The sequence below is a fragment of the Papilio machaon genome, chromosome 21, assembly GCF_912999745.1.
Source record: "Papilio machaon chromosome 21, ilPapMach1.1, whole genome shotgun sequence".
NCBI classification, from domain to species: Eukaryota; Metazoa; Arthropoda; class Insecta; order Lepidoptera; family Papilionidae; genus Papilio; species Papilio machaon.
Window position 1 is genome coordinate 3591910 of NC_060006.1, and position 124988 is coordinate 3716897.

The following is a 124988-nucleotide window of genomic DNA, read 5'->3' on the forward strand; positions in this document are numbered from 1 at the left end:
CTTTACAGTGGTCAACAACCGCGAACAGTGTTTGTCCCGATTGGGGAATCCTATAGAGATGATACAATTATGCAAATATATATTTATAACAACTCATTTTTATTGAATCTCTATCACTCTATCTACTCGTACTCGTCATCATTCCACATAGGTGAGGTCGGCGCACCAGGTTTTCGTACTCTAGATCGATCGAAATATTGTACTGTTAAACATGTTGATTATTAATGTATGAATAACTATAATAAATTTATTATTAGTCTGAAAGTGACACTATAATTATTAAAATGACCAAAACAAGTTTGAAATTTAAATAATTTATAAGGATAACAAAAACAAATAAAAACAAAACTGTAAAATAAAACTAGTATCTAACATTAGACCGGTTTGCGAACAGCTCTCGATATTTCCTCTATACTAAGGAGGGGTCAGTATCCTCTAGCCAGTAGGGATGCTGCGCAAAGGCAGTATTACTGCGCAAGAGCTAACGGACACCCGTGTGACTGCGGGGCCTAGATCCGCGGATTGTACGACAGGGTAAGTTAGAAACGAATCATTTTCTTTCTTGTTTTTCGTCTCAGATGCGATGAGTGGTATTTTATCGATAGATAACATTAGGGATGTTCTATTCTTGTGTTTATTCTAAAATTAAATATCGATAAAATAAAATTGATGCGATAAAATTTTACATCGATATTGTGATTTTATCGATGTACATTATGTGCAAGATATTTTGTTTAAAGTTAAAAAGTAAAGTTTTCAACGTGTTTTTTGTTTACAAACACAGGATGTAAATAGAAACTTAACAATAAAATAAAAATATTTTCATCTTTATAATTGAATATTACAACTAAAATTAGAATTTCTACGTAGAAATTAAATAGTGAAAACATACAAAACACATTTTCTATTGTAGGAACCCTTCTAATATATATATATATTACTAATTTGAAATATGTGAACAGTCTATTTGTTTAATTCCTAAAAAAATGGTAGCTCTTTACTTCAATATTATCAAAGGCTACGTATGATTATTAAACAGTTGTCAGTTTTTTTGTTTGACTTCCAGTTTTTTTTGCTTGATACCGTTTCGTTAATAATAAAACTATGCTATGGATATCAAACTCATCTTTCATTATACCGTTATTTACCTGTTAATTAATTGATTTGTTTAAATATTAACGCATCACTTCTTGTTTGATCTAATATCATATGTGTTTGATGAAGTAACTATTACTTCTAGAACTACGATCATTATTTAACAAACAATAGATTTAAAACAATAACTACAAAAATTTATTCCAATATTAACAATAATGATCTAACTAGTATTTCGCACAAACGGCCGAACTCTATTATGTATCTCCCACCATTTTTTCTTTCCCTTTTTAATTCATATGCTTGAAATCTAACCAACATACAACATAAGAACCCCAATAATAATTAAAAAACCTTATCGTTTAGAGGCTGATACTTCACCCATAATTAATTTGGATCGATTATTGGTTTTGCTAAGATAGAGTTAGATAATTACTAAAATTGCTTATTACCCAACATAAATAAATAAATCTTTCTCGGATTAAAACAAGACATTTGTCAAGGAACAACATTCTTCGAACTAAGTGTAGAGTACAAAATGTTAGTTGACATAAAACGACAAAGAAAAACATTTTAGTAATCTTTGCTAATGCAAAGCTGCTTAAATTTGATCAGCCATCATTGTTTAAAAGGCTTAAAGCTGTCCTTCACAACTTGAGTATTTGTTCTTTTTTAATTCGACATATAAATTGCCAGTATCAATAAAAAACAAAGGCAAAGGCACTGTCCGTAAGTCACCTCTATAATTAGATGTGACAAAATTTGCAGGATTCCGTTGTTTTGGTAGCCTTTTAAAAGCATTTATCACAAAGTTTGTTGACCCTAAAGTCTCATAGACAAATGATTAAGATGACAATTTACTTGATTTAGGACCATTTATGATTAAATATTCCAAAATGTTAATTTCCAGTCAGATTATGATTTTTATAATAAAAAAAAGAAAATTAGAATCAATTTGAGATCAAGCATCGTAAATTTCACAAAATAAATAACTAATTTAGATGTCATTGCATTTAGATAATAACTGAGATAAGATGACGTTTCCCTAATATTTTTTTATTTCATAACTTTTAAATCCGCATCTTCCGTAGTTATTACATTAAGTAATGAACTTTTTTACAACAATATATTCCTTTATTAATGTTCTAAAACAAACATAATTATTCAATTATGATTGTCATTAATCTTCTCTATGAAATACTCGTACTTCATCATTTTCGCAAAAGTGTAAGAAAATTCGTTTAGTACTTTTTAACTTACCAAAAAGGGCGAAGATTTTGTCATAAAAGATAAAGAGATAACAGCTAAAAATAAAGACATTAGAGTTTACATGGTAAGTTATGGACTGTAAAATCTTAAATATTATCGATGTAAATTATTTTTTATCTTTACATTTGGGTTAGGTTAATATATTTATAAATAAGATCGGGACCCTTGTCGATGAGTTCTTTTACCTGAAACTGGATTTTTGTTTAAAATATACACGTAAGATACAACAAATTACTTAATCTTAAAAATATCGGCTCATTCTTCATACCAACTGCTAAAATAATTTTAAGTTTAAGATTTTAATGAATTAATTTAAAATAAAACAGTAACGGAGGACAACTAAAGTTGCACAGAAAAGACTGACTTACTGATAAAACTGTACAAGTAAAATTGCAGTCTGTTTGCTGAAAATAGCAATTTTCACATTTGAGAACAATTCCAATTCCAAGTAAATCATTTCTTAGCAGGAAAATCGGGTAAATAAAAGCTATTTTAATTTAAAAACTGGTTAAAACACTACACAGGGTGTAACGAAGCATGTTACAAAAATGTAATAAGGATGCCTGTAATCCAATATGACCGCAATAGACAAGAATCAAACAAGTCTATAAAGTGGTTGATCAACATTGCAAAACTTGTGAACCTTAATTGGTAGGATGACCATAATACTCGTTTTAAGTACTTACGTGAAATATATTATTAATTTTATTACAAGTACATTCAAGACACGCCTATATGATATTAAAAAAAATTACAATTTAAAAGTGTTCAGACTCTATGCAAAGTTCAAATTTACTTTTTGAGGTATATATCAAAATGAACTTGACACATTTGCTAATTTCTAGAAAAAAAAAGATTTATGTGCATGGGTCTTGTAACAGAAACTATCTACTTTCTAACTACATTAATGTTTTTATTATAAACTAGCTGTCGCCCGTAACTCCGTCCGCGTGAAATTAAAATAAATACTTAATAAGTAGCCTATCTGTTCTTCCAGACTACATTATCGCAAAATTTCATCAAAATCTCTTAAGCCGTTCTGGAGATACCTTTTAACAAACATCTATCCGTCCATCTTAACTTTCGCATTTATATTATTAGTAAGATTACGAAAAAATATTTCAAATGGAACTGTCCTATTAAAACAAATATCACAGTGTCATTAGTGGGAGATCTAACGGTATTCCGAAGTACAAATACTTAAACAGGTCTAGAATAGATAAGACTATACCTCCAAAGCACCGTTAGCAACAGCTAGAACAATTTATAGACCATGTCGAGATAGGGCCGTGTTCGCCCTACTCCCGGATCGTGGCTAGAATTAACGAGCAACGATAGTTGATAACTGAACCTAAAATTATTCCGTTTAGATTTATATAACCGTGTTACTGTTCGAAAACGGCATTAGACCTATAATTCTTAATTGCAATTACATTGTTTTTCATGCAATAAATATTTTTTTTACTCTTGAGTAGGTTTTGATATTGCTTTATTATTTGTTTATAGTATCCCGATAAAAGGTCAAATTTTTTGTCAACTTATTTGTCAGTATACAGCTTTGTTATTCGCTTTTATTATTAAAAAACTAAATTTAAGAATCATTTAATTTTAGGTTTACATCCATATCTAGTTACTAACATGTCTATATCTATGTTAGTGCTTAAAATTATATACAGATACAGGTCTTGATCAAACTTTTTGACAAATTTTATTAATATCCGGTAATAAATAAACAGAAAAACATCGGGAAAAAGTCAATCGCTTTTTGTTTTTTTGATAAGTAAATAGCATATTTTTATCATCTCTAGTACGTTAAAAATGTTTTTATAATCCTCGCTACTTGAATTTATTTCCTCGTGGAGAATTTATTACCGTTACCCACGATGATTCGATGTCAAGAACATCGCAAAAACATGTGCAAATAATATTCATTTATTCATCAGTTAATACTGCTCTAGAAAGAGAAACCCACTCATTTTGAAGACACCTTATTCTTTTAGCGTTTGTTTAAAATAAAAAATCTTCCATTACGTCTGCGGGAAACAGTTTGTGGTAGAGACTTTTTTGCTCAATTGATGGAATGCGGAGTAATATTTTAGTGACATGTATCCATCATTGTCCTTAGTATTTTTCATCTAGCACCCCAAAATGACTTGTTAAAAGAAAAGAAAAAAAAAGGCTTAATAAAGAGTGAGTGTCATTCAATTCAATTCATAATTTATATATATTAGCTCAGTCTTTTTTTTAAATAATTATTGAACCGAAACTAAATGTCGAAGTTAGATTATAAAAATTCCCATTGCATCTATATTAAACATACAGGAAGCAAGTAATCATATACTCTTTTAGTTTCGGTGTTTCATCAAGCCTTCAAAAAGTGAAACCATGTAAAATCGAGACTTATGTAATTTAACCAATTATATCCATAACCCAGAGTGTGTCAAACTAAATTGCATACATGTATTTTTAATTGATTCTAACGTTATATTATTTTATCTCCTATTAATTTAATGATTAGAATTTATTAAAAATACAATTAGTATATTTTAAAACACATTTTTTCCGTGAGGAAATGCCAGTGCTTTTTCAAGATAATTAATTTAAAAAATGTAGGAACTTTGTACTTACCAGAATAAAAAGTATCGCATATCTTACTCGAGACTACGTTTTTTATCTGTGCCAAATTACAATAAGATGTGTTGAAAAGTTGCACAGTCATCGAGTAAATTAAACGTTCCACAGGAAACGTACACATTTTCGGGATCATATCTAGCTTATGTATTCTTCCAAACTATGTTCCCCGTCTATAACAAATTTCATAGAGATCCATGCAGGCGTTCTGTAGATACCTTCTAACATACATCGATCCCTCCAAATATACACATCTATATAGATAAAAGAAAGTCGTGTTAGTTACACTATTTATAACTCAAGAACGGCTGAATCGATTTGACTGTAAATTGGTGGGCAGGTAGCTTAGAACCAGGAAACGGACATAGGATAATTTTTATCCCGTTTTCTATTTTTTTTATTCCGCGCGGACGGAGTCGCGGGTAAAAGCTAGTTTAAAATATTAGTAAGAAGTAATTTTTTTGTACTATATCCTGCTATAATATTCAAGCAGTAAAATTTCACCTATTGAAAAATGTTACTCAACCCCAAGAGGTTATTAATAAATGTAATATTAAGTAAGCATAGAAAAATGTTTAGTGTAATATTATACTTTTTTTCATAACTTAAGATAACGATAAGTAAAATCAGAACAATTAGTTAGTTCCTGCCACAGCTATCCTATATCCTACTAATATTATAAATGCGAATGTTAAGATTGATGGATGTGTGTTTGTTTGAAAGTATCTCCAGAATGTATATCAATAAAATTTAGCACATAGGTAGAGCATAGTCTGGAAGAACATATAGGCTACTTATTAAGTTTTTTTAATTACTCGCCGAAGGAATCGCGGGCGACAGCTAGTTTACAAATAAACAAAAAATGTCTATGTTCATTGTATTACCATTTATCCATATTATGTGTTTTATTATCATTTCAGATAACAACAATGATTGGCCGATTAGTCATCGCAACTTTTTGTTTGCAGACCTTTTATTTTGGATGTGTAAGTTACACATTGTTTTATATTGAAATATAATTCTCTTCATAAGCTAAAACATAATCTGTATTTAATATTAAGACTAACATAATTCTCTATTTAATAACAAACTGTCACTAAGCAAAAGTGACAAAAAATGCCCTGTTTATTACCAGAATTAACATTAAGAGGACGATTTTTTTTGGGTAATTTAGTCAAAAAGCATCTTTTTTTGTAATAATTTATATTTTTTTAAATATTTTCAGACTCATTTTATCCAAAAAGGCTCTTCAAAATACATAAATACCTTTCACTATGGTACACGAAAATTGTTAAACGAAAACTCGACTTGATTTCACATGTGAACAGAATTTTCATTAGACCTGTCATTCCGTGCAAAATCAATTCCTGTCAACTCATGAATATTCATACAGCCTCGTGCTTTCACTTTACGAGTATAACAACAATTGAGTTTCCCCAAAAGTGAATAACAAATCGCTATCATTGTGACATATACTGTTTTACATACACTAAGCGGGTATTAAGAAATTATTTGAGATAACGAACAATCGAGGACATTCATTTCCTGCTCATTTCAGTGACATTTCATTACACAATGCTATGAGAACTTGTGATAGGAAAATATATACGAGTTAAGTTATAATTCCTATCGTGTTAATTACGAACAAATTTCGATGTTCAATCTTACGTGAGAAGCCAATTTAATTCCGTACAGTATGGACACCATCACAATTTTGACACAGAATTTTTTATCAGATCATAATATTAATTGTTAGTTAGTTGTACAAATTAACTAACTGTATTACTTACAAGTAAAAGTAATGAATTGTGATTGTCGGTATGTAATAAACCAATTTTTCAAACTCGTCTGTGGGCAAGTCCTCTTTTTTCCGGGTTATCTCCGAAACAGCTGGGCCGATTTGTACGGGACTTTGAAGGGAAGGTAACTGATGTATGCAAAAATATTCTAATCATTTATTTTTAATTCTGAAGACATGGCAATAATAAGCTTAGGTCATATTTAATTCTCCACGATTACTAAAATATCGACTACATGTAAAAATTTCATAGGGTCGCTAGTTTTGGTAGAAAAGTAAAAAATTAAATATAAATGGCTACTTACTACTATATTCATGCAATTCATCTGGTGTCGGCACCGATTAACTTCAAGCCCATCGCCAAAATAATACCAATCACCCTAAAGAAGAGCCCCCAATGGGTTCGAAATTAATCGATGCCGACAACGGATAAATTGCACGAGTGTTAGCCGTATATATTTAGTTTATAACTTCCCACAAAACTTTGAATAATTGAATAGTGGAAGAGCGGATATGCACTAAAAATAAAAAAATAAAATATTTTCCAGTTGGAGGCAGCGAAACAGAATGTGCAGCTATCGGATTCTTTTTTACCGGTAGCGATGCAGGTGATAGCGCATCTCACAGACCAGATGGCGTTTGAAGTCAAAGATGAGGTGACGACGAAGCCACCCAAGCCCACAAAGAAGCCGACCACGCCTAAACCTTTGTACGTCACATCTGATTACTTTGACACATTGAGACCTCGATATGTAAGGTGGTGGATGTCTGACAATAAGAGGTGAAGGTCCTCTCCACGGTTCATATTGTTCTATTAACAAGCATATTGGTGTTGGATTGGTGTTGGTTAGACAATATTTGGTTAAGTAAGACTATGATTTGAAGCCACGATGGGAAACAATATTACCTCTAATTGTAAAAAATCGATAATGAGTCTTTTCGTTAATATAATACCGGATCCGTAGAATTGAAATCTCATATGACATTTCGAGGTCCACTCCGGAGATTTTTTGTTATTTTGAAACAGGTCCATTGCTTTTTGTTTTATTTTAGGTTATAAAAGGTGAGCCGGCTAACATTTTTATTTTATTAACACTCGATTGGCTGATGGTTTTTATATTTGTAATAAATTACCTTGTTTTCTTTTTACTTTTTACGAACAGGTAAATAATTATGGTCACTATCTCACTAATATTGTCGTGTTTAGGCGTTAAGACAATTATCAACACATGTTATGAATGCTGAATGACTTGCTTTTTAAGATACAATCCTACAAAATCCTTCCTACAACCTTTTTGCCACCTCTCTTATCTTCTTTGAAAGAAATAGGGATATGTTTGTTGTTTACAGGCATGTATTATCCAAACATTTATGCTATTGAGACACTGCTACACTTCACTTCAAATCAAAGGAATAAAGATTCTTCGGAAAATATCAGTTATATTTAGAATCGAAAATCTTCAAAAGTCTTTACGATTATAATTCAATTGACTGGAGCTGTGACGATGTATTTTCCCTAAGAAATATAACGGGAAATACGAACGGTAAAATGAAAGAAGGAAAATCAATGCCTTCTAAAACAGACAAAAAACAGAGGATTTTTCAATTCCATTTTATTTTCATTGTACAAATTCTGTTTCAATAATTTTGACCTTGTCTTAAAATTCTCGCCTTGCAAATGAAAAAAGATTTTTGTTTTGTACATCACTGAGTATTGTGTCTAAGTAACCGTGTATATTATCATCACGAGACATTTTTGTTTATGATTTGCTCAAAACATTAGTAATATTTATCAAAACACAGCCTGCATTTTATATAAATTGTAACTCAAATTTAATGTGAAAATGCTTTATTAATTCTACACACCTATATATTTATGTTAAATGTTCCAGAGATGTGACTACACCCTTCCATCGGCCAGGATACTACGCTCCCTCGGCCCCACCCAAACCCTCAGAGAGAATAAAAGCACAAAAACAGCAACAGTATAACTTCCCTTCGCAAGGTCAACAACAAAACAATATTCCGCCTCAGAACCAACAACAGTACAATATTCCGCCACAGAACCAACAACAATACAATATTCCGCCACAGAATCAACAGTACAATAGTCCGCAACAGAATCAAGATCAATATAATATTCCGTCACAGAACCAACAACAGTACAACATTCAGGCACAGACCCAACAACAGTACAACATTCCGCCACAGAATCAACAATACAATATTCAGCAACAGAATCAACAATACAGTAACCAGCGAGTAAGTCAGCAGCAATATACAACACCAATACAAGACCAACAGCAACCTTATACTCAATCGCAATATCAGCAATATAATATGCCATCGCAAAATCAACAACAATATGAAATCCCGCAACAGAATCTACATCAGTATAATACTCAAGCACAAAATCAACAACAATACAATTTTCCCCCTCAGATTCAACAATACAATGCTCCGTTCCAAAATCAACCATTCAACGTAACACAAAATCAGCAAACCAACTTCTTTTCGCAGCAATACAATCCATTGGTCCAAAATCAACAATATCCTCAACAAAATCAACAATACGGCGTCATGACTTTCGACTTTCCTCAATACAATCCGATCCAGCCCCAAAACGTAAAAAGTGAAGAACCATTATTGTCTGCGCATCATGAAGAAGTTAAGCCTTTATTAGAACCTACACCTGATGCTCCTCACTTATTACCTCCTCATTTTGAATCCGACTTCGACAAGATTTCGAGTCGCTCTAAAGGATTTGACTTGGATGAAATATCGGAAGAAAATCTACAGTACTTATCGAAGAATGTAAGAGAAATGATCCGAATGGCGCACGATCCACACGATGATCGTTTGGTTGATGTTTGGGAAGACCTAAGGGCGAATCCGGCGGAACCGAGTCCTAAAGGAAAGCTGTCATCTTCGAACCTCCGTCTGTTGCTTTTGTACGATCTTTTGAGCAGAGAAGCAAAGAGACAGAGACTTTCAGACTACAGTGTAAGTACTAAAAGATTCAAATTGATTACATGAGAAGTGATTAGTAATAAAAGATAGTGTTCCTGTCTGTTAAAATGTGGTAAGGGTCGTAAACTATTTACGCATATTTATGACCACCACCTAAACGAATGAACCGATTTTGACATGAGAGTAAGGTGTCACTCGATTCGTCTTTCCTGGAGAACGTCATTCTAACAATCGTCATATTATCGATCATTTCATTATTTCTCACATCATCTATCGCTAATGTAAACTAAAAAAATGTATACAAAATCACTTTAGCTCATTTAAATGATATTTTCAAGAAGGACTAGGTCAGGTCAGTGCGATATTAAAGAAAAAATGTTAACAATTATATTCTGCTACGGGTTACTGGAAACACTGCAACCAAGAAGTCCAGTGCAGTGACACTTCACCCCTTTCATTCCGTTTGACATAATAGAGACAGCAACATGCATAAATATAAGTATCACTGCAGTCGAAACCTCCAATTAGAAAAGTGTATTTAAACAACTGAATGCGATACCTTTTTTCCGTTATTGATTATCATGTCTCTTTCCAGGGCTTCTCTCCTGACGTAATGAAGGCATTAGTCGAATCATCTAGTGGCGGCGCAAGAGAACAGTTGAAGATGGCTCTATCTAATATGGTCGATCGCCACGATTGCGAACATGAATACGCAAACAATCGCGCTAAAGAAATGGTAGCTGAGCTCGGAAAAGACGAGTCGAAATTGTCTACAGAGATTAGATATCTGCAACCTTTAGTATATAAGTACTAGTGATTTCCGCATTTATATCGTATCTGCATTTATAAGCTAAGAATATATAAGTTACTAAATATATATAAAGTTTTATAAGAAGACTACTCTTATTTCAGCTTCTTGACACGTTTCATGTCACCATTTTAAATTGAACTAATCAGGCGAGTCCCTGGCAGTGAACTGAACTCCAAAATTATATCTGTATCTATGATATCTGTCAATAAAATTAAAAATAAACGTAAGATGCAATGTAGTGTTCATGTTCTTTATGCAATTTAATACGAATAAAGTAGTACAAGCTAATTTTAAAGAGTCAATGAATGTTTTCACACCTTCACAAAGATTATACGCATCTTATACTCAGCTTTAACGAGGTGTGTAATGTATAAGGTACTTTATATTACGGTGTACTTCCACTGGTGTAACATATTGCTATCCGTGGTACTCACTTTGAAAAGACGGAGATAATAAGATTTTGACACAAGTGTTAGGGCAGTGGCATTTCGCGGTTATAGTAAGACATTCGTTACCAGAAACCAGATTGCGTAGTTAGTAGGTAACAAATGAGACGTCAGCATTCAGCGTCGTAATGTGTTCCTGAGCTATGTTATTCATCAACCTTTGTAGGAATGGCATCCGTCTCCATTGGCTGACGCTTACACCGTTACGTATTTAAATTCGAATAACAGTTTTTGTAGTAAATGAGATTTGCTGCTAATGTCTGTTTCTAAATTTGTTTTTCGGAATTAGTAGTATCCATACTGTTAGTTAAACGACATTGACCGATGCGATGAAATGTTATAGTAAAAAAGTGTTCAGACATGAAAATATAACTATATATATATTCAACAATTACTTTTTGATTTTAAGGCTATAAAATTCAGTTTAATACTTTCACCATTACAGGCTTGGCCAAGGTGAATTTTCATATAAATGCAAAATTCAAGACAGGATCGTCGTAACCATAACGGTTTCTGGGTGGCAAATCTATTTGCCTAGTATGGATTAAGCACATTTTGTTAAATTTCTCTACGGTGTGATAGCTAGCCGGCATAACAAATGATACGCAATCTCGCTAAGTCCTCCTGCCTGAGAGTGCCGGAGCCGCGGGATATTTTTTATTCTGTATTCCCGCAACTGTTTTAACAATGACATACATACATATTGATATTTTATAAGTATCTTACTGTATTCGTACTATAACAATATGGTTTGCAATCTTGCGAGTATAGAAAATATCTTCCTTATTGCTTGAGTCTAGATGATGTTTTTTAACTACATGACATATTATAATGAATCACATATAATTTTAAAAATGGAACATAATAAATGTTTAAAATGCTGAACCCTTTATAAGCAAAAAACGCGACAAACAACACTAAAATTATATCAAATTCAACGTAGACTAGACGTCTCGGTTATAAATCTTACTGGAATGCCTTAATGTTCGTAGCTTTTAGCTGTCGTGTCGTAAGTAATTTTTTTGTACCTTTGTTACGTTATGCGTGACCCCATTACTGTGCTGACACCAGAACTACTTCGCAGTTCATACAACTTGAACGAAACAGTGCATTCTTTTTGTCTTATATTTTAGTATTGAAGTTATAATTGGCTCTATTTTGAAAGTCCCTTTATTTTAGAAACACATTCCCGTGCTTGTTTTTCAATTATACTTTTGCTTTCACTTCTAAATAATATGTACAATTTAATAGTTAAATGATTTTCTTGTCTAATATTCTTGAAGTTTCAAATACACTGGCGCCTGTGGTTTTAGTAACGAATTTTCACAGAGTGTACATATTGCTTTAAACAAACGGAAGGCGTCTGTTTATTTTAAGCTGATACCATTTAGAATCGTGTGGAGTGGTATGATAGGATAACATAGTGAAACAGAAATAAAAGCAAATACGTACTTAAAATACTAGATTTATTTACAAACAAATAATGTAAAATTTTTATCACACTGCTCGAAACTAGAATATTTATATTAAGTAACTGTGTATACAAATACTACGGAATCATAACTTATTCTACAATATTCACAGCGAAAAAGTCCTTTATGTTTAAGGGTAAAGGACATCTCAATTCTCTTTTTCGATACAAACAATTGAAATGAAAGGTCGAAGAAAGGTTTCAATCAATGTGAAAAACATGTGACCCAGACACGCGACAAATTTATCACCAAAACTGCTCAGAAAAAGAATAGCTTATTCACTTTGTCTGATCAAATTGTATTCCCGACCGTATCGGAAACGATTGCATGAAGGTTCTTTCGATTTTCTAAAACAAATATAGCAATACAAATGTTTCGGTAAAATAATTCAACAAACTCTATACTCAATGGTATATACTTTTGAAAAGCAAGAAAAAGTTTGTTTATTAATCTATAGATCAATTTTTTCGATTGCTATTATGTGTCTTACATCGTTTGAGTTTTAATCAAAAATATCTTATAGAAGCAAAAATGAATCAAGATTTGCGTTTGTCTGTTAGTCCATAAAATAAATAATTCATTCCATAAACTAAGACGATGAAGGTTGGAACAAAGCCAAGAAACCGCCCCAAAGCAATTGTATTATACTGCCAATTACTTCTAATACATAAACAATTCCACCGTCCTTTGATCTCGTCATATCATCTACGACATCATCATCATCACCAAATTCTAAATCGAATTCATTATCAACATCCACTTCGTTCACAGTACCGTTTAATTCTAATTTCTCTTTCATCGGTAGGAAATTCGAGAACAGCACTATTTTCTCTGGCTTTTTACCAGTTTTCTTAAAGATACTGTCGTCTGAGAGTTCTTCTATATCCCTGTCTTTTGGTATTTCATTCTTCAATGGTATGACGTCAGATTTAGAAGAATGCTCCATATCGTCGAAGAGTTCAATCCTATGAAACGGTCGCTTCGTCGTTGTTGTTGTTACATTCTTGCCGAAGTTTAATAAACTGTTAATTAAAATAGTAGAGTTAAATAATGGACTGACAGATGAGCATTATGGTACGGACATACCTCGGTAAAACAACACTGTCAGTCAAACTAGATTAAGCTTACGATTCATTAGTAACACTTACTTAGCAAATGGCGAAGCGATTCTGTTAGCGAGACCACTAGCTATGAGATACGCTACTGAAGACCTGCTGCTATCTCTTGAAGAATCTTTTGCGTACACGCTAACCACTGAATCGTCATCTGGCAGTGATCTGCTCCTGCATTGTTGTGACGCCTGGAAAAATTCACGAACAATTTACATTAGCAAAAATATATCACTTTAAGGGAAACGAGCAAAACACTAAATGTATTGGACCTATACCTATCTATATTCCCAATTATCATAACAATTATAATGTAATTCTGTGGCAAAAGAGGGAAAGAGGACCAAAGCTACCACCCATATTGTAGGCGATCCATGAAAGTACTACAAACATTCTCAAGATTAAGTACAATGAAGTGATATAATATTTCCCTTTTCAGGATATAGTTAAATCATCAAATATGCATCTTGCCGATTGCCGATTCTTGCCGAGTGTTTGACAGTATTTTGCAGTTGCTGCTTTACTGGAAATTGTGACCGCACTGCTAAATGAAATTGGATCTTAACGTCATAAAGTCGAGTTTATTTATAAATGAACTAAACAATATCGGCTTTAGATCTATAAAAATACCCTCAAGTGTCATGTCATCATCATCATCATCATCAGCTCACTATACGTCCCCACTGAGGGGCTCGGAGCCTATCCCAAGTTAGGGGTGACAAGGCCATAGTCAACCACGCTGGCCAAGTGCGGGTTGGTTGACTTCACACATTTCATTGAATTTCTTCTCAGATATGTGCAGGTTGCATCACGATGTTTTCCTTCACCGTAAGAACGTCGGATAAATGTACATATGTAAAATCGAAAATCGAAAAACACATTGGTATATGGCGGGATTCGAACCCTGGACCTGCAGATTGCAAGTCAAGTGCTTAACCCCTGAGCCACCGACGCTCTCTCAAGTGTCATGTGCCATGTCATTATTTATTTTTCAATTTAAGTGCACTTACTTTCCTGTAGCAAAGAAAGCATCTGGTATATCAGGAGAAGAGTATGAAATAAGAAATTCCGTACACATACTATGTTATAAGTTATTCAATAGGTTGTTTACACCGAGTCCTACTAAAAGGTACGTGATGTGGATACAGTATGTCAACATTGACGTCAAGGATTAAGACTGTTCGATCCATGATTCAAAGAAAGCACTTAAAGTCGCGAGATTGGATTGTGGCAAGTAATGCCAAATTCCAAGAATCGTACCTAACCAAAACTTGGAAGGATGTATCAAAAATAATCGATCATCCTCTTCATAATAGATGAGGGTTCTTGAACTCTATTCCTCTTCTAATGCCTCTCCATTAATGTTGGTTGTAGTCAGTTCAGCGAACCTATCTCTGTTCTTTGCCCAGCAAAAATGTTGTTCAACGCTGGCAATAGTAGCTACTCCCATATGTTTCTACGCCACAATTTTTAAAATGTGGCGTTTTTGGGCTGCATTTATAAATTGGTATTCAGTGTCAAAATGTTAATACAAAAAGCCATAGTCATCCCTTTTGTTTTCGTTGAAAAAAAAAATTTAAAAATAATATACATTTTCGTACGGGTTTTTTGCCAATGGCAACCTACTATAAGCATTATAAGTTTATGTCTTTTTCAAGGCAGTATGTTCTATGTCTATTTTTTATTTACATTTAATAGAAAGAATTAAACATCCTTTCAAAGAGATAAATACTTAAATCAAAATCGTATCGTAACCCAAATAAATAAAACCTAACCGACCTAGGTCCTTGGCGCCAATGCCACATCTCTAAAGATTCGAATCACGTACCCCGAACTATATAAGCCACGAGTAAGCAACCATCGTCAATGGAACATATTTTTTTATTGAGCCATTATTATTGTTTGTTTATTGTCTATGATTTAATGTGGCAATAACAATTGGACGAAACAAAAGTTTTGTCTATGCTAAAATCGATAGAAACTGTTATGTTTTGATTAATTAATATTTCAATAAGTGAAATAATATTGTTGAATTACATCATAAGGCTTCAAAATTGTTTATTTACTTATGTCTGACAAAAACTATTTTTAATGGGTTGTAAACTATAATACGACTAAATATTGACACTGAATTTTAACTTTAGGTTTTGTAAAAACTCATTAACATTCGTTTCCTTTCTTTTCTTTCCATACGTTTTACTGTCAATCTTTTTCTAAATCCATTACTTGTAAAGCATCATGTGAGTAAAAGTTCAAGTATCAGTTAAAGTATCCAGTCAAATTACACTAGAACTATTAAAGTAACTGTAGGAAACTAGAAAAAACTACATTTGTCTGAAGGGCACGTAGGCGAAAGTTTTACGCATCGAATAACCTTTAAACTCCTTGTTATGCCCTTTTATTTCATTTTACTAGGTAACATGAAGTGAGATGTTTATAAAGCTATTTGTTTGTGTATTTTGTTAAAAAAGCAATTATTTTTACTATTAAGAATATAAGAAATTTCTTTTAAAATTCTCATCGCACTACAATCTTACTAATATCAAAAATGCGAATGTTTAGATTTATGGATGGATGTTTGTTTGAAGGTATTTGAAACTATTGTAGAACATAGTCTGGAAGAACACATACTTATTACGTTTTTTTTTAATTCCGCGCGGAATCAGTCGCGGGCAACTGCTAGTTATTATTATAAATCTGAAAATAAAATTTCGAATTGGAAGAAACAAAACAGATGCATATTGGATACAACTGTACAAAAGTACAACTCAACTTGTACTTGACAAAGGTACAACTCCGATGTGTTTACAATGTTCAATCAACCATATGTCTAGTAAGATTATGAACTGACAAACTGTACAATCTGACGGTGGCACTCAATAAATAAGTAATGAGAAGCGGACGGCTATGATTTTGTCATGATGTTAAGAATTTTCAATAATCATGACCAATCCTTGTATGTATCATTGTTTTCAATCGCAATACTAAAATAAATAAAACCAATACGATTTGAATGAGAAATACACAGATTTTCAAATTTTAACTGAATGAAATATATTTAAGGTTCACTTTTCGTTTATTAGAAATAAATTTGTATTATTTTTAAATTTCGTTGTATCTTTCGTTGTGAAGGTTCATTTACGATGTTATAATCTAAATATAGGAAGTGAATTTTATTAACCTTTAATGAAACATTTCAAAGACAGTCTTATCGTAAAGATGTTATCACGTAAATTACACTTGTTACCGGAAGTACCTAAGGTATAACATAAATACGGTAATGCATGTTACCCAAAAATAAAGAAGATAACTATAAAATTCAATCTCTTACCGTTGGTTTCTGAGACCAAAATGTCATCTTTGACATAACATAGAAAACAATATTTTTTTAAACGGAGATTTTTCTCCAAAAAAGCCCCTGGATATGCTTTAATATAAATTCATAAGTGCTTTGGTATTTATTGAATTTAAAATAAAAGTGAAAAGGGTTTATTATATTAAGCATGCTAATGGATCAAATTCCTAGCAGAAAGCATACCCATCTTGCTGTCGTGTGCGAAATTTTGCCGAAAGATGCCTTCTGGAAGTAAGACTCACCAAAACCCAGTCAGTGACCAACATATAGTGCAACAGGAGATAGATTCCCAAGGAAAACAAGGAATAAAAATTAGCGTACGAACTATTAATTAACAATTAAAATAAATCAAAGTTGCACCAGTAATAAATATTAAATTAAATAATAAAGTTCTCTCACCAGTAAGCTGAAAGCGATGATAGCGATGAATCTCATTTTCGAAATAAACGTTTAATTACGTTGAATCGCTTTTTATTCCTCTTGAATCGCCAAAGTCGGTTCAGGCGAGTGATACTCACGCACATCTGATGACAAGTGGTGTGCGCACGCGCATCCTACCGATCATAGGTGTAGGGTGGCCCTTACGTACAAGGACATCGGATAAAGATTTTCTTAGTTTGAATATAATTACAAAAAATAAATCAAATCTGCTCAGTCCTTAAAATCTTTTGCTAATATATTTTGTGTATTATTAAAAAAATCAAATTATCCATTTGTTGTCTAAACATTTTCGATGTAAAAATACTAAAAATAAAACAGTTCTTATATAATTTTTTCATTATATGGTTGAATATAATTTTAATATTCTTATTCTCGTAAAAATGATCTTTTTTATTGTCTAGCTCAATCTTGAATGAATAAATTAATTGAAAGAAGTAAGCTATTAATAGTTTTGAAAGAAAGAAAAGCAAAGTCTAACAAAGTCGCATTAATGTTTGATATGGTAATCTTAAGGTTATAAAATAGTCAAATCAATACAAATAGTCAAAATAATTTTAAATATTTCTTAAAAATAGCTTTTGTTATCACACAATTATTTTTGATAGCAAAATCAGTTCTCGTTTTATTAATAATACAAATAAGACATACGACAAATAATAACTTAATCTTAAATTTTATTTAAATGAAAACTTATAATCTTCTTAATTTACTCGCTTTCTATTACTAATCGTACGTCAACTGGTTTTAGATTCTAACTTTCTATAAAACATTTTAGATATGAATTAATAATGCTATTTGATATGCTTTATCACACATATATTTAATTATTCTTCTAGCTTTCGTAGGATATACTTAAATATATTTTAATACACATATGAGGAAACTGGATTAAAAGATACGGCGTGATACCTTTCTAGAATTTTCTTAAGAGCTTTCTTCTTTTCTATACTACGTCAAATTGCTTTAGTTCGCAGTGATTCTAAAAAGGAACATATAACATTAAAACTATGATTTTTGTAGCTTTGTGATTTTTTTGTTTCAAATCAAATAGAAAGGACCAATTAAACATAGAATATAATTTGTTAACGGCCAATATTTCAACAAATGAATATATTAGCATATTTAATAATGAGGTACTGATAGGATGGCTGATCAGACGAATACTAGGTGCCGTTGATTAGACTGGTTTTATACAGTGAAAGTGATAACGGCTTATAAAAAATGATTTTTTAACGGTCATAGAAATAATAGGATTCTTCTCGTAAAGTTAGATATTAAGTTGTCGTAACATAAAAATCAACGCGATTATTGTATATGTATATGTAAATTAAATTTATTTTAATACAGTTTAAAATTATTTAAAAAGAATACTAAAGGGATTATACGAACTAATTGAAAAAATCTGGTCACCCTACAAAAGCGACCTCAACGCGTGCGCATCCCTTCGTGATCGGTAAATCAATTAAGTGCAGACACAATGCTCATTCATTGATACTATATATTTCATAACCTGATTAAAAAACTAGTTTTTTTTTTACAATTTCACCCATGTTGGTGTAGATTATCAACTAAACTGAGCTTATAAAGAAATAATCATAGACTGCATTTTTATAACGAATAAATCAGCGCTTGACCACGATCCCGCCTGAATCAAATCATGTATATTTAGTTTACCTTAATACCCCTAAAGACTTCACCGCTATCCATTTCATTTATTTCACCAGTTAATAAATAGTAATACAATTTCTATTTAAAATTTTCATAAGTTAAAAAAAATAACTTCTAGAAGATATCCATCACGAAAGTTTTGTTTGCCAAAGAATAATTCTTGCCGACCAAATTTCTGAACAAAGCCATTATTACGCCGAAAATAATATCAGTACCAAGCTGAAATAACTCTCAGGGGAATCTTTACTTACATATAGAGGTCGCCTTGTTCGTAAATGAAAAAAGTTTTCCAGCCCCTGCTAATGTTTCCAAATTGTAAGTAAGCTCGTAATTTATACTAATGCCTTAATCCTTGCCAGAATAACACTTACAAAACTAGAAAATGACTGTTCATGATTATGAAAATTTATCAGACAATTTATAGCTCACTTATAAATATTATTTAAAAATTTACGCACAATAGACCCTTCATTAATAACATGGTCAATTTGATAATATGTTTACATAGTCATGGTCATTCCTGGTCAATAATAATAATATAATAAGCAATTAACAGTCTACTATGACTACCCACCCATTGCTTAAACGCCCAAACAAAACATATTACTGTCATCTTAAAAAATGACAGATAGAACATCTTTTCTGTGAATGTTAGCCTCCGGAACTCCGGATACAATCCGTTATACTGCATTAGCTATTTCTCGCAATTTTTTACACACGGTTAAGGGGTACACGAGTTCGTATTAAGATCACCACTTAAAATGAAAATAAAGCAACACCTGTCCTTTAAAACAAAATATTGTTAGTTTATTCGTAAGGTCATGGTAACCTTATAGTCCAGTCATTTTAGTAAGTTCACCTCGGAATTCGAGATACCCAGCTGTAAGTCTGTAAATACTTGTATATTGACACCCTAAAAGTTGTCTCAAAACCTACATATGGTAGGGTGTAAGCAACCATTAAATTTCAAGGTCAAAGGTCACAAAAATCGGTTTTTCGCGCTTTTTTTGCCAATATCTCATTTCCTATGGGTTTTTTGCTATTTTTATTTCTTATCAATATTGTAGAATACAAAATTCTCTACAAATTTTGTTGAAGAATTTTTTTTATACGGTGAACCGTTTTCGAGATAGAGGGCGGAGAGCGCGCGGTCACAGCATCACTTCAGCCTCCCGTCGAAAACGCGCCATATAGTTGATGAACTATCAATAAATCAATTATTATAAATATTTGTCAATTTTTTATTAACTACTATATTCTACTTTATCATTTTTTCCTAACTTATCCACTTTTTATTCAGTATTAATTTATTTAACAACACTTACCTGCCCATGTAATTGCAGAATTGTTAATGAAAATATAGGAATTATATGTCGCTCTGATATGGTAGAGCATTGAGACAAGCTAGCCCATTACATTGGCCACAAATTAAAGAGCATTGCAAGCCCTCTTTCCTGCATCGGTATCGCGAACCACAGCCACTCTTGCAGTTGCAGAAAATTGTATTTAGCAAATCTTCTGGAGCAGGTGGTAAAATTGTCATGATAGGCTCCAGAAAATCGTTTCGCATTGCCCAACCCCATACCTGGGGTTCCAAATCATGTCCTAACCAAGTTTGAACTTGATAAAATACACGGTAGAAATGTTGATGAGCAGCTGCACTTGTTGGTGGAATATTTGAAAGCTTTATGGCTTTGCAGGTTTATTAAGTTTTGTAGACTTGACGTAATGCATGTAACGAAGATGATCGAGACTTTTCACAGATTTCGGAGCATTATAGACTGCCAATAAGGTTTGAGTTCCACTCTCTAATAATTTCTGGGCCGAACAATTTTCTTCCTCAAATGCTGCAGCTAGTTCATCCAAATTTGTCAGTAATTAATTAATTTGACAAATATTTATAATAATTGATTTATTGATAGTTCATCAACTATATGGCGCGTTTTCGACCGGAGGCTGAAGTGATGCTGTGACCGCGCGCTCTCCGCCCTCTATCTCGAAAACGGTTCACCGTATAAAAAAAATTCTTCAACAAAATCGGTAGAGAATTTTGTATTCTACAATATTGATAAGAAATACAAATAGCAAAAAACCCATAGGAAATGAGATATTGCCAAAAAAAGCGCGAAAAACCGATTTTTGTGACCTTTGACCTTGAAATTTAATGGTTGCTTACACCCTACCATATGTAGGTTCTGAGACAACTTTTAGGGTGTCAATATACAAGTATTTACAGACTTACAGCTGGGTATCTCGAATTCCGAGATTCTTACCTAATTTAACCTTAAATGACTGGACTATTATTAAATTTCACTGAAAGAAAGTGGAAGTACCGCTTTCTTACTTGCAACACAATTATAGTATTAAATTGAAAATTATTGATTTTATTTAAACGATTTTTAATTTAATTTATAAATGTTAGTTGTTCTTAAAATGAAATCATTTTTATAAGATTGAAAAAGAATTTTACGAAAAAAACTTTAGGATAAAAGTAGTATGTATTATTTCTTCCTAATTTTATAATCGCGCCATCTATACTTGGTATTAAAATTAAATTTATATTTTTATACTCATTCATTTAGATGGCACTAAAATTATTGTCAGATTAATTATTATAAAAATAAAAACAGTACTAGTATTTTTTTATCAAAAGTTTGTTATTTACTGTTCAATTATTTAAAAAAATATTAAGCTCTTTACATTTTTGTTGTCATGGTAACGTGGTTTATTTTACACAACAACTTTGACAGTTTGATAAATAGAGTGAAGTGACGTTTGTTTGTAAAAATGAACAATAAATCGTATTTGAATCAACACTTTGATGATCAATGCAATTTGTTTAAGCCTGTAAGGCGTAATCCTTTTGTGTTTAGACCGAAAACATTGAGAAAACTTGTACCATCACAAGCCATTATTCATAATGAACACAAAAACGACAAGAAAAGTTGTTCCACTAGTATACTAACTCACCCAGACAAACAATTGTCGAAGCCAAGAAAAACAACAAAATCCGATCAAACATTTAACAAGAATATTGCGAAAATTAAATCAAGACCAGATATTTGTAAGAAATGTGGAGATGAAGTGATTGATAAACCTGAATATAAAAATATACATCATAGAAATGAAAATATTGCTATAACAAGAAGCTTTCAAGAAGCACACATTTCCTCACAAAACTTAAACAAAGAAATACCCAGAAATATACCAAAAATAAACTATAAAACTATTGAACAGTACTATAAAAATGAGAATTTTGCTCTATCTACTGAGTCAGTTCATGCATCTCAAAGTAAAAACATAATAAAACCATTAAGTACTATAAAAGAGACATCTGAAGTTACATTATCTAAGCCAAAGTCATCAAAAGATATTTTATACAAGATACAAATGGAAACTATACCAGAAGAAATGGGATATTACAATTTAGAAAAACAGGATAATATCAAAAAAATAAACGAATTTCGTCGAAGAAATTATTTTGAATGCCATTCAGCTAAATCTAGAATTAAAACAAAAGCTAGTACAACAAGTTTAGGTGAACATAAATGTTTATATAGATTCTATTTGAACGAAAGATTATTTCCAGTGCCGTTAAACACTGACTATCAAAATAATATTAGATGTATTGAATGTAAGCTACCTTTAGATGAGACTAGAGTATCACAATCTTGTAACGGTACAATACAAGCTAAGGTGAAATTAAATAATAAAGTACAAGATATGATTTTAATGCTCCCTGTAAAAGAACCTCTTATAATTAAGGAGAGAAGGAATGAAATTAATAATGTAAATCCAGACATTTTATACTTTGGACTTATAAAATTGAATACAGATGGAAATTCATTGTTTAATAGTACACAACCAAGTAATTCTTTTGCATTAAGATACCAAAAAGGTTATAAGGAATTTGAAAATATACAAAGTTACAAATATGATTGTATAGATAGTGAAGATGTTATAATTATTTAATTTTTAAAAAGTTAAATAAAGCACTTGGCCAGTAATAAAGTAAAAATGTGTTATTTAGAATATTTTAATTTGTATTTAATTTATATTATTAAATATATAACATTTTGTGAATAAATTGAGTTTTTGTACATTACTTTTTTAATTTGTTTCTTTTGGATGACAATATTAAGTGTTCTACTTTCTTAAAAACAAGGTAATTGCATTATTTTATTTCTTCCTTTATAAAAAATCTCACCCTTGAGTTGTTGAGAATTGAAACTGTTAACCCTCATAAATTTCTTATCTATAACAATGTTTTTATTATGACCATGTTGACAGTACAAACCGGAGATTATATTATTTTTTTATGCACCAAGTACACCATAGACATAGTCATATCAAGTTTGCGCAATTCAAAACCTAGTTATACACCATTTGTATTCACTGTCAATATAACTAGCTCATATTACCATGAATTTTAAGGAAAAAAACACGTTTCCAAGTATTAAACTTTGACACTGGCATAAAAATATTTCTTTAATAAAAAAGGATAAACATAAAAAAATAAATGGCATAACAATACGTGACTTTTTTGTGCTTATAGGAAGAGTATTTATATAAAAAGTTTTTTTTTGTTATTTATTAAGAATCTTTTCTAGTAAAGTAAACTATGTGTCATAGGTCAAGGAAAAGATAATTTATCTGTGATGTAAATAGTTTTAGGATAATAATAAAAACAAGGTGGTTCATTAGTAATTAATTTTGCTTAGGATATATTAGTTCCGGGTTTGATTATTGACTTATTTATTAAAACTTTTATCGAAAATGTTTCTTATTCTTGCATTAAGTATACCTTACACAAAAAAAAGAAACTATATGACTTTCATTTTTCATTCTAATTCGATGGATGGTAGTCGCCAAAAATCATAGATATCTCTTTTTAAAATTAGTTCAGAAATTATTTAAAAATAATATTAACACAATTTAAATAAATTTTTCCTATATACAAATAATTCAGTGTCATCAACATATCTGTCACAAGAACGGGCCTGTTTGCGTATATTATGATTCTGCAATCAATGCAGAGTAAATAAATAGGAGGGAAAAACGCGCGCGAATTCAGTCGTACGCCGCCATTACATCGTAACTGTCACTTTCGCTTTTATTTCCGAACGTTTTCGGTGTGTTAGTTATCTGTGAGACAAAATATAAAAATGAAGAATTCGATTATTATTTTCGCTTCAATAACAACATTGGCGATAGGAGAAAATTTATTGCGTAAGTTTTTTTTTGTTTTTTAGTACTGTAGAGGTATAAACATAAAAATATACTTAAGAAATGTTACGGGGTTTATTTACTGTAGTATTTTATTTTTAAATATATACAATAAAAGAATTTTTTCTTTTTAAATTTTTACAATTCTCTTAACGTTTCCAAATGTATTCTTAAATATTGCTTTTGTCCACAAACCCTGCCATCCATCCATCCATCCATATATCCATCATTGCATAGTTTATTTCATAAATATCTATTTAAGTTACCAATACCAAGCTACTACATTCGGAGATGAAGGTGTTGAATGTTCCATCATTTTTCAGTTTTGGTTTATCATAACTAAAGTATTCAATTTAACTAGTTTATTCTTATAAATAAGAATCACAATGTCGGGATATTTCTCAAATGGTATTTAAAAATAAGATTAGAACGGTTCTGTTTTAAATTGTTTTTTATATAATTTTTTTAAATCCCAAAACTTATTTATTAATTTCAATTTAGTGATGACATTTATTTTATTAAACTCTTTCCTAACGTATTAATCTAATAAGCATATGTATAATTTTTAGTTGTTTTTTTTTGCAACTTTAACATCATATTCCGGAGACCAATATGTAAGCCTTTCACAGCGGTATTTTTGATCCTATTTATATTACGCAATTAGAATTTAAAACATCTAGGCAATACTATTACATGACTGAAGACGTAACAAGTGATCGTAATGTTACCGTACTGAGCGTAAGTTGGGAATTATTCATTAGGATTGCGAGTTTGGAATAAGTAAACTTTTCAATATAGGTGCTTGTAAACTCCATAGAGTCCATTGCATGTCTATTTTATTTTAATAACGGTGTATAAACTCTTTATAACAAAGTTACTGGCCGCTATGAGAAGTTTTTTTTTCTTTTTTTGTAATTTAAAATCATTCCTCTTGGTCTCCAAAAAAATAGAATCGTAGTCATTAATGTGTTATATTTTGTTTTTGTTTTTTAACTCATTAGGAGATATTGTTTTATTTATTTTATTTAACAGTAGAAATGAGAATTCTTTCTATAGAGTTGTTACCGTTTCTAAAATGTTGTCTTTTGTTGTTTTTTTGGGACGTCCATACGAGTAAACTCGGACCGAATGCACTTTGATATCTATTCAGAGATAATACGCTATAACACATTCATCGGTAATCCTAACACTAGGCCATTAGTTTAATGGTAGTATTTGAACTTGTACCATGGACAAACATCTCATTATACCATCCGTATAGTCGAAAGGTCGTATTATAAAACATTAAATCGATTGAAGAGAGCCACGTCCTCGAGGTGGACGCATTGTGGAATGTAAATCGTTGCATTGTCTTTAAAATTCAATGTTCATAGAACTAACGACTGACCTTTAGTAGATGGACTACGCATACAGCGAGTATGGTCAATTTAATGTCGTCCGTTTTTCTTGTAAACAAGTGTATTAATCGTTTTTAATTTAAGTTCTTGACTCTGATGTCTCTCCCGCAGTTGTTATCAGTTTTATTAAAATACTTATTGCAAACTCGTTGTTGCGAATAGCTATGATGTTTGGGCATAGCACGAATATTTGTGCCAAACGCCATCGTATCTTCGTCGACAAAATTTATATTAAAACATCATTGAAGATGACGATACGAAGGCGGTTATCGCATATTTTCGTACTAAGCCCAATGATTCCATGTTCGAAGTTCGATATTTGAATGTTAAGTTATTGTAGTCAAAAAAGTATACCATGATAAATGATGTTGTATTGAATGCTTTTAAGGATATAAAGGAAAGGATCAAGGGAAGTCAAAAAATCAACCCATGTCGTACAGAGGGTAATTTGGGGATTGTCAATGATCATAATTTAGTTCCTATATATTAAAAATGTAAGTAAGTACATAAATATGTGATTGACAAATAAATAAAATCTATTTCCTTTTTAAATTAATCAATTTAAAAAACCCATTAATGTTTTCGTGTCAACACAAAGTGGGTAAAACAAAACTTCCCATAGTAAAGATTTCAACGACTTCAATGACTGAAAATTTTTCCTTGTATTGAAACGTATTTGTTACGCAATAATTTTGTTATGCATTACAGTTATATTATAAAATAATTTTAACGATAGCATTCTAAAATGTATGTTTCATAGAATGAAAGTAAAAGTTAATAAAAACCGTGGACAGAAAGCGTAGTTGAATTTTTAAATTATTTTAAAGCGAAATTTAATTTTACGAAATCACTTCATTGTTCATGACAATTTTTTTAACTACTTTAACATATATAGGAGTAGAATTTGAACCCGTGACTCATTTCTGACCTTTTAACCCTTCTATAGTGTTTTTGGTCCGATACTTGAGACATTAGATTTCCGAAATACATAATTTGACAGTGGTAGATCCCGCAACAACAATATTTGTTGGGTGCACGAATTGGCCGGGTCGACCGGTGCAATACCACGACCACACAGAAGACAGGCGTGAAGTAGAAGCAATTCCGCGTTTCGTCTGATGAGTGTGGTACCGTAGGCCTAATTTTAGTCCTCTTTCCCTTCCCACCCATTTCTTATTAGGAAAGGATGGGAAGGGGAAGTGGATTTGGCGGAGGAGGGGACGCATAGGAAGGAGAAATATCCTCTTCTCCGTTGATTAAAGGTAGGCAGCGCATCTGCATTTGCGGATGACTATGGGCAACGGTCGCCTCGCTATTGCGGCGAATCCAGGTGGCCGTTTCCTCGTTTGCCACCTTTTGATATAGAAAAAAAATTGAGTTTTACTCCGTTGAAATTAAGTTCAAGTTAACAGACCAATTTTCGCTTGTACATACTCAACAGATGAAACCCATAATTTTTTCCGGACTCGCTAAGCATAGATAAAAAGCTTGATCTGTTAATAGTCTCTTTCTATTCTAATCACGCTTATTTTAAGCGGAAGCTGGAAAGGGTTTTTCTTCAACGTTTTCTAATACCGTAGTTGGCAATTAATTATATATTTATATGTCATTTGCAAGTCATTCCCTTTGTGTTTTATTGTAATGAGGTTTCATCTTTCTGCAGACGAAGATATCCTGTGTTGAATACTAATGGTCACATTGTGTGTCAATAGCTTCTTGTTATGACCTTGAAACAGTAATTCTACAACTGATTAGTCACTTAATTATATTAAACTAATAGCTTCTCCTAATTCTTATATATACTTATCATCATCATCAGCTCATTATATGTCCCCACTGAGCGGCTCGGAGCCCTAAGAGCCCCTAAGTTAAGGGTGACTGGGCCATAGTCAACCACACTGGCCTAGTGCGGGTTGGTTGACACATATCTTTGGATTTACATAACCCTTAGAACGTCAGATATATGTACATGTAATACAAATGTGTACATGGCGGGATTCGAACACAGAGCCTGTAGATTACAAATCAAGTGCTTGACCTCTGAGCCACCGACGCTCCATACATCCACCACATATTTATCAACATTGAAAAAAATCAACATTGTTGTTATAGAACAGTAGTTGCCAACTTGATCAGATATCTACTGATGAAATCGATCTACCAATTACAAACTTCTTGTGATCTAAAATGAAATAGCGTATCAGTGTTAAATGATTATATTTTATTAAAAGGGAAAAATATAATTAATTAATACCTACTTATATCAGTGTAGCATTGCGCCTGAGCGTCTTGGTTACGTTATATATCTTTTTGCTTCATTATGATCGATCGGTCGATCGCGATTTGCTGGTTTACCACCCCTGTTATAAAACATCTGCTAATCGTTTTTTATATATTTCAAAACAATTGAACCTTAAAACCTTTAAGTTTTCATAATATGTATGTAAATTAAGAAGCTTGTGCATGATATTGTCACAGCATGTTTTCAACATCTGCATACGCCAACAATAAAACTCAAATTTCTTAATATTGTAACTGCTTGTTATGAATGGACTCCTTTAGAATGCTTGTGTTGCTTCAGAATGGCCTTGCAACAAAACATAAAGTGGTTTGTAGTTTCCCATACAAAGCTGTGTTACAAATGTTAAAAACAATAGCATCGTATTATAGAATCGTAGTGTGGAAATTTTAATTATAAAGGTCTATTTAAAAAATAATTTTATAAGCTAAATATGAGTTTATACGAAAAAAAATCACTTCTAACCCCTTCGATTTAAAATACAGTCGAACCTGAATAGGTGAGAGTTCAATAGACAGAGATATTTTTCTAGCTTATAAAGGTTTCTAGCTTATTCAGGTTCGACTGTATATATGACTATGTCTTGTTTGATTTACTCTTTTAGGTTTTAAATATTCGATATTGTATTTCTTTACATAGTTTCATAACCTTTAAATTCTCATTTTAATTATGACAACTTGTAATCAGTTTACTAACTGTATAAAATCCAAGGAAGAATACGAAACCAATGATACCTCTGTCTACAAAAGTTTAGTTTATTGACAGTAGGTTATAACCTTCATAATCAAACTATTTGTAAATATGTATTACCTCTTGTCGTGCAAAAATACAGCAGCAAATTGCTCTTATCGTATGTCAGACTGTGCTGAAATATTTGATTGCGATATGGATGAGCCTTTCAACTCTTTCTCCACACTGGTTGTGAGGAAACGCTTTACGAAAACATTTGTCTGAACTTGTTTTAGCAAGATTCATTTGTTTTACACATCTGTAAGCTGCTATTTGAAATCTATTTTTAAACCTTCAGATTATTGACCTCTATACATGGACAGGCTATAGCTGTGGATTTTTGTGACTATATGATTTTCGTCATTTTGATGCTGACGGTAGAGGTGGTATGCGGTAACTATTTTAAATCCAACTTAAACTTAGCCTCAGTGACTTACATTGATTACTCAGTGTTAAACTTTCATTGATTTTATAATTTATAAAAAGTTAACGTCACATTTCTCCAAAATGGAAGATAATTATAGACGTAAATGAAAAAACATTGCACCCGGTTTGTGTGAAGAAGAAATGCATAAAACGATTGTTAATAAAAAACATATTGTGAATTATGATCAAATTTCGGCTAATGTGCGTCAACTAGTCCCTTATAAAGACATGTCCACACTACCAGCGTTGCGTTGCGGCCACGTGACCGCGGTGCAATGTTTATGCAACATGACGGTGTGATGACCTTGCCGTTTCGCACGTGTGGCAACACCGGCCCATTCGGATTACGGGACGATCATTGCTTCACTTCATCTTATTTCGGTACCAAAGCATTCTTTATCGATGCTTTTTTAATCATTTTAATAAGAACTGTGTATTCATAATAAATGTTAAACTTTATGATTAAAAGTATTTAAAAAATTGTTTATCGAATTACTTCTGAAAAATATTATTAAACATGAGCACTCAATGTATGAAGTATTAAACTCTAATTATGATTGCAATTCCAGCGAAGTTCACGTTGGAAGATTTCTCAACTTTCGTCGCGCTTCTTTCACTCTCTTTTCTATTCTAAAACAAAAAAATAAGTTATTTAAAAAAAAAAAGTATGCTATACAGTTCTTAATTTACCAGAAGTAACCGATAGATTTCATCTCACTTGGTCACCATATGCGGGTTAAAAGTAGTGGAAAGTCCTTCCATTCGACTCTTGCTAATGTAACTAGCATTGAGATTGATTTATTTAATTTCCTGGTTAAAACTAACATCGAACACTCAACCGTAGCGTACAATTTCACTGCAGTTACGTAATTCACTTTCAATATTACGCTAACAAATTCTCTGAAAGTTGTATAGTATTGGGATAGGTCAATGCCAATAACTTTTAGCTTTACATTTAAAAAAAAAACTACAATTTAAAAAAAACATATTTACACTTATTACAAAGCAATCTTCTTTTGTTTTTTTAATATTTTTACACATTTTCTCTGCCGTCATAGTAGAACTTACTTAACTTATACAGAGCAAAAATTTGATTGTTTGTTTGTATCGAATAGGCTCCGAAACTATTGAACCGATTTGAAAAATTCTTTCACTGTCGGAAAGCTAAACTATCCCCGGGTGCCATAATAATTACTGGATGTTTTTATTTGCTCGCAGACGAAGTCGCGGGCAACTGCTATTTGTAACTAAATACATCGATATAGTGAACAACCTCTCTTTAAATATCTAGTTACGTTAGAAAGTTGATCTGTCGTAGCTTCCGTAAAGAAACTTTGAGGAACACTGAACTTTAGTTATACACTAAACCAAGATATGGTCATTGATCTTGTATTACGATCCAGTCTTAAGGCATGCGTACATAAACACCAAAAGCGAAGCGCATGCGTAGCGCTAGCGTAGCCTAAGAGATGATTGCGTCTTTAATGTCACTAGTAATCAGTTTTTATATTATAATAATATATTTTTCTCACTTTTTAACATTTAACACATATTGTTAATTAACTTAGTTTTTTTCGGAATAATGTCAGTAAAACGTGAGAGTAACACAGAGTAAACGTGAGAGTACAAACAAATAACATTAACTATGTTTTCTTAAAGCAGAAACATAAATCAGAAGCATCGAATTTAGGTGGCCGCTCGGTCGTTGCCACCTTAAGATATAAAAAATACATGTTAGGATTTTATTTTCCCTGACGACAAAATTATGATAAATTAAAACTTTTCTAATGCATATGGCGATTACTGCCGCCAGTTCTGTTTTACAGTAACTTTCGTAATTGTAATGTAACGATTACAAGTGTTACGAGATTTTGTCGCTGACTGTACGTACGGTCGACAACACAATCCGTTACAAGGTCGGCCACAGAGTAATGAGTGAACAGAGAGGTTGTAAATATATTTTGTAAATTTAATGTCGTTGCAATTCAATGTAATCACTTTTAAAGGGTAACTGTTAATCAACCAGAATAAAATCCTACTATCTCACTAATTATATTATAAATGCGAAAGTTTGGACGTTTGTTAGAAGATATCTCTAGAACGGCTGAGCCGATCTCGCTAAAATTTGGTATGAATGTACAACATAATCTAGAAAAACATATCGGCTTGTATTTAAGATTTTTTGTTAATTTCTGCGTGGAGGAAGTCACGAACAAAAGCTAGTACATTATAAGTCAGAATTTTTAATAATTAAAAATAAACAGCTGGGCATCTCCCCCCTCTCCGACGGCGCCAATGTGTACATCTAATACTCTTAACCACGTGGTAATCTAAACAAATATGACTCATTCAACTTTAATATGTGTTCCACGATGTGTTACGAAGACGGCACAATAGGGACCTTCGTATCTGGCCTCTTTAGAGCATTGTCCTACTGTCATGCCAATTTTAGACGTAGATTTTGCAAACGAATTGTACCTATATAGCTGTAAGGTGCAATGGTTGTTAATGTAACAAAGCAAATTGTTTAAAAACAACAAAGACTACTTGACAAGACTAATATTCTGACAATGTCCTAAAAAATGGATGTGTCATACTTGTTTTACGATGAATATTACACTCCTTCATTCATCATCAGCTCACTATATGTCTCCACTAAGGGGTCGGAGCTTAGTTAGGGGTGACTAGGCCATAGTCAACCACGCTGGCCCAGCGTGGGTTGGTTGATATCACACATATCATTGAATTTCTTCTCAAATATCTGCAGGTTACATCACGATGCAACGTGCACCGTAAAAACGTCGGATAAATGTACATATGTAAATCGAAAAAACATTTGGTATATGGCAGGATTCGAACTCAGTACCTGCAGATTGCAAGTCAAGTGCGTAACCCCCGAGACACCGACACTCCATCATTAATACATAGATAAATAAACATTGTATTGAGTCTTCCTTGAGATTATTTACGTAATATAGGAACCATCGATTTGCTATTATAATTCTTATATCAACCCCTAAACGTAGTTCTCAGAAAACCAGTAACATCTTGCGTTGCACATATAAGCTCTATTTCGTAGACATTATGAAAGCTTAGCTTAAAGTCTTCCATAAAATCCAAAACAATGTCGCAACGAAAGTCGGGCTATTATATCGTCATAAAGTGACGTTGCAACACGTCTCAGTTGCCTCAGACGCCTCAGTTGCGTAGTAACGTGTCATGTGTTGCAGCGGAAGATTTCACCAGATGTCGCCAGAAGGACGCCAAGCTAAATGACTGCCTTAAGGGAGCCGTGCCCGATGCCCTCCGAAGAATGACTAAAGGTAAACTTACACACAATAAGTAGTCACAGATGTAAGTAGTATTTTTTTAATATCATAAGGTGGCGAACGAGCAAGCGGCCTGAATAGCTGAAATAGCGAAGCGACTGCTGCCCACGGACATCTGCAATTGAAGATGCGTTGCTTACCTTAAATCAACTGACGAAAAACACAGAAAAGAAAAACCTCAAAAAAGAGGATATTTCCTCTTCCTACGCGTCCTCTCTTTTGATAGATCCACAACCGCATCCCATCATATCACTATAAGAAAAGGGTGGAAAGGGATCGTATGTAAATTAGGCCACTGACATGTACACTCATCAGACGAAACGTGGAATGGCTTCCACTTGACGCCTGTATTCGATTAATGCCAGAAAAAAATGTAAAACACGAGCCAAATTTAATTTAAAAGGTCAATTATCGCGACTAACTACTCCTATAACACTTCAGTAAACAAACGGATCGATAACACCTTTAAATTAGATTATGTATAATAAAAAGATCCACAGAAATTATTATAAATAGTATATAAATTAGCCTAAAAACCCAAAAGACAACTGGCGAGATTAATGGCAATTTTTTAGATATACATCTGATTGTAAAAGTGTGGCTTATAACATGTGTTTTAAAAAACAAGCAGTATAAAAAGATTCCTTATGGTATTGCATAGCAAATAATTGTATACGCAAGTTGTAAAATTATATTTGCAGGTATTCCAGCGCTATCAGTGCCGCCACTGGAGCCATTATTGGTGTCCGGTATGAACATTGAGACGGGCGCGGGGCCGGTCGTCATCAGCCAGGTCTACCACAACATACAGTTGCACGGACTTACGGACTCCCGTCTTACGTCATACAAGTAATACGATCAGTTAAATGTTAATGAAAAATTTTGTAGATGTAAAATTTTAAGACACGAAAACAATTTTATAAAAATAACATTAATATAAAGAAATCATTAAATTTTGATATATGTTGCGCCTGCAAGAAAATGCAGAGCAATGTTTTAGGATTGTTCTTTTTATATTTCTATTTTACAGGTAGAGTAATAAAACTGATATGTTTTCAAATTACCTTTTCAGGGCAGATCTCAAGCATTACAGATTGAGGACAGATTCAATAACACCTAAGATGGATTTCATCGCCGATTATGTGATGAAGGGAAGAATATTAGTCCTTCCTATCCAGGGTAAAGGAGTTGCAAACATAACCATGGGTACGTAAAGTGAAACAGTAAAAGTTCATTTTAGATCAAACCGACAACTAATTTAATTTTGCAATTATCGATTGTTTAAGGATTCTATAAAAATCTGTCATCAGCGCCATCTATTACCAAGTAGCGTTATTCCAATCCACGCTTGTATTGCAGTTGCAATTCAAATTGCAGTGTTCAAACTCTTTATTTTCTTTGTAGTGTATAGGAAAATCATTAAGTATAATAGTGACCATTTTCAGTTTTTCTTTGTTTTTTTTTTTTAGTTAATTTGGTTGTAAAACATGATTTGATCGGTGAACCTGTAATAAAGGACGGTGAAACTTACATGCACATAAAAGACTACAAGGTCAAATTCATTCCTGAGAGGGTTATCCTGCATTTCTCCAATTTATTTAACGGCGACAAGGCTTTGGGAGACAACATGAATAAGTAAGCAATTTTTTTAATACGCCATCTAGGTTTTGTTATACGAATTAATACTTGTAAATGTCCTATTAGTCGCTAGATGGCGCCTTAATAAGTCTATTTTGTAATTTCAGATTCCTTAATCAAAACTCCGACCTAGTTTTCAACGAATTGAAGGAATCATATGAAAAAAGTCTTAGTTCGGTATTTCAAGATGTCACGAATAAAATATTCGACAAAGTTCCAATGAATAAGATCTTCCCAGAGGAATAAATTTAGCTGTGATTATTGTTTAAGTGTATTTGAATTGCATGATTTTTTTCAAAAATGTATGCAAAGAAGAGATGAAAGTGATTTAAAAATAAGTTTAGTTAAGTAAGATAAACGTTTACATAAGTGACCAACAAAATGTCTGAGTATAAATTTATTACAGTACTGTATTTAAAAAGCGCTTTAATAAAACTTGACTTAAATAATTTTAAGTAAATAATTTGTAAGAATAATTGTGTTTCATTTTTAATTACATTTACATATAAATTAAATAATAAAATAAACTAACAAAATTACTACCGCCATCTAGTGTCGAGTTGCTAAACCTATGTAACGATCGTGTAATTTACATCTCTATTTCCAGGATTGCATTTTGGTGGTTTTGTAATTGGTTTGCAAGTGTACTTCATTATTCTTGGAGGTATTTTAGTTAAACTTTCATTATATTCTCCATTAGCAACGCGCCGAACTTTATTTATACAAGCCCTTTTGCAAAAAATTTCATTAACAAGTATTACTGGAATATTAAAAGAAAATCATCGTAAAATTGTACAAATTAATAAGAAATAATACTTAATATTTAATTGCAATACTAACACAGTGCAACAAATATTATATAAAAGAATAAACCCAATGCAACCGACTCGAAATCCATTACCAGCCTGAAATTGTTAGAAAAAAAAATTACTTTTTCAGTTATTTCATATTTGTATGTTCAAAAAAACTTACACACTATTTTTCTTGTAAATTATTCTCCCAATTGGTTATACATCCATTATAAATTTTCCACAATTCTTATTTATATTTTATTTATTTTGTCTCATTTGACAGATTTCAAAATAATTTTTTTATTGTCAGGTCGCAAGAAGCTATTGACATTATGCCACAAAGATAAAATATATTGTAAATATATTAAAATTGTAAATCATAGAATTTAAATTGTCAGTACATGTAAATAAGTGTGAAGGTACAGTACTACTCCTTCATACATCTCTATCAGCCGTTATATCTCAATTCAGTCCCTTCTTACGCTTCTTCATACATCCATACTTTCTTCTGTCTTATTTACTTTGTAGCCATCCTTCAATTTTTCTGAATAACCATAACACGTTTACCTTCTGCTTTTTAATTTCTCTATCACTTCCACTACTTTCGAACTTCCTCTAACAAACTTATTCCTAACTTTATCCGTTATAATACAAAATATACAAATAATAAAATGAAAGGTTTTAAAAAAAAACAGAAAACGTTAAGTATGAGTGTGGAGGTACACCGGTAGAGGTAGGACCGGTAGACCCTACGTAAGTGGAACAAGGTCAAGGAGATGATGATGAAAAATAAAAAAAGAATGTGTCGTCTTAATAGTTTATTGAGTAAATCATAACAATTTCTATGGCATAGTCACTGGTAACGTTATTTCAAAGATGAAACAGTTACTTAACTAAATTTCACTTAGCCTCTAGCATTAATCGACAAACATTACACTTATAACAAAAAAAATCAAGATTAAGACTGTCGAATAACATTAAACATCCTTTCTTGTTAATTTCTCATATTTATTCTACACTAACGATCTTCCTTAGTGAATTTAACGTCTCTTTGTACGGTTGTAAATCATTAATAGATTTAGTTTAATCCGTTTTTTTATCTTAATGTCTTTATAAGTGTAATATTTATTGATAGTAAATAGCGAATTATATTGATTTTTCAAGTGTTATCTAGAGAATTTTAATCCAGTACACTTCTTAGATAATGCTCAAAATATCAACATAATAAACCGCTTTCTATTTATTTATATATTAATAATAAATAATAATAATAAATAAATAGATAGTGGTTTAGGATAGAGCGTTACAAGATGCAGTTTGGCTTTACAATTAGTAATAAGTAATTATTATGCCCAGTATACCAGAGGACATATTGTTATCCCTTTCATCCTCTTAGAAAAGATAGAGACAACAATACATAACAATCGAAACCCTACATTGAACTGAGCACAATATTGTAGCTTAATTTAAAGTACAGAGAAATAACACACATAGCGTAAATAGATATAAAGATCATTATTGCGTGAAAAAAAATTGTAGATATAACTGGCTGAATAAAAAACGATACCATATAAAGGAATAGAGTCGCTTCGTTTGTTAATTTAACGGTTTAGTTAAATTATACATAAGAACAAGGGAAGCAGCTCTTTAGATTTCCTTTAAAGTGGACGGTTAATACGAATTTTTACAGTGGAAAAATATTTTTTTTTACTGATTTTTTACACTTATATAATAAATCGGTACATGTATCTTACATATACTTTTACGTTATAACGGACAAGATTAACATTATGTTGCTTTTTAATATTTTTTAGAAAATCTTATTAATAATACATCGAAATTGATATTTGTTTGTTACAATTTAGCCAATCTTTTTTCACATTTATAAGCTCTATGCCCTTCACAACCTAAACAACAATGAGATTTCTGAATATAAAAAAAAAAATTAGAAAAAATTGCCAAAACTCCCGGCTCAAGTGATTGTTTTTTATTGTTTTAAATGCAATAAAATGCTAATTGAAATTTGTATTAGTTGAAAAATGTTAAAGTCCGGGGATTGTATAGCAATAGTAACTTAAAAAATAACTTAAAATATTTCGCTACAAAACTTAATCTAAAAAAATCGTAACATAATACATAAAGTATTTTTTTATTTTGATTTGTCAAATAAAAAAAAGATAAAAATCTCATGCGAGTCATTTTTAATTATATCCAATTTTAAAAAATAATAAATATTGTATTAATTTTTATTTTTTGTATTCGACGCATATTTTGTAACAGAATTTAATGTTAAAGTTATGTTTTAATAAAAAAATAAAATTAAAATATAATAAATGAAATACTCAAAATATAATAATAATTAAATATAACTAGACAACTTAACTTGATCATTTCTTTTAGCACCATCTTCCTTTACACAATGTCATGTCATGTCATGTCATGTCATGCCATGTCATGCCACTCATAGATCGTCTCTTTCTGACTCATCCTTCCGAAGATAACATTAAAAATCATATAATTACTGTCATCGATGTACTACATATTACGCAATGGTTAGTACGAATTGTCTATTCTAAAAAGAATAATTAATACTAATTTAATGTTAGTACTAACACTAGATCGGAATTTGATATTCGAATCAAATCGCGATAATAATATCGCTTTTACATAAAATGCTACATTAGCACTACAATTTAGATATTAAATATTAATCTGAAGAAGATATGATATTTGTTAACAATAAATACATATAAAATGTCTACATTTGACCGAAACCGTTGGAAATAATCTTACAATCCACTTTATTTGGATCTATCGCGATTATACCAAATGTTTGCGCCAACGTTTGGTCCAAATTCACAAACACTTACACTTGCTCAGTCTTTGAATCACTCGAAGTGGTTTCGAGCGAGAGCTGTCATTGGAACTGCGACGTCGATGTAGACCTTCTGCAGCCAATGGACACCGGAGCTGGTATCCTCGAAGCTCCAGTCCTGGGGTCTTTCCTCGGGGCAGCCAACTGCCTGGTGCTAGTGGACCTCTCCAATTTACCATCAGACATCACCCAAGCCGATGTGAAGTCGGCGTAGTCGGAGTCTTTTGAGCTCGTCCTTGATAGAGAGTCCTCGCCTTTAGAATAGGTTCTGATGATTTCTTTCATTTTTTCTAAGACGGTGGCGTCATCTTTCGCCGTCTCCGCTGACCTTAAGATCTGTTCCAATAAAGGGCTTAATTGTTTTTGATGTGGTGGTGAACGTAGAGTTGCGCTGCTTGCCCTTAGAGGGGAGTTCCGCTTGAAAGCTTCCGTTTGACCGACTTTGGGCTTAGCTTTTGGGGATTTATTTGGATTATCAAAGGTGTCGGCGCCGATTGTAGGTCTGGTCTTGGTTTTGGTCTGTGTGGGTGCGGTCCTGCCGCTCCAGGTATTTCTTGCTGTGGGAGGAAGCTTGGGCTTCAGTTTGGGTGACGTCTGGACTGGGCTGGCTGTATGTTTTGGACTTGGTGTGTTTCCGCGGCTGGGGGTTTTGGTTCTCACTGGGGAATGAGGGATTCTGCTCGCTTGTCTGCTGCGTATGGTTTTTGTTGGTGACTCGGAGACTTCTCTATTAGGTCTGAGGCTCTTGCTGGGCGAGTCGTTGCTCTCTGTGCTAATGATGCACTCGGGGCTGGCGCGGTTGGACTTGTCGTCGACGGAGCTGGTCTTCCTGCTCGCTCCACCGTAGAACGTGTCAGAGAAATCTGTCTTGCGTAGTCCGGTTGTCAGACTGACGTAGTCGTCAACGTTTTTCTCCATGTGGCAGCCGTCGTCGTGCTCGAGACGCTCTGTAATATGAACAAACACTTAAATTATATGGAAAGAATTGCAAACAAAATCAACTAAAAGAGTAGCAGGAGCATTGTGATTTTCCTAGATCATTATGGAAATTCGAATGAGAAAAGAATGATTCATCTATTTAAAAAAAATCAGGTAGCTATTTGATTTCCCCTGCAAAAAGTAGGATATATGTAAATATGAAATGTTTGTGAAATTGTAAGATCACAACACTATCATATCCTGACCGCGTGGTAATGGCGAAATTATGTACAAAGTGCTTCCTGTTGGGCCATAAAGTGCGCGCTTGTCATATATCGCCTTATAAAGCGTTATTTAGAGGCTATAACAGACCAGTATTACAATATAATGGAAGTTTATGCATGAGTTCATGTAGAGAAGAAAGGTCTGTTTGTCTTATTAAACCTTTTTAAACTAGAAACTACAGAACAAATTTCTTGAAAAGAAATGCTAATTAATACAACTGTAATCGCTACATTCAGTCTTTGAATGATTAGTAGTCTATCTGGCGCACACAAAAACTTTAATTGGTTCCTAAAAAAGAGCCTTAGTTGTATACTAAATCTACACTAAGAAACTTTAACTATTTAATGACCAAGTGCGATAATCATGTTTTTAATTCATCAAGAGTTGTTTAATGAATGGTCTTAGATCTAAGTTAAGTTGACACAATCTATTTTTAGCCTCCTAATGAACTCCGTATCACAAGTCTGATCCATTTTTAGTCCGCAAGTCGGGACCGCATTCTTCACGTAAAAGGTCCGACCAGATTGTTTGCAGACTATCCGCGAAGTACAGTCACGTGCGAAAATCATGGAAAGTTTGCAATGTTATGACTAGCCACTGATCGATCATTAGAAGGGTTGTGATTGTACATTTATATCCACGTTACGATAAAGATATAGTTGAATCAATTCAATTTTATTGATTTCCTAAAACTCGGGATCTACTCTCACTAAATTCGTTAAAATCGCTACAAACAGCCATAAAACATCAAACACGCGCCAAACACCGAACACAAACAGGCATCCACACATTTGAGGAACCTCCTTTAATTTGTGTAGAAAAACCGCAGAGGCACCGATTACTGCGACAAACAGCGAACACCAAACAAAACAGGCAAACACCAATACACACGTGCATGTTTGTTTGGTGTTTGCTGTTCGCCATTGTTTGCCAAGCGTGTGTAGTTTAATCTTAATCTTTACCCGTATAGTCTTGTTTGTCTTATAGTACTGTGTATCCAAACCATTATATTAAAAAAATCTAAAGGTAAATATCGAATACAAATAATGAAAAAAATATCTAAAATTATAAACCACAATCGATTCCAATAACGAATACAGGAGGTATGAAATACGCTGTTTTGTATCCACGTATCTCCTTTCGAAACTTCACTTTTAGACCTCACACGGATGCAGGACTAACCTCCTTATTCACTTAACTATAAGGACGAAATTCACAAAGCGGTGTTCCAACCTTACTACAATGGCTACCACGTGAGAATATTTCAAAACAGACGCATACCGACTGAGTCAGTGTGAACAATACAATCGGCCAAATATAGGCACTTCGAAAATGTTTCGACTCAAGGCTCGCAAAAATATAGTCTTTCAATTAGCAATTTGGTCTGTATTTATTGTTTTGTAACTTTTAAATTTTATTAATTTACAAGGCGCTGATTTAATTTAAACAACGTTTGCTTTTCAAATGGCTGAAATTTATATTAAATTTTACAACTAGCAAAGTTGCGACTAAGATTAAGGTTGCAGATACGTTGCCACCAGGAAAGTATACACAAAGGTCGGAATGAATTACATTTCAATTGTACAAATTAATATATACCCCCATTAATTTCAATTAACGTTAAATAAGAAAGGGATAAAAGAATATTTCTACGAATTTAGAAAGGGATAGTAATTGTGAAGCATGAATGACTCGACAATATATTTGCATCAGTACAATATCCCTCCCTGTTAGGAAATGTCATTGTGTTACTAAAACAGCTGACAGTCAAAGCACAATGGAGATACGTAAAAATATCAGTCAGCTGTTCCAACGTGTCCTGTCTTTTATGTTCTATTCTTTCAAACACACCTGGAGTTCTACCTCTCTCAATTCTTATCAATTCTGTTACTTTTATACCATTCATAAAATTACATACAATTTGCCGTATGATAAAAGTGCGTATTATTTTGTATCAATAACCAATGGGGCGTTTCTGTAGAATCATTTAAAATGGAATTTATATTTAGACTATGGGCAGAATGCATTTCGAATTAATGCATTGAGGCATAACACACGGCAATTTAATGGAAGAGAGAACACGAGTACTATTGTAGCAGAATTGACCGCTAATCCACAAGTTATAAGCTGAAGCGTTTTTTTAATTGCATCACAAAATAATTTTAAGGTTTTATTGGGCTTTAAATCAGCTGTATTTGTATTATGTTTCATCAATTTCACAGAGTTCAAAATCATGAAAGTCTAAAAGATTTCAATAGCGATCATTTGTTTATTCTTAAATAATTAATCGCTATCTCGTGTCACTTAAACCGCACAAGCAATCAGCAGGAAGATCGCGTACCGCGTTTTCATTTGTGACTTTATGTTTCTACCGTTGAGGGTTATTGAAACATTAGTAATGTGTTGTCGCTTGTCTCATTTACTCTGAGAACGAGCGAGAAGACAATGGATATGGTAATTAGTGCACGAGTTATAATGATTTAATATGTTTTATTTATAAAGATAAACAATAACAGGATGTTGAGAAATAGCAACTTCTTACATAGTCATCAAGCCTCTGACAAATTATTAACAAAATCGACACAAAAATATATATTAGGCTTGTTTTTTTATACATCATAAGGTGGCAAACGAGCGAGCGGCCATTGAATACGCCGAAATAGCGACGCGACCGCTGCCTATAGATATCCGTAATCCCATTCCTATGTATTCCCTTCTCAGTCAAATCCACTTCCTCTTCCTATCATTTCTACATAAAAGGAGGGTGGGAAGGGAAAGAAGTCCAAAACTAGGCCTTCGGCACCACACTCATCATACGAAACGCGGAATTGAATTCACTTGACGTATTCTATACGGTCGTGGTATTGGCACCGGGAGAACCGGCCAATTAGTGCAGCAGATGTTATTATTGCTGGCGTCTACCACTGTTATATTCTGTAAAGTCATGAAGAACAATTTACCAGAATTTAACAGTTAATGATTGCAGTTTTTCAGGTTTCTTATAAAACTTAATTAGTCTAAATTAAGCTTTAAATTAATATTCAGTTTTAAACTTACCATTATAATCTGCGTCATCCATAGAATTCTGACTGTGTATCGAGTATCGATTGGTTGTTTTCGTAGACGGCGATCCTTGCGTGGACCCGGCTACCACGCCCAAGCTCCTGTAACCCTCATCGGATACTTCTGAACCATTGTCTGATGCGCTCTCTGTGGCTGGTGCCGGTGAGACTGGTCTAGGACTCTTATTCCTTATAGCATGGGGTGATGGAACCAAGTGATTCGTGGATACGATTTTGGTTCTCCTGTCTGGGGAAGCAGAGCATCTTCCGGGACTATTTGTGCGTGGTGATAGATATTTTCTACCAGGAGAACACGCCCTATCCATCTCACCCATGTATGGTAGACTGGATGGAGCGTCTAGTTTGTGAGTCGATTGATAATGTGATCTCGGTTCCTCGTTGTAAACTTTTGGGGAATATTGTAGAGACATTGGTTCGTATTTTTCTGTTTTCGTGTATGGGAGGGAAGTTGGGCCGGCGTCGGGTCGTTCGTATGTGACGGTGGCGCCGGCGAGGTCGTGTTTAGGCCGAGCCAGGCGGGCGGAGAGCGAGGTGCGGTGCTGGGTGCGGCAGCGGCACGGGTCATGCTTGTCCAGGTAGTGGGCGAGTGTGTCCCAACCGCCACCAACGCGTACCATGACGTGCGAACGAAGGATCTGCGAAGAAAAACTTAAAAGTTATTTTTTTTTTAAATATTTGGCTTGCGATTTATGTAGTAGGCCAACACCAGACCTTTAACGCCTCATTAGATTGAAAGGTGGCCTAAGTTTAAAGAGTAAGAGCCTCAAGGGATACTAAGAAGAACTCGGCATTATGCAGGGTGTGGTAGCAATTTCACTCAGAACTGCCGTAAAGGGCTAAAGTTGCCAAAGGCATAATAAGGTTGAGATTGTTTTATGTATGTTATGAGAAAACTTTGCATACTCACAAGAACGATTTAGTTCTTTTATTTAAAGAGAGCTAATTTCGCTCTTTTCATTTTCTTGCTTGTTTGCTTTATAATTTCGTCTATACATCTAACTAATATTATAAAGTTTTGATGGATGGATGAATGGATATTTGTTTGAAGGTATCACCGAAATGGCTGAACGGATCTTGATGGAATTTGAAGACCACATAGGCTACTTATTATATCTTTTTTTTATTTCCGATAGCTAGTATGTAATATTTTTCAAGATAAGTATGCATCTAAAAACTAAAACTTCATACTCTAAGGACGTATATAGGAAGCGAAATTTATTTTTATTTCTTTGCCAATCGCATATCACAACCATAACAGGCGTAGAAAACTAACAAACGTGAGGTACACTCGGCCATGCCTATTTTAGTCGACATACACCAATTTATTTATAAAACCATACAAACGACTCGATTCCATTAAAGCCTCGGAGATCGATGATTCATATCTAACATTCGAATCCATCTTTGGTCAAATCAAAGCCTGCACGATATTGTAAAGAAAACGTTAGGAGCTCGACCTTATTAGCGACCAGTATTCAACTGACATTTGAAATCTAACTACACGTACTTAGAGGCAGGTCATCGTAAACTGGTAGATTTTTATCATAACCATTTATCATTGATCTTCTGGATTAAGTATTTGAATGGCGCTACATATCAGGTTATACTGGTGGTACAATATAGTTTATCGAACGCTCCATATTAAGGGTCACAAGGCGAGGTCCTAAACGCACGAGGCCACCAGTTCGAGACCATTTGTATTGAATGAACCACTCAAGGTTGGTCCTAGCTTTCCCACGCGGCGGCTAAATGAATCGCGAATCCTGCACACACACAGACACGCCTCAGTTGCAAAATCAATGCCTAATGTGAACATGATAAGTCCATTGTCTCTTTATCATATTGCCAGTTTAAATTGAACTCCGTTTAATAAAGTTCAGCCAGTCAAGTCTTTTATGAGTAGTATCTTATCTTAATCTCATCATCTATTAAAAAAATCGTACTAAACATGATGATTGTAACGGGCAAAGATTAGATAGTAATTATTAAAAAAACGTCATAGATTTGATCCTTTACAAAACGAAGCTACAAATGTTTTTCTAAAAAGCGTCGCAATATAAAACACAGTGTACTCATTTTTCTGACAGTCCAATACATAACTACAACAGCTTGTAGGATCCAAAGTAAAATTTAATGTCTTAAAAATATATATACTATTCCGTAAATACAACGAAAACGCAACGCATCAGCGGTTCCTCTCGTATTGTAGGTATCCATGAGCGTCGTTGTACACCTCAATGTTCAGGCCGCTCGTTTGCCGCTTTTTCTTATATAAAAAAGAAGAGTGAAGATCGCCTGGTATACGCATACTATAAGTTGGAATTATATTTAAACTATTAATTCCATTATAAAAAAAAATGTCAACTTTATCAAGTTGTCATTTTGCCGCTACTAATTATGCAGAAATTAACGACCAATTACACAACTAAATAGTCGATCAATTTTCTCACCTACTGATTATTATAATAAGTACTGTATGTTTACTGTTCATATACTAAGTATGGTAAATTATTTAAATTATACACGCGCTGATAGTGTCACCATATTGAGGTTAAACGGTGGATAAATTCCCTAGAAGGTTTGAAAAAGGATGTCATAATCTTATTTTTTTATATAGAGAAGGGAGCAAACGAGTGGCGGGATCACAGAGGTAATCAACGACAAAAGCAACACCAAAGGAACTGTGCTAGTATGTATGCTCGCTTCTCGAAGGACCCTAAAATGTACTGGTTTGATAATACCGCCGAGGATAGACCGTTCCACAATAAAGCTGTGAAACACTACAAAAAAAACTATAAAAATAAGTTGCTGATTTGTAATGTACAAGAATTAAAAATATCGTGGGGTAACCCTAAGTTTTTATCAAGCATATTTAATTAAGTCAGTGGTGGACAGTTTGTAGTAATTTTATAACATTATATATTATTATATTTAAAAGATTTTTATAGTTTATATCAATTATTTTTTTTTTGTTTCATTCTATCTTAGAGCGCTATTTGTAGTAAATAAAACGTTTTTTAGGATTTAAACATTCCTTTATCGTTCATGGTGTCACTACAATAATTTATTCAACGCAACAACACGCAACGGCGACACTTTGCCGCACGGAGGTGATCAGGAAACAAAACAAACGACTAAAGTTTATGATCGATTGACCTAAATAACCGCTATTTAATGCTCATAGAGCGGAATGGCGCAGGTTGACAAATATGGCGATATTCGAACAGGTTATAAACCGTGTCTAATGCCAATTAACTAATGGATCCTAATAGGTATACATAGGAAGTCTAATGTCTAGATATTAATTTATCGTACAATTATAAAGATTTGGACAGAATTTTTGGATTTACTGAAGTCAAACACCACATTATTTAAGTTCAAATCCGACAAAGTATTGTTAATTTTTTTGAGTTTAAAACGTATTTTTTGGTCTCATAGACTAAGTAAAATAGACCCTGTTTTGTAGTCCATTAATCTAAAGCATAGTTTATTGATCATATAGAGTATGAAAGACCAAATAATTGAGAATATAGTCTTTGCCTTTGAAAACAGGATGTATAATCTGATCAAGTTGATATATCGGCTGTCAAAGGGAAACTATCGCACTACCGATTACGACCTGGATGGTTGAATAAATAAACCGAAAGAGGGATGGTGTCTATTCTCAACAAAATAGATTAGACCAACGATGGATGGTCAGTATGAATATATAAATAATTGTCGCAAGAATCGCCATAATATACATTTTAAGACAAATAAATAAATAGATAGAAACTCACCCTCACGAAGATGAGAATCCTGGTGTCGCCAATTCGGTATTTTCCTTCAGATACTCTGACCATTGGGAATTGTGTTGGACATGAGCATCTCTCAACCAAATCTCTTACGCGCTCATCCAAGCTTCTCAAATCATTAGTCACCAATTGTGGTTGAGGACCGAGTGGTCTTAAGCCCAAAGCAGAGTCATCTGGTTTCAATTCTTCACCTGCCAATTCTCTTTCGATCTGTTTCTCCATTTGCACCAGAAGTGGAGCCGGCATTCCAAGCACGGCGCCCTTCCTAGCTACTTCAAGAAGGCAAAGTACTACATGTTTTTCGTTCTTTCGAAGGCATAGATCGTCGGTTTCGAAGAGTAGACACTCGAGTATACCCAGAGCACGGCGGCACCATTCAATGAAGTTGGAAACGTTATCTCGTGCAAAGAATGTTCCCGCTTTGGCTGCTGGGAGCATGTTCACTGGAGGACGGGATCGCAGGGCTTTGGCTAGGACCACGGCCTCCTCAGTTTCCGGAGCCGGTGATTCAAGGATCAATCGGGCTGAATCCCTGACTGCATTTGCGTGCTGTAACAAAGAAAAATGTCTAATAAGTAATTACTTCAGAATTGTTTTCGTAAAATACTTCGATGCATTGATCGAAGTTCCATTTAACAACTTTAGGAATTAAAATATAAAACAAGATTATATTCTACTATTATTTCAATGATGACATGCATGTGTGATGTAAGCACCCACTCCCAAATTTTTGATAGTAAAAGGAGTGGCGGGGGACTTGCAATGTGATTCAACTGACCTAAGGTCAATTTATTAGCTATAGTGGCCTTGAGCTATGGCGTCATATGTCACGATTAAAAAATCGCTAAAGTAATTCTATCACCATATTCCAAAATATAAGATACTCTATTCATTGGTGATAGAAAATGTTTAATACTCTTCAACATTATTTTAACAAAGTAACCATCTTTATTCGATGAAAATGAAAATTTGTGTCAATTTAAAGAAAGCTTTAATCCAGATAAACAATCTGAACAAGTTTCAAGAAAAAGTCTTGTGAAATAAAAGAAATTTTCATTTGTAAGGGAATATGCGTCGATGCCGGTTTTCTAATTCAATTCGAAACCGTCTACTGATGGAGTGAAATAATTTTAGCGCCGTACAACTTGTAGACTAAAAACTAATCGTTAATATTCATGATTGCGCGCATACTAACGCTGTGTGCCAACTGATATTCTAGCTCTAATATGGTAGTTTAGAATAGGGTTGCCAAAAACAAAAAATGTAAAAAAACTCGAGACAAATTTACAAGAAAATTCAAAAGAGAAGGCGCTGCCTCCCGAAACACAGTTTTAACTAGTTGGAGAGACAGAGCTCCACTAATTTTGTGAAAAATGGTTTTTAGTTAAATAAAGAATACTTTATTTTTTATTTTATACTAAACAAAAATGCAGCTTAAATCTCATGTAGTGCGGTGTGTGTTTAGTTTCAGACCCGTTGGAGTTGATATCTTTCATCAGATTGAGTGATTGAGCTCAATTCGCAATCGGTAGTTAAGTTTATGAATATTATTTCGTTGAGATTCTTAACTAATAGTTAAATTACTAATATTTTTATAGAGGACACTGGCAATAGCGCAGGCAGTCATAACACTGCTAAAATTAATATAACCGCTGCCTATAAACATCTGATATAAGTTGAAAGATTTCAACTGCTGCAAACAACGATTATGCACTGGTTTTTAATAATTTAACAACTAATCATGTGTTATGTGGCAGCCCTATTTCTAAAGTAAGCTTTTCTCAGAATCTACCATACCGTGCACATTCGCGAGTGCCGTCACAATTGCGGTTAGAATAAAAAGTTGCCTTTTGATGTATTAACGTGTCGATCGTTATTGATACAAAGATTTATTGCTTTGAATTGTTATTATAAAAAAACATACATAGCGCAATGTTGTACTTTATGTTGTTATTGTTTTGTTGCACAAGGTAATATCAATAAAATTGCTTGTTATTACCATATGTTACAATTATTTTCAATTAAATTCATAGATTACAAAAATGGAAATATTTAAATTGCGATTAGAGATTATTAGATAATTATTGCTCAATGTTATTTGTAATATTCAACCACGTTAATTGTCTCCTTGTTTTATTTTCTTATCTTTGATGTAAGATATATTTTTTAGATAATATATTTCTATTGGTCTATAAATAAACCTATCGTAACATAAAATCACAATTTGATCAGAACCCGATACACATTATATCACTAAATCCATTAAATGTAATAGGAGATTATGAGATAAAACTGTTTGTATGTAGTTTAAGAAGTTTTCGCTTTTGACTCTTAAAGGAATTGATGAAAAAAAATCCTTCCTAAAGTATAACGTCCGCTTTACCATCATTAATATTTTAATAGCTCTATTCGATTACAAATAATAACAGTTCCATTATAACTATAATTAATTTTATCTGCGACTCTTTGCTAAGTCCGTTTCTCTTTAGTCAAAGAAGAGATATGTTATGCAATGCGCAGTGCAGCGACAATTTACAAGGAACGCGTTGAAGTCTTTTATTCGCAGACTGTTTTCCTCACCATTGTAACATGTACGACGAACTCGCTCTGAATTTGTAACGAGATATGAATACAAATGTAAATAACAAAGCCTTTTTACACACGTATTTGTCAGTTTGAAATGACCGAAACTGGACATGGTGTTTTAAGTGTGTAAAATAACCTTTTCAGACTCATAAATAAGCGACTAGCCGCGTATTTCTAAGACTAAAATCTCCCTTTAAAACATATTGTCATCCCAGTCATTCATCATAATTGGCAATATGTTTTAAACGGGCGATTTTGGTCTCAGAAACCCACGGTAAGCAGTGAAAATTGCTATTGCAGACATTTCTGAAAATAAGTGATCATCGTTTTAAAACTTTATTTTTGTTCGAATAGAAAATCAGAATATTTACGTGATAATTTTTAAATTCTGACAAATGACATTTAAAAAACACACACTTCAAATACAACAATGCGGGTAATTAAAAAAAATTGAAACTAATTTCGTTTCATACCAAAAACACAGTTTTTATGTTCACCCCTATAACATTTAATCGTTTATTGACCTCATTGCTAATTATTATCGCCACATAGTTTAGTAAGTTTTTATAAAAACATGAAATCAACAAAATATTAACAAGAATTTCAGTAGATTTTTCAACGTCAATTTCGTAACGGATAGATCATAATAAGAGACAGATTAAATATGTGATTCAAACCATCAATATTGTGCTAATTCTAGTTAATATAGTATAATCATAGAAACCTAAATATTTATATACAAAGTATATGTAATGATTACGTATCGATAACATTGACACATATAATTAAGAAAACTGTTTAGGGATAAAACAATATTCACTATATAGAAAAACGTGTATCTTACAGAGAGCGTCGATGGCTCAGGGGTTAAACACTTGACTTGCAATCTGCAGGTCCTAAGTTCGAATCCCGCCATGTACCAATATGTTTTTCGATTTTAAATTTACATATGTACATTTATCCGACGTCCGTACAGTGAAGTAAAAGATCGTGATGCAACCCGCACATAAGTGTAAAATCATTTGACCACACGAAATAGAGGTTCGTGATATCTGCCTACCCCTCTGGGTTACAGGCGTGAGTTGTGTGTATTTGTCTTACTAATATTATAATGGATCTCGCGAAATATATAGTTTAATAACAATAAAAATAAAATGCAAGTAATATCTGAATGTTCATAATGCAACTGCTCGTCATTATAAGAACTTTAGCCTATATAGATATAAAAGGGCAGAATAGCAAACTATAATAATTATTACAATACTCGGCGCCTAAATCGATAAGTCAATTGAATCGATTCAATATAACTATTATGAATTCGATTGTTGAACGACGAGCGATCATTAGTTCCGAATTGAATTAATTAGATCAAGGACGACATCCGCCCACTGAATAATCGATTGAAGTGTAAATTAAGATACAATTTAATCTAATCGTAACACATTGATATAATTAAAACAAATTGAAAACTAATTCTATTTATTCGGTTGTTGACCTGATTCAACGTTTTCAAATAAAACACGTCATATTTCTTTTGTTTTAATAAAATGAGCGAATCTTTTGTAAGAATTATGAGCACCATAAGGATTTTAAAAATTAATACAAAAAAGAAAATAATTTTTAATATTTGTTGTAGCCCATTTATATCTCACTCAACCCATTACACAAATTAAGTATCTACTATAAATACGCATCACACATATTTCTAATCTCTGAAGACTTTAATTTTAGTTCCAACTTTTATTACTTCATTTAACTATTATAACAACAAGTGTTCATGCGCGAAAAAGTCATACTTTGTTTACCGCAAACCATACCGCGATTGTTATCGATCGGCGAAACCAAACGGTAATGGATTCGCAACGGACCGGCTCGATACTAAATGCTAAATTATGTTTATAAAAACTCCAAAGCGTAGAGAATATTGGAATTTATTGTATATTCTTTAAAATATTATGTAAGAAAGTTTTTACGTTATTTTTACTATACATATGATGAGTGAGAGGAAGTATATAATGTAACGGAGAAATTTCTTTGTTCATTTCTAATTTAATATTTGTACTAGAGAAAAGATCTAACACGCCGCCTAATGTTCGTTTCTTTTTATCATCTCTTTTCATTCATTTCCTTATTTGTTGTTCTCATAGCCTATTGTTGTTTCGTAACAATGATCATTTATGTTAAATTTATCGAGGATACGACTAATAGGAATCAACATACATGAACTGCTTGAAGATGTCTATATATCGCTTCGCCGACTGCACGTCGTAGCTGGAGATAACTTCAAGATCTTCAACGATGAATAATTACTGATAACCATTGTTAGCTTAATAATTATCATCACCCAAAAGACACTAAACATTTCTGCTAGTTCCTATGTCCCTTCTATGACGTCATATTTAAATTTCATTGTCATCAACTAACCAAAAGTCACTGTTCAAGTCATCAGCATTTCACACTATATTGTGAGCCTCTTTTAATCGAAATCAAGACATATTACCCTCGTGCACTTGACTCTGTAAGTTCGATATTCGACTGGTAAAACCAGTAGCAAAGCGGATGGTTCAAGGTCGAGTCTCGTTCCACATTGACCGTTTTCACTTTCGACTCCCAACCGTTACGACTGACATAACAGATTTACTTATATTCAAGATTTTCATTTTTAATCAGTTCTGGATATCAACTGCAATAAAGTTTTTAGTGTAAGTGACAAAAATGGAATTCATTTCAAATACTGTCTTTCCAAATTGCCTCATCATTGGTTTTCTCAATTTTTCACCCATTTTCTTCTGTTTTTTACATTAATTGACGTACTCATGATCGTTAAGGTGGTCTCCAATGTTAGTAAGAGAATGCACTAAGAGCCTCCTTAATTTTAAGTGCGGCACTAACGATGGAATTTTATCTATATTTTATTGCGAATGTCTTCTAAAACAAAATTCGAACCAACGTTGTGATGAATCAGTATGTCTCTAAGAGTGTTCTGAATAATTACGTCGATAATCAAGCGCTTGCCACCGCAGTTCGTTATCTCATTCATTTATTAGCGATAGTGACAGGTGACAGTCACGATAGGTTATAAATCATTGTCTTGTTTGAAGATAGAGGGCGCTTGAGTGCGAGCTTTGACTCCTATTGTCCTTTGTTGGTTTTACACTATGATGAATTAACTTGAGACTGTTCTGTTTTAAACCATATAAGATTACATCTTTACTTAGTTATTGATGGTCAACTTCATATTGAAAGTATGTAATTTGTCATTGATAGATAAATCGAACAATACTTCTGGATCTTTAGTTCAATGTTTGAGGAATACTAACAATATGTGTTTGTTATACTGGACTTAGTTAATTTGAAGAAAAGCTATTGGTCATCAATCTTTGCCAAAATGTCGGCAAAATATGGATCTTTGTAATTTGAATAAAATAAACAATATCATCTTTAACAATATTTTTTTTCTATGGAATGTTTGCAAATGTAATACAATTGTCCGTATTCTATAATTTGTATTCATATTTATAAAATTCTCTGCTATATTATTAGTTACTTGCTTCATTTCATAATCCAAGAAATTATCAACCAATAACATACCTTGCTCAATTACGATCGTATGAATAAAATAATTGTAGGAAGTAGCACCTACCAATTATATCAATTGAATATCCACAAATAGAGTTGCGACTTGGAATTGGAACGCCTTATATGGGCGGAGAAATCGACTAATGATCATAATAATCGATTTCAAGGCGAATGTCGCAGTTATCGACTGATGGGAGAGATCAATGCTAGATTTCTATTTGTTTGATTTATTGATACTTAAAATGCAACAGAAAATATTGTAAAGGTAATTGAAGTAGTATTCCTTTTATCTGCAGCTTAATTTGCTATCACCATAAATGTTACGAACGACGAAACAAACTGCTTTAGTGTTTGATGGTGCATTTTTTATATCATAAGGTGACAAACCAGCAAACGGCCTGAATTCGCCTAAAAAGTGAAGTGATCTCTACCCATCCCCATCTACATCCATAAATTTAATCGACAGAGGAGGGGAACCACAGAAAGATCCTCTTGCTATTTGTCCCCATCAAATCCGCTTTCCCTTTCCATCCTTTCCTTACAAGAAAAGTGTGGAAAGGAACGTGGACTTAAATTAGGCCTCCGGCACAAAAATGTTCACACGAAAACTATCATAGTTTTCAAGTTAAATAAATAAATATAAAAAGCAACAACATTAAATGGATACAAAAGAAAAAAAGATAATAGTTACTGTAATAACAATAAATTATCGAACGAATAATAAAACATCCGACCATAAATCGTTCATGAATCCAGTAGTCAAAGTTTTGGAATACGAAAACGACAGCTTTATAAATCCCATTAATCGAAATAAATTGCATTAAAACGATTCCTTCCGGTATCCAGAAGAGGAATATCAATGTCGTAAATCAGATCGGTGAGATTTTTTATGAGTCAGTTACCCCTGGACAAGGAAGTCATTCGACCTTGCGTGGCGACCGACTGGCCTCGACTGGACCGGGGTGGCGCCGAACGAACCTTATATAGTAATAAAGGTTGATTACACGATGGGGGATATATACTGAGTTTAATTGCATCTAAATTTTTCGCATTCATTACCTACACTACACGTAGGAAACGATTTACGTGCTTCTGATGACCTCGTTGACAATGTTACTCTAATCAAGTACACTATTTTTATACTGTAATAGGCAACAAGGAAGTAATGAGAGTGTAAACAAGTCCTTTTTTGAAATATACTTATTTGTGAAATTTGTTCCGGTTTAAGCAACATATATAAATAAACAGTTGTATGTAACTTAATAAACTAAATTGTAACGTTACTTCCACACCAAAAAGAAACAATTTATCTTAAGTCTGCTCTAAAAATGCTTAGCATTACATCGTAAACGTGTAGTGGAATAAATTAAAAGATAGTTATTTATTTATTTTTGTGTATATAAAAGGAAGCATATGATTATAAAGCGAGAGAGAATCGATTTGATTATAATTTTAACTCGGAAATTTGATCGATGACTGACGCTATGAAGTTATCAGAAAACGATTAACTGCTATGAACACTTTTACTTATCGACATAACAAGTTTTCGATTAAAACATCGATTATGCTATCATTAACCAACCAGCTCGTAATCTATATATTATCCAATGTCAAAGACAGTTAGCATGTGCTTATAAAATGTATTTAAGATTATATGTAAAACAATGTTGCAAGTGATTAGCATATTTTGTTTCTAATTTAACAAAAACAAAGATTGAAAATGTTTTTATATTTTTTCCAATATATTTGTAAATTTGTAAATTGTATAAAAATAATAGAGATCTTTACTTGAAAGACTATGATGAAAAAAATAAAGTTCATACAAAAAGCAAAATGTGCGATGGCCGGGAATCGAACCCGGATCAACTGCTTGGAAGGCAACTATGCTGACCATTACACCACCATCGCAACTTGTTAGACATACGAAATGAATCTTTAGAATCAATTTTGAAATGTCAATGACCGAAAATAACATTGGAGTAGAATAGTCATAGAGATAAACTCATACACTGATTATAAAAAACACATTTATATGATAAATTATTCGTAATAATATATGTATATGTATGACCGATATAATAAAAAAAACTAATAAAACAATGAATTTTTGTATCATTATTTTTTTCGAGAGCTATTTTTTATGAAAAATTTTATACGATAGTTCCGAAATCAGATATATCAAGGGTGTGCTTCGAGAGACACCCCTAAAGGGTTAACGTAGAGATGTTGCATTACTATTTTATATATTGTGTACCATTGCATCCAAATCACAAAACCACGTGATCGATATTATAGAAAAAAACTCAGTACTTATTTTTTCTAAAAAGTGACAACCCTAGGTTTAGTTCGTGTGGTCGCGCGGGGAGTCTGTGTATTGCTTTGATAGCCCGCCGCGGCCGGTGGGTCGTGATCGTGCGGATTGCGCGGATTGCGATGCCCATACGTCTCATACTTTGAGGACCGCCGTTTTTTGTTGCAGAGCGACCGAACTGGGCATACGTGAGATGAATGTACAAGTTGCATTTTATTTTATACACAAACTATGTTTTACAATGTGTCGTGGTGTTTAACTGTTTTGTAAGGAGATGCATTTTTATATAAGGAATTTCAAACTAAAATATGAAGTTGTACCACGATACTGTTTAGACAAATTAATTATTGTATCAAACTTAGAAACGGACACATGGCAGAATTTCATACAAATTTCTAAACTTTGACTCTATTTACGACTCTACTCTATTATCTAGAACGGCTGGACTGATTTTGACGGGACTATAACGGAAAGGTAGCTAACTGATGCACGCTGGCATATTATAGGTTACTTTTCTTTAATCCTGTCATGGGTGACCGCTAGTCTTTCCGCTAATCTATTCTAAGCGAGACACTGTATCAAATTGTACTGTGACCCCGCGATTGGCGGTCTCTGTGGCCCGCTGTGTCGCATGCACTATGATAACCCATGACCCGCTGTAATTGGCCGCGCCCGTTCCCACGACGGCCACACTGGCCACATGGCCACACGGGAAACATGATCAAACAACCTCTATAAAGGATCAAACAGGTGTTATTGGCCACTTGGCCACAAATATACATTGGTCTTTACGGCCACACGATCATATGACCTGGATGGCTACAGTTGTATTCTGCTACATAGCCTTTTCCTGGCCTTTGTTATTTGAAAACTAAAATGCTTGTTAGCCAAGACGCAGCTTAATCTTTTTGCCATAATGCCGACATGACATCGCTCTATTTGGTACATGAACTCACTTTCTAAGACACGGTCGACCGGAGACTGCCTTTGTTTTGGGTTTCGTAGGTCATATGTCAAATGTTAGTCAGAGTTTAACCAAATATAATACAGAAATGGAGTAACATCGAATATCATGCTATAAAAGTTAAAATATTATAAATGTGAATGTTTGGATGTATGGATGGATGGATGTTTGTTAGGAGGTATCTCCAGAACGGCTTAACGTATCTCGATGTTTGGCACAGATGTAGAACATAGTCTGGAAGAATACATAGGCTACTAATTAAGTTTTTTCATTTATTTTCGCGCTAATGAGGTCCCATTCGATGGCTATTAGTTAAAATAAAAAAAAAAGTAGTAGGTAGCTTTTGCTAGTAGATATATTATCCGAAACCAAAATAACTTTCAAGTAATGATTGTGAAAGTGTACATACCTACAACGGTTTCTAACCATCATATTCCTCCATTATTAGAGATTTTGCAACAAAATTAGGTAGGTGTTAATTTAGTATTAGTTTGTAATAGAAGTGACAAATATCCTGTCCCGACCAGCAAATTTATTTTGTCGTTCGGAACGCTTATAACGGCTTCGTTTTGAAACACTCTGTATCCAGGATATTGCTTTGTATGTTTACGAAATAATAGCTTAGAATCAAGTGTCAGTTGTTCGTTGTTTATTGCATATACAGGATGTATAGAAACAATTCCTGTTAAGCAACTATGTAACCGTGCGTTTCGATTATCGTAACGATCGTACAAAAACACAACGTTGTCTCATTTAATTCAAAGGAAAATGGAAAGGATGAAAGTGTAAGGATTATAATCTAATCTAATCGGCTATAATATTGGGGGCACACAGGTTACCTTTTATCTTGAAATGAATACGAGAAAAAACTATAACCATATATAACTTATAACCAGACAATTACAGTTTTCTGAATTTTTTATTAGTCAGTTTCACTGAAGCGATATTTGAATCTCTTTCATAATGTTAGGGTTATCAGTATTTGTACCTGTCTGGATGCAAGCATGCCACAATAACTCAATGGGCTCAGAACATTAATAATAGAAATGAAGGCATTTAGCAATAGGATGGATAATAGGGCTGCCACTAACGTAGTAACGTTATTACGTTAATATTAACTTGGTTAATATTTAACTTGGTTATAAAAATAAACTGTTATATTTACAAATTGAATTGTAAAGATATTCTCTTTTTGTGCGTCAGTTCCTCCGTCGATTAGAGGTAGGCAACGCATCTGTAATTTTGGATGTCTATGGACGGCGGTCGCTTTGCTTTTTCGGCGAATTTAAGTGGCCGCACACTTGTTTGTCAACTTATGATTTAAAAAAAACTTTGTTACGGCCAAATGATGCTTAGATAATTGTTCTAGTTTAGTTCTCAACTAGTTTCCTAATATCGGTACAATTTTATGAATGAGCCGAGTAATTTGGAGACAGGTACAGGCGACACTTGTCAACCCACGGCTACACAAGTATTTGCAAAACATTTGCCTGGCCCACGCCCAGAAGTGAACTACATTTAGGACTGTCACCGGCAACTTGTGAACGCCACCCGTTTTTAATTTGTCTATGCAAATTTCAGACTCAGCACACATTTCGAACGACTTCATTTACAAAATGACGTGTAAAAGTGAATGCGTTAGATGTCATTTCTGTATGTTTAAAAATGTATGAATTACCTATATAAGAGGTCCTTTAGTTAATTAATTTGTTCGATATCCAATTTTCCGAGTCTTTACAATGTGTCTCGACAAACTACAAACATGCAGAGTTCACGATTTGTCGGAAACACTCAAGTATGGACTTTGTTTAATTATGAGTCGATTAAATACCGTGTAATGTATACCACTATTAGGCAAGTAATTTGCATCTATTGAGAAATGTTCAACGCGTTTAATAATCATAATTTGTCAAATGTCACCGTCGTAGCCGGTCGGTATGAAATTATTCGTTAAGCTTTGGTGATTTGTAAAACTGGAATATCGTATGAATGAGTTTCCGGTAGGTAGTAAATTTTTTTTTAACCATAAAAATATGATAAAGTAGAGATTAAAGAAAGTAATGGTATAAAAGTAAATTATTAATAGTATAAAAGATTTTAAATTATTTAAATATATATTATCCTTTTTATATATAATTCAGCATGGAGGCATATGTCAGTTCAAAAACTTCATAAAAGAAGAAAAAATTACCACAGAAAAATTTTTGCATAGATAAATAAATTAAATAAATCCAACAGAGATTATGTCAATATCAAGTAACGTTTATTATTGTCAGGTTCAACGGTTGAAAAATCTAAACCTGCAATAGTGCGATGTCGCAAAGAGATTTCCTTCAATTGTTTTGTTCCAGCCTAACTAGCAAGTCGGCGAGTGGTCAAGGCGTGCATTCGTGACGGTTTAGGGGGTGTCAATTAGAGGTTAGAGTTGAATTAAATTTTAACAAGTTATAACTACTACCCACCATCTAATTGATAAATAAAACAGAAAATTATACATTATCGTATTATGTATTAACTAAGACCTTTAAACTAAAAAAAAAAAACTACCCGTGGGTTTCTGAGACCAACATCTCTGTATAAAATATATTGTTATTCCTGTCATTATCGTGGACAAAACAGAAAAAAACAAGGAATATTTTGGTCTCAGAAACCAACGGTAAAACATTTCAAGTTTCTGACGCCAATAGTAGAAAAATCAGTTTATCAAGCTCTAATACACAATCAATTAGTGACAGAAATGGAACCAAAAATATTTGGTACTATACCGTTATGAATAGAAACCAAGAAAGAATTTCACACAACGCATAGATGCTATAGATTTTGGTTAAAGGGCTGCGTGGGAGGTGACAGTTAACTTGAAAGCTACCGATCTATAGTGTGACGAATTTATCTGGCCAGGTGGGCAAATGTAAAACTGAACTACGTTAGCTTATATGGAACTCCTATCGTTATCAAGAAATTGCCACAATTTCCTTGTCAGTCTGGAACTGGGGATAATCATGTGTCATACATTGTGTGTTTCATTTTCTAGGCTTAATAATAAGTGTATTTTTTAAAATTTTTAACAGAACTAATCGCGACAACAGCACCAATCTCAACGGCCAGATAAGTTTGTGGCACTGTATATGTTTGGAAGCATGTTATGTGAGAAATCTGCATTTTAGGCGTCTGTTAACAGAACCTTTTTCGTAAAACTACTTTTGTAGTTTAATATGGAAGAAGCAGGGAAATAAACAAGCTATTTTAAAGTGATAACTGTTCTGTGTAAACTTATTTTGTTGGTAGAAAAAGCTAATAAATGTTGACAACTTAATTGATAGTTCAACTCATTTCTATTGTTTGTAATTGGATATACTGTAGTATATTGAAGGTACTTATGAAAAGTAATAAATTAGTTGGCATCCGACCGCAGTGTTTTATTGACGTATCTTACACTGGCGACGAGGCGGGTTATTTTTTTTATATTGTACGCGTGCGAAGTAATTAGTTAAAAGTGTTAACATGCCATTTGGTAAAATCGAACCGTTCGATTTGTTTTGTGGACAATGGACAACATATGTGCGACGTGTAGAACAATTTATTTTTCTAAATGACATAAAGGAGACGCATCGGGTCGCCACGTTGGTGACGTTAGTAGGCGATCGTACATATAATTTGATGTGTGACTTGTGTGCACCTGATAGACCGGAGGATAAAACTTTCGAACAGTTAGTGCAAATTGTAAAAAGTCACGTAGAACCGCAACGTTCGGTGTACGCCGAAAGGGAAATGTTTCGACAACGACGGCAAAAGGCAGAAGAAAGCATCGGCGAATTTTTGCAACAGTTAAAACATTTAGCTTCGTCATGCAATTTTGCCCAGAATTTAGAAGAAAACTTATGTGAGCAATTCGTCACGGGCTTGCGGAGCACTGAGATTAAATCACGATTGCTATTTGATGCGAAATTAACCTACAAACGGGCGGTGGAGCTAGCTCTAAATTTGGAAGCCACGGAGAAGCATGTGGAGCGGGTGAGCGGCCGCGTCAGCGTGAGCGGTGCTGTGCGCTCCAGGGACCTCGGCGACGACGTGGCGGCGGCGGTGACGGCGGTCAGCGCGGGCGCAAGCGGCGGCGTTTCACAGGCGGGCGGCGAGCCGTTGCACGCGCTGCGCAGCGGGCCGGCCGTGGCGGCGCGACCGGCTGCGGCGCAACCGCCGTGTTGGAGATGTGGTAAACCACATCGTGCAGATAAGTGTCGTTTTAAGCAATATACGTGTGGCCAATGTAATGTAAAAGGGCATTTAAAAATAATGTGCAAAGCGTCGAATAGTAGAACAGCCGGCACGCGACACAATTTTGTGGAGGAGGACTCCGACTGTGAAATGTATAATATTTGTGCGGTTTCTTGCGGAGATAAGCCTTACTTTATAGACGTTAAGGTTGGTGATGTAATGTTAAAATATGAACTAGACACTGGAAGTAAGATTTCGGCAATTAATGAGAATTGTTACAAGCGATTTTTTTCCAACTATAAAATTCTTAAGGATTCGATTAAGTTATGTTCGTATTCCGGGTCGCGTATAGAAACGATTGGATATATTGTAGTAAACGCGTCGATTGATGATAATTTTCAAGATAATTTACAACTGTACGTAATCAAGAATGGTAGTCGTCCTTTGTTAGGTAGAAATTGGATTCAAAGATTTAATATAAATGGATTGTGTATTAATAATATTTCACTTGATGTTAACGAGCAGCGAAATCGGTTCATTGAAGATTTAAAAAATAATTACCCTAACGTCTTTACAGATAAGTTAGGTGAATGTAAAAAACAGTTTCGCTTGCAATTGACTGATAACAAACCGGTTTACTTACGCGCGCGGCCCGTACCGCTTGCATTGCGCACCGCGGTGAAGAGGGAAATAAATCGTCTAGAAAAAGAGGGATCGATTTATCAAGTTGAACATTCCGATTATGGTACACCTATAGTACCTATCATTAAACCATCCGGGGACATCCGCATATGCGGCGATTACAAATCTACAATAAATCCGAAATTAAAAATTGATCAATATCCGCTTCCGCGAATAGAGGAACTGTTTGCGGCCCTAAGCGGTGGGCAGGAGTTTTCAAAAATAGATCTGACAACCGCGTATATGCAAGTACCTCTCCACCCCGATTCGCAGGCGTGCACGGCCATCACCACACACGTTGGTACTTATGTATTTAAGCGTACTCCCTATGGTTTAAATTGCATTCCACAAATGTTCCCTTGTATGCCTTGTTAAAAAAAAATCAGTCGTGGTGTTGGAATACAAATTGTGAAATCGCATTCAGAAAAATAAAAAACATTTTAGCTAGCGACAAAGTGTTGTGTCACTACGAGGCGGAACTTCCGGTCGTGCTGTCGGTGGACAGCAGCGCGTACGGCGTGGGCGCGGTGCTCGCGCACACCTTCCCCGACGGTTCCGAGCGCCCTATAAGCTGCGCCTCCAGGACGCTTTCCGACGCCGAAAAGAATTACAGTCAATTAGACAAAGAGGCGCTCGCTATTATGTACGGAGTGCAAAAACATCATCAATATTTATTCGGCAGGAAATTCACGTTAAAAACTGATCACAAACCATTGGTATATATTTTTGGACCTAAAGGCTGTATTCCACAGACTGCGGCGAGTCGGCTACAACGTTGGGCCGCCAAACTAGCCGCGTACGATTTTAATATTGATTTTGTAAAATCAAAGTGCAACGGCAACGCGGACGCGTTGTCGCGCTTGCCGCTAGAGGGAGACAGCAGCGGCGGCGCATCGAGTGCGCCGGATAAACATTATTTAATGTACGTTGATGAAACTTTACCAGTTAATTTTAAAGAAATAGCATTAGCAACAACTAAAGATAAATTGTTAAGTAGAATTTTTGGATATATTATGTTTGGCTGGCCGGGAAAGTGTTCAGATGATGAAAAGGCTTTTTATGTCAGACGCGCAGATTTGAATATTGATCACGGCTGTATTTTGTATAAATATCGTCTGGTGATACCGCAAACATTACAAAAACGCGTGCTGTTAGAAATTCACGATGGTCATTTAGGCATTGTAAAAATGAAGTCCATCGCTAGGAATTATGTTTATTGGCCGGCACTCGATAAAGATATCGAGTTGATAGGGAACAAGTGCGAGGCGTGTCGCAGCGTACGCGACGCCCCCCCGCGCGCCGTCCTCCATCCCTGGGAGTTTCCCGCCGCGCCTTGGCAGCGACTGCACGCTGACTTTGCGCAGCTGCACGGCAAGTATTACATTATCCTAGTGGATGCCCATAGTAAGTGGCTCGAGGCGGAGGAAATACGTAGCACATCGGCGTATCACACCATAAAATTTCTTAGAAGTTTATTTGCGAGGTTCGGCCTACCGGAAAAGCTCGTTACGGATAACGGGCCTCCGTTTCAAAGCGCGGAATTTAGGGAATTTTGTGATAGAAATATGATACGTCACATAACCTCTTCGCCCTATAGACCGCAAGGTAACGGTGCAGCCGAGAACTGTGTTAAAATAGTAAAAAAAACTATTAAGAAAGCCGTTATAGAAGGTAGGGACATCCATACTAGTTTATATCGGTTTCTAATGCAGTATAGAAATTGTGAACATGCAACAACAGGGGTTGCGCCCGCGGTGGCGCTCCTCGGACATCGTTTGCGTAACAGGCTAGACGTGATGCGCCCGAGCACCGCAAAAATAGTCGAGGAAGCGCAGGACAAACAAGTACTCAACTCCTCGGGAATCGCTAGAAACTTTAAGGTAGGGGATAAAATATTATCTAGAAATTATTCAACTAATAAGCATAAGTGGGTCGAAGGGAAAATTTTACAACAAACCGGTCCGGTGTCGTATAAAATTATGAATAATGATGGGGATGTATACCGTAGGCACACGGACCAAATTTTACCTCGGAGTAACAATAGGTTCTCATGGGACATAGAAAACGAATCGGATAATTATAGTAACATGGATGAGTACGTCAACACGAGACCGCGGAATAGAAATAACAATTATGAAGGTGATACTTTCGATATTGATTACGATGCGTACACGACGGCTCAGCCGCAGCCCGACAGTGACACAGGCACTGCGTCGGCGCCGACCACTGAGGCTGTAGGGCCAGCGGAGGCTGAAGATAGCACCTGGGCGGTTCCTGGAAGTTCCAACCAGGTGAGCACGGTATCCGGAGAATTAAATGAGAGGGCAAAAAGAGCGCTTCGTCGCGAATGGCGAAGGAAAGGGATGGAGTAAGGTCAAGTAAAAAAAAAAAAAAAAAAAAAAAAAAATCGTTACAGCACTTGGTCACATTTATCGCATTTCCTTTGGTTTTCTTTTCGTTTGATTAAACAAGCTTTTTGTTAGATATTAGTAAAATGTAATAATTAATATTAAAATTAATATCAACATAAAGTAATTTATATGATGTAAGATGAATAATTAGTTTCACTTGGTGGAGGAAGAAAATAGTAGATGTAAGTTAAACTTGTTAAAATGTATTTGAAAAAAAAAAAATCTGTTAGTTTATTTAGTTCATAGATTATCAAAATGTTATTAATTAGGAGAGAGATGTGTAGTATATTGAAGGTACTTATGAAAAGTAATAAATTAGTTGGCATCCGACCGCAGTGTTTTATTGACGTATCTTACATATACAATAGTATTTTTTATTTGAAAAATATCTTTGAGACTATTTAGAAGAAGGCTTTACTTTTCACAATAATTTTAGCGCATTCTTATTTTTAAAATGGGCAGTGGGTATTATGTCCTTAAAAAAATAAGTCTGATAAAGTATCTCGTTGTTTATTTTGCTAAATGCGAAAGCATTAAGGCGAAAATATCACATTTTGCATCAAACCACCTGCTTACACAGGCAGGAAACGGCAGAGTCGACAGGTGTTTCACTACGAGACGAGAATGAATAACAATTTTTTTTTATATTCGACTTACGATTTGACGAATAAACGAAGACGGACATCGTTTTTTAAATAATATGCTTTAATATTGCGATATTTTTTCTAATTTTTAAATAAAACGTATTGCAACTATATTTGCCAGTTTTATTTATTGTATATAAAACAAGTACAAACATATTTGTCACGTTTTATAGATTACTAGCTATCGCCCGCAACTACGTTCGCGCAAAATTAAAAAATAAATAAGTAAAAATTTAATAAGTAGCCTATGTGTTCTTCCAGACTATGTTCTGCATCTCTGCCAAATTTCATCAAGATCCGTTGATCCGTTACAGATATACCTTCAAACAAACATCCATCCATCCATCCAAACATTCGCATTCATAATATTAGTAACATTATTAGTATTTTACTTGACTTAGTGGTGTTTTTCGCAAAAATAGGTTCCATTCTAGTTTCTAGCCTAAGCAGCATGATCTATTTTGAAGGTCGCATTTTCTCATTTTCCACAGACTGAGCGTGTGAGTAGAATTACAATCAGAAAAAAAATCGATACACAAAAAATAACTAGCTAGTAACTCAACTCTATGTATGTAAAGAAAATATATACGCAATTAAAACATAACCGGCCTTTGCACACAGCGGGCTGCGCGGCTAAGGTCAGATCGAGACAATCGACCGATTAATTATTGCCAAATACAACGTGTTTACACTATACAGAGGACAAACTGACTCATCAAGATTATTCACACAAGATCACGGAAGCGCGAGCTAGATGAATTACGCGAAGCCGAATTCGGTAGCGAATTTATTTAATGTTTAAATTGCTACGTTCTGCGATTAATATAATCTGTAGGTTATTATTAATCGATACGTGGAGTCGGTTATACGAACAATGACTTAAAATTAGTAAACTAAAGATGGTATTGAATTGTCACTATCATCACGCAACTGTAACAAGTTTAAAGCAGAAACACTTAAGTTACACAAAACACAAGTTTCATACTCAAAAAAACATCGTAGTAGTGTACGTATATTAAAAACTAGCTTTTACCCGCGACTCCGTCCGCGCGGAATAAAAAAAAAAAGAAAAGAAAACGGGGTAAAAATTATCCTATGTCCTATTCCTGGTTCTAAGCTACCTGCCCACCAATTTTCATTCAAATCGATTCAGCCGTTCTTGAGTTATAAATGGTGTAACTAACACAACTTTCTTTTATATATATAGATGAAAGGATGGCATTATGCAATACAGGCAGAAATCAGCATTAAAACTACTTCACTTTGAAAACAAAGGAATAACACTATGCAACACAGGTACATCAGTAGTAAAACGTACGTTAGACATTTATAAGCTACAGGAATCATCTGTAAATCTATTTCCACTGTACAATCTTCGTATCTACCGTATTTACGTAATTCTAAAATCGATATCAACTGTAGTCCCTTACTGCTATATACACAGTCTAATGACTGGTTGTCACGATATATGCCACTCATAACGGAAAAACCCTCATAAGCCTTTGTTTCTATTACGAGTCCGCCCTAAATAAGGCTTAATAACTACAAAGGCATTGTTCTAGATATATGGTGAGATATTTTTGTATTATTGTGTTCAGACGAACTTATACCGTCCAGATTGATAATATAATCAAATGAGGCGATATTAAGAGCATCCGAAACCGACTTGTATGTATGCGCAGATGTATGAATGTAGAAGCGAGAGAGGTGTGTCAGGACTGCGCCAAATGGAAGTCCGTGGTCTCTGCCTACCCCTCTGGGTTCTGGGCGTTAGTTATGTTATTGTTGTTGATTTCCTTGTAGTATCATTTAAGTAAGAAACTTTAATTTAGCAATTAAAAATATCTCACTCAGAATCGTTTCTTGGCCACTAAGGAAGTCCCTTAGTATATATTTAATGAAAAACTACAATAGTAAGATTACTTAAGTAAAGCAACTACAAAAGCAGTTACCCACAGTAATTACGGTCTTCCATATTGCGTTTTGCATGTATTTGTAATTAAATTTATTCATTCACTTTACTTACGAATACCATTCAATGTATTAAATGTGCTGATGTGTACATACCTGTAACAAAAAAGTAGCAAATTAACATCTTTGTAAATCTTCCGTCAGTTAAGTTGAGATCATTCTATAATTAAGAAAAAAGACACCGAAAAACAACTATAAAAGACTCATTAAATAAAACACATGTTTATTGGTAGAGAAAGTCGATATTTTTAACCCGATTCTCAATAACATGTTAAAGGCAATAAAACTGCCACGAGCAACAATTTTATACAATCCAAAACAAACAGTACGTAACAATTCTTTTGCATCCAAACGATAAAAAATAAGTACTAATTAAAAAAGAAAAAGTTAGTATCTTAGATCTATTGATCAAGGCATCCATACGAAGGTAACATTGTATTTGAAAGTATAGAATCCGAATTTAATATGATAGGTCGAAATTAGCAGATTGCGGTTTGTCGCACGCACTCGCATATAGACTGACCAAAGTTATTTGAGACTTGTATTGATTTCATTTAATTCGTTCATGGTTACATTGTACCTTTAGTACCGTTCCTAGTTACTGCTGAACTCCACTAGTGTGATACTTAAGTAATAAAATTGAGAAACAAAATAGAGAAAATATTGTCAATAATATCTATAACGCCTCCTTGAACACTCCTGGAATAATAAAAAACGTGTTCCAATACTAAACAGTCTACCTAAGGATGTCAGATGTTCGAAATTTAAAAATTTAACAGATTAAAAGGTATTACCTAGAAAAATTATTGTAATGCAATTAATATTATATAATTACTAGCTGTCGCCCGCGACTCCGTCCGCGCGCAGTTAAAAAATGGGGGGGGGGGTTATGAAAAATAGATGTTGGCCGATTCTCAGACCTACTGAATATGCTCACAAAATTTCATCAAAATCGGTCAAGCCGTTTCGGAGGAGTATGGGAACGAAAACTGTGACACGAGAATTTTATATATTAGATTTTTTGTAGCAAACAAGTGACATTGCAGGAAAATTCTACAGCTCTTACATCAACATTATGTGTTTTCGGTAAGCAAATATAAAAAAAGAGTCTTATTCTAGTTGAAGAAATTAAATAATTAGATAAATTTCGAGGTAGCCAAATTACAAGCCTTTAAATTTAGTTTCCATTTCTATTAATAACATCTTTATGATGAGCGAAAGTTAGAAATCCAGAAAGGACAGGTTTATCATTTCACAGGCCCAGATTTCGTGATAATTCATATCGTTCTCAACAACGTGTTTCCATCGTTTAGTAGATATAGAATAACTATCAAGCGATTATCAACATCTCTGTCCATTAAAAAGATAATAAATAAGTTATACAACTAACTAAAATCTTTAGGGGCATTATTAAAGAGAGATTACCCTAAAGCTAAATTAAGTAAAATTTTCCCATGACTTTCTAACAGAAAACTTGACTCATAAAATAAGTTGGGCTATGACATGTTAGAAATAGATCCCGAATGAAAGTGACGACTCTTATCGATTCGCTAAATATATCGCCGATTATTCGATACTAATGAATCGATTCGCTTCAGAATGTAATAATCGATTATTATAACGATGTTATCATGCCCATGAAAGCGTCCGCCTCGGGCGACGATGTAAGAAAGTGTGGTCGTTAACGCATTATTGTTTATTACAGATGAATGGAATTGAAGTGTCCGTCTGTGGTCGTTGGATCTAATTTCAATATCTTTACCGATTTATTATTGCGCAAGCCGATGCATTAATATCTCAATTCTTAGCAACATTTATAAGAATAGATACAAGGCTAGTGTGAAAATTAAGTCGAAAAAAAAATGGTGTAGTCTTTCTAATGCGAAGTCGGTGCTGGTGCCTAGTGTAATTTTGCTACAAAGACAGTCGCTTTTTAATATCAAAAATGTTAGAAGAGGTTGTGAGAACTAAATTGAATGGCTCTCTAGCGAAATATAAAGAGGTGAAAAGAAATATAACCGGAGGTTAAATTTAATGTCTTTATATTCACGTAGTATTCTAATCTTGGGATCGAATATTAGATTTTAGATAGCATTTTAGTGGCTTTACGTAATTTGTTTATTATAAATAGCTAAAACTGTTTCTTCGTTTCATCCTGTTCACCTTAGGGATTAACTTTCAAATATATATTTTCTTAAAGTTTAAAAAACTTTTGAGTCCATAAATCTTTCAGGGAAGTATTCAATGCTGGCAACCTTGAATTATCTGAGGTTCAAAACTGAGTGATGTAATTTGTTACATCAGTGCGAGTCGAACTGCAGTCAAGGTCGGACGTCTATCAGACCCTACAGCTTCAATTGATTTCGTAAGATTGATGGGCTCATGTCAACAGCTCGAGCCTGTCTACAGCTTGGTTACTACCGATGTTGTTGATTGATGCCTCGGTGCTAATATCATATTTGCGTCCGATGACGCGACAGTTCCTTGTAGCAATCAATATTTTTTTGTTGAAGATTTTAAATTAACTTTTCATTCGAGTTTTTTCAAGTCATTACAAATACTAGACAAAAAATACAAGAAGAGCTGTTGTTTTTAAATCAAAATCAACAGCAAGTTAAGAAAGACTATTTGTTATAAATTCACACAAAAGTGTTTATGCGAAACTCTTATCAATTAAAGCCAAAGAGGGTACAGAAAAACGACAAATTATAATGAAATTTCACAAAAGTTGAAAAAATGAAAACCTCTAAATCATGTATTCGTGCCGTTTGATAACAGAAATCTTACATTTTTGTGGAAATAAAGATATAAAATATAAACAACCTTCTTTACAAGGACAAAGAATTCCCTAAATCTAAAGCATAACAATACAAATTACAGTAAAGAATTCAAACAAGGTTAAAACAACGCAATTTTATTATTAAGAAATGATGTCAAAACATTTTAGCCTTAGTACATAATTGTTTTCGAACAACATTAAGACAAATGACTGTACATTAAAGTCCGAACAAAAACAAAAGGAATTTTAAACATCCTGTAGCGGCCCTTTATTAGGCTATTACTGGATTAATTGTTGAGAATCAAATTGTTGCAAATGATTCTAGTTAAAAACTAATTCGAGAGAATAAATTCTAAGGTATACTTAGTGATGTCTAAGATAACTTCACTCATGAAACGTTAAGTGTCCTTAACTGTCTATTTAGTGAGAAACTACACTACTCCCCTTAGTGACCAATTAACAAATCTGCAGTTAGTGTGGTAAATACAATTTACAAGATAGTATTGACCATTGCACTGCTAAAACCGTTATCAGGATTTGTAAAACAACAGCGTTACGTTTAATCCCGTAGGAGTAATTGCGAATTCCTGTCACGTTGACACATCGCAGGAAAATTTGTGTCACAGACTGCAATAGAAATGTATGCGGGACATGAATGAAATTAATTTACTGACGACGTTACTTCCCGTACATATTTATTAAACAGCCTTTATAATAACTGAAAGGACTGAAGTATTTACAATCTATAGAAATATTTCAATTATGGAATGATGAGTTGAAAACTTGGATAGTTGATAATTTTCAAAGATAACAGTAACTTTTTAGTTAAAAATATTAACAAAGTTATTGAGATACATTAAGTAAACTCACGTGTAGTCCGATGTATACCATTGAAAAATAATATAAATGTAATACTAAATTTTATTTTAACTGTAAATCAACTAGCTTTCGCCCGCGATACAAAGAAGAGGAATTAAAAAAAAACATAACATAAGTAGCCAATGTGTTCTTCCAGACTATGTTCTACATTAGTGTCAAATTTCATCAAAATTCGTTGAGCCGTTCTGGAGATACATTGTAACAAACAGCTTTTAAATACAGCCATCCATTCATCCAAACATAAGCATTTATGTTATTACTAGCTGTCGCCCGCGACTCCGTCCGCGCGCAGTTAAAATAAACTAAATGGGGGGGGAGGTATGAAAAATAGATGTTGGCATATTCTCAGACCTACTCAATATGCTCACAAAATTTCATGAGAATCGGTCAAGCCGTTTCGGAGGCGTTTAACCACAAACACCGCGACACTAGAATTTTATATATTAGATTAATAAGATTATTATTAACAATAATAAATAATACCAATTGGCTTCACCATTGTGCGCGCGGAATTAAAAATCTAATAATAAATATAGCCGAGGTCATCCAGGGATAGTGTACATTCCGAACAGTGAAAGATTTTTTCCAAATCGTTTCAGTAATTTCGGAGAATATTCAATACAAACAAAAAATGAACAATCAAATCTTTCCTTCATAATATTAATACTGATATACTACGCTTCCTAACTAGCAAAACAATTACAACAGTAAAAGTTAGTAATACATGTAATTAATAAATGATTTGTAATCGTTTTATAATTGATGAAAGTAAATAAAAACTAGTTCCCATTTGAGGTGTAGGCAAACATTATCAACTATAATTTTTCACGCTTTTTACACTGTGTTGCAATTACACTATCCATTGATTGCGTTAGCCGTATTTCTTTGTTGTTTAATATCATTACAGCAAATACAATATAAGTATGTTGCAAGTTTTTTTTTTATTTGAAATTGTATCACAAGTTACTTTGAAAAAGTTCTTCGCAGTTAACATCAGTAATTGAGATTTCGTCAGTTATAATTTTTATATGAATCTTACAAATTATAAATGTGAATGTTTGTATGGATGGGTGGATGTTTCATTGAAGTTATATTCAGAACGGCTGCATAGATCTCTATGAAATCTTGGCATAGATTTAGAACATAGTCTGAAAGAAAACTTAGGCTACTTATTAAGTTTTATTTTAATTCCGCGCGGACGGAGTCGTGGCTGACAGCTAGTGTAAAATAAATTCATGAAAAATTGTGGGAATTCTTGAAACAATGTCAGTAAATTAGTGTTACAATACAATTAGTTTGAAGTTTTGAGTTATTATTAGTAACAATTATTTGATACAATCTTGAGAAGGAAAGACTTCGTTAGGAAATACTTCCTTGAGAAGTTTTTACAGACAATTAAAAGTAATTTCTATTAAATACCGTTCAAATTATACTTTCCAGAATGGTGTGAGAAATAAGAAATTAATTTGTGATAGGTTTGATAAGGACAAACAGGTTCAATCTGATTTATAAATGAGAGAAGGAAGTAAAACTCCTTATTTTCTTTGAAAACGACCAGAGCTGGGCATTAACTCGTTAATCCGTTAATCGTTAATTAACGAAGTTAACATTTTGCTTAACGGATTAACTTTTAAGTTAACTTCAAAAAGTGTTAACGCTTTTGTTAACTTCCGTTAAACTCAACTTCCGTTAATAAAAGTCCGTTAATCGTTAAATTAGAAACTTGGAGACGTGCTGTCATTTTGTTTAAATTACGCGCCACGCCACGCTCGTAAGTTCAGCTATGTTGGGCGACTGTCGGCGACTCGAATGGTGAACGAACGAGTTGATAATTGTTATATGTGAAGTTCGCGTGCAAGTGTGATGCATCAGAGCGTCCGGGAAAGACGTGACCAACAGGACAAAATCAAAAGAAGGTTCGAAATAGTATATTTCATTACGAGTGTATAAAAGCACGAGTATGTAATAGCCCACATTCCAAACACTCTTCGTCCCTGCAATACGCCACTTTTTGAACAACCGTATTAAAAGACTTTTTTAATCGTGCTTTTTCTTTAGCTTTTCCAAACTCGTGCGTTCTCTTTCCCAACTCTCAAAATAATGTCTGTTAAAAAGAAAAACCAACCACGAAGTTTTTACAAAAAAAAATCATTGAAGTTTTTATGTTTCATGGGAATATTTCTAAAAAGAAGCTCCTAATTTGTTACAATATCAAATTTAATGATTTGATTCAATCAATTAGGTTAGGTTTCATTTTATTACATCTCATTAAATTTCATTCTCATTTCATATCAATAAAAATAATCTACTGAAGACTTGGCTGTTTGTGCATAGTTCCCTTTGCCTACCCAGAATGGCTGGAGAAAACAAAAAAAAATCTCTGTTTGTATTCTTTTACGGTTGGCGCCATTTTCCAAACATTTTAGTTAGTTGAGTTTATTGTGTTTTTATTACTCTATTAAATTGCTTAATTTTTTCGCACCTGTATCAAAAATAGTTGTTTAGTACACGTGCGAAACTATCATTACAACTTGTTCCAACTGTCAACCCTCACCTTCGGCTGCGCCTTGGCTCGGGTAGACATTTTTGTCGGAACTCTTTGAAATGATAAGCTTTCCGCACTCGTAATGAAATATACTATAATACATTCATACTTGTCTCTTATACTAATGTGTACATTCTATAAATGTATAGTCAAATTACTTTTTTAAAAAGTGTCGCCACATAAGTGTAAAATTAGTATGTATAATTTTGGTATGGTTAACTGTTAACGATTAACTTTAACTTGCGTTAAATTTTCGAGAATTTAACGCTTTAACGATTAACGAAGTTAATTTTTTAATTAACGAATTAACGATTAACGAAGTTAACTTTTCGATTAACTGTGCCCACCTGTGAAAACGACTATTATAAATATCAGATTGATTTTAATAACACCACAATTCAGTCATATTTTGAATAATCTTAGATGATCTCTAGTACTTCTAATTCGATATCTTCAAAGACCACTTACCATGAAGTGAAAACCGTATTTGTTGCATATTAAAAAATAACAAACATATTTAATCGAACGTTTCAATCATACGAGCCGTCAGACGTCTCCGATGGTTACTTTTATCAGACAAGTGTTTGGACAAGATTTTTTATATCGATCGCATTAGTTTGATGTGCATGACGAGCCAAAAACGGGTTGCGACAATTAAGCTTACTTTCGAATTGTAGAGCAATATAAAGAAAGTGTTTACAACTAGTATTATACCATCCAAACTTAATGACGGCTCGCCATTTCGTGGGAAACGTTGTGCACAACATAATTTTCGGTATCGGCGGGATATAACTGTGGTTTTGACTGTATTAACAATTACATTATTACATTTTGTGATTACTTTTACGTTTTTACGTTACTTTTACGTAAGAGAAAAGAATAATATGTGTTAATACAAGAGTTATTGCAGTTAAAATCAACAGTAAAGGCATGCAAAGGCAAGGCAAAACCTCGGCACGGTTTCCTCAACTCCCTAGTTTTTCCAAATTCCCAAGGCACCAACAGAGAACTTCATAGCGGCTCGGGGTTTTGTTAGAACCGCTATGAAGTTTGAATCTTGTAATACTTGTATAAAACTTCATACGGATATGCCGGGGGCGTAGAACATTTCTATACCCTTCTACAGATTATCGAGTATTGTTTGCTCACAATGGCCAGTCCGTGCTTTCTTCACCCGATTTGGAGGTAAATTTCTGCAATTCTCGATGCTCAATGCTTTTTGTTCGAACTATTCTTTCGCCTTTAAGATTTGATTGTTCTTCGATAATAAATTTCATTTGCTATTGTCATTTTCGAAACTTTTACAATATTCTATACAAGTATGAATCTAGTGTGAATAAAGTATAGATAAATATCAAATAATATATATATAGCATAGTATATTAAAGCGGTAACAATTGACTGGAACGTATTGGCTTAACAGAGCAATACATTTCCGCAAACATGATTCACTACTTTAATACATTTATAAATTATTAAATCATGTTAACAAAGACTAGAATTTAACAATACATAAAGCTTTGACGTTAAATGGAGATATACAGATAATTTAAAATGGGTATTTTTTAATTCATACACTCAAGATCTATTTACTTTTTTTTTTCCTATTGCTTTGAACTCGTATTTAGTTGGATTTTTATTTATGTTATTTATGTAATTACATATCTTACAATTAACTTACATACTTAACAACATTATAAATACGAATGTTTAGATGAATAGATAGATGGATAGATGGATGTTTGTTTGAAGATATCTTCGGAACAGCTCAACGGATTTTGATTAAATTTGGCACACATATAGAACATAGTCTTTAAGAACGCACAGGCGACTAATAAAGTTTTTTTTTTAATGCCGCGCGGACGGAGTCGCGGGCGACAGCTAGTATATAATATATACATGATACAATAATATAGTATGATTACAAGAGCTAAGATTGACATCCCAAAGCAACGCCCTCTATCGTGGATGACGCAAAAAAGCGTATCTATTTTGCCTCTTCCGTGATAGAGGAACTTTTGTAAATCACGAACGAATAAAAAAACACATCAGAGCCTATATATAGAGTATCATATCCCGTCGTAGTTATTAGGTATCCCCTTATATCCTTGATATTGACCTCTAGTCGTCCCGTGGGTTATATAATACACATCTATACAATATTGCATCATAATTTTATTAGCAGCTCATTATTAATGCTGATCACTGCAAAACTTTACTTCGCCAAAACATAACACAAGCGTCAAACACTGGCCATATTTGACAGAACGTAAACGGCGATATGACGCGCGCAATTATTGTAGGTACAGCTTAATACAATCTTAATAATTTAAATGCAAATGTTTGGATGGACGGATAATAATCCATCCATCCAAACAATAGTATGTTTTGGAACGAAGTTCCTTATCGCGCGTTATGAAAGGGGGCTAGACGGAAAAAATTCTTACGAAAAGTTTTTGCTATAGTAAGTATGTTAACGACGAATGAGCGCTACTTCACCATGGCAACGACGTGACAATATATAACGAAAATTCATAGAAATAAAATGTACTTCTTGTGAAGACTTAAGTTTTTTATTCATAGAATAAACATTGGTTCCTTCACTAATTAATTGAAAGGAACTTCGTTCCATCCGGGTGTTCCTTGACACCTCTCAAGTTTTTTTATTAGTTATCACCAGAACGGCTCAACGGATCTGCATGATATTTGGCATGGCTATAGAACATAGTCTGGAAGAACACATAAGCCTAATAATTAAGTTTTTTTTCTTTAATTCCGCAATGACGGAGTCGCCGACGACAGCTACTCTGCTATAAAATGTTGATAATTTATTTAAACTTGCCGTTTCTTAAATTCATAAAACGACCACCGTATTTTAATGAATTTTCCTAATATTATTGTCTTGCAATGCGTTTTGTCAATTCTGTTACTTTACTAAGAAGCTTTAAGAAAAACAAATTCACTGTCAGTCTATATCAGTTAACATTCGGGAATTATTTGCATTCAGAGTCTTGGTCAAAGGAGATTTTTAATGTAGATTAATTTTAAGAATCTATAGGGAACAACTGTTTCATTAAAACCATTAAAATACTGACTGCTGCAGTGTTTTATTTTGTAATATATTTATTTAATTGAATAATAATAGACAAAGTCGAAATCAATATGATATCATAGATTTTATTTCTGACTAATGAGGTCTTCCTCTAATCTTGCCGCATCAGTCATCCGGCGTAGATACGGGATGCATTGACTTGTTACGTTATGTCCGTGCGTGGGTGATACTCGTCTTTTCTCAGTTCGTAATTTTATAGTAGAAGTCTTAAAGAGACTCTTTTGTGTTTACTACAAATTGTAATGGTCCATAGTGATAAAATATGTAAAGAGGTTTTGAAGTTTACAGTTATTCTTCCGCACGTTAAAGAAAAAAAAAATTGACAGTTAAGATTTTAGTATGAAAATCTTTTAATTTTGAAAACATACTTAATAACATCTAAAAAAAAATGTTGTAGAATCACTTTTTGAGTAACCATGTAAAAAAAAGTAACTTTTCACAAAAACTTTTAACAAAAAATCTTTGCCATAATTTATCAAAAATGGTCAGCAGTCATGTCAATATTTCTTTATCTATTGGTTCTTTCAAAAATTAATGACATGTCTGTTTATTTATATGTTTTGATCTATGACCGCGCTCACGTCGCCGCCACATCCTGTTTGCACATGCTGATGTCTTGTGTCCAGTTAACCGAGACTCCCGTCCGTCAATTATTGTCTGAACTTGTCAAATTAGAAACAGGTCATTTTATACCAGGCACAGTGTGGAAGAGAACCGTTTGTCACTGCAGTACTTTGATATTGCATTTTGTACTTTATTACCATAGTATAAAACTTTAAATTGATTTTTAAATATATAGTTTTATTAAATAGAACAGGGACCCATTTTTGAAATCTTACTAATATTATTAATTCGAAAGTTTAGATGGATTAGTGGATGGATGGATAGATGGAATGTTTGTTAGAAGGTATCTCCGGAGCGGCTCAACGGATCTTGATGAAATTTGTCAATTATGCAGAACATAGTCTAGATAGTCTAGAAGAACACATAGGCTACTTAAGTATTAAGTTTTTAATTTAATTCCGCGCGGACGCAGTCGCAGGCGACAGCTAGTATTGGTCATGTTAAATTAGGTTTAATTGATTGCAAACAATTGTTACGTCATATTTGCTACAAATGTTTAGGCGCCATTAAAAACAATATTTATAAATGTTAATAGAATTGCAAATGAAATATTTAAAATAATATCGAACAAAGTATCGTAAAAACTCAACACTATAATAATTACTGGCCATAAACACAAGTAAACAAATAAATATCGAGTAATTATTATTCGAATAAATAAATCATCAGTATATCGGAAACAATATAGGTCTTGGACAACCTCTGACAATAAATAGAATCTTCATCGATACATCGATTCGATAAACATAATTAATCGATTCACCCACTTAATAATCGATAAAAAACACTCATATTTTTATTAAAGAGACGTAAAATATGACACCGTCGTATATAAACTGTAAAAAAGAATTTAATGACGAATAATAATTTATCATGATATGTAGCAAAGACCTTGCAACCACGTAAAAGTCTCTCTTACCTCCATCGTCCGTAATTACAATTATCGACCCTAAAAACTACAGTTTAAGGTCGTAATTGCAGAAAAAAACTACTGTCAGGTAATAATTGACAATTTTACATTTATAAGGCGTAGTTACGCATTTTGGAGTTTCATATTCTTGAACCCGAATTGTACGAAGCTCCCTTTTGATTTATACCATTTTTATATTCATCTTAACGAGAGAATTGTTTTGGCTTAAATAAAAATTACATTATATGACGCATTTAATTATAGAGCCAATTGTATAGCAAAAAGATAATAAGGTTTCAGTTGACAACGCTTTTCTTTTGAGAAATACAAGCGTACACAAGACGCATACATATGAACGTTATCATACAAGGGTAAGTTACATCTCAATATAATATACCACAAATTTAATTATAAGAGAATGTTGGCATTAAAGGTCTATTGAGCTTTACACATTTCTATAAGAAAAACTTCATCCTCATAGTAAAAGATCTTTTTTTTATCACTAAAGAACAAGCACCTAACCTACCCCTAAATAGCGAAGCGTCCGCTGCCTATAGATATCCACAATTGCAGATGCGTTGCCTACCTTTAATCGACAGAGGAGGGAACGCAAAGAAAGAGGACATATTACCTCTTCCTATGCGTTCTTTCCTCCGTCAAATCGACTTTACCTTCCCATCCTGTTTCCCATCAGTTCCCTCATCTGATTATTTCAACAATCTTTTTTTTTAAATTGGTAATTAAAATTTAATCTTTACAAATCCCTTATCCTACTTACTATTTCTATACGATAACGTGATAAAGTTTTAAATTAATTTGCAACGGCTCAACTCACATTCTCGTATGCTCGTCCGGTGACAGCACCGACTAGTTGCGGACCCGTCGGGGGTCCATCTTCAGGGCGAGTGTTTATTTAAAAACATCAAATAAACACTCGCCCTTAAGATGTACCCCCGAAAGTTTAAACAATTTAAGTAATAAAGTTTAATTACTAAAACGTAGCATTATTTCGATTTTGTATTTAGGTCTTAAGTGGTATCGAACTTTAAAACGTGCTTAAACATGCGGTCATGAGATTAATCTTATAAATTGTATAAACGTCGATAAATCGCACCTCACGGTCATAATCCTCGATCAGCTATCAATCATCTACGTTCCGCTCATGCCTTTTATATCATATACATAATTTTCAACGGTAATAAACATGTCTTATTGCCACGGAAACGCCTCAAAGGTTTCCATTTAGCTCGAAAAAGTCAATTTAAGGACAGTCAGTTGAGGTCAAAGGCGATTAAGAATTTGTAGGAAATGAACCGATCAAAGTTTTCAATAAGATTTAAGGTGATTTAAGCTTTTTTAATTAGCATTCATGCACGTGATTGTATATAAGGATAACTGGTTGAAATATGAAATATTGTTTAATAATTCAGATTAAATTAAACTCATTATAAAAAATACCGCTTTAGAGGTTACTATTGAGCTATGATTTATTTCAGCATTGTTCAATCTCTTAAATTAAAAATGGAACTCACGATGAGATCTAAAAATAGACAAACTGACATGTCCCTTAACATTTATAAATAAAGAGGCCTTCGCTCATATTTCGATGCGCCCGCATCTCTATGGACAGGTCACGATGACAATGAATTTTGACAATGACAGATGCTGTCCCGCGAACGTTTAATAATAACCATTAAAGGCGCGAAAAACTGCACCGGTGCCGCCATTACGAGTGTCATAATGTCAAAAATAGCACATTCGCATATTGAGTTTAACTTGGTTAAGGGCATTACGACTTACAACGATGCCACTGTTTTTCGTACAAACTTATTACAACTTTAAGTATGAATACTATCAAAATAAACACACACTTTTTATCAATGACTCAGACCAACACTTAGTGGTAGAATAGTTATCGAAAGACACCTGACCTCAAAATTGGTTCAGTGGCTTAGGTTACAAAGGATTGCAATAAAGGGAACGATAGGAAAAAAATACCGTTTATGAGACCGTCGGGTAAAAAAGAAGCAGTCGAAAAAAGACTGAAAATTGAATACAGACAAGACTATAAGTATATAATTAGATTAGAGAAATCAAGCTACAATAATTGACAAACCATTTTATAAGAACAGCCTCAAGGTAAAATGTGTTACCTAATAAAAAAATTAACAATAACAAAAGCACTGTCATTTCGAGAAACACCCTCCCGCCGGGAACAGTATTATCAATCACATTGTCAGACATTTTAACAAGATCTTCGAGGAACTTTGACAGTTGACAGATGTCAAAACTGAAGCAAAAACTTGTCGCTTGCCAAAAATAATTACCATAAAATGGAACGTGTAGGCCTAATTATTTCCTGAATTACTTGATTGATGGAGTGACATTTAAAGATTATACAAATCATTCACAGTTCGAGGTTTATGATTTATTTTATCTCAAAACTTTTATAAATAAATTTACCACGGAATAATCTAAAATTCACTAATATGGCAATATTTGACAATTTTTTACAAAAACTTCCGGTTTGAAAATTACCAATGAAATGTCAGTTACCGTGTTAAAAATTGGCCAATACACAGAAAATTACGTTTTACGAATAAAATATTAATTAAAAATAATTTCACTGAATGTTGCCTTAACCTTTATTCTCTTGTTCTTGAGTTTTTTGTAAGAAATTTTAGCAGATACCTTGTATGGTGTGTATATGTCCATGGTTACTTTCGTGGAATAAGTGTAATAAGCTTGTTGTAACAGTTTATATGATAATTAGAAGTCAATCGTCTTACTAAAGCGTCATGAGTGACTGCCCAAGCCAAGTTCATCTCTCGGGAGCCTTTGAGTCCAGTCACTCCATGGAGCGTCCACCGAAGCGATCTAAGAGCTCGGCGGCCTCCCAATCCGGTAATAATAACGAAGTAAAAGCCCTAGCCGAGGCTCCTGGGACAGCCATCAAGCCTAGTTACTCTTAAACGAGATTTAGGCTAAGTGCCATCTGCGACCGACCACCTTAAGCCCGGTGAAGCTGTAAATGCCTCTTCAAGGCAAACAGTGAGTCACAAAAAAATCATCTTGCGTTATATTTTATCGAATAACGTTACGTTAACGTCTTACGTTAATCAAATTTGGACGATATACAATAGGTTTTTAATCTATGTGCTAGACTGGCCGACTATTGGTACGTAGGTATACCATATTTTTTGTCACGACTTATAACAGGTTAACCATTGATTTGTTATACTATTTTGAAATGCAAAATGCACATTACAAAAGTAACTACGAAAACGATAACTGGCCCGAAACGACCTGTTTACTGAAGTGTACTATGTAGGTATTTATAGAGAACGATAAAGACGGTAGAGGTTAAGACTTGAGTGTATCAAATCAATATGAGAAATAACTAACAAACGCTTATCGACATCCGCGATAAAATACCAACATAACGAACATAAATTCACTTCGATCAGTGATCGAGCGGCATAACAAAATAACCGTAGAACTCCACTGCCTTGATACTTTTGTAAATACATAATGTCATCCCTTTCATTCGCTTTGACAAAACTGCGACTACAATATGTATAAAAGTGACACGGCAATCAAAGTCTACGTTTACGTTGAAATTGATTTGCATAAAATCATCTGCCAATACAATTGATGAAAAACAATACAATGGAAAACGTGATTTGTTAATAGAATAAGTATTAATATAACGACCGTGGTTTTCTACTGTTGTTGTACAAGAATATATTCGTCGTCTTTTGGTATATGCTTTCAGAGTTCGCGAGTTTTTTTTTTAATTTGTCTTATTATTCTATTTTTTGGAATTGTTCGTGGAATTTTTCGATTCGAATTCCGAATTAAGCCTTCTGTAGTTATAAACAATACCCATAGATAATAAATATCGTGATCCATGTGACCTGTATAACAAAGTAAATAATGACCACTAACGGTCAACATTCCGTATTCGAAGTCACGCTGCGGGAGGCGTGAGAATAAGATAATATCGCCCCATTGGTTTGCAAAGCGAATGTTGATTTTGGAATGTCATTTTCTATGTGTGATTCTTAGCAATTTAATTTCATTGAACATAAAGAAGTGGACATTTACGCAAATAAAACATAATGTTGTTACATTGTGTTAGTGAATTGTATTTAATTTCTTACTACATCTTACTAATAGTATAAACTAGCTTTTACCCGCGACTCGGTCCGCGCGGAATAAAAAATAGAAAACGGGGTAAAAATTATCCTATGTCCGTTTCCTGGTTCTAAGCTACCTGCCCACCAATTTTCAGTCAAATCAGATTCAGCCGTTCTTGAGTTATAAATAGTGTAACTAACACGACTTTCTTTTATATATATAGATGCGAATGTTTAGATGGATGGATGTTTGTTTGAAGGTATCTCCAGAAAGGCTTAATGGATCTTGATGAAATTTGGCACAGATGTAGAATTCGGATTCGCGGACGACAGCTAATTTCATATATTTTCTTCACAAGTTTTCTTATACCTCGAATACGTGATAAGTAAAAAGCTTAAATATAAAGAATATATTCATAAAGCGTTTTCTTTTATTGAACTGAATTTGTAACTGAAACCATAACAAATATCAATAACAAATACTATTTATCGTATTGTTTATGTATTACATAATGTATTAATCGCATATTTTTTCAATAATCCGACATAACAACGTCTAATTAGCAGTATCGGTAATAGAGCAGTGAAAGAATCAATCGAAGTAAGGCCGTGGATCGTGGCCTTGCGTTGCCGTACTGATCGTTATCTATCGTTAGACGGCAATTATCGAAGCATTGAAGGCGCGAGGGCGGAGGCGCATTCACGGTAGGGTTGTCAAATGTTTTTATAAAATGTACAGATTATAAAAAATTCTAAATTAAACCGTTCCTACTATCTTATTTAATTGGTCGCTAAGACACACCCTTAGTGTTGATTTTATATACTATATCTGCATTTAGGTGAACTTTAAAATCTTTAAACTAAGCTGTTCCAGTCATGTTGATGATTATGTCAGTCTATAACTTTTAACTGTATTTAAAATATTAATAAGAAAGAAAAAAAAATTGATGGACAGTACTAATTTTTTTCGACTAAATATATCGGATGTGGCAACCCTAAGATCCACTAACAGTGGCGCCAACTTAAGAGAATTGAGTAATGAAATAATTCTCTTATAAATATTGGTTTTAAACAGTATCGATTTACTAATGGCGTGTAACTAAACATTAATCAATAGCTTTAATAGGTAATGTTAATATTGACTATATTTAACATTTTGCGATGACGTTGATAATACGATAAAACAGTAATTTATTAAATTTCTAGTAATAGTTTTTGAGGACCTATTCTATTTTATTTTTTCAACCATTTTGTAAAAGATGAAAGTATTGGGCTTAGCTAGGATTTAGGCTTATAATTTGTACGTTATTCGATCTATTCCACCAATTTAGTTTTAAAATAATATCTAACATATACGTTTGTTTTATCCATACATTTGTGTATGGAATTAAATTGATACGACCCTTACACTATTAATAAATGAAACATTATCTTAGTACATTTCAAAGGAAATTATTGTATTAGATAGTTGTAGTAGAGCATGCACGTTATTTTCAATCGGGTGAATTTCACGCACGAATCGCCACCGCGGCTACACTGGCAACACTAATTATAGGGTCCAGACATCCACGTGTCCTCAGTCTGTCACGACTGACCTTAGGCGGAATGTTGCCATATAATTATCACATAAAATATTGTTTGACATTATCGACATATTCCACTCATTTTAACTAGAGCGCCCAGGGCGTACATTTGAAATATAGTTTCTTAGATTTGCATTTAAAAATAGTTCCATGCATCTATGAATACTGATTAATATAATTTGTATTTTATTTTATTTCAAATTATACTTTTCCATCAAAAAAATACCATAGAACAAAATATTCTGTTAACAGGAAGACTTTTATTTATTACTAGCTGTCGCCCGCGAATCCGTCCGAGCGCAGTTAAAAAAAAAATGAAAAATAGATGTTGTCCGATTCTCAGACCTACTGAATATGCTCACAAAATTTCATGAGAATCGGTCAAGCCGTTTCGGAGGAGTATGGCAACGAAAACTGTAACACGAGAATTTTATATATTAGACAGAGCAGTCCCTTGTTTCATGAATCCCTCTTCAATTAAACACTGAGTCATAAACAACGAAAGTAGATCGTGGCTAAAACAAATGTTATACTTCCCGACCAGATAGCACGACTGAATGTCTGACGAATCAAGAATTTCTTCGAAAGACGCGCATATGAATCAGCGTTACAAAGGTACGATAAAATTTATTTGCGTTACAAATATGTTAAACTTACGACTATTGTTTAGACTGGAGTGCTGTTAGGTGACAAACCAAATTCGTTATTCCCCGCACCTTTGTACGCGCTCATTTTCTATTCCGCGAATAAAAGATATTATTAACATTGAATGTATGAATTAGTCAAAAAAATGTTGTCACTCATAATGCTTATTAGGTATACGTCTTATCAAAAATCTTGGTGGCTCGATGTCATCTACGTGCTCCGTACACTCCAACTCCGTAAACAAAATATTGTATTCGGAGCGACTCGAGTTAAGTTCTGAGCCGAAAAGATATTTGAAAATCTCAATGCCATTGTAAACAACATATGTATATTTTCGAAAGGAAACTGCGTTTGGATATTTATTTACTTTTAAAGAAATGCTAAATAAATAATACTTACATTCAGTCATATTAACCGATATAGTTTTGAAAATAAGTCTAAACAGATATCTGGTTATAAGCGGTATCAAATATATTTATATAATCTAGATAAATAAATCATAGAGAAGTGTGAATTAATACGTTACGATACGTTTGAAGTATCTACATGTCTTCCACTAGCCTCGATATGTTGAAATGAATTAGCGAGTGCTTTGTCGCAATTCCACTCGATGTATTTCGTAAACGCCATTGTTTCCACTATAATGATATTTTCTGTCAACGTTAATAAATGATGATAACATTTTACCAACTAAAAAACCGCATTTGCAAAATTTATATGAACCATATCCTTCTAACGGTTTTTAATTTACTGAACTGAAAAAAGCTCTGCAAATGTACGTGACTCTGTATACGTGAGTGACATTGTTTTGTAGAAATTAAATCTTTATGAAACATCTTAAAAATTTGAAAAATAAATCCCGTTTTAATATTTAAATTGAATCAAATCTATATTCAACCTCCATAGGTTGAGCAACAAGAACGTTAACGTATTTATAAAGGTTGAAAAAAAGTAACAGCTCTTTAGTAACTTCGATAAAAAAATCCAAACTATTTCGTAACTATTAGCACGTGCTAAGTACTAGTAATTATAATCTGACAGCTGTTTTGTAAAATGTCGCATTAGAATTGTAGTTACATTTTTATACACGTATATTGCGATATACTAAATGTGTAAATTTAATAAGCCCGAGGCGTGGGTCCGTAACCGATGGGTATGATTGTGAAAAAGACAAGATGCGATAAGCTGAGAATATTATTTTATAACATAAAAGTAATCTTCTACTAAAGAAACAGTGAAAAAAACACATTATCTCTATTTTCTCATAAAAAATGAAAAGGGTAACAATATACGTATGAGACGACAGTGGAAATTAACAATACAGTACAGAATCTAAAAAAGTTATAAACAAACACTGAAGCACTGTTTAGGCATCTGTTCCACACAATAGAAAAAAAATGTATTTAAACATAACCGATTATTAATAAAAACATGTTTTAATCTTGACCTTTATCAATAGTGCTATTATAATGGAAAGTAATGACATCAAACATATCAATTTCTTAACAAAGAAAAGAGTTACATCAATTAAGCTACCTTATAAGAGATGTAACTCTTTTCGTGAGATGGATCGATATCGATTTCTCGACTAAAATATCTCGAATACTTCGAAAGTAAACAACTTATTCAATATTTCTTGGCATTTTACTATAACCAAGTGCGTATCTTTATAATTTCTGTCGTATTACTTTATCGAAAGTAAAAAATTCATTCACATAAATTAAAATCATCTTTAAATACTTCATCGACTTGTAGTAATTAAAAGTGTCGTAACTGAACATAAAGAAACACCGGTCTTAATGGCGCGCCTTGGAAGACGCCATTGCTTGAATGCTTTAGTACGTTAATGTAAATTTAAACCCACTAAAATGCTTTAAAAGTATTCATTTCTTAAACTCGTCAAAGTAATAAAGACACGTAAAAAAAAGGAGTCAAAGAAATAATTTTCGTAACAACGAATATAGACACACGAGTGAATAAAATTGTATGTAACTTTGGAAAAAAAATCTATACTGAAATTTCATTGATTTGAAATTCGAAACTTAATGACGCAATCGCCTTATACGAGTAACTGAAGTTAAAATGTAAGTAACATAATAAAGTAACGTAACTGCAAAAACCAAACATCATAATACAACCACTCGTTATGAAGCGAGACTAAAACGATACTGTATAATAAAAGATACCCGTCTTGCACACAATTTCCTTATTTGTAATATTGATTCGTGCATAAGAAATAGCAGCAAAAAGCTAAGCTATGTTTAATATCGTTGTTGCAGTTGCATCACAATGTAACAACGTGCATTTTCTTTTTCTAGGCGTAACTCTTCATAACAGAATATCAAGCCGTATAAGAAGTAAGTATTTACTATTGTGAAAAGAATAGAAAAGAAGATGAAGAAGGAAGACCAAGATATGATATATAGGAAGATAAGTACCAAGAAGATTAAGAGAACTATAGAATCGCACAAGGAAAAGGACATTTGAAATTACTCCACCGACGAATTCGATGTCGTCCATAAAACAATGTTGATGAAGCAGTATTAGTGGTTACCACATTCAATATTTCATTTGTCTGTGAATTTTGCATTGTAAAAGTTTTGTTGCCTTTTTTTCTCACTCCTTCATATCTTGTATTGATCAAATGCTCAGTATTGCAATCACTTTGATATTACTTATTATAATGAAATCCGAATGCATGTTTTGGTGAAATTACGCGAAATTACGATTATCAAAAGTTATTATACTTGTAGTTTAATTGATTGTAAGAAACATGATTGATATTGAAGTAAGAAAGTCGATTCTTAATGTGAATAACATGTACAAATAATCGTATGAAAAGAGGCCAAGAAAATATTATCGATGATAAAAGGTGCCGCATAAAAATATAAATTGATAATATTCCTAGTACATATACTACGCTAGAATAGCAATAACTTATCTAAGATTCCTCATTTCTTAATACTTTTCTTCAATATAACGTATCCATTACTGACTAATCAAGCATTGGATCTTTTTCAATAAACTAGCTGTTGCCCGCGACTTCGTCTGCGCAGAATTAAAAAAAAAGCTTAATATGTAGCCTATATGTTCTTCCAGACTATGTTTTATATCTATACCAAATTTCATTAAGCTGCATTAATACTTTCTGGAGATACCTTCAAACAAACATCATTATCCATCCAGTCATGAATTTATTAAATTTTTTCTGTCATAAGAACCTTCTCCTGACAATAACAAACACAACAAAAAATGAAATCGGTCCAGCCGTTCACGCGTGATGGCGTGACCAAGGGATATAGGGATTCATTTTTATATATATAGATTATGTTGTATGAAGAAATAGAAACTAAAACACGAACGATTATAAGACAAATGATGTTCATAAAAAAAGCCATAAGTTATTATATTGTAATTTAAAATCTTACTTAGAAGATACATCTACATTTCCGATACAATGGGCGTCGTTATCACATAGAATCCAAGATAACGGTGGCATACTCGTATGTTATAACTATAACAGAATCTGAGGACTTTAAAAATGTTACCAGTACCTTTTTGGAAGCAGGTTTTTTGTTCAAATAGGTAAAATAAGGATTTTACCTAAAACAGCATATTCATTTGACGGCATGTTTGAATAAGGTTTAATCACAACAAAATCAAGACAGGATGGAATCGTATGAGTTGATAACACCAATAACATTACACTTACCCTGCAAAGTGCGACGCCTGTGTCAAGTCTGTCAAGGAAATTCTCAGCGGTAATCCTCAGTTCTGGATACAACAGTGTCAACCATTCCGCAAGATCCTCTTTCATAGCATACAAGTACTCCTCGGAGGACTTGAAGGGCCTGAAAGGCCGCGTCTCCAGAAGCAAAGCGCCTGCGGCCGCCATCGTTGTGACTCTCTTATTGGTCTTCAATTGGACATAACGGGTTCTGAAACAAAAGAAGGATGACTTTAAACTACATAATGTTGCAACTTTTAAAGATTACCTCATAAATAACGTAGCAAATGAATCAATAAAAAATCTCTTTGTTCTGACGGATAACTGTCACTAAAAATGGAAAAAATAATAATTTGACATAAGCAAATTAATTAAGATTGACAATAGGAATACATATCTTTCTAATGACTTTAACAATCAATGTACATACACATCTATATATATAAAAGAAAGTTGTGTTAGTTACACTATTTATAACTCAAGAACGGCTGAATCGATTTGACTGAAAATTGGTGGGCATGTAGCTTAGAACCAGGAATAGGACATAGGATAATTTTTACCCCGTTTTCTTTTTTTTTATTCCGCGCGGACGGAGTCGCGGGTAAAAGCTAGTTCGTTATAAATGTAATGTTTCATAGCACAATACTTGACACGAAAAATCCATAACAGGATAAAGTCGAGTAATTAAGACAAATCGTATTCCTAGAACATTAGTAGAAAAACCTTGGCAGCAATAAAATGTCCTATTATTTTATAACACATCAATTGAATGGAATTTCATAGCATTCATTTGAACTTATCATTCATTATTTCGTGGTCTATGGTCAATTAAAAGTGGCAAGATTTCGTAATGTCTAGACTGAGCAAAAAACCCAACAAGGAACTGTGATTGAGCGTTCAGTGATGGTAATCGGTCAATTGCCTTATACATCTCTACAAGTTTTTAAATGAAATTTTGTGATGGCGATTTGGGTGATCTAAACATTTTAATATTATAATCATTAGGAACAATGGGAACAGTTCAAAACATCCTAAAAATATTTGATAGCATAGTTTCTGATTCTTTACTTCTAGCATATTTACATTAAATAGTATATAATATTATATCTTCCTTCTCCTTAATATTATCTATGAAAACTACAGACAACTAAACAATGCATTGTCATTGATAAGTACTTGATGCAATAAAGACTGTTAAGATTTGTCACTATGTATATTTTGATTACAATTTGAGCTCTATTATAAAAGGTAAATAAAGCATATTTTTGATTGAACACAGGTTTCCTATATTCTTTTGTAATTGCGCATCTTTTATTTTGATTATAGTAAAATTAAATGCTATTCATAAATCATCTTTTTATGTAAAAGCAAATTTTAATATCCTTTTAGGTTAAAACAAATAAATCACAACTTCAACAGGAAGTTATGGTTATTCGTTTAGCATCTGCATAATTTTCAATTTCATGAATGATTGATTACAAATCGGATGAATAATCGAAATGATTACATAATTCCGACAATACAAAACATTTTAACAACTCGTTAGCTTTCGACCACCTGCTTTTCTTATACGCATCTAAACAGCAGCCTTAAAATTTTGTCTTCTATTACTGAGAAACACTGACACCATAGATGAAAAGCCGACTTGAAAATGTGTACATATAAGTTATCAATTCATTGCCTCGATTTCGGATCTGTCTTTTATGACATCCTAGTACTTTATTAGTAGAGACGGCCAAGTTACTCAACAACGTCACTAAGGAGTGTCACCATAATTCTGGCCACAGATTGAAGACACTCCATACTCCTCGAAGATATTGTTAGTTTGACATGATATGCCTACATTTGTATGTCTGCATTTTTAATACCTGTTTCAATATTTTGTAATGAAAATCGATTCCAAATTGTTGTTTTGTTCACTTAGGATAGTGTCAAGATCGTAGAAATTTCCGCAAAACACTTCAACCTTAAAATTGCAATTTACATTAATTGATTTGCCGTCAACTGATATTTAAGTAGCTCATGGTCTTTCACTTTGGTTCAATACTCTTTATTGAGAACACAACGCTTCCTTCGATCTTATCTTTGAAACGCAAAAACGGACATAGGAGACTTCCGTCGTTTGAACGCAAGCATGCCACATCATTTGTTAGCCACCATTTTATCAGGTCCTCTGCATTTTATGCTTGATTATAAAAAGAAACGAAAGAAAAACAACTTTAACCGTCCTTTTAAATAAAAAGGGGGTTTTAAAAAATAGCAATTTCACCTTCCTCCCATGAACTTTCGAATAACGATCTCCCGATGCTAGTACTATTTAAGGTAATCTCTACAGCTACTTGATTTTATACTAGGCTAGGGTGCTGCAACTACTAGTCTACATGGTATATATTAATAATGTTATAATCATCATCATCAGCTCACTATACTTCCCCACTGAGTAGCTTGGAGCCTACCCTAAGTTAGAAGTAACTAAGCCATAGTCAACCACGCTGGCTCAGTTCAGGTATGTTGACTTCACACATATCTTTGAATTTCTTCGAAGATATGTGCATCGCGATGTTTCCCTTATCGTAGGAACGTCGAATAAATGTACATATGAAAATCGAAAAACACATTGGTACACAGCGGAATTCGAACCCAAGACTTATATTTAGGAATAACTCCTATTATACAAAAAGGGTCTCCAGAAAACATATCTTCTTGTGTCATTTTTTAAACTGGTAGTTACTAAGAAACAGAAAGAGTATGATTTATCTATCAAACATTGTAACTCGAGAACAGAATAATTGTACTCTCTCATAGATTGCTACTCGTCAACGTCACGCTATCCTACCACACGAAGCGTGAGATATGCGTGAATTAATATTAATAACTAAATTCCTAAAGTAAAACAATTTTCTGTTATAACTATAAAATAATAGTTACCCAAAAAAACAATATCACTTCAAATAGCAGTTTACACAAAATAACTTAAAAATAGCGTAATGATCTACATATTCCCTACATTTGACGTTCTTCAATTTACGATTAAGACGTTGGATTTAAAATAAATTAACGTAATATTTTAAGACTAGTGATTGCCATCGACTTAGCGCTGAAAAAAGTTGTCCGCGTGCATCAGCTACCTTCCCGTCAAAGTCAAAATCTGTCCAGCCGTTCCGGAGATTCCTCACCAATCACACCATCTATCGGTGACCTTATAAACTTTATTAGTTTCAAAGTTTTCAATGAATAACTCAATGGGTTTTATGTTATCTATGATGTATTGATTTTTTTATTGATTATTGTTTCTATTGCATGACAAACAATAAGGATATACCAACTAATCGAATAATTATAGTAATATTTCTAACTTATTTCTATTCAGAGAGCTATTTAGAAGATAAAACGTGTTGTGCTAGCCCTACGTAGATTGGAATTAGCAGAGAGAGATGAATCAAAATATTATAAATTTCATAATCTGCGAAATTATTGTACTTGTTGGTTTGAAATTTGTGGCCAACAAAAGTAGGTATATGAGATAAGCTTATTTTGAAGCATGTGACTCAGTATTGTAATGTTTTGGTTAGTCTAATGCATGAAAATTTGATTTTTAATAAAAACTGCTTAAGGTCAACAACCTCACGACCAGTGACCAGTCAAGTTTATCAAGGAATTGGACGTAATGATGCCGTGTCTAATCTTTACTTTGTTTAGTCTAAATACTTCCTTTAGCGATTTGATGATCGGAATGCGTAGACACATCTAACTGTTTTAACCGAGTTTTCACTGCCGAAATATATGTACAAGAAGATCTTGGTTTTTTCTAGGAAGATAAGAGGTATGGTATTCAAACGTTTATCAACTTTTTTTTTATTTATAAGAAAACTCCAGAAAAAAAAACTTTTTTGTGTCTGTAGTTGTCTTAGCAATTTCGCACATTAATTGTTAATTAAACCGCGTTACTGTAAAATTCCATTATGCGTCACATTTTATTGGTTTTACGCAATTTAATTATTTGTATTTAAACCAAATTTTTCCTTGATGATGTATAAGAAATTTCTGCATATGAATAAGCAGATTATTTTGTACGTGAAATATGTTCCAAAGATATTTTCTATGTAACAGTGACGCGGTTTAACTTAGAAATTAGCGGTTACGATGCGTTTCACACGTTTATAAATAATTCTGAGCACATAACATGTATTAGATGGTTAATTACGTAAATTATTTATATTTTAGTTCCAAGAGTAATTAATTAAGTTTTAAAAACATCCTTAAGTAATACTGAAAGGGTAGGTATATCTTTGGGATAGAGTGGAGTAATGTGTATTATTATTTATCATTATTAAATACTAGCCGTCGCCCGCGACTCAGTCTGCGCGGAATTAAAAAAAACTTAATAAGTATCCTATGTGTTCTTCCAGACTATGTTTTACATCTATGCCAAATTTTATCACGACCTGTTTAGCCGTTCCGGAGATACCTTCAAACAAACATCCATCCATCCATCCAAACTTTCGCATTTATAATAGTAGAGTAAGATTTTCAAAATCGTCACAGAATCGCAAATTAAAATATTAAATATTTGCTTGGTGAGGTCCCATGGCCTGTAGTGACGGTGGGAGTAAGAGGAACCCAGGGCCGCGCTGTTGCATGAGGACTAGCCTAAGTGGAGGAGGCCGCTCAAGTGAGCTCCCTTGAGTCCGCCTTGGAGGCGTGCCTACGTCTGCAGGAAATGAGGGAAGCCCTCGGCTTTCTTTCTTTCTTTCGGCTCTCCACAGACAAGGAGTAGCGGAGGAAGTGAAGTTTTTGGTATTGCGGTGCGCCTCTCTCCCTATACTCGTTCCTCTCCTCTGAAGCAGTTTGATCAGCGATGCGATAGGGGTAAACAAAATTTTTAAGTAAAAATTATTAACTAAATCTTATCACATTTAGCTTTTAGCTAGTACTCAAATAATAATCTTAAATCATGTGGATATTAATTAGAATAAATCTGAATGACCTCGACACGGGACGTGTTCGGAAACATCACGAGTAAGGCAGGTTGGGTCGTAACACTTCGCTAGTAGGGTCGGCAGAAACAATGGCTCCGGGATCCGGTTGCGTAACGACGCGCTCCGCTAACTTCCGTTGTCGCCTTGCGTGTAGCGTCAGCAAAAAAAATGTAAAACAATATAATTTTCAGCTCGTTATTTTTCATTTGAAACTGTTATAATTCATCTTTATTCTTACATTTGTCGTGTTCAATTGTCAAGTGAAATCAGCTCAACGCAATTTTTTACTTCTTACTTTTTTAATCATTATCTGAAATAAGCAGTATTAATTCTCATGCAATCCATTCATCTATTCTTAGTCTGGAAATTGGATTTCAGTAAGTAAAGAAGGATAAAAACATTGAACTTTTTTTACTTGTTGCTTAAATAGTCACATTTTTCGTTTCCGTGAAATAACATAATAAAAAATATTAAGCTATTCTAATTTTGGTAGTAAATATGCTGACGGTACCAGTTACTAGGCTAATCTGTTTACAGCGCGTAGCCCGTTCTTGCGCTTATTTTATTCTATGCGTGTTTCGCTAGTGATGGGTACGAAGTCAGTAATCGATGTTACGTTTTAATTTCGTACAAAATTTTAATGTGACTCATCAGGTCTATTTTGCATATTCATTTAGTGATGCAATAATTTGAATCCTTCTATCGTCCGATTATAAATATAACGATTAAATAATAACGATGCACCTTTAATTTAGATTAAAAATGAGATAATAATTCTGATTATATTTTTTTTATTATTTAATTATCTAAACAAATACATTAATGTTAACTTTGAAAAACAATACTAGTGACACTAACTTTTTATAATACCACGATGTTACGAATCATAAATTATCACGGAAATTTCTTGAACTACAGAATTTTTCTTCGATGAGGAATAAATCTATTTTTGTGCAGCAAATTTTCATACTCTTTTTGTAAATTATATCCTTTAAGGATACGTTAATCTTAATGATCTTAGGTTTAAAAAGTTTATGTTCGAGTTCAGTAAATTAAGGAATTTATATAAACCTAGATAATCGCTGGCTTCTTTTAAATTATATCTGTACATATTTTTTGTCTGTTACGTGTCTTCAATTGTTGACAATTTTGAAGTGTCCACTGTCGTTACTAATATTTACATACAATAGGCAATAGTTCCCTCTTCGCATACGGTTGTGTTTATCATCACATCAAATTTGCGTCTATTGGCAGATGAGCGTGAAATACGAACAAACGTATGTAACAATTTCAAGCCAAATTCGACCTTGTATTAAACAGTGAAGTAGCGAGGTTACTGACATGTTATAAAAATATCGATAGATACATTGAAAGATAAAGATTTTTTTATATCTATAAAATAATTTATATATATAGTTTTCTCTGTTTTATCAAAAATAATGACAGGGGTGACGATATGTATAATAAACAAATTTTGGTCTCAACCAACGGATATTTAGCTATAGATTTATCGAAGAACACTAAACGACACACGACGAATACTTAATATAAGAATAAAAAGATTACATAAAACACACGAGCATATCGATTGTGTGACCATTTTATTAAAGTTTGCGAAAATACGTTCCAATACGTAAATGGAATACCTAATGATTTGCCCAATTTAATTCACCTGCTTCAAAGTTACGAAGAATAATTTTCAATTAAGCACTTCATTGTACAAATGTACCTAATATAAAAGAGGATGTTCAATTATTATTTGTAACTTGATTCCTTAAAAACTCCATAGCAGATATGTATAATATTGAAGCAACTTTTTCAAAACATCAGATTAAATATCAATTACAATATTATAGTAAAGTAAACTTAAATTTCTAGCACATACTCATTATTTAAACAGTATTAATTATTTCGCAAATACGACGACAACTACATTTCACACTTCCAATTAGAAAGTACATACACAGTGTACATATATTGATTAGAAAGAGAGATTCTGTTTGTTGTATATTGGATTTAAAAAAAGTTGCACGGACGGATTTCTTTTTCTTCACTCTTAAGTAGTATGCAAACTAAAGCAAAAAGGTAAATAGGCTTTTAGGTAAATAGAGACTGTAGATTGGTTTTAAATATCTACCAAATTATACTAAATTCTTTGATAATTCGTAGGTTATTAGCTTCGAAGTACGTATCGAAATTGTGTACAAACAATTTATTGATGCAATAAATTAAATTCCAGTCATGCTAATATTCGATATAAGAGTCGCATGAAAGGAAATGAAACAATAACATATCGGTCGATAAACAACGCTTGCAATCGGTCCGCCATTTTGGTAAGATAGCATACCTTATCGATAGACTTACGGACGTCTCTACTTTGCCGCTGTCCTTGCGTAAATAAACATACAGCAATATTTAAGTTTTATATTTTTATGTACGTTAGAAACAAAATTTTTGTACAAAATACTTTGATCATGGTTTTCATCTCGATTTTTTTACATTAACATTTGTAAGTTTCACCTGTACGAAATCGAAATCGTTAGTTTTGATACTAAGCATAACTCATAACAAAGAAGTTTCAAAATGTTTCCCCGCTGTTGGGAAAATACGCTTATTTCTGCAAAGAATTTGTACTATAAATTTAGAAATGCCGCTGGACAAAGACCAAATTGAGACAATCCTTCGTACGAACATGATAAACTCGAAATCTCCAAAATAAAAATTACAGTCACCTGACGACGCAATAATCCAAAGGTTAAACTGAGTCATAAATGTTTTTTTTTCTATCAGGAGCCAAATTGGCGGTGAAACATATATGATATAAAAATACACTTTCTTTGTTGCTAGTTAACATTTATCAAATGTTTATCATTGATTAATCTAGTCATATTAATTTTTTTTAAATGCGATAAAGCAATCATATTTTCTGTGTATAATGGTACCACGATATGAACAAGTTGTACGAAGCATCCTACGTACGAACAAATATACATGTGTGATTTTAATTAATATGTTGACCAATAAGATTAACACCCACATATTGATCTAACCTTATGTTACTTGTACTATTACTAAATACATGTTAAAACGTACAAGAAAAGGAATCGAAAAGCAAGGACTGTGCCAAATAGAAAATTTGTTATCTCTACCTAGACTATCAAACATTAGACATCTTACTAATATTACAAATATAATAAAACTTGGTTTGGATATTTTGTCCGGAACGGCTGAACAGTCTGGAAGAACACATAGGCTAATTATTAAGTTTTCTTTTAATTCCGCGCGGACGGAGTCGCCGGAGACAGCTAGTAATATATTTTAAATTCATTTAGTAAAATAATCGCACATAAAAAATAGTTAATTATAATTAGAAGATTCCTATCAAAATAACGGAATCCTAAAGATTGATATGACAGAAAAACGGTAGGCAAAATAAATAACTGACTTTGAAAAAAAGACACTAAAAATGTAACTGTAAAGAGGAAGTTCACTTTAACGTAGACATATTCAGTTAATGACAGCTTCCAACTTCCTTTTATCTACGAGTAATATCCAGCACTTTTCAGTTTGGTTGTCAAAGGCAGATTTTTCTTCTGTTGTAAGATTTTTCGTTGATTTTTAAAATACCTTACATAAAACACAACATTGTCTTTAAATTTGAAATCCGATGTCCCTATTAAATTTAAATTTGATATTGTCGATGTTTTGAATAACACTAAGCATACAAAATGAATTCAAAAAGATATTTGACAGATAATGATCATAGATTTTGCACTTTCTGATTTCAAATTCATTGTACATCATTAATGCGACAAAGAAGAATAAAACAAAATATATGCATGCTTTCGCCCAAAGATGGTAACGTAGCGTCTAAAAATAAACATAATATCCCCCAGACGGTTGAAATGGCGCAGAGTTCCTTGGAATAGAGACCGAATATTTGAACATTTCCTTTGAAATACTTAACATAATATAGCTATAACAGCATTATTACGTATGAATAATAATACGATACTAAATCTTACTAATATAAATGCGATTGTTTAGATGTATGGATGTTTGTTTGAAGGTATCTCCAGAACGGCTTAACGAATCTTAATGAAATTTGGCATAGGAAGTAGCACATATTCTGGAAGAACACATAGGCTACTTATAAAGTTTTTTTTAATGTCACGCGGACAGTCGCGGGCAACAGCTAGTTATACATATTTCGAAATGTCATTATTTTACAAACAGGTTTGTACAGACTTTTTTTATTTCTAGAATATCAATGTAAAAATTGAATGCTACATTTATATCTGTATTGAATGTTGTATCTAATTCAAATAATAATTTTATTTAGTAGTCTTCCATCTATTTTATATGCAGAATAAGTTTCAAGGAATTGTTTTGTGATTTTTTTTTCAAGTTGAATTTAAAAAATATATGATAATTAAAATAAAACTACATCAACTAACGAGGAGATAAATTCTGATTTTATAACAGAGGTGAACGCCAAAAATGCAACGAAAAAAAAAAGATAAAACCAGTGACATAAATCATATTACCATAAACAAATTAAACGGACATGTAGATTATTCAGTTGTTAGCGATTGGTACTTCGGCCAAGGATTATTTAGATTATACATTGACGCAAACACTTCACTTTTTGATAACACTATTGATTGTAAATCATTGTACGAATGATTCAAAGACAAATGTGTTAAAAAAAACATAACCTATGTTATGCAAAATTAATTTATGATTCCATTAAAAAGTCTAATTAAAAATAATAAAATAGAAATATGTACCTTTACAGAAAAAGAAACTGGCCAGCCCAAATTCGTCACAGCACTAAAAAAAATCTGTTCTTTTTCGTTAAAAAAAAATAAACACAACACAACTTTTATCGATAAAAATCGCGATAGCTATACCACTACGATCGAGCAGACGTATACACCAAGCGAGCGTCAGCGATCGACTGAAGTTTGCGGCGCGTGCGATGCGCGGGCGCAACTAGTACCGTCAACAGAAGCAGGTGGCCTTGACGGAATGCAATTTCGAGATTTATCTTAATTGTGTCTTTTTGCGCTGTCGCACTCAACTTGGTAAGGAGTTGGTTTAAAAAGACCTTTAATGCCAAGGGTCTCGGGAATTTGAGGTCTCGTCTTATTAATTGGTTACAAATGTAATAAAATAAATATGAATTTATTTTCATTGTAATATTAAATGAATTGGCATAAGTTTGTAACTAGTTAGTTAATCATTTTAATGAATAACCTATAACTTTCAGCGACAGTTACTGTCACTTATTAGATTGCTTTTAATTTTCAATTTATTTCGTAATTTCTTATAGGCATACGAATGTTCCTTGCAATGATTAACTATAATTTTAGTGAAATAGCTAATAAATTTTTTTTCATATAAAGTATCTAAAGATAAAAATTCTCACCACTGATGACTCAATCGTAGCCAAGCAACGAAGAAACATAACATATAATTTTCCCATCATTGTATATGAATAGTGTTGGACAAATTATAAATAAATTTAAAACGAATAAATAAACTCAAAACAGTGACAATAAATATAATATAATCTTTATAACTCGGTCCTTGTTAAGTCAAAATCCTCAATACGTAGAAAAAGTTTGCGTTCCGTTCCCCTGAACCCTCAAATACTCGAATTATTCAGACTTTGTAACTCGAACAAAATGTCGCCTGTGTAGATATTTTAGTATATATTATTTTATTTATACTCGATAACTAGTATTTGAAAAATAAAACTCTGTAAATTAATAACGTATTTTAGAAATTCGCCGTCATTTTGGTCCATTCTTGTTAAGTGGAAGATTCAATAAGTCGAAGTTTTTTGCTTTTCCCTTCACATTCGAGATATCAAGATTCTACTGAAAAATCACATTTATAAAAACTTATAAAGCTGTTTAGCCCATATGTCTCGATGGAAAGGACATACGCGTCAACATTACTCTTTTTCTGAGTAATTAGGGTTATTAAATTCACTTACTGTTTTTCTATAACCTTAACCAGGGGTGGCTAACTTGTTTAGACATAAATCTACTGTTTGCTGACGAAACCCTGTGCGATCTAACCCTTACAAACTCCTTGACATCTTTATGAAACAGTATAGTTCCGTACTAAATTATTACATTTTGTTAAAAGGTAAATTACAAAACAATTATTCTTAACTAGTATCTATTTATATTAGAGTGAGCATTACGTCTAAGCATCTTCCACTATGTAAATTTACAGGTACTTAAATTTTTTGCCTTGTTATAATAGACTGGATCAATAATCGCGATCGACCAGTTGGGTACCCCTGGACTAAATTTATATCCTAAATAGCGATGCTAGTACGTGTTTGTGTAGATGTTTCAGCAGTGGAAACGATACCGCAATAACAAATGAAAAACACAATTCAACTTCCTACGAACGCACTATAAATGGTGAACGAGAGATCAACTATAAACTACGTGATATGCCCACATTAAATTATAATAATATAATTAGACGTATAAAAAGACTTTTGTGTACTTTAACTACGCAATTATAACATTTAATGCTTCCTGTTCTAATAGTATACATATAGAGAATGTCTATTTACTAGAATTATTTACTTTTATTAAAAGCAATGCGTAGATCCCACGTGGAAAAAGATTTTTTTTTATTAAGATTCTAAAGCTTTTTTTCTAACTTTAAATTCAATTTATTAATTTAACAGCAAGTTTTGACTGCCGAAACATGTATTGTAACAAATTGTTATCTTTTTTGTATTAAAATGGTATGAAAGGGATGACATTTTATTGTACATTTATACAGTGTTTGCATTTGCGGCATTTTGTTTTCAATGTATCTAATTGGGAGGATACTGTGTTTCATAAATATTATTATTTAATACAAGCAGTCGCCCGCGACTACGTTAGCGCAGATTGCAAAAAAAATCTATAACATGCACGCACAGATCAGCCACCTTCCAGTGTAAGTCTCGTGAAAATCGGTCCAGCCGTTTCGGAGATTACCTGGAACAAACACGGCTTAAAAACATACAAATTTATTTTTTTTTTCTTTATTTTCTCAACTATAATTTTTTTCGTTATAGATAAATTAAATACATAACGGACACGAAATATATATTTTTTTCGATGCTACATACGTTGATAAATTCGATGAAATATTAAAAACGAAGTAACATCACTAAAACAATTCGTGTGAAAGAAGAGTAGAATTACGACGGCTGTTATGTCGCAGAGTTACCGCTCTTACCCATTGTCGATTAGAAAACTTGATTAACATGAGAAAGGCATGGAAACTTTTGTTATACATTTCATTACTTACTATAGATACATTGTTATACTTTTTGTTCAAAGATATTATTACGCGGCTTTCCTTTCTTAAAAATCTTAACGTGTTTTGTTAATTAATTATGATAAACATCTGGCGATCGAAGTTTGATGCTCATTTATTCGTTTCCTTTTAAAAAACTATTATGAAATTTCTTGTTAAGATTGTAAGTATATTCGCTCTTTAAAGAAACGAGATAACAGCGTGACATGATCTTGTTGTGTTTCGACAGTGGGATTCCACACTAATAATCTTAGCCCCATTTATTTCAGTTCTGATTAAATGGATCGATAGAATTTCTAAACAAAAGTATTAATAAATTAATTTTTATTCTTTAACCCTCTTTAACATTTTTCACGTAAAGAGAACATTTACGTAATAAATAACTTTGCGTTAAAAATAAGGGACCTTACTAACTTGGTACAAAGCCATTTTTTCCGTTCACATTTAAAAAAGCACATAGTAACCTACATTACGCTTGTACTAAAAAGAACGCTACTCGCGCCTTAGAATTTAAAAATAAAAAATGTCAAACTTTACGTATTCATGGCATTTCTTTGAAGTCATTTCACTCTGTATACTTCAGGCTTAGCTTACTGCGATGTCTTAAATAGTGTACTATAAACATGAATGTAGCAGTCAATAATAGCTTGTAATTAAACCTTTCATCTCCCTGGCCTTTTCCCACTTACGTGAGGTCGTCGCACATGGTTTTACAAACCTTAAAGTTTTGGCTTAATTTTTTACAGCCGGCCGCCTGCCTGAGGCTAACCCTACTTGGGAGGAATATCTTAAAATAAAACATAATATCACCCATATAATTATAGCTAAAAAATAATTCAAAATTACTTCTAAAAATACACTAACTATAAAAATGAAATCTTTAACGAAAAAAAAGGCACGAGTCATGAAAATAAAATGAAAATGAAATGCAGAGTTGTCTCAACTGTAGATTCGGTTTAGTGCTGTGAACTAAATGGATGTCTGAACTCTAAGTCCACGGTTTGTGTTGCGCACAAGCCAATAGAGTTGTAATTATAATAGGGAATCATTATTTACTGTATTTCAAATATTCAATTTCAATTTCGTTATATTAATTTGCCATCAGTACTATTGCAATGGATAAGACTATGATTTTAACACTTTATTATTTTGATGCACTTTTGATACGGCTATCTGAGATAACGAATGCGTTACACTCGATAGCGCCACGATATCATAACGTGGACTATTTTTAAACTACGCTGAAGAGGTTTTGGTTCGAATTAATTTCAATAAATTCACCCCTGATAATTAATTATATGATTAATTATATCTACACTGAAAGTACAACCGTGATAGTATATATATTGTAAAATCCATAATTGTAATGACAGACCGATGAATGTTAGATAGACATCTAAAATAAGGCGAGCTTGTATTAAATACAATATCAGTAAAAGAGCCAGCAATTGTGTGAAACAAGCGTTTAACTCTTTTCGTAATCTAATTAACCCTAAATTCAGTTTGTTCACTCCGCGATTCGATACACTAGTTCACAAGTAGTGTACCAAAATTAATGTACAAAATTACGCAAAAACATAAACCATCTGGACAACTTCCGCGACGCAAATCGCGTTTAACCGCAAACAGAATCATTTCGTTCGCAAGTCCATAAAAAGACACAAGCATAGTTATTTCAAGTGTTCATAAAAGCCAGAATATCATTAAGAGCAAGTGTCCAGACGATATGAGTAAGCTTTGCGGAAGCGACGAGGCGCCGTCTCAATCACAGGCCCAACTAAGCACCTACTACTGAAACCTCGACAATAACTCGATCGAAACTCAGGAGCAAGAAAAACTCGTTTGAAAAATCAGCTAAGAAATAAAAAGAGCAACAACTGTATATATGTAACGTAAGTATAATATAAAAATTCAATTAATTGTTTTAGATTTCTTTTCAGTTAATATCTTTTCTAAAAGCGTTCCTAAAAAAGTTTGTTTTAACAAATAGCCTTGGATCAATTTATTATGTATACTTCATTCCAACAACAAGTTAACTTTGTTTCTTTATAACTCGTAAACCAAGAGTAATTGAATTAAATTGAATCAATAAATTACTTGTTTGTTCTGAGACAAAGCTAAATAAAAAGAATTGCGGAACACAGTTTCGCTTTGTATAAATTTAATTATATTCGATTGGCGCTATAATTGTTTTGTTATATTTGATTGACACTTTATTTGTGACTACGATTTTATTAATTTTAAAGACCTAAAAAAAATACATTTAATTTTAAAATTTGAAAAAGCTTAAGATCTTTTGGATACATACAAGAATCTAGTTATATTTTTATTTGATTTCTTTAAAAATTCTAGCAACGACATTTAACTGATGTAGCAAATGTTTAATTTAAGTAGTGGTCGATTACGATATTTTTACAAATTTTTCGACAGTGAGAATCTACAGTAATGATATGACTAAGCTCACCTACTGCTAGTATTTCAATAGTAGTGGGCGTAGAGACGAGTGGTGACGTGTCGCGTTCACTGAAAGCTTCACTCAGGTTTATTTTCGAAGTCGCTTCAGGAAACTTACGCAACAAGAGAGAAAAGTAAGCCAGGTAAAGTTCAAACACATCGTAAACACTTTGTTTTCAATTGAAAACATTCTTCGAATGTAATTTTCTTAATTCATTTTTTGAATAAGACGACATTTTAAAAAGTTAGCACTACTATAAGTAGAGCTTGGAAAAGATAAATAGATAATGATAGTGTTTTATTGAAGAAGAATAAGCTTAAATGATACGAAACTTTGAAAAGAAAATGATTAATTTCGTACTTGCATGAGTATTTAAGTCATTTTGATTAAATTCGTATACTAATTACGAGAACAAATGGTAGGGGTTAATTACATTTTACCAGGTGTCAGATCGAGGAAACGTTTTATTGACTTGTTAAGGAATGTTTTATATTTTAAAACGAGGGGTCAGGTGATGTATGGAGGTCGCTGTCGAGTATGAATATTACTGAGAATTAAAAACTTATTCACCAATCCTTGTACCATTTTACGATAATTGTAAATTAAATGACAACCTGCTCACATAGTGGGTAGTTTTTTTCATACTACGATTCTTAAATCAATTCTGAACGTAATTTATTTTAGTGTTACGTTAAAAAAATTAAGTGAGTATTCTTAATACATTTACTGGCGATGTATTTTGATATTTCAAAATTTTTAAGTAAAATAAACGAAAGCGTCACATTGATACACTATTACAAGAGGGACACAAAAGATTTAAAAAGTGCTTTGAGGAAAAGAGACAAATAAACTATAATTTTGAAGATACGAATCAATTATTAACTGAATTGAGTTCCTAGTATTCCAAAGCATATGTAAAGCGACTTATTTGCCAATTAGGAAGTCCAATTGAAGAAAGCTGCATAAATATCCTTTCATTAAAGACAATAACAGAATCATTCCGTGAGTTTTCACCGCAGAAATAAACGTACAAAACAAATATTGTTATTTCAGTTTTTACAAACAGAATGTGAAGGATAAAAAATATGTTTTGTACGGATGCTTCGGCAATGGAAACCCACTCTTAGTGAATGTGAGGACGCAAGATGAATCGCAGAGGGTGAATGATATTATGTCAAGAAATTCTGAGCGGCGCCTGGTAAATTTAAACATGTATTTATGTTTGATATATTAAAATTATATCGGTTGTATGTTTGTCCGTATTAATATCATATTTCTAATATTATAAATGCGAAAGTTTAAATGCATGGATGGATGTTTGGTAGAAGGTATTTCCAGAACAGCTAAAAGGATCTCGCTGAAATTTGGTATTGATATAGAACATAGTCCGGAAGAACACATAGTATACTAATTAAGTTTATAAAAATAAATGTTATTTCGACGATAGAAAAAATACAAACAGGTTAATATAAAAAAAAATTCCTCGAGGAAATTAGTTGTCCGTTATTGTCCAAGATTAATTGTATATAATTTTAATTTATTTATTGTAATTTATTACAACAATTTATTGCCATTATTTATAAAATAAATTACAATATATAATTTATACAATATTTTTGATACAAAGTTCAAACAAAATAAGCGTATTTTGTTGTAAGATGATACCTATTATATTATTTAAAGAATACCTAAAAATATCAATTCGACGAATATTTAAATTTTGTAACATACTAGCTGCCGCCGCGACTCCGATAGGATATAAAAATAGATAGTAGCAGATTACTGATTGATTTAGTAAATTGATTGTCTTAGTAAATATGCATATAAAATTTAATAAAAATCGGTCAAGATCTTTCGGTGGAGTATGTTAACTAACATTGTGACACGAGAATTTCATATATAAGATTTAATTACTGGTAGTAAATCCGAGTGCATACTCTAGTATGCGGTGGGTATCGATTTTGGCGCAACTCCAAAAGTCACCGTACCGCATTGCTCCCTGCATGTCGACAGAGTAATAATTACTACGGACTAATTCTACAATATTAGCCATGTAACAAAAAGACTCGTAAACAAATATTCACTTTGAAAAATCGGAGACGGCAATATGTTTTACTTAAACGGTTAAAATGCCTTTGCAAATAACAAATTAAGGAGTCAGTACTAACTACTAAGTGGTAGGTATACTGATCTTTGTAATAGGATGTTTACTTGCTTGCAACCTTTTGCTTCATTACGAATTAAACGTGCGTTTTTAAGTTCCTGACGGTCATATCTATCTTTATTTTTAGTTCGATTCCTCACCACCCCAACCGTAACCGTCAGCGCAAAAATGGCGAACATCCAATACGCACAAAATACTACGGTTTATAGCCAGTCGATGTATAGAGGTCAGAGGGTACGGATTATTGAGAACTTTCTTTCGGTAGTATGTATAATATTAATTTTGTAATCATTATTGTAACACATAAGAAATTAAACATAAAATAAGTAAATTGCAGATTAGATTACAACAAATTATTTTGTTTTTAATTCAAATTATACGTTTAATTTTTATATTTCATTATGAAATTATATAAACATAACTAAACATCTCCAAGAAATGTTATCAAATATAGACCAAGAGCGAATGACTCAAGAAATACAATGATAACAATAGTTGATGAGAGGCGCGTTGTAATACGCAGTTGTAAAACTTGGAATTAAAATGATAACCTTCTTGTGTATCTATATTCAATGATATTGAAATGAAACGTTTATTTTAAGACTTTATCAAACAATATTTCCGGTTAGTTTACGGCGCCTACAAATAATAAACGATTAAAAACGTAATGCACGTAATTTAAACAAATTTTATCTGGCAAATATGCTAGATGTTAGCTAATATGCTAGAATTTTTTTTTGTCTTGTTTTAAACTATGTAGAATGAAGTTTAATAAAGTGTCCCTTCAAAAATGCTTTTCATATTTACTATGTTGTCTCTACCGAGGGTCATGACCCCTGTGTGCGGTGATTACAGGGCTGAGAATAGTACTGCACTGGAATAGCTCCACGAATAGAACGCTAGTTCAAGACCACGTGCGTACAATGCGGTGCATACTGATGCCTAAGAATGTATTTGAAGTTACTTATTTATTAGTCGTGTTAGTAAAAGGGAGGTGTGAAATACTCTATGCAATTATAAATTTAAATTTTAAATATAATTGTTTAAAAACTGTTTCAAATATTCATAACAAATAGAAATCGCCAATAAATAAATTTGGACACATTTTCCTCATTGGTAAAGTTTCAAAAAGTCTCTAATATTCTGCTCGCTAAACCAATCATCGTATTCAAATGAAATCGGGGCACGGTCATGTCCAATGGAAACCGATACGAAACGAACAACTGTAATGTCTATTGTCTTTAACTGTGCACTATCGTTCCTAGAACAACGGGAAAGCTAACGAGTATTAACTTACGACTGTGAAATCAGCCTCGGTTCATGGGAACTTGCGTGAGTATCGCTTCGTGTGGCTAATGTAGCCATTTCTTTGGTGAACAAAGCGGTAATATCTATAATGCTAATACTAATATAACACTTTCATTGCCACCGACTCGCATTGCTAGGTTACTTCAGTACGTTAAAAATCCTAGTAGCATTGAGCGTGTTGAAATGCAAAGCTTAATGTAAAACAAGACCGGATAGTATTCTACGATTATAGTTTATTTTAACTAGGGTCTTATTTGTTAGATGCCAAGGCAAGATTGGGTTGAGTCGCCTCTCTCATTAGTTTTTTTTTTTTTATTTAAGTTCTTTTTTTAAATCATATCGTATAAACTTTTTAATGTTTACCTCTCGATTACTAGTGTACTTAACTGATAGATATCTGGAGGCGCATCTTTCAATTTCTTCATAACCAAATAGACTTAGTGTGAAAACTGTATAACGAGATAATGTTCAAATAATAACAAGAATATAAGGTGTTGAGTGAAAGTCAAAAGTTGTATGCTTACAAACCATTCGACACTCCTTCACAAATGGCCCCGCTGACACACCACACTACGCACTATAATATTTACTTACGAGCGTGACAATAAGTAACCCGTAAGCATGCACTATGTCATACACAAGTCAGGTTTAAGTAGCCAAGGCTTTTCTAACTTATATAAGTGATACCTAATACTCGATTGCTATATTTGGTATATATTATCACTAAACAGTGAAGTGCTGGCGAAGAATTCGCAAAGCTAACGAAAATAATTGACTAACATAAGATGTATGCATTTCTATTGTACTCATAGACGTTGCATTTCCTCCCTTAGTGACCAAACACTTTGAGTGCGGCAGATACTGTACAAAAAAAATAACAATGCTTGTAATAAATAGGTCATCTAAACCCACGCCTCATACTGTTATGTCGTTTATAACTTCACCAAGTAGGTCTAGGGCAAAGGACTTTCGAACTAATTTTATTGCTTTATGGAACATTAAAAATACATAATTGGTTATTAAATGATGTAAGCATTTATTTTTTTGTTATATTAAGTTTTAATAAACATTTTATGTTTGACATGACATGGTTAATCAACATTTTATTACTGGCTATTTCTTCCATGTATCTTTTAGTCATAATCTGTTCATTCTTGTCATATTCTATTCCCCTCTCCTAATAATATGTTCATACTATTTCCATAATCTAAAGCAACTAAATAAAGATGTAAGATGCATACAATTTATTATTCACCGTGGGTTTCTTATACCAAAATATCTGTATAAAACATATCGTCATCCTTGTCATTATCATTGACATAACAGAGATAATAATAAGTTTTAAACGGAGATTTAAGTATGAGAAACCCTAGCCCAAGCTGAGGTCCCCTCTCGGGGGCCTTTCAGCCCAGTCACTCCATGGAGCGTCCACCGAAGCGATCTAAGAGCTCGGTGGCCTCCTAATCCGGTAATAATAACGGAGTAACAGCCCAAGCCGAGGCTCCTGAGGGCCCTCGAGCCCAGTTACTCTTAAATGAGATTTAAGCTAAGCACCATCTGCGCCCGGCCACCTCAAGCCCGGTGCAGCTGTAAATGCCTCTTCAAGGCAAACAGTGACTACTCAGTCAGACACTAAAAAAAATATTACAAACCCATGCTAATTCATAAGGTACTTCACTGAAACATAGATTTAGATTTATTTTATGGCACCAAATCTTTTATTTGCAACTATTATATCCCCACAAGAATTAGCATTACTCGGTTTAAACGACAGAAGAAGTCCGGATACATATATCGTTAAATAAATAAATCACGTCCAATCACAAAACAAACAGACAAACCAGTGTCCAATTTCCGCATATGTTATCGCAAATATAACACAGATAAATGATAAAGCCTCACTTGAACTAAGTTTCAAGTTACGAGATATCATTTATCTTTCACGCGTTTTTTGCACGTCTGCGCATAAAGAGTGCGATGTTTATCTAGATCATATAAACATATGTGTAGTAAATAGGACCTCACAAGAACTTTGAACTTTGGACTGAAAAATAAATCAATTTTTGTACCAGCAAAAAATATTGTTCACAACATTTGAACCCGTCTTGGTTGAAATTTTAAGTTTATAAATTGAAACAAAACATGTTTTAGATATTTATTTATTTATTATCGCACCTAAGATATGATGATGTGATTTAAAGATGGAACTCGCTAATTTAGGCTTAAAGACGACACTTAAATGATTAGGCATTCACGTTAGAAGTCAAAAATTACCCTCGTCAATTGATAAGTTCTTTTTTTATTTCTAGTTATAATTTTATATTCTGTTGAATGATTGTTATATTGTTGTACATAAAAACCTTAGCAAATACAAGCGTGTTAAAACTGTTTCTTTTTTGCGTCCGAATTTCAATAAACAATTTATAATTGAAATATTTTATAATGCGGAAGGAAATTTTGTATATGATAATTACAATAATATAAAAAATACTGTCAAAAAAATCCCGGAAATAATTACGAGTGTGAAAAATAACATTTATAGGCTCGAAAACATTTTTATATGCCTACAAATTTTAATAGTCTTTATAACTTGTTACTTTATTTCACTGGCATAATACGATAAACTTATTTGGCCCGGTGATAGAGGCACTGCGCGATTGCGTCAAAATATATCGATGAGTCCTACGTATAAGGGAAAGAAACAAATTGATGTTTTTACTTTTTTGCGTTAAAAGATACCTCTTAGTTTAGTTAGCAACATGCACTAAGACAAATAAAACAATACAGCCACAGTCCAAAAATAATTCTTTGATAAAATAATTCCCTAGTGAGTTATAGTATTTTAGTTTCAGGTATCCTCACCGGGTCAAATAAGTTTGTAGGTCTATAGAGTGTGATTAAACATAGACCGCCGATTAATATATCTGTTATCATCTGTCAGTTATTAATTGACATATTTATCAATATCACCTCTGTCACGTTAGAGTTCAATGATGTCATCTGCTCCTCATGACCTTTAAATGTTCACAGTTAAAAATAACATTACGTAAGCTTTCTGTATGAATTCTTTTACACATTGTAATAAATAATTGTACATGTTTACTAACGTCGGTGGCTCAGTGGTTAAGCACTTGACTTGTAATCTGCAGGCCTTGGGTTCGAATCCCGCCTTGTGCCAATGTGTTTTTCGATATTCGATTTACATATGGTCATTTATCGTACGTTCTTACTTTGAAGGAAAACATCGTGATGCAACTTTCACATATCTGAGAAGAAATTCAAAGATATGTGTTATAGTTGACTATGGCCTGGTCACCCCTAACTTGTAGTAGGCTCCGAGCCCCTACTTACTAACATGTTATGTTTAAAAAAGCTCTAATAAGAAGACTAGCAACTCCAAATCATTGTTTTTATCTACAAATGTACCGAATCCCCCTTAATTTTGACACAAGAACATCTTATATATAAAATTCTTGTGTCACAATGTTAGTTACGGCACTCCTCCGAAACGGCTTGATCGTTTTTTATGAAAATTTTATATGCATATTCAGTAGGTCTGAGAACCTGAATCTGAGCGCGCGAACGGAGTCGCGAGCGACAGCTAGTTTGTTACATATAAATACCAACTTGTAAAATAAAAAACCAATACCAGTCCAGAAACTGAACAAAGAGGCTGAACATTTTTTTTCACCTAACAAGGACTCAGTGATTGGACTACGAGTATTTGATCCAACGACCCAAATACTTTTGTACAGTATTCTATTACTAACCGACGTACATCCGGCATACAATCCGACAATTGGTTTCGAAGTGGGTCACAGAGGGAGCATGTGTTCGTTTATCTAATCCACGGGGTCATTGGCTCATACACACGAGATTTACAAGGGACGGGAACAGATTTACGTAATACATGATTTTCAAAGAAGTATTGCAACTGCTCCTAACAATATTGTAACAAAACAATTCGATTTATCAAGGCAAGCAATTTTAATATACGCTAATTACAGAAGTGTTCATAAGTCAGGACCTTATAAATTTTGAAATTTAATGATTTAAAACAATCTTTACAAATAATTAAAACTCATTTTGCCTGATCCTCTTCTCAGTGTATGTAAGAAAACAAAATCCAACTTCAATGTGAAGCTTGAATTTTTTTCTTTTAACGTTTTTAATATTGTCACAAATAAACTCTGATATCGTTTACATAACATACATTACAAGTCCACTCAACCCTACATATCTCATCCATATGGCCATGATCTCGTTTTTAATAATAATCAATTTCCTTTTTTAATGTAATACTCTTAAAGTTCAATGTCGAAGTACCAAATAATGAAGCAATTTCAATAGTGTTACAGAAACGCATAAAATCTAATATAACTGTGTACAATACGAACTATTTGTATACTTAACTAGCTTTTACCCGCGACTCCGTCCGCGCGGAATAAAAAATAGAAAACGGGGTAAAAATTATCCTATGTCCTTTACCTGGTTCTAAGCTACCTGCCTACCAATTTTCAGTCAAATCGATTCAGCCGTTCTTGAGTTATAAATGGTGTAACTAACACGACTTTCTTTTATATATATAGATTGGTCATAAAAGATTCCGTTGTTGCATTTTGATATTTATTTCTTTGTAACTAAGTTATAAACTCGATTGTATGTTGAGTAAAAAGTAATAGAGCACACATGTTTGAACTCCCCTAAGCACGTCGCTAATTTTATACTCGAGCTAAGCACTCGATGGTGCGGCGCTTTGACTATAGAGAAACGAACTCGGCAAAGAGCTGCCGGAATAAAAAATAAATTCGGTCTTTGTTCACGAGTACTGAGATTAAGGTGACGACAGCGCATGAACTCACGTCTTACACTTATGTCTTTATATATGCTTACAAACTCATAGAAATTCACACACAGAAAGGGCAAGTTTAGAACTTATTATTCGTTGTGAATACGCTCTTCACCGGTCCTGCCATTTAATAGTCAAAGTCACGGCATAGGGGTCTAGTTTTTATTGTGTTTGGGTGGTCGTGTTAAAACGTATATTTATTTGTATGCATTTGTTTCTTAGTAAACAGATGGATATACGGTACATTGAATACAGCTGTGGTAATGTTAGATAACAAAGAACAAAAGAGAGAACTTTATAGTATAGAGCTAACATACCTTGGATATTCATTGTAACATCATATCAAAATATTTTTTATAGCAAAACGAGACAGATAACAATATTTAGGTTGTTAGTATCCAAGATTCATAACTATTATGGTGATAGACCAATAAAAAAACTTACACCATATTAATAGTCTACCAGATGACATAAGACTTGACAGAAATAAATAATAATAATGTTTTCGTATCATTGTTTTGGTAGTGGAAACCTGCAGTGTATAAGAAATTAAGCATTTCAAAAGTTTGATTTATTATCACTTATGCCTATTTAAAATTTGTTATCTCTCATTTAACTCTTATCTATAATAGTAGGTAACTTAACATCACTTAAAGCCACTAAAAAAATGAAGAATGGACTATGAATGTGGCATAAGAAAATGACAACAAACAATGACGTTGTAATCTTGTTACAGAATCGTATATCTTGTTGGTAATTGATTGAATAACTTCAGTGTTAACACAATACATAATAAGTATGTGCGTATTTGTACACAATGGAGTGTTGCCAGTTACATCACGGCTGCATTTACTGGCAGGCAACTCTTCAATTGTCCCCAATTGATATGGCAACACATTTGATTTGTCATGCAAATCATATCTCGTTATAATACAATATATTAGGTCGCCCGTCGGTTCAATATCTCGCCTCGACTCTTAGTCCGACAAACTTATTTGACCCAGTCTTCCTTTGTTAACAGTGACTTATTAGCGGCTAATTTCAATAACTAAAAAGTGCAACTGAACAGGACTGTAGTTGTCTTGTAAAGACTTGTCTTGTGTCTTTTTCTGTGCCTAAGAAGGTTTTATGTATTTTTAATAAAATAACTGTCCTCCAAAGGCCAGATAAGCTAGTCGCACTATTTGTTGTTTAAAGTAACTGACTTTATTTCCTGTCTTAAGTCAAGTCTTTTTGACATTTTTGTGAGCTGCATTTTTTAAATAATTGCCACTTTAATTGTACGTTTTGATCGTTCATTTCAATATTTACGCTACAAGGATGTTTAAAACACATTGCTATAAAATGCCAATTGTGATGTAAAATAAGACAGTACTGCAAATGCAAAAAAACTTGAGATATGATGACGTCATTGCAGCGTATTCTTCCAACGCTCTACAATACGCAAAAAGTTGACATCCAAAAGATAAAATAGAAACAAAAGACTAAAGAACACAGTATAGATTAATGGCCAATTATTACATGTTAAACAGAAGTGCTTAACATACTCTTAAGCTAAGCGTCCGCAAGTCGGTATCGGACGTATCGGTCGCATCGGATCAAACGGATTATTTGACACTACGTTCGTCTATCGGAAGGAATCGGATTTTCGATGCTAGAGGTTTTATTAACAATTTGCATCACATGTCATAGCATTCGAAACCTATCAATGACAGACACATCATCATTTCTATGTAAACTTCGTTTTTAACCTTATACGGTTAAAAGATCTCGACTCGTAATTTCAGAGAATTGGGAATCACTGTTGATATAATTACTACTTATAAAATGTCCTTTGTTAATACCGAGAATAAAGTTAACGAATGAGTAACTTATTAGATTTTACATTATGGTTAAAAATAAATCATGAAAAAAATACTTTCCTTATTTTATGTGCCAAAGAGGAATGAAATGTTTTGAAAATATTAGAATATATTGTACGTGTAATTCTTATGTTAAAAAAATTGCTAGTTACCTGGAGGTAATATATGAATAATTTCAATAAATTCAATAGATTTCATCCATAAAAATTATCATAAATAAATGAAACACGAGTTAGAGTTGTAAAGAAAATTTAAAACCGCAAAAGCTGTGATTGTGAATACTCATTGACAAAATTAACAGAAATGACTACTTCACAAAAAAATCCTAAAAAGGACTACATTTTATGAAACATATTTACGTAATCACTGAGTAAAGCCTGAGTAAGGCTAGTGGGAATATCGAATGACGTACAGACAATGCTATACCTTGATCCGATGACGCGCCTCATAGGAATCCTGAATACTGACGTCCAAATGACAGACCACTTATTCTCATACAAACTGGTCTTGTGTTTCAGATGAATAGGACATTTAGGACAGGTGTTTGTTCTAATGATAAAGATACATGTACAATATATTAAAAAAAAATAATATAAGTCTTAAAAAAACTAGCTCGTCTTTGTTTAACGATTGTTATAAGTATCCTTCAAACTTACATAATTTAGCCAGAATTCAATTCCATAGGCAACCCTACTATTAAAACGACAATAAACTACTAAAATAAACAACGTTCATTACCAGTGTAAGCAACAGACGTCGCCCATTATAAAGTTTTTAACAAACTCCGCAATTCCATTCATTATTTTGTAAAACTTGGCATATACCTATTTAGAAGTACAGACAACAAAAAAGATTCCACAAGCTATAAAATGTTAAGCTATTTTATACCTTATTGTGTAAGGTTTAGGTTTATAATTGGAATCAATTTAATTTAATCTTAACTTGGTTGTCTTCGTATATCCTAAACAACGCGTTTTAGATTTGTGATAACTCCTTTAGGTGCGCACGTACATTGGTCCACTCCTACGTAAACCGGCGCCATTGACGGAAACGGTTTTTTTCCAATGCCATGGGCCTAATATTTTATGACCCGTTCGTCCGCAAAATTCAATGTCATTCTTTTATTAGAGGTGGCAAACAAGCTAGTGAGCTAATATTAAATAGACTGTGCACAGAAAGATCCTTCGGAGAAAAGAGACACATCTCTTATAGTTTCTGTTATGAGATGTGACTGTTTTCATAGAATGAGTCGTCAAATGTAACATACTAAAGCTGCGGATGCAGACTGCAAAAGTGATAGACAGAAAAGACCGTTACTCTTCCTACCCACCCCCAACTTTGTCGAATATTTTTTCTCTTTCATCGAACGATAAGACCGTCGATGGCGTAGTTTTTAAACGCTTGATCCTACAGGATCGAATACTACAAACCAAAGGTTCGCTTCGTGCCATGTAGTAATGTATTTATCCATTTTCGAATTTCATTTTTACTTACGGTGAAAGAAAACATCGTGATGCACATATTTGAGAAGAAATTCAAAGATATGTGTGAAGTCAACCAACCCGCACTGGGCCAGTGGGGTTGACTATGGCCTAGTCACCCCTAATATAGGTAAGTTGGGCTCGTATCATGAGTTGACGAAGATATAACAATATCTTTCTAACAAGAAAATCAACCCATCTGACTACAAGATCTCATAAGAGAAACAACTTTTTACGTTTGGCAGAAATATTGTTTAAAAAGTAAAAAAAAAAAATATGTAAAATAAGCATTTCATAGTCGTTTTAATTAAATTGTATGTATGTATCTTCTTATCAAAACATCTGTTACATCGAGTTAATTACAACGATTACGAAGAACATAACTGGATTAAATGAAATACCAGCTAATAGATATCTTGATTGTGAAACTGATTGCTAAGAACTGTACAAGTTAATGTTTGTTTCCACTGGCCCAACATTAATACAACAATATAATCTTATCTCACCTTTTTCTATAAGAATGAAAGGAACGGCAGACAACAGTGATCCACGGTTATAGTTTTTTGTGCTGATAAGAGAAAACAAATGATGTGTGAACTTTTAAATTGTCACATTTATTAAACGGTATTTTATTTTTTATTTAAAGCTTAGTTGTTTATTATTAGAAGAGAAGCGTTTTAGGATACCGTAATTAAATGTCTTTTAACCGTCAACTATCAGTACTTGCTTCGGCAGTACATATACTAAAAAAAAAACCGTCAACTATCACTGACAGAACACCGATACAAAAATAAATTTCATAACGTTTTATTCATAATGAAAAATAAGTTATTCAAACCGTAAGTTTTATTGTAAATTATCTATTTCTTGAGAACGATGAACTATTTTTTAATACACACGCGGTCACATTTAAAACGTTAGCTTGATAGTGTTAAACACTGACACATCTGTATTCAAAACGCACATGCTATTTCAATGTACATATATTTGACTAGCTGACGTCCGCTACTTGAAAAATCCATAAACTCAATTGACTTTCTTTTATTTAATATTTGTCACCTACTAGCTTTTACCCGCGACTCCGTCCGCAGTCTAGCCTATGTCCGTTTCCTGGTTCTAAGCTACCTGCCCACCAATTTTCAACTTAATCGATTCAGCCGTTCTTGAGTTATAAATAGTGTAACTAACACGACTTTCTTTTATATATATAGATAAGATTACTACCCCTCATATTTTAGTACCTCCCCTTTTACCACTTTCTCGTCTTTTAGAACTCTAATATATTTTACAAACAAGGTCAATAAATATGCTAAAATAGTTTGATTATTGGGTTTGACTGTAAATCGTCACATTAAGCATCAAACAATTAATCATTCCATAACTAATAAACTAAGGAAATGACAATGTATAAAAATATTTATCATAAAAACGTACTATCGTCCTTTGAGGTCCTTTCCTGAATCAAGTCTTATATAGATCTCCTATTATGGTCTGCAGACGGAGGAAACGCAATGACATTCTTAATATCTACTATAAGGATATACCGTTTGTAACATTAAAGGTCAAATAAACAACCAGATTGTTATAAATACAATATTATTATATAAAAAAAACTAATATCCTTACGTCTTTGGATTATTTTTATACCAATTTTATTGTGACAATGATCTTAGAGCTCAGCGGTTGGAGTACTTTCCTTTTACTCGTAGATTGTCAGTTCACAAGAACTTATTCGTAACATATTTGTTCTTCCGTCTGTTATTAAAGAGCTAAAAGCAATAGACTTAGGTACGAGATAAACAAAAAAAAAACAGCAAATGTCATCTTTCATCTCTTTCATACTTTATAATAAAAATAAATAAAACTTTATTTTATCTAATAGAATATTATTCACCTTAGAGAATAACATTGTAATAGTAAGTTTTCACTCCGGCACGTACACTCGTCAAACGAAACGCGAAATTACTTCCACTTGACACTTATCTTCTGTGTGGTCTTGGTATTGCAACGAGCGCAACAGATGTTGTTGTTGGTAACAAATATTTTCTTACAAACCCGCGCGGATCCTGGCTTACCAACTAGTCAATTATATTAGGTTAACGACATTCTAGTTACAAATAAGGATCATGTACCGCCCATGTCTGGAGATTGCGAACTAAACAAAAAACTGCGCAAAAAAACAAGGTGCCTAATTCTTTTGATCAAATTAAGATAATCTCAATTGTTTTACATGACATTTGCAAAATGTCTGACAACTATATTTATTTATCTTACTAATATTATAAATGCGAATGTTTAGACGGATGGATGGATGTTTTTTTTTAAGGTAGCTTCGAAACGGCTCAACGGATCTAGTTGATTTTGGCACAAATGTAGAACATAGTTTGGAACACGTAGGCTACTTATTAAGTTTTTTTTTATTCCGCGCGGACGGAGACAGCTTATCTTTAAAAAATTAAAAGTTAATAACAGGTTTAAGGTGTTTTATACACAAAATGTTGATTAAAACTGACTTGTCACATGAAATTATTTCGTTCTTAATAAGGAAAAGATAAGACTTATATATTATAACGCGCTAGATGAATCATATTAGCGGTGTTTGTTTACAGTTGATTCCGGGAATGGAATCTTATCAAACAAATTACGTGCGATGACCTGCCAACTGTCACTGCCCTCAATTCACAATTAACTAGAAAAAAGCGATGCTATAGAAGGGTTCGCGTATTTTTTTTACCCTGTCATAATTTGTGAAATCAAAATCATGTCATTGTTTTTATAATTTTATAACAGACTAGCTGTCGCCCACGACTCCGTCCGCGCGGAATTAAAAAAAACTTAATAAGTAGCCTATGTGTTCTTCCAGACTATGTTCTAAGTCTGTACCAAATTACATTAAGATCAGTTCAGCCGCTCCGGAGATACCTTCAAACATCCATCTAAACATTCGCATTTGTAAAATTATTTAGATGGCGTTAGAAATAGAACAAAAAAATTAAAAATAAGTTTTTCTATTTTTTTAAATTACAAAAGTAAGCAAGAGGATCAAATGACACTTCACTCGATAGTTTCTGAGACCAAAATCCTCTTTAAGAACTGTTAGAATTTGGTTAACACTCGGTTGGAATAACACTCTTTAAAAATTAGTTAAACAATGTTATTATTAAACTAAAATAAATTCATGTTATAACAGCGTACAAAATTCCTTCAATAATAAATTCTATCAAGAACATATTCGAATATAAAAACATGTCACATTTAAAAAATGTCTTGCTTTTACAATGCCAGTCTTACAATGTACGATCTTTTTGAAGTTCAAAGAACTACTATTTACAACAAGAACATATTCTTATCTCTGTTTTGTCATAGATAACAGGGATAACGATATGTTTTATGCAAATATTTTAATCTCAGAAACCAACGGTTAGGCGTTTAGGCTCTAGGCCGTAAAAATAAGGACATTAGAGTCAAAATTCGTTGAGATTTCTATTTTGAACCATCTAAGGATAACCATTACTACATCTACGCGTGCTTAACCTAGTTAAGAAACGCTCAAGACAGCATAGCACAATTAAATACATGTACAGCAAATGTGTAGAACAAAAGAGAAATTAATTTCCATTCTAGTATGTAGATTACATTGAAACTGACTAATTTACGTATGTTTCACGACTTTAAGCTACGCAAATAACCACACCTACTTGAGTTTGTTTAGCACACTTGGCATTAGCCAATTTCTTAAAAAGGCTACTGAGGTAACTTGTATTAATATAGCTGTTATCGCAAAACCAAAACAACATTCAAGTGGTTAAGTTAAATTAAATCTGTTAAATTGTTAGGTCAAAAAAAAAAAAAAAAAAAAAAAAAAAAAAAAAAAAAAAAAAAAAAAAAAAAGGTCAAGATTTGATTACCAGAAAAAAAAAACTTTTATATATATTTTTTTAATATATGATTTAATATTGCGCGTTGTGAAAGGGGGCTAGACGGAAAAAATTCTTACGAAAAGTTGTCACGACACTTTTTACTATAGTAAGTATGTTAACGACGAATGAGCTACTTCACCATGGCAACGACGTGACAATATATAAAGAAAATTCATAGAAATAAAATGTACTTCTTGGGAAGACTTAAGTTTTTTATTCATGGAATAAACATTGGTTCCTTCACTAATTAATCGAAAGGAAATTCGTTCCATCCGGGTGTCCCTTGACACCTTTCAAGTTTTTTGTTATATGTCTGTCTGTCCGTAAATTCAGGTTTATTTCGGGTAATATCCGTAACGGCTGGGCCGATTTTGACGGGACTCTTAATGAAAGGTAGCTTGTGTGTGCCGGAGTAAAATAAGCTATTATTTTTAATTTAATCCCGCGCTGACGAACTAGCGTGGGACCCCCAATATCGAATAAAAGGTTACAAAATCCTTGTAATATTATGGAAAGATTCACAATATGAGTTCAATATCATTTCGATTGCAATTCAGTATGGCCCACGTAATATTGGATAAACAAACGCCTACGTCGTTCAATAAACTACGCAATATACATATAAGTGTGTTGCGAAATAACACACGCAGTTTCTGCAAGTCTGATTTAGATGACACTTGGTTACAACAACAGATCCATACTCTTGGTTTCCACTGGTGACACATCTGTACAAAAATATGTGTCGTCCCCCTCATTCTTTTTAAGAAAAGAGAGATAACAATACACTTATTACAGGTTAGGCAATGGAAACTATGAACGCAATAATAGTTTTTTTTTTATTCCAGCGCGGATGGAGTCACTGGCGACAGCTAACTATTTATAGAAAATATATTAAATTATTTAACTTTTTATATCCTCAACATATACAGATATTATGTAGATTAATAAGGAGATTTTGCGAATCAGTGTTTTTTTAAACGTACATTTTATATAGATTTATTTTTTATAATGCTTTTGCTTTCAATATGAAATTAATCCTTAATTAGACCTTAATCCTTTGATAATCTAATAAAAGTATTCATTTATTGTAATTTATAAAAACGCGTAAATTAAATTGAAAGTAAAAAGACAAGAACACATTGCTCCTATAATGCGTCTCGCATACTAATCGCTGTATCTACATAACAGATTTGTTATTTTAATAGATCACTTATCCGACTACGGGCTTTAACGTTTATAAATATTTATTTTCTTGTTTTTCTAATAAAACTTTATTACATATTATGTACACACGAACTTTGTACTTTTAATGTTGTTTTCACATTAACGTAAAGTAATTTAATAATCCTCAGATTTTAACAACGGTAGACGCCAGCAGCTACATCTCTTGCACAAATGGGCTGTCTCGCCCGCTGCAATACCACGATACATAGAAGAAGACATCACCACCAATAGTGAAGACACCATAGAAGACAGCCGTGGATTGGAAGTCATTCCGCGTTTCGTCTGATGAGTGCGATCCGGAGGCTTAATTTCTCTTTCCCTTCCCATCCAATTCTAATAAGGAAAGGATGGGAAGGGGATCTGGATGTCAAATCCATCAGGAGGATCCATCATCCACCAGGAGGAGGGGATTTTATGCATAGGAAAGGGAAATATTCTCTTTCTCTGCGTCTCCTCCTCCATCGATAAATATTAGTAACGCATCTGTAATTGCCTATGGGCAGTGGTCGCTTTACTATTTCGGCAAAACCAAATGGCCGTTTATATATAAAAAAAAGATTTCGATAAATTTTCGATTCGTTGTGCAACCAGCCTTATGACTATTTACGTAAAATATTTTTTTTCAAACTCTTTTTTCCAGTTTTTGATATTTTGTTTGTTACAGATCATTGCAACTACTCGGCACCGCTTCGTACCGATATCGATGGGGCAAGCACTTGTAGTCCACGCGTAAACTCTGTGCCTTTGAGTGTTACTACGCTATTATATATTTCATTTCCAATCAAATACAACTTACTACGCTATGACCATCGTAGCTTGACTGTCCACTCCCACAGTTGCGATTTTTTTTTAAATCTACTCGATATATAAAACATGTATCAAACCATCAAACCCACACATCATTTAATGATAATAGATAAAACATAAACCGCAATTATATCAATATTGCACTCCAAAGGCATTAATGATATACATCAAAATGTTAACATATAAATCTCTGTTCGTCTGTCTGTTACAAAAACTGTAAGCTCCGTGTGGGAGGTCGGAGTAAAAACATTGATGTGGGCTGTTCTCTTTATTTGGTTTTAGATCAAAATGGTGGCGTATAAAATCGTTTACGATGTAATTAATGGTTACATTACTAAACGTACCAATGTATTGTCGTATATGTGTTTATATATAGCATAAGCAGTATATGTGTTTTTCCGGACTATGTGCTACATCTGTGCCAAATTTCATCAAGAGCCGTTGAGACGCTACGGAAATACCTTCTAACAAACATCGGTCCCTCTAAACTTTTGCATTTATAATTTTAGTAAGATAGACTACCAAAAATAAATCTAATCACACCTCGCTTTACATAAATAAACACCGTTCAGATGTTTAAAAATAAAATTTGAAGACTATAAAATTAAAAGATTGCAATGTACTGGAAATACGTACAAAAAAACAAACACCCAAAAACATAATTAAATACGCAAATTGAATTTTATTTGTATTTTAATGACCCCTTTGTAACTCGAGAAAAAACACCATTTATTCTAAAAACGATACACATAATTTTAAATTATTCTTAGCAATTAAGATATCACCACTTGAGGCATGGTGAGGCGCCATATATCCCCATTTGTGCAGTCATTCACTCAATTGATGGAAACGGAATACGATGCAACGATGTTCCACGTGGGAACATATATTGCCCTTAATTGCTAAAAGCAATCAATCCACGCTCTAATAGTCGATGTTTCCATCACATGACGTTTATTGGATATTTATCTAACGAACCGTTATATTGTACAACGTTTTTATGTAAGGAACACTCAGAATGTTCTGGATGCTTTGCCTACTGTACCGTAATAGACTAGCTGTGGGCATCACCCTTTCGTGCACTAGTTGAGTGTACATGCCACTCGGCTTTGCCTTACTTTAGATAGACCAGAACCTATAGCAAAAAAAAAACTTAATTTTTAAAAAGTTCTCCTCACAAAATCTCTATCAATTAAATTGTTAGCCAATGTTTTCCTATATTTAAGCGTACAAATACAACGGTAATATAAACTATTTTTTTATCTTAACTATATTTTTATAATAAAATACATCGATTATTATATAATACTAATAAATCTTATAGTTGATAATAACAAGTATGCACATACATCTCAATTGCGGTGACTTGACCTGTACCCTCGGTGTTAATATCCACCGATATCATTCATCACCGGAGAACGATGAACGATGAATGCAATGTCAACGATAAGACCGGCGAAAGAACGATGAATGGTGGACTTTAACATGCCGTTGTGTATGTATTTAAAGAATTTTATCTTATTATCTTAATAAAAATAAAACGTCGTACTGTATTTTACGATATCTTTATTAATTCCATTAACATTCCTGTTATATTCTTGGATAATATTAGTTAATAAGGCAGACGTTCTATTAGAAATTATTTAAACCTCGATATCCCTAAAAAATTAAATAAATTTCTACTCATTACACAAATATCACTTATATAAAGACTAGCTGTCGCGCGAACTAAACAAAACGTAATTAGTAGCCTATGTGTTCTTACGAATATGTGTATGCCAAATTTTATAGAGATCCGTTGAGCCGTTCTCCATATTTTATTTTGAGACATTTTTAAACAAAAGAGTTTTCCAAAATAGATATCGCAAGGTAAAAATTCCTCATAACCACCTGCCCTTAAAATTACACCCTGGTATTTTATGGTGTAATTCAACTGCCGTGACACTTGTTTTGTCCAACATTGTTGTCTCTATTTTTTCAAAGATAATGTAAGGGATGACAATATGTGTCACAAATAAGATCCTTGCTACAAAACAGCATTAATAGCTAGTCACCGAATGTCAAGGATAACGTTCCATTTTTAAATGCGTAATGTGCAGCTGTATGTTACACACGTCAATACATGGAGTAATTACCCTACGGATCATGGTATTTTAACAAGGGTACATACATCAATTAATGGCGTAATTACCATACGGATTACGGTATTTTAACAAGGGTACCATAACTTGAATAACCATGAATACTCGAGCTTACTTTATGGCATTTAATTAATAAAATTATAGACTACGATAATGAGCCTAAAACTATTCACCCCTCTATAACATTCGGTACTGAAGGTCAATTTTGCAAAAGCTTTTTGTAGTAAAAAATATTTATTCTACGACTATGATTCGATTAACACTGTAATTGGTAACAAATTAAAAAAAATACTGCTACAAACAATTTAATTTAAATATGTTACAATTTACACTTTTTTCTCAAAGCAAAGGAGCGGAGTTTGTGATATCTTTTTAAATTAATATAATATGTTTCTACACATAGAAATCTAATAACAGATAAATTAAGAGCAACCGCAAGTCATTGCAAGGTTAGACGGCGCCTACTTTATCGCTCAATTCTCCAACCGCATACAGCCAGGCTGCACAATTATCCACTGATAAAAAACATTTAGTATTCCTATCAGGTTACTATACTACTTTACATACATCTATCATGACGCAATCGCTTCTAATTAGTGATTAAACTTGCAATTAGTTTGCAGAATGTTCCCGTTCATTGCGAATTTTCTTCCTTGTATGGTTATATGACGTGGAAACAATAGAAGAACGGATTACCCTATTAAATGAGTGTAAAACCGATCATAGATCGATAAAAAAAATCGATTAAACAATCGATGATCGGAAAATCGATCGTAGAATGAAAAGATTACATTAATCGAATCAATGAATGTAAAAGAATAAAGACATATTATCAACTAATATTTTTACAATGCTAGAACATGTCAATTGTTGATCCATATTAGGATTTAATAAAGACTTGAGACTGAATTAGTTTTAAGTATTTATAAACTTATTTACTATTTTTATTTGGTTCATTTGTTATAAATTTGTTAAAGCTTATACCAGTCTTTGTTATTTCAAGTTTCTCGTATCTATATGACTTAAATAATTTTACATAAATGTTTCGATTTACATTTAAATTTTAAATTACATAACAATTGTTTATTCAATTACAACTTATTTACAACAGGATGGAAGGAGCGTGTGTTGCAATTTAAAATATTAATTTTCTTTGAAGATTGCAGCAGCAAAGATGCCGAGAACGTTACGTAGGTAACGTTTCTGCAGGTAATATTAGTACATTAACAAATAAGTTACAGCACTTACTGTACTTAGTTTAGATACGGTAGAAAAACTAACATACCGCATCTTTTAATAAACTAATACTAAAACTTCATTAGTATTTTAATTATGAGTATCAAAGCATAATAAGTAAGGATTTAAAGTTTCGTAATCCTCTGCAATCTGTTTGCCGAACGTTGTTTTTTTACGTTAGTTTCCAAATTTCTATGGCTTCGGGCACACGAAATTAATATTATGTATGTAATTTTAAAACGCAACATTTTTAAAGAAGATTCAAAATGTTGTTGAAATTCTTTATAAAAAATAGAAAACTCTTTTTGTCTGAATAAATTCTTAGATAATTTAACGAAAGTTAAATTCATTACATTTTATTTTCGTTATCAAACATAGCGTAAATTTGACAGATCTTGTAACACAGTAAACAGGACGTTGATCATAAAATCCCAAAATAAAAGTGCATATGCCCGTTTCTTTTTGTACGCCCGTTAATGACGATTAACCCTTAATAAGGAAAATAAGCTCTATTTCAGTAGCATAGGCTTTAAAATAGTTAACCGTATGTATTTTACCACGCCTTGCAGCATACAAGCTAAATCTTTGCCGCTTATGGGGTCGTCGTCTGGCAAAACTTATATTATGGTTGTCAAAATTAATAAACAAAAATATCATCTAGGCGCAGTAATCTTAGTAATATTAAAATGCGAATGTATGGATGGATGGATGTTTGTTTGTAGGTATCTCAAAAACGGCTGCACGACTGTCCCTAAAATTTGGCATAGATGTAGAACATAGCCGCGAAAAACACACAGGCTACTAATTAAGATTTTTTTAATTCCGCGCGGACGGAATTGCGGGCGACAAATTCAATAAAAATATATTATATACGCTCGTACAGTGTATTTCAAATAAGAATGTGCATAAACCCTAGATTGCGCGTCAAATCAAATAAAAAATAGGTAACTAGTGTCAATGTCAGTAGAAATTTGAAAACCAACAGTGACTTAGCACGAATATATGTGACAATCGACAGCATATCGTTAGAATTTGCAGCGCTCCTAATAGGCGTAAAGTACACCAAAAATCTTATACTAATTTTGACAAAATTGACGATGACAATATGAAGTCGATTGTCATAAATATTCGTGCAAGACTCACTGTAATCCAATTTAAAACACAAGCCTAGACTTTGTTTTCAAATTTAAAAAATGTAAATAATGTTCTGAGAATTATGTTTCAAAATAACTAATGACATATCTTTTTACAGCAAGAGTTTCAATTAACACCATAAAAAGTTAATACATTGACAGTGCTCACCTAATATATTAATGTCAGTTCCAATCGACGTCAATTGATCAACCTAAATAGGGTAAAAGGTTTGTTATTTATTGTTATATTTTAAATACTTGCACCTTAAGTGGTGAGTTAACAATAATTTAACTTATCGTAAACCACAGGTTAATAATAAATTAATGTACAGTCACAATGAAAATATATCCATCGCATTAACATCTTGACAAAGGAACATTGCACAACACGTCAACCTGATTCTAATGAATGGTACATTCCTGTCAGTACCGGAATTGCTCTGATGTAACGAGTACATACCAATGATATATATTTCAGACGACATATTAACATATATGGTTAACATATATCACCATGTTACTAATCAAGTATCACATTGTTGAGGAATGAATTAATATAAGTGTGTGTGTGAATGAGTGGATATCAAACACGTTAGTTATTGGCGATTAAATTTTTAAACAAAACATATGGAGAATGTTTAAGTAGGAATTAATTGCAAATATAAATATTAATCACCAATTAGGTTGGCATGAAATAGGCTCCGAAATTACTGAACCTATTTAAAAATATCACTGTTGGAAAACATCACTATACCCGGGTTATATATGCTTTATTTTTTTAAATAAAGTATTATTAAGTATTAATGGAATGAAAGAATATGATAGACAAAGGTGAGGAAGACAAACCGTTAAAATAATTTTACCTCAGGACAGTTTTTTCTCAGGTCATAGTATACTGACTGTACCACTGTTGGAACTTTGTTTTTAAGTATGAAGTTTAATAAAATACTAGTGGCAGCCCTGATCTGAATCGTATCGTATTACGAAAAGTATAGCTGCAGATGTTGATGGTATATTTCGGGGTTACATTAGACGCTCCCTGGGTCAGTTCACCCTCCGCGTATATCAACAGATAGAAAAGAAATAGAGCACAAGAAATGTGAAACTTTCAAGTCACTACTGTTTTATTAGGTTTTATTATCAACAAGTAGTTGTTTAGATTTATAAAAATTATATCTAAAATTTACGCATTTATCTTTAACCCTTTTTTGTTCCTAAGCCACAAATTGTGGTAAAAAAATTGTTACGGTATTACGCAAAAAAACTTAATAAATGATTAATTTTAGATTTAATAAAACTTTTTGCTTGCATTTGACATTATTTTAACTATAAAGACTCATAACGTTAATTTGACTAATTAAAAATTGTTTTTCATAAATACTCGGATTCACCAAGCCATTTTTTAGCATGGTAAGAGCGTGGTAAGAAGGCAAAGCTCTTCAGACACTCGAGACGGTTTGAAGCTGCGCTAACTGAATACAGAACGCACCCCATGGAACTGAGTCGTAGATCGATACCACCCATGACAGGAACGTTTAAGGCTTTTATATTTATTTTTAATCTTTAAACGCATTATTTTCTTTTCATACGTATAAAAGACAAAGGCATTACGATATTCAGCCTAAATTAAAACTTAAGTTATTGAATTTTTGTTTATTCCAAATGACTTCCAGAAGATTCTAAGTTCATCTTTCTCTCTCTCTTTGTAAAATCCTATTAGGAGTACATAAATGAAGTAATTCCAAAATATTCTCAATTTTTGGAGTAGAAAAGCTTATGAAGTAAGGAAATCCATTGTATTATAGCAACCTCGACTAACGTTTCTTAGAATAATGATCGTACTAACTTCACTGAACTAAGCCTTTAAATATTTCAATCACTACCACATCCAATGTGACAGGGAAAGACTTAAGTGATTACAAATAACAATA

General features: G+C 33.1%; 5 protein-coding genes and 1 non-coding gene across 6 annotated transcripts; 3 read left to right on the forward strand and 3 right to left on the reverse strand.

Moving 5' to 3' along the window:
- Positions 1–459: 459 nt before the first annotated feature.
- Positions 460–10638, forward strand: LOC106712593 (altered inheritance of mitochondria protein 3). Its single transcript, XM_045683164.1, has 5 exons — positions 460–534; positions 5916–5981; positions 7342–7502; positions 8686–9796; positions 10359–10638. The coding sequence occupies exons 2-5, from the start codon at positions 5925–5927 to the stop codon at positions 10575–10577; spliced, it is 1548 nt and encodes a 515-aa protein (XP_045539120.1). The 5' UTR covers positions 460–534; positions 5916–5924; the 3' UTR covers positions 10578–10638.
- Positions 10639–12993: 2355 nt separating this feature from the next.
- Positions 12994–17391, reverse strand: LOC106712592. Its single transcript, XM_045683348.1, has 3 exons — positions 17356–17391; positions 13641–13792; positions 12994–13514 (listed from the first exon to the last, which is right to left on the reverse strand). The coding sequence occupies exons 1-3, from the start codon at positions 17389–17391 to the stop codon at positions 13082–13084; spliced, it is 621 nt and encodes a 206-aa protein (XP_045539304.1). The 3' UTR covers positions 12994–13081.
- A 4443-nt stretch (positions 17392–21834) lies between these two features.
- LOC123722195 lies at positions 21835–23037 on the forward strand. The gene has a single exon (XM_045683275.1). The coding sequence runs from the start codon at positions 21853–21855 to the stop codon at positions 23035–23037; it is 1185 nt and encodes a 394-aa protein (XP_045539231.1). The 5' UTR covers positions 21835–21852.
- A 1087-nt stretch (positions 23038–24124) lies between these two features.
- On the forward strand, positions 24125–34368 carry LOC106712612 (protein takeout). The gene is made up of 6 exons (XM_045683224.1): positions 24125–24294; positions 32373–32465; positions 33173–33320; positions 33544–33677; positions 33941–34106; positions 34217–34368. Exons 1-6 carry the CDS (start codon positions 24231–24233, stop codon positions 34353–34355), a joined length of 744 nt encoding a protein of 247 aa, XP_045539180.1. The 5' UTR covers positions 24125–24230; the 3' UTR covers positions 34356–34368.
- Positions 34369–37442: 3074 nt separating this feature from the next.
- Positions 37443–96084, reverse strand: LOC106712629 (GAS2-like protein pickled eggs). The gene is made up of 5 exons (XM_045683138.1): positions 95927–96084; positions 86143–86368; positions 45841–46404; positions 42036–42696; positions 37443–38722 (listed from the first exon to the last, which is right to left on the reverse strand). The coding sequence occupies exons 2-5, from the start codon at positions 86323–86325 to the stop codon at positions 37818–37820; spliced, it is 2313 nt and encodes a 770-aa protein (XP_045539094.1). The 5' UTR covers positions 86326–86368; positions 95927–96084; the 3' UTR covers positions 37443–37817.
- Positions 53857–53928, reverse strand: Trnag-ucc. Its single transcript has one exon. It is a non-coding gene; the product is annotated as a tRNA-Gly (tRNA).
- Positions 96085–124988: the final 28904 nt, after the last annotated feature.

Coding starts and splice junctions, on each gene's coding strand:
- LOC106712612 (XM_045683224.1), top strand. CDS start 24,231: ATGAAGAATTCGATTATTATTTTCGCTTCAATAACAACATTGGCGATA. Junction 32,466..33,172: donor CCTCCGAAGAATGACTAAAG/GTAAACTTACAC, acceptor TTATATTTGCAG/GTATTCCAGCGCTATCAGTG. Junction 33,321..33,543: donor TCCCGTCTTACGTCATACAA/GTAATACGATCA, acceptor TTACCTTTTCAG/GGCAGATCTCAAGCATTACA.
- LOC106712629 (XM_045683138.1), bottom strand. CDS start 86,325: ATGGCGGCCGCAGGCGCTTTGCTTCTGGAGACGCGGCCTTTCAGGCCC. Junction 46,405..86,142: donor CAGGCGTCGCACTTTGCAGG/GTAAGTGTAATG, acceptor TCTTTGTTACAG/CACGCAAATGCAGTCAGGGA. Junction 38,723..42,035: donor GGATGACGCAGATTATAATG/GTAAGTTTAAAA, acceptor TTCATATTACAG/AGCGTCTCGAGCACGACGAC.
- LOC123722195 (XM_045683275.1), top strand. CDS start 21,853: ATGAACAATAAATCGTATTTGAATCAACACTTTGATGATCAATGCAAT.
- LOC106712592 (XM_045683348.1), bottom strand. CDS start 17,391: ATGAGATTCATCGCTATCATCGCTTTCAGCTTACTG. Junction 13,793..17,355: donor TCATCGCTTTCAGCTTACTG/GTGAGAGAACTT, acceptor GAATTTTTCCAG/GCGTCACAACAATGCAGGAG. Junction 13,515..13,640: donor ATCGCTTCGCCATTTGCTAA/GTAAGTGTTACT, acceptor TTTAATTAACAG/TTTATTAAACTTCGGCAAGA.
- LOC106712593 (XM_045683164.1), top strand. CDS start 5,925: ATGATTGGCCGATTAGTCATCGCAACTTTTTGTTTGCAGACCTTTTAT. Junction 7,503..8,685: donor CCGACCACGCCTAAACCTTT/GTACGTCACATC, acceptor TAAATGTTCCAG/AGATGTGACTACACCCTTCC. Junction 9,797..10,358: donor AGAGACTTTCAGACTACAGT/GTAAGTACTAAA, acceptor GTCTCTTTCCAG/GGCTTCTCTCCTGACGTAAT.